Below are 144,179 nucleotides of genomic sequence, written 5' to 3' on the forward strand. Positions count from 1 at the left end.
CGACCACACTGACTTTACCCACATGACGTCACAGGAACCATGACAAGTAAGTCTCAAAGTAAGAGTGGCTGGTAGAGCCGCCAGATAGGAACCACAAGCCACAAGGTTCCCAGTTCGAACCCGGGCTCCCCCGGAGAGTGGAGTTAATGTCGAAGTGTCCTTGTGCAAGACTCTTGTGGTATCCATATCCGTAATATTCAATCATAATTAGGCTATGCAATTCTGTCAGTGTTTATTCGATTACTAGGATATTTTGTGAGAACACTGTCTGTCTGAAAGCAAGGTTCTCATGAAGTGCCTTGTAGAGCAGGCATTGTTTCAAAGTCTTTTGAGGCTCTGTGAGGTGTTGTGACTCTCAGCCCCTAATTGCTCCCGATGTGCAGGTTGGTGCCTTGCATGGTTCATCGTGTAAATGTGTAAGTGTGTGTGTGTGTGTGTGTGTGTGTGTGTGTGTGTGTGTGTGTGTGAATGGGTGAATGTAATGCAAAGCGCTTTGAATAAAAAGTGCTATATAAATGCACCATTTACATATACAGGCATCTAGTTAGGAAGATACTATTGTTGCCAACTTGGATTTTGTAGTAAGGTTAGGCCATATACTGTATGTGTTCTATAAGTACTCCAATTCCTTGACCACTAACCCTGTTGTCATCCATGTACTCTTGTCAAAATTAATTAATATTAATTAATAATAAGCCAAAAATGGGGATTCATTGCCAGGTTGAAAGTGGTTGAACTGATCAATCACATTCCAGGGAGGTTCTAAGTGCATGTGTATGCATGTATTGTACACTATGCATACGTGCAATGCTTCATCAGTGTGTCGTCCCCAGTAACAGTCTTTGTATTGAGTTGTGCTTTCATGTGAAATAAGTACCCATTCTGCAAACTGTTAATAAATACTTCAATCAATCAATGCAATCTACCTGTAAGGATTACAATACAAGACTTTGACAACAGCTCCCTCTAGTGGTTTCATTCAAAACTTTACAACAAAACAATATAGCTCTAGATCACTAGCCTTTTCACTGATAAAATAATACAGATCATGTTTCTTTTGTCCCTTTGTTTGTTTGTATTTAATTCAGCTGCTGACAATGGTAGATCATTTACAAACCTACTGTAATGCTGTATAATGTGCATGATACATTTTGGCAGGTCATCAGTGCATGTTGAATGGATTTCAAGACTTTTACAACCAAGAGTTCACTAAATTCTACATGGTTTGCCGTTGATAAACACATGCAATGAATTAGTCTTTCAGTAAACAGAGAACACCTCATTAAAGGAGGTGTGGGGGGGGGGGGGGGGGGGGGGAACGGCGAACGGTCCTCGAGTTACGTGGATTACAGACGTACACAACTACACATGTTACGTACAGACAGACATACAGACAGACATACACATACAGAGGCCTGGTGCATTTATACATAGATAACTGAAAGGTAATTTATTTTACCAGTATAATTACTGTGTTTTGCTGTGAGTGAAATGACTTAAACAAACGTGGAAAGGCAGTGGTTGCTTTGACTCGGCGTGGGGTCAAATCCCTATGGTAATCCAGTACAACGCAGCGTCCAGGCTCCAGGGACACCCCAGGGGTCGTGAGGAGGGTGGTTGAGAGTCCTCGAAATGAAAAAGGCCTGAGAAACACTGCTTTAGGAAGCCAAACATCAAGAAGAACACATTGGGGATCGGTGGTGTGAGAGGCAGAACTTCTACAGTTCGTCGTGTTGGTCGGTGAACTCCCTGACGGATATGAAGCCATCGTTGTCCTCGTCTTCCTTCGTGAAGATGTCGTCCACCATCACGTCGTGATGAGTGTCGTCGCCAGCATGCCCGTGCCGTTCAAGCTCTTTCCTCAGGAAGTCTTTGACCTGTAACACACAACCAATATTTAGGACATGTGTGTGTAGTATGTATACTGTCTACAGTATATACACTGTATGTGTTTTCTGAAAAACCTCATGTTTCTATATCGGTGGTATTCAATATTTAATTTCAAGGACCCCAAAAATTATAGGTAATTGGCCGCCGACCCCCATCTGAAAATATGTTGTTCCAGGGACCTCCCAGAGGCAAAGATTTGAGTTGACATTTGAGGCACATTTTCATGATTTTTCAAAAATAGCAGACCTACAAGTTCATAGCGCGGCACTCGGTGCCGCGCTATGAGCTTGTAGATCTGCTATTTCTGCGGGAACACCAAAAGGGGTTCCTGCCCAAAATGAGTTAAAGTGTATGCAAACTGGAATGCAAACTGCTGAGTTCTGAAAACACACGGCCGGTTCCACACCTCGAGTCGGGAGAGCTTCCAGTCGTCGTTGAGATCCATCTCGTGAAAGGTATCGTGTGACCTCGGGCCGTTTCGTATCTCCACCAGTTCGATGTCAAAAAGCAGGGTACTGCTCGGGGGGATTTTCCCTGTGAATCCATGAAGGACAGAGTCCGAGATGTAAAACAAGGGGAGGCACGAAGGATGTTATTCACAGATTCACACACGTCATGCTTTTCACAAACCTGTAATGGCATTGGAACTAATAAGCGCGGGAAGCGAACGCAGCTCGTGAATTGTAATAACAATTAGAATAAATTACGTTTGTTCCTTTTTTTAAAGTTTTTTTTTTTTACGTTCCTTTTTTTAAGCTTTCTTTTTTTAAGATTTTCTTTTTAAAGATTTTGTTTGTTTGTATTGTTTTGTGTGTGATACAGCTGTGCCATCGGGTGGCAGGCGGGTGGTGTTACAGCGTGACACACAGACAGTTCTGCCTGGGTTACATAGTAATCGCTCATTGCGTTCACAATGAGGGAGGGAGAGAGGGAAGCCTGTGTTGTCTCTGCAGCGTACATTCAGTTAGTGTGGGGAACTCGGGTCGGGACCCCCAGGGGGGAACCCATAAGCATCCGTGTCATTTTAGATTTTTGTGTTGGCTATTCGAAAATAGCAAACAAGCACACGTCGTGCCGCGCTGCGATTGAGCTTGTACATCTGCTATTTTTTTTTAATTATTTGAAACATCTTGAAAGTGTCACGGCCCCTGCCAGTGTCCTGTGTGTGTGTTGTGTTAGTCTGTCTGTCTGTGTGAGCATGTGTGGGCGTAGGCTTGGTTCCTGGCTTTCCAGATTGGCACACCTGGCTCTGATCATCTAATCTCACTCACCTGCCTGCCATCTTCTCATCACCACCACTCCATAAAAGCCCTGGTTTTCTCACCGCATTCTGCCAGATCGTCTCACAGTTCTCCGTGCGGTAATGCTTCTAAGTGATTCCTAGTGACAATTAGTCTTAGTGTTTTTGCTCTACTATTGCTTTGTTCCCAGTGTTTTTTTTAGTGGTGCAACCACTCCCTTACGGAGCTATGTGTGTGGTGGGTATGTCTGTCTGAGCACAAAAATCACACCCGTGTGAACGGAGTGGTGCAACTCCCCTCTCTCTCTCCCCCCTCCTCCTCTCTCTCTCTCTCTCTCTCTCTCTCTCTCTCTCTCTCTCTCTCTCTCATATTCAATAGCAGGCAACAGTACAGCACTATCTCTCTCTCTGGCACAACAGCGCCCCCAGTGGTACTAATAGTCATACTCATGCTCATTAACACATACATAGGCGGACACATAGGTGAACACACAAGCAGTCACGGACATTGCTGTTCCTTGGAGTGGTTGCACCACTCAAAAACAGCATGGTTGTTTTTCACCACCTGTGCGCAACCTAACACACAAACACACATATTAACTGTATGGTGATTTATCGGGTGTGCCAGTACAGTACAGTAGAGTGTACAGTAGAGGGACCCCCACACGGTAACTGTCATTTCTCAACCTTTTCAGACGCGGGCGGCTGGCCGGAATCGGGCCGACACCCCCCCCCCCCCTCACATGGGTGTGATTTCCCCCCCCCCCCCCCCCCCCCTTCTGCTTCAGTTGCCTGCCTGTTTGCCTGCCAGCCTACCCACCACCCCAGCTCCAGCTAACATTCTGAAAAGTAGCCAATCTACAAGCTCATCTTTGTTTCAATAAACACCTTTGGGACTTTGCCTTCCTTGTCGTGTCTGCATTTGGGTCTGCCAGTTTGGTTAAAACGTGACAAAGTGTCAGAACTGCTGATTTAAGGCTCATTCATAGTCTGGATTTTCCGTGGTGAGGTGACCACCGCTCAGGTGGTGGGCGGTGGTTTGCTTTTCACCGCGGCTCGTGACGTCATGTTGTAGTTCGGTGGTCACCTCACCACCGAAACTCCAGACTATGTATGACCCTTTAGAAGGTATTTGTGGAATCTTAACGGGTTAATGATGAGGCTGACGTACCTTTTCCTTCCTTCCCATACGCCAGAGCAGGGGGGATGGTGACCTTCCTGCGTTCTCCTGTGCACATGTCCTGCAGACCTATATCCCAGCCCTTCAGCACCTCGCGGATCCCCAGAGTAAACCACACCGGGTTCTTGTCCCCCTGCTGACGGCTGTCAAGAGTCACAAGACAAGGAGCCCAGTGCACACACAGGTATAAATCACAGGCTTTAACATCAGAGAAACGCATCATCTCATTCTCAACCAATCACACTGGCCAATCATAATTTGCGTCCTCACTCTCGTCTTCAATGTTTGTGTTTGCACTTTGCACACTTTTGTCTTCAATGTTTGTTTACACAGACCCTCAAAGCTGGACATGGGAGGAGCTATAGGCTATAGCGCCCCTCAAACATTTAGGATTCAAGTTGCTTCTAGATGAATACCAGAAAGCTCGTCTTTTTGTTTATAGCCTAGTCATACATACATGCACCCATGATAAACTTTTGTTTATTATGCACTCACAATTGTCATGTTATGCACTTTATGCTCTTCTCTCTCTACCTTTTAACTGCAATATGAGCCTGCACAACCAAGTTGTTCACCCACCTTACTTGTGATGTGACAATAAAGTAAATAAATTCTGATTCTTAACTATAAACTGCGTTTTAGGATGCAAAATGCATCCTATTTTAATCTCTGGGGTCATCTCTGCCTGGTATTCCTAAACGTAACCTCGGTAAACCATGACTAAATGGTTAAACCTAACCTTATTCCTAACCTGTAACCTTGTTGCTGTTATTAAAGGCCTTTTATTCAAATTCTCATCATGGAAGAAAGCATACATTTAATTTGGACTAATTGAGTCCCCCGAGTTGGTCCCCCCCATTTGCTATGATAACATTGTACACCATACATGGGCAACTGGCGGCCCACCATCACTTAATGCGGCCCTCAGGTTAATATCAGAATTCTAGTTAGCTGAATTATTGATTTCAGAAGTTATTGATTTCAGCTAATTACTAGTATTAGAATGTTATTGACTTTTTTTTATGTCCAATGTATTTGTATTTGATTCATAAAGTTAACATAACTATAACTAAATGCATTTGCAATTAAATAAAAAAGGTTACTTTTCAGGATTCCAATTCGAAAATAGCAAAAAAAAAGTATTCAGGATTTCAATTCTAATATAGCAAAAATAGCCGATCTACAAGCTCAAAACGCGTCGCATTTTGAGCTTATTGATCAGCTATTTTTGCTACAACAGTAATATGCAACGTGACCCTCTGGAGTGCGAGTGGAAATATAGTGGCCCTCTCCATCGTCAAAGTTGCCCACCCCTGTTGTACACTATTCTGGGATGGCTTTTCACTATAGTTGGAACATTTCTGCTGCAATTTGCCTCCATTCAACCACAAGAGCTTTTAGTGAGCTCAGACACTTCATACTGGGTGATTGGGCCTGGCCTGCGACGCGTTTGGTGCTCCAATTCATTCCAAAAGTATTTGATAGGATTAAGATCATAAGCTCTGTGCTCATTCTTCTTGACAAGTCATTTCTGTGAGGGGGAGTAGTGTGGAGGCACACGGGCGGCATTGTCAATTTGTCAGTGCAAAATGGTGCCTTCCACAATCGGTTGCCACAAAATTGGAAGAACCCAATTGTCTATAGTTAGTAGATTTGTCATTGACTTTTGGTCATGTATATTTGACTGACTAACCAGAACAGCAGGCTCAGCTTCTGCCCTTGTTCTTCCCAGTGGCTCCATGGCCCAAACCAGGGAAACCACAACAATGATTCGCCATGCAACTCCTTGCAACCAAACGGTTGCGAGTATAGTTATCTTTAGTTGCATTAATTTGCATGCATTGGTGCCTTTGGGCCTTATATGGTTGTAGAATTTGCTAAAACATGCATTTTTTTGGAGAGAGAGAGAGAGAGAGAGAGAGAGAGAGAGAGAGAGAGAGAGAGAGAGAGAGAGAGAGAGAGAGAGAGAGAGAGAGAGAGAGAGAGAGAGAGAATTTTTACTGACACCAAGTTTAAAATAAGAATGTAATAGCCTACACAGAATATCAAGAGAAAAAATCACACCCGTGTGAACTGAGTGGTGCAACTCCCCCCCCCCCCCCCCCCCCCCCCCCCACACTCTCTCCCTCTCTGGCACAACAGCGCCCCTACTGGTACTAATGGTCATACTCGTGCTCATTAACACATAGGCGGACACATAGACACACAGGTAGTGGTACATAGGTGAACACGGACATTGCTGTTCCTCGGAGTGGTTTTGCACCACTCAACAAACAAAAAAAAGTGGAGAAAAATAATTTTTGTCCAACCAAAGAACAGCAACCAATGGGTGCGAAGAGGGGCACAACCACGGGCGGGACTTGACAAAGGGTTGCTATGGGAACAGCTTGCCTTAGGTCCAACTTGACTTCCTGTCTGACAGTATGACCTGTCAAGTATGAAAAGGTAGTCTATAGTCAGTATAGTGTCATGAAAAAAAAAACAGATTTGGTGAAGCAATCCAAGCAGCATGCAATAGGTAAATAATAAGTGCTTCATCAAATCACCTGGAATGAAACATGGTGCCATTGCTCTCCAGAAATCCCTCGAAATGAACAAGAAGAGAATCTCCATATTTCGACTTCCGAAAACAAATGAAGGGCTTGTCTATAACTTCAATTTTCACTTCTGGCTCGGGCAGTTTTCCCCCACTCACGTACACAAACAGTGAGGAGATCATGGGCCACATACACAGCAGTATCATTTTCAAGTTGTTGTGGTGCCAATAATATTTATGACCCAATTTACAATTAATCCTCTCTCGCTACAAAATATCCAAAGGGTAAACCATGCCCAGAGGCTGCGGGAGATTTATGTTACAGCCAAGAATGCCAGCTACGTAGGTACGTGGCAACTTCAACCAACAACTTCCACCGCTGCTGTCTTGGCAACAAAGTATCCACTATCCACTGTCCGGATGTGGGCACTGTCTAGTGAGCTAATCTAGTGAGCTAATTTAAGACTTCCGGTGGACGATCTCTTCAAAATAAGAGTACCCTCTAGAGTATTGAAAAAAAGTTTAATTTGCACATTAAAACTACAAATTAAGCATTTAAATGATGCTATAAGACACACATTATGTTTCTGTGTAAAAATAAGTAATTCAATAATAATAATAATAATAATAAAGTTATCTAAATGGATAAATGCTATTCACTGGAGTGCATGGACTTTATAAAGTGGACACTGGACAAAAGACGGCTCCGCGAGGCAACTATCTGGACATACCCACGTGTTCAGGGAGATGTCCTCTACCACACCCCACTCTCCGCTAAGCGGGAGAGGTGTAAAATTCACAGCAGCAGACCTTCTACTGGGGTCAATGCTCAAAAACGTACCGTTTCCGGACCCAGAATGGACACTGGACAAAAGACGGCTCCGCGAGGCAACTATCTGGACATACCCACGCGTTCGGGGAGATGTCCTGTACCACACCCCACTCTCCGCTAAGCGGGAGAGGTGTAAAATTCACAGCAGCAGACCTTTTACTGGAGTCAACGCTCAAAAAAGTACCGTTTCCACACCCAGAATGGACACTGGACAAAAGAGGCCTCCGCGAGGCAACTATCTGGACATACCCACGCGTTCAGGGAGATGTCCTCTACCACACCCTACTCTGTAGTCTCTACACTTCTGTTTGATGTGAGTCTCAACACTTTCCAAACAAAGACTGAAAAGCGAGATTGTGTATTGTATGAGCTGACAGGAAAAAATGTATTGCTCTGAGTACATAGTTTAAGTACTGCACTGCACTAAAAGGCTCTGTTTTATCTATGTTGTAGGAGAACTTCGCCGCCAATGGAGGATGCGAGGGACGCCAAATGACACGTCCCCACGTGATTTAAACCAATAGTGCTGTGATCATCTAAAAACAAACGTTTGAAATGTTTGGACTGAGCTGGTTTTGCTTTAAAAGTACATCTAACTTTTGATCAATTTACGTGTGTGTGTGCGTGTGCGTGTGTGTGTGTGTGTGTGCGTGTGTGTGTGTGTGTGTGTGTGTGTGTGTGTGTGTGTGTGTGTGTGTGTGTGTGTGTGTGTACAATGTTTGCAGTGATGCTTTGCACTATACCTTTTTATACATTTGAGTGATGTGTGCACTTAGGTACATTGCATGTTGTACCATATTATACATTTGAGTAACGTTTGCACTTGGTACATTGCACGTCTTACCTTTTTGAGTAGTGTATGCACTTATAGGTACGTTGCACTTATAGTACAATTTTTGTACTTTTGAGTGATGTTTGCACTGATTGACTTTGTAGTTTTTGCATGTTTTGCATGTGTTTGAACAATGTTTGCTGTATTAACACAGATGCGCACACATGCAGTAAATTGATCAAATCTGTGACTACTAAACTATTAAAGTAGCTTCTCAGTCCACATTAAGACAAATTGTGATGTTTAAAAACAAATATTGTAGGGATTTGGAAACTTTTAAATGAGCGTTTTATTTCTGATTGTGATGATCATTATTTTGCAGAGTGATTTTTTCTGTGTAACAGTGAATGAGAAACACCGTAAGCAAACTGTATGCCTTTTTCTTTCCATTGAATTGATTGATTGAATGATTCATTAAAAGGTATTTATTTCTAACTTTCAAAGCCTTGTCTGTATTCTTTTATTCTTTTATAAATGTAATGCTATGGAGAGGGCCACTATATATATATAACGATCGATCGTTCTATACCGATGAGGCACCGCCCAGCCAGAAAGATGGGTTGGAGGAGTACAGGACAGGATAACAGGAATGTATAAACACAGCACTGTAAAAATAAACTATTACTGTTAATGGCCCATCTACATAGTGAATGACATTACCATTGTCATTCATGCAGACATTAGTGTTCAAACACCAGTAATTACCAACATAATTAGTATTACTTTGCAAATTGCATGCAGAGCCATTAGTGTTCCAACACCAGTAATTAGCACTGTAATAGTATTACTTTACCCACTTTAAACATACAATGTCTGTTATAGGCCAGTGATTTCATGTCAATGCCCCAAGGCACAGCACTTTTTTGAGCGTTGACCCCAGTAGAAGGTCTGCTGCTGTGAATTTTACACCTCTCCCGCTTAGCGGAGAGTGGGGTGTGGTAGAGAACATCTCCCCGAACACGTGGGTATGTCCAGATAGTTGCCTCGCGAGGCCTCTTTGTCCAGTGTCCATTCTGGGTCTGGAAACGGTACTTTTGTGAGCGTTGACCTCAGTAGAAGGTCTGCTGCTGTGAATTTTACACCTCTCCCGCTTAGCGGAGAGTGGGGTGTGGTACAGGACATCTCCCCGAACGCGTGGGTATGTCCAGATAGTTGCCTCGCGGAGCCGTCTTTTGTCCAGTGTCCATTCTGGGTCTGGAAACGGTACTTTTGTGAGCGTTGACCTCAGTAGAAGGTCTGCTGCTGTGAATATTACACCTCTCCTGCTTAGCGGAGAGTGGGGTGTGGTACAGGACATCTCCCTGAACGCGTGGCTATGTCCAGATAGTTGCCTCGCGGAGCCGTCTTTTGTCCAGTGTCCATTCTGGCTCCGGAAACGGTACTTTTTTGAGCATTGACCCCAGTAGAAGGTCTGCTGCTGTGAATTTTACACCTCTCCCGCTTAGCGGAGAGTGGGGTGTGGTACAGGACATCTCCCCGAACGCGTGGGTATGTCCAGATAGTTGCCTCGCGGAGCCGTCTTTTGTCCAGTGTCCATTCTGGGTCCAGAAACGGTACTTTTTTGAGCATTGACCCCAGTAGAAGGTCTGCTGCTGTGAATTTTACACCTCTCCCGCTTAGCGGAGAGTGGGGTGTGGTAGAGGACATCTCCCTGAACACGTGGGTATGTCCAGATAGTTGCCTCGCGGAGCCGTCTTTTGTCCAGTGTCCACTTTATAAAGTCCATGCACTCCAGCGAATAGCATTTATCCATTTAGATAACTTTTTTATGTTATTTAATTATTTTTACACAGAAACATAATGTGTGTCTTTACAATAACTGTAATGTAATAATAATAATAATAATGTAATGTAATAATTATTTAATTAACGAATTAAATAACCTTATTTTATTCTGAAGGCAACCGGATGTCTTAAATTAGCTAGCTCTGAGACAGGAAGTTCTAAATTAGCTCATGAGACGGAGCCCCGGATGTGTGTGTGACAGTGTAAACCCTCCTCCCTTTCCTGGTTGGTCGGAGCTACTCATGAGCCACGCCCACTTTCTTAAAATAGCTTTAATCATTGGTGGTCAGTAAAAAAGTGCACGCCTCCGCAGTCCTTTAAAAAGACTAAACCAAAAAACCCATCAGTCAATCGCATCGCGAAGGTCTATCCGGGATATGGGATATTCTAATATCTAGATTCTAGACACAACCCAGAAAAATAATTAATACAAAAAACAAAACAAGAAATCCCTTGCCCGGTGTTGCCATGTCCGCTTATTGTAAGCAACTGTGGGCTAGTTAGATATTCCTCAGTTGCGACAGCTCTGTGTACTGAACTGATTACTGAACTGAAGACTTTATTTGTATATTTTAACAGTTTGCATGGACAAGCCTAGCACTACACAGGGAGGTACAATACAAGGTCTGTTAAAAGGATGAAATCAAGAAAGCCTATTACTATTAGGCTTCATTGGGCTCCTTTTTGGACATGATCCATCCATCTTCAACCGCTTATCCGTAGTCGGGTTGCGGGGGCAGCAGCTCCACCAGAGAGCTCCAGACTAGCAGGAGGAAGAGTAACTATCTCCTGGGGGATCCTGAGGCGTTCCAAGGCCAGTGAGTCGATGTAATCCCTCCATCTCATCCTTGGTCTGCCCTGGGGTCTCCTCCCAGTGGGACGTGCATCAAGGACCTCCCTATAGGGAGACGCTCGAGAGGCATGCTAACCAGATGCCCGAACCGCTTAAGCTGGCTCCTTTCCAGGCAGAGAAGCAGCAACTCAAGACTCTACTCCAAGTCTCTCGCGCGTGACTGAACTTCAGTTCTCACCCTATCTAAAAGGGAGATGCCAACCACCCGTCGGAGAAAACTCAATTCGGCCGCTAGTATTCGCAACCTTATTCTTTCGGTCATGACCCACACTTCATAACCATATAGGTGAGTGAGAGTAGGAAAGAAGATTGCTTTGCCTTCTGATTCGGCTCTCTTTTCATCACCACAGTGCGGTACAGCGACTGCAATACTGCCCCTGCCGCTCCGATTCTCCGGCTGATCTCCTTCCCCGTCCCTCCCCTGAGTCCCCTCACTCACTCGTGTACACTTAAACTCCTTCACCTGGGGTAATGTCTCATTCCCTAATTGGACTGCACAACCCATCGGATTCCTGCTGAGAACTATGGCCTCAGATTTGGATATGCTGATCCTCATCCAGAGTCATCCTCATCCCAGCCGCCATACACTCGACTACCGAACTGCGAAATACTTTATGTCAGGGAGTGATCCCCAATCAATACAATATTTGTGTTGTTAAAATGTTATTAAAAAATATTTCAAAATTACTTAATTTCTATTTAAAAAAATATTTTTACATCTACAAGCTCACAGCACATCGTAGTCTCAATACAAGCAAACTGTTTAAAGTATTCAATCAAATCAATATCAGCCTATAGTCGCTTCTTTCGGGCTTGTTTTCGTAAATCTGGCAACACCGCCCATGACATGACAAGTGGGAGGATCGTGTGATCCTCTCGTGATGGAGGTCGATTCACCAACGACTTTTACGCACTTTTACCTTCGTAGAATCGTGGGCGAGATGTAAAGACGGCAACGTTCCACCGTAAATACACAGACCTTTTTACTTGGATATACCAGACTGATGGAGTGAGTGTGTGTGCCGCTGTGCGCCTCCGATCAGCTGTCCATCTGATCTGCTTTATGAGAGAAAACAACACACACAACAAGTAATGAACCACGACAGCGCATAAACTCATATACACCATGGAGGGGATTCTCTATAAGTGGACTAATTACATAAGTGGTACGTTTTTATTTGTTTCTATATGGTGTGTGTGTGTAGATCATCATTGTGTTGAGTTTGTAATCACAGCAGCATATAAGCTAGGCTATCTATAGCTAACGGTGGCTGGTGAGATAAGCGTTACTTCAAATATAAGAGCTTATAAATGATTAAAAGTCTCCGTCTCCGCATTCCGTGCTGTCATGTATAAAGTTGTTAAATGCTAGTTGTTCACAGACAAACGTTATTATAACCTTTGTGAATCATACTTCATATAGATAGCATTAGCTGTTTTGTACCACCACCTGTCAGCCATAGCCAAGGAGATAATCCAAAGTTACTTAATTGGGTTGTTGTTAACCCTAACGCAGTAATGCTTACTGTACATTATATATATATATCAATCAATACATGTTGGTTTGGTGCTCTGAAGCAAACCAAGTGTTCTGGTGTGTGTGTGTGGACTGTGTCGTAGCCTGTGTGGGGGGAGGGGGTTGTCACAAATACTGTGTCATGTGAATGTGTGTATTAATGGAGTTTATAAATGCAGTATACTACTTTGTGTGTGTGGGTGGGGGGTAATAGATTTTAATTTAATGGGCCGTTCTAATGGATGTTTGTTTGTTGTCATGTAATGTGAAGCACGTGGGAGTTTGTGTGCGTATGGAATGTGACACCAACGCTATAGAAACCTATATATATATATATATATATATATATATATATATATATATATATATACAGTATATAAACCCCATCCATGACTGTCTCTCAGGTTGGCAGCCTCGCTGGTTCGTCCTGGACGGAGGCACCCTGTCCTACTACGACTCCCAGGAGGACGCATGGAAAGGATGCAAGGGCAGCATTAAGATTTCAGTCTGTGAAATTCAAGGTTGGTCAGAGTTCCCTTGACTAGGTTGTTTATAACTCTGTCATCACTGTATTTTATATGAAAAACTGGGCTGGCCTTCTCTCGCCACTCGTAGAGAACAACATTTATTTATTTATAAGGCCCTTGTGTGGCAAGCTTCTGTTGTATTTATCTTGGCTTTTTAATTCGAAAAAACACAGGACGTGCTCGCACAGTCAGACATGATACATTACACGTAATACTCCACGAATGAACAGTGAACAAGGAAAGACTGCTTTCATCTTCTACGCCCCAGACAAATGGAAGAAAATCTGAACCTGGACAAACTGGTCTCTTTTAAGGCACTACTGGAGGATGCAACACATAGCAACTGTACCTATGTTTTGTAGCCCCCGTGTATTAGCATTATGATTTTTTTTCAATATTTCTCACTATATTCACCTTATGTAAAATTGTGTTTTGTTGTTTTTGTACGTTGTGATCATATTGTACTCGGCGTCCTTGCAAAAGAGAGCATGCTTTCAATGGTCTTCCCTGATTAAATAAAATATGTTACCCAATTAAGACCTGAGGCCGATTTAACTCTTTCAACAATTTTCAAAAATAGCAGCACTGTATATCTGCCAGTTTTTGAATAGCTAACACAAAATGACAGTTGCTTTCCTGGTCTTAATTGGGTTAAAACTAAGTCTTCGAATCGTAAAAAATAAGTCTAAAACATCATGCATGTTCAATAGTCAAGTATACTGCATGGTAACCATTACGTGCCAGTTGCCAATACAATACTGCTGCTTTACAGCAGTTTGAGCAAAAATATGTTTCAAATGCTACAGTGTATAACAATTAGGGGTTCCTTCTTCTTATGTCTATACCAGGGATTTTCAACTGATTATGAATCAGGGACCATCAACCTGGGGACCACTATTGTGTTGCCCTTAACAGCCATTATGTATTATTATATTGGTTATATGGGCACATTTCCTAATAATGGTGACTCAACCAGTCAATCCCGTACAGTGTGTGGGGCGTACCGTACACTTTCCCGTACACCTGGGGAAGTTCTTGACATCCAACTTTCCAGTAAATGACAACACTGACGTGTCAGTTACAGTCACCTATTTGTGCAAATAAAGGCACTTGGGTTGCATGTGCATGTTTTTGTACTTTTTTCGTGTAACATTGAAGTGTCATCATACATCACCAGGTCATTTAGTGCACTCTGTTTCGCAACTTTGCATGGTCAGGGACCACATACAATACCACAGACCACCTTTTGAAAACCTCTGGTCTATACCTCTCCTGTTGTCTGTCCCTTTGTATAGTTAATTCATCAGACTTCACGCGAGTGGACTTGACCATCCCAGGGGAGCAGTACTTCTACCTGCGAGCCATCAATGCGGCAGAGAGGCAGAAATGGCTGGTGGCTCTGGGAACGGCCAAGGCCTGCCTCACTGACAACCGCACAAAGAGGGAGAAAGGTAACACGATAGCTTTGGATACCATGATCACATAACGACGGTTTCGGCTTTCACACATGTGCGCCCTGCACAACATTTTAGCCCTTATTCATTGTAAAAAACTAAATACAATTTCTCTGGCTTTGTCTTAATTCACGTCGTAACACTGTTGAGCTCATGTTGCATTGTGTGGGGTTTTATTCATCTCTTTGATAACTATGAATCACTTCCTGATGTAAAAAGGCTTAGTTATTTCTTAATGTTTGTAACTTATTCCTCCTGTTCTCCCCCCCCCCCCCCAGAGATCCAGGAGAACACTGATGCACTGAAAACCAAGATGTCTGAACTGAGATTGTACTGTGACCTTCTCCTCCAACAAGTAAACAGGATCAAGGACAGCGACGAGCTGGAGGAGTCCGCAGAGGTGAGGCCACACAGCCGCGCAGGGTTTGACCTTTTGAAATCAGCGTCAAGTCATTTCATTGACGCGGTCAGCCGCAGTACAGGGGGGGGGAGTTCACCGGATCAACTGCAAACAGTGACTCGTGACATTAAAGTGCTGTCGTGTGAAAGATGGCTTTTTATTCTTCCAGTCAGTCAACCAGCAAATAGTTTTAGTGTTGTCGATGCATTTTTAAAAACCAGTTGACTTTCAGGTCAGACCTGCTTGACGTCAGCAGGTTTACTTGCACGCTGCAGTGACTGGCATCCTGTAGCTGTCTACTGTCTATTTATACCCGACACAAGGCAGAGATATCTAGGATGAATGTTTTGTGTTGGTTAGTAGTAGTAGGGCTGTCAACTGACTTATTATATTTGTGTGTATTATCATATGCTGTTTGTGTTTAACTGGTCGATGCGGTCATTGTCAAGATGTCATGTTTAACTGACTTTGGACAGGTTGACACCCATGAAATATTGCAGAGGAAACCCATTATTTGACCTTCTCATGCCTTCTACTTGAATGTTGTCAAACATGAAATAATGATACCGCATAAGTGAATCCTGCCAGTGTTCCAGCACCACGAACCAAAGCAGTGCGCACTGCTTTGGTCGAATTGACTAGCCTGGGTTTCACCCTGAATCGCTGTGTTCCGTGATTCTGAATTGTCACTGCACTGCTCAGTCTGGACAGAGGCTGCTTGACTCGCATTTTCATAACGTCAACTGTTACGTAGTCACGTTGTTGCTGATATACGTCATCAGCCAGCGCCACTCTATCCATGCTTCTCACTGTTGCCAAAAATAGCGCCGTTCAAGACTTGAGAGTAAAAACCTACAGTAAAAAGTAAACGATTCAGTAGTACACTGTCAGATTCAGTAGTACAAAAAAATGGCGGCTGTGTGGTGTGGGGTGAGTTTAGTGAATGATAATGGGACGTTGCAGGACAACAGCAGTAGCTGTGTGGGGTGAGTTTAGTGATTGATAAGGGGACGTTGCAGGACAACAGCAGTGGCTGTGTGGGGTGAGTTTAGTGAATGATAAGGGGACGTTGCAGGACAACAGCAGTGGCTGCGCAGTGCGCATTGTTACGTCAAACTGGTGTTTTTTTCTCAACCCGCACCACAGACCAATCTGAAGCCACGGTTCCATGTCAACCTTCATATGTCCCGCCTACCTGTGGAGAATAGACTGTCCAGACTGAGTTGCGAAGTGACATTTTCAGATCCGCAGAACGCAGCAAATCAGGCTGGAACCCAGGCTACGAATTGACATTATAAAACATTAGCAATGCCCACCAATTTTTATCCCACGATTTGGAAACAAATTTTTGTAAATTATTTAATGTTACCCTGGGCTCTACACTCCCTCTGCCAACCTGGGGAGAGCAACTACTGACCTCATGCTTCCTTCGATGCATGAGGAGTCCACTCCAAGCCACTTCTTTTCACCTGACAGGGGGGAGTGTCCCTGGTTGGACGTAGCACGTGGAAGGAACATGTTATTCCAACCAGTACTTCCTTTCCCCTCCATCAGGTGCCCCGGCTGGTCAGGGGGAGGCAGTTTAGAGACCAGGATTACTGCATGTTTTTTTTGTTTTTTTTTAGGGTACCTACTTGTTATTTGTTTTACAATTGATTCCACATTTTCGACCCAATCGGCGATTATTCGAGATTATTTGGAGTGGAGAGGGTGTGTATTTAATATTCATATGGGTCATGCATTTTTCTTTCAGGCGGATGTGGACAGTGGAAACATGGTGAAATCCACGTGCACCACGTTCCTGAGGACCCTGGAGGAGTGCATGCAGATCGCCAACCGCACTTTCAACACTTCAACCATAAAGCAGAGCCCCCCCGGCTCGCCTCCCGTGGCAGCAATCAAGCCACAGAAAGTATGTTCCTTTTATTTACCTCATCTCTCTCTCTGTGGATGCAGTAGTGCTGACCAAAAAAAATCCACTGCTCTGCTGGGGTTTTTATATTTTAATCGTATATTATCCCTGTGCGTTGTTGTGAGTTTGGCTATTTTTGTTACGTGACACTGGTGTATGATGATTCTGAAGTCTAAAAATCTCACTTAACAGTGTCCTTGAACAGTGTGGAAAAATCCAGTATTGAGATATTACAGATATTCCTCTTTTCAGTGAAAGGGGAAATAACTGGCCAAGATGACCTTGCCCTTAATGCCTTATCCATTTATTTCCTACTAAGCATAATGTTCCCTATACAAGTGCTACTATAGTGTGAAAGGCGAACAGAGCAAGATAAGAGAAGATAGTCCAACATTTGAATATAATTGTTTGGTCCATAGCTATTGTGATGTTATCTTTGGCTCATGTGATCATGTTAATGAAGGACACAGAAGTCATATGATATGCCCCAGCTGTGATCAGTTGACAGCCTGCGGATCGAATCCGCGTTGCTAATCAGCCATGCAGCAATCGCAGCCCATTCTCACAACAAGGCATCCCATTTAAATATAATATAAAATAAAATATAAAATACTGATCTACTCCCAGCCTTACTCGTCTCATCTGCGGAAGAGAAAAGCCTGGTCGCGACCTAAAGGCAGTGAGTGTCTAGCCGGACAGCGGGGCTTCCAGCGTTTGAACTTCCCCTGGAATTCTTTCCGCTTCCGCCAAATTCCAGCACTTCCGTTTAGACACAAACCCAGCGTGGACTCTCAACCCGGAGTGGTGTAAAGAGAAAGAGAGGCGACAATGGACGCCCAAAATACATCAGAGAGTCCCATCACTCACGTAGACATGAATCAGTTCCCTGAAGTCCTCTGGTGGGCCGTTTGAACTCTATGGAAGGGATAATTAATGGTGAGCAGGTCATTGTTGAGAAGTAATCCCAGATAGACGTGACGCCAAGGGGTCTTTCTTTATCACACTGAAAGGCTTTATTTCTCAATGTTAATTATACCGCTCATTACACAACTATTTAATAAGTAAATGAATACATTGACAAAAAAAAAAGTAATTGCTTATGTTAAAGAAAACAGTCTTATTAGATTATGCAAGGTGTGTGTGTGCCCGTTGATTGATTCAGGTGCGCACTCTCCTTCCACAGCAACGCCTTAACTTCATAGCAATACCATGTATTATGTATACAGTAGCACACCGATGTGTGTATATACACTATGCAGTTACATCACTATATCTTAAAAAGAAATGGAAACTTTACTAATATTTTGGTGCGAACGACTAAATGTTACCAACTTACCTGTCTTGTTGACATATTTTAAGCCACGGTTCAATCCCAGGCGGAGTCAAACCAATACAAACAAAATGGTACCAGTCAGTGCCTCCCTGCTTGGGACTCCGGGATAAGACCCTGTGACAAGCTTAGCTATCATCATGTCCAGGGGGTGTACTTGTACATCAAGCTGCCTCACGCTACGGGAACAGGAGACGGACTGCAGCTGCAACTATGGGGCACATGGGCTCAGGGGCTACTTAGCTTGATTAATGAGTACTCTGTAGTTCTTTATTGCTTTAAAGGTCTTGCACCAAGAATGGTCTCTTCTTTTACACTCTATTGCGCTGGTGGTGTTTACGGCTAGTATTTCCATTTGTTGCAGTACATGGTGAACCGTGTTCCTGCTCCTGACCGAACTAAACTGTAAATCAAGGAAGCACGACTCCCAACACGTTTCGGCGTGTAGCCTTCATAAAGCGTTGTAAGTTTTACAACGCTGATGAAGGCTCCACACCGAAACGCGTTGGTAACTTGTTGTGCTGTCTGCTTTGCAGCATACATTACTGAACTAAACTGTAACCACTCAATCTGGTCGTTCCTACGCTAATATCGTTAAACGTCTTGCTTGTTCTCCTCCACAGATCAAGCCTGTCAATCATTTGAAGCAGAACATTGGAGAAAAGTAGGTTGCTTCATGGTCTATATAATGCTACTCTGTTGTTGCACCCTTGCAGCCTCAGGCAGGCTCACACAGTTAGCTCATTTTTGATGGCAACAACAATATGGACCAGTGTTCCTCGCCTCACCCCCAACACACTGACAAAGGGAGTCAGATATCTACCCGAATGTTTCATGATTTAAGGAATTAACCATTTCGTCATTATAAACGAAAATTGCCAAAAGTGATTTGAAAATGGCACATCTACGACTATACGAGCTACCCATCACAATGCGACGCTTTGTGAGCTTGTAGATGATTGGATATTATTTGGTATTTGTCACAAGACAAAAGTATATACGGCGTAAGTGGTTAAAGTGGAACTGTCTTTGCTCATGCACCAGACAATGCTTCAGTGCACGTTAAGAGAAATATTTAAGCAGCTGTGCCAGCTCATGTAACGGGCTTAATGGAACGTGGTCTATTCTGAATAATGACAAATAACGCTAATGCATGTTCTGTGAATGTATATACATAGCCATTTAGAGTTAACCACTTAAATACGGCTGTACTCAAATCGTTTTCTTTTTTTTTGCCGTGACTTCAGTCTATACCAAGTCTCTTCGCCCGCAAATAGCCCATCCACAAGCTCAAAACGAGACATGTTTTGAGCTTGTGCATCGGCTATTGCTGGCGAATTGCTTGGTTTCATTTTACTCTCTCAAGTTCAATTATTTTTTAAACGTCAACAAAATATTCAAAGTTGGTTCTGACATGATAAATCTCTATCACATGGTGGTCCGTGCTGTGGCTCAAATGCCGAATAAATAATGGGCCTTGACTTTTAAAAAATATGTAAAAGATGTAACTTAAACTTTTATTTTCAGACGGAGAGAATCGGGCGAAACCTCGGGGGGATCCTCGTCCTCCACAGCGCACGACAGCCAGAGCCTTGACTCCTCTGGCGCGGAGGCTCCAGACGTACCTGACGGACCAACTAACACTGCAGCAGCACCACCCCCACAGAAAAACCAGCTGTCTCCAACGACAGGTCAGCCTTCAGCTTCCATTTCTGATGCTTGAGGCTGTTTGAACCGGACTGGAGAGACCATTACTGCATTCCACAAAGGGAAAATTACACTTTACTTCAGGGAACAACCCGGACACAAATGAGACCTGACGCGCACGTGTGCGACTGTGTGTGTGTGTGTGTGTGTGTGTGTGTGTACACAGCGTTTGAAATGATGTGGATAGATTAATGTATTTTGGAGGGTGGACAATGATGGATGCCCAGTTGCATTATTGCATTACCCTCAGGATTCATTTAATCAAGCGAACGTGAATGCAGGGCAACAAAATAGGCAGCCGTGGGGAGAAATGCACACATTTCCCTGCCCAATCCGTTGAGTTTCGACTCATTTTTAAAACACCAGAATTACGCTCAAATGCAACGTAATAACGTAAACATTATTAGGGCTTAAGTAAGTAGTCGACACGATAATAATCCAATCCAATTTGCAAAATCTGTACAGTACAGCACAGTAGAAAAACAATGTCTGTGTTTTTTTTAGGGGGATTCCAAAAAGTGCTGAGTCGCTGTGTAATGTACAGTACTGTGCCATAAACAGGAAGCCAGCACAATGCTGCTTTGTGGCCTGAGGAAGATTTGAATCCCTGGCCATGTCATAATGGAGAGCTTCTAGATATAGAAGCTCGGGTGTGTGTGTGTGTGTGTGTGTGTGTGTGTGTGTGTGTGTGTGTGTGTGTGTGTGTGTGTGTGTGTGTGTGTGTGTGTGTGTGTGTGTGTGTGTGTGTGTGTGTGTGTGTGTGTGTGTGTGTGTGTGTGTGTGTGTGTGTGTGTGTGTGTGTGTGTGTGTCAGACAAAATGACGTAACTGTCTGCAGATGTAGTTCTTGTTGTGTGGGACCGAAGGGACTATAGCCACCTAGAAATAGCAGACTGTTCTTTCTACGTATGTATCACCCTGCTAAGCTCACATTAGCATTTTATCGCTCTAAAACGCTCACAGCCCACTAGTAACTCGCTGTACTTAAACATGTACAGATCGCACAGGGAAGTATTTAGACCATAATTACACCCTGTCTGTCTTGTTTTGCGATAACGTTATAATTGCATTTGAATAAAATGGCCATAGATGTCGTGCCAGGCATTTTTTGCATAGTGAACAAACCAGATGAATCTGATTGGTCTGGCACTCCTCAGTTAGAATTACATTTCGCTCACCCCATACTTGTGGGTGACCAATCAGAGCCCACTATTCAAAGCCTTTTTTTGCTGTGATTTTGGACTACTGTTTGTAACCTTGGAAATAAATCTTCCACAGCAAAGTTCCAGACTAATATCTACGCAGTGTGAGGCTGATGATAAACATGTAGCCAAAATGATATAGCCAGATAGTTAATGGTGTTTTAATATGTTTCTGGTTCAAACCAGAAACAACAGAATTGTACAGTAGTGTTGTTTGGAACGCTCCATGGCGGGGTGACAATATTATCTGTGCATTCAATCATTTTCCATCCACTAATACTCGTGGTTCTCACTTGCACAGTGCAGACCGTCTGTGCACCATTTTGACCTGAGATCAGATTCTATAAATGTCTTCTACATCCTGACAGTTTTCTGAAAAAGCTATGTTTCTATGTCAGTCGTTCGATTTTTCAAAAATAGCTAAAGCATGACATAATGCTAACACCAAAAGGGGTTCCTGCCCCGAAATGGGTTAAACACATTCTTCTTATTTTTGTGATGTCTGAGCACACCTAGACAAATTCTCAGGGGCGCTGGAAGGTATTTATACCAGGGGGAGCTGAAGGGTGGGAGGGATACATTTCGGGTCTTATTCGGGTATAATTGGCCTAATAATGACTTATTTAGGACCTAGTTAACAGAGTTAATCATAATTACAGTATGTGACTCTTATTGTGTTGTTGTTTGGGTTAGATTTCTTTAAACCTGGTGCAGCTGAAAGTAAAACTACAATAGGTTTTTGCTGTCTCGTCATGTTGTGTCTATCTGTCAACTCACTCGCGGTGCATTCTGCATTCAGCACGCTCTGATAGACATGTCAAAAAATTCTCCTCTCCACCAGCAGGGGGTGCTGGAGCACCCTCCGCACCCCCCTTCCAGCGCTGATGCAAATTCTAAATCAACTGTAAGTTGGTTTTTGGATATAAATGACTTATTATTACCATGGAAATGTCTTTGTTTACAGTGGGAGTTTTTAACTGTCTCTCAATAACGCTGGTTCTAACCTACTGTAGGACGGCATGCCATGAAAACGAAATAATGTAAGCACTATTTCAGTATTTCCCTCTGTGTGTGTGTGTGTGTCCGTCCGTCTGTGTGTGTGTGTGTGTGTGTGTGTGTCCGTCCGTGTCCGTGTATATGTACCATCCAGACCCCAGTACCCTCGGTGTCACCAGCTCCATCCCAGAGGAGGTGGCTGAACCCGCTCCTCCTCGCGTTGCCCAGAACAGCCCTGGGACCGAACACACAGACCAAGCAGCGGGCGAGGAAGAAGAGAAAGACGCCGGCGATGACAAATGGGAGGAAGATCAGAAGCACACGGCAGACCAAAGCCAGGAGGAGGAGGAGGAACAACGCCACAAAGAGCCAGGGAGCCCACCGCCGCCCGCCTATCAGGAAGACGGCGTCCCTGTCGGTGATTCCAGAGACGAGGAGGCGGAGGAGGAGGTCCAGCGAGGAGGAGAAGAGCTTCCTTCCCAGGATGCAGTGCAGCAGGAGGAGGACGAGGAGGAGCATGTGGAGACCTTCTTCAGCACGATGAGCCACAGGTACGGCAGCACGCCTCAGGAGAGTCACATCCTTTAGGACACGTTTTTTAACTGGGGTGCTTTAGAAACAAAATGGCGCCGGCTGGGACATTTCAACTGTAGACGGTTATAATAATAAGGCCCCTTGGCAGACTTGGACACGTTTTTTTTTTCTAAAAAAAAAAGAAGAAAAACCCCGTCTGAAGTCTGAAAAATTTACAGGGAACCTTTTTAACCACTTGAACCCTAGCATCCCCTATTATAGGGGAGATGGAAAAAATGATCTAAAAGCTCACAATGCATCACTATAAGAGATTTCCTTTTGTGGAGGGGACAAAAAGAGTGGACCCCGGTCACCTAGGTATTAGTATTCTATGAGTATAGAGGCTATGCGCATGCATAAAGTGAGTGGCAACGTGAGTTTAACGTTGTTTAATGCAATCAGATAGAACTCTGTTTGGATGTATGGGCTGTCAAAGCCCAGAAAGTAGTCTTTTGCCACACGGTAGGCATTCCCGCATAACGTCCGGGTATGATGATGATGATGACGTCACTCGCATACCCTCTATTTAGGGTTTAAGTGGTTAATACTGATTCAGAATCGATTGCGTTCGTATACTAGGGGTTGACCAATAGTTATGATTGATTTTTAATTTTTTCAGGGCCACTACCAAACTTTCAATTGCCGATCTGTTGCGCCAATTATTTAATTGCAGTAGATGTTAAATGTTTCAATATGGATTTGAAATTAACATAATTATGTTGTGGTATAACTTCTCTCAAACATAAAACTGTACGCAGCATTTGAATGAAATGGAATTGAATTACAAAATACATGGAGTAGACGCTAAACTAGACACGCAAATCTAGACCCACAAATCCACGATGTATCTCATAAAAAGGGAAAAAATTACAGCTTTTATAGGCCAGTGTTTTGCCATTATATATAATATGGAACAGGATGAATATCAATGCGGTGTCCACCCCTGGTTTGAACAGATCTCATGTGAATTTAGCTCCATAGGGAACCTCTCCATCTCCCCGGGATGAGGTCTCAGTCATCCGGGTACCGGCACAGGGCGACACCGGCAAATATTTGCTGCGGTGCACAATTCTTACTAAACCCAAAGTGGAGTCCGGTGACCCCCAGGGGTCCTTGAGGGAGTTCCAGGGGGTCCCCAGCTAAATGATAGTTATGGACCCTTATGGGTCTGTAACTCAGAGAGTGTACAATTGTTCACTCTCAGAGTTAAATTAACTTTGATTCCCAGAGATAGAAATGCCATTAAATAGGGGACGTTAGCCCTAATTCAGGTCAAACCTGGGGGGGGGTCCTCGAAATGAAAATGGTTGTAAATCACTGCCATAGCCGTAAAAATCTTCTCTTATGGGGCGGTCCCTGGCATTATGTTTTCAAATGGGGGTCCGCGGGCTAATTGGTGTCAATTTGGGGGTCCTTGACATGAAAGAGTTTGGGAACCCCTGCTGTAGTCTGGCTTAACCCATTTAGGCCTGACGTCGAAATTAAAAAAAAGTCTTCTAAATCCTGACAGTTTTCTATCATGTTTCTATGTCAGTGATAGTCAAAAATAGCAGACCTACAAGCTCGTAGCGCGCCACCGACGAGCTTGTAGATCTGCTATTTTTCAATAGCTAAATTATAACATAATGTTTTAAAACACCAACTCGCCCAAAATGGCCTAAAGGTGCAGTGCGAATGAAGAGGTCAGTCGTCACCATTACGTGTTTGTCAAAAAGTAGCCACTTTGCACAAGGCTGAATGACTATATTATAATGAACAACTATAAATTATTATTTATATAATAACAATCTGAGGATTTGAAGATGTTACCATGAGTGTTTTTTATATTAGTTTGTTTTCTCTTGATCACATGACACGTTATAGAGATGCCCTCTTCTGACATTTTGGGTTTGTAAAGTTTCTTTGTTATACCCTTTTTTGCTCTTTCTTTGAACTATTTATTCATTTATCTTAAATGTTCTGTTATGGACAAGAAAAAGCTAATTGACTAATTAGTAGTACTAATTAGGCTTTAGTAGTTTTTATAAACCAGTATTAAAAGTGCAAGGTAAAGAAAAACTTTTATTACGTTTTAGTGAACTTATATCCTACTCTCCTGTCCAGTGTTATTATAACTCATAACAAGCGCAGCTATGAAATAAGATCATATTTGTGAGTCAGTGGGACAGGATTGTGTGTCCTGGTCTGTGTATCCCCGCTGTCCAGCTCTAAGACCGTGTCATTCCAAACCCTACAAGGCTTGTGCAAGGACGCTCTGTGATTGGCCAGTAGCCGCTTTTGAGTGGCAGTCGGGGCAAGCACTCTCGCTCAGCCCCAGAACACGATGAACCATTCTCTGCCTATCGGGTCGCAACTCGTTAAATCGAACTTCGCAACGTTCGGCACGCAACTTGCTCGCTCGGACGGTGGGGACTCACGTGGCTCAAGTTCGCTTGAAATTACCCACCTCCATCGCTGTCAAAAACTATACTTTTATCTGCCCCCAAAACACTGTTGTTGCATTGCGTTGGCCACAGAAGCGGTGGCGTGGTTATAAGCACAAGCCGTGTGGGATTTAGAATGTCGCCACCAGTATAGTAGCCTAATAATCTCAGGTACTGACGGGCAAGTCGACTGCATCACTTTGTGTGTGAATCGTCTGTATGGCTTGGTTTTGTATGTGTAACCTGTTATTTTAATTAATTTGGTTTGATCAAATAAAAGAAAAGTTGAACTGGTTGGACCATTCTCTAATCCATGACATTGTTGCGATCTGTTACATTTCTTTATTCTTTTGTTATTTTCTTCATAGATTTAGTGATATAAGACTCATCGAGGACAATGGTATCCCAACACAAGAGTTTTTGGACTCATGCTATGCAATAGTACCAGTATTAGGTAGGCTACAAGTCACTTTCAGTCTATCTTGTCTTTGTCCGCCCGCCCGCCCTCTCTCTCTCTCTCTCATTCTGCATACAGTCGCTGTCAGTCAGAAACCTTGTATCTCCATTTTTCATCTTTCTTTTTCATGAATTCCCAAATTTATGCTACGTCGCACCGTCAAAAATACCCAATGTACAAACTCAACACCGCCTTGTAGAGTATATTTATTTCCATTTGAGAAAATCGTTGAATTTTGTTTCTGATGTACCCTAACCCACGCCAGGTTGAAAGTGTGTCTGTGGTTAACTACTTCTTAACCAATGAGGTTTTATTATTATTATTAGCGAGAGCTTGCGACTAAAACAACTACTGAAACAAACATGGCTTCTTTCTTTTTCCGTTTCCTGAGGCGTTAAGGCTTGTGGACATACAGTGCAAGGTTTCCAGCTAACAGCAACGATTTATTATGATCTGTGCATCCGGTCATTTTCCATCCACTAATGCTCGTGGTTCTCATCTGCATCTCACGGTGTACATAGCTGGGGGGCGGGGCCCAAAAGCTCAAGGAATAGGGTTTAACCTGTGATGTAATGGCGTACTTTTTTATTTGTGTTTTTACTATAAATTTTGGTCATTATGGTCCACAGAATGAGAGGCCTGCTCTGCCGGAGACATTGCAAAAAAAAGTTATGGCCATTTTTGTATACCACACCATAGACAACCAATATTAGGCAACATTTGTTTCAGCCATAGCCACTTGCCCAAATGTGCTGACCTCATCACATTTGTGATGACGGCTATGGCCGTTTTTGGCCAAGGAGTGTTTTCCGTGCAAAACTAATGCTTGGAATGGATTCAGAAGAATGAAAGTCCCCTAGTTTGACATGTCACAATTGTCACATGCTACTTAAAGCATCATGACATTTGGAAAATGTTTCATATAGGTTGTCTATGGTGTGGTATACAAAAATGGCCATAACTTTTTTTCGCAATATTTCCTGCAGAGCGGGTGTCTCAGTCTGTGGACCTTAATGACCAAATGAATAGAAAAAAACACAAATAAAAAGTACGGCATTTAGGTGACTGGCTCCCCGGCTATAATGCAGTGAACACTTTGGTGGAACGGAGGACTATACTGTAGGTCTGCACAGTGGCTGACCCACAGAGGTCTGACCCCAGAGGACTGCAGACGAGAACCACAGCTTTCTAAGCTGTAACTAACGAGGCTAATGAAAGCTACGCTAACGACGGAGCCGTCGTCCTGCAACCGTGTATGGCTGCTACTAGCATGCTGGCATGTTCAATGTAGGGCCGTCGCCATTACAATTATTAAGTTGACGATTAATTGTCACACAAATCGTTGTGATTTAACGATTTAATTGTGGGGTTTCTTTTTGCATTGAACATTGGAACGTTAATTGTATTTCTGTTTGCCTTTTAGGCTTCATAATCACAAATTGCACAGGGCAGATAACTTAAAATTTACAAAGAAATCAGTGACACAATCATTTTTTATATATTTTTTCATTCCCAAAAAATGTACAAAATAGCGGAAATAATTGATCTACAAGCTTACAACACGATCAACTATTTCTGTTTTTGAAAAATGTGGACACGATTGACGATTACGCAACAGTAATTGTGAATTAAGTCAAATAATTGCAATTAGGCGATTTATGTAATGGTTGTGACGGGCCTAGTTCTATGCTTCATGCCGTGGCCACAGTCTGTCTCGTCCTTATTTAACGTCTTCCATTCTTGCACGGCCATCCATCTGCATGTGTCCTACTGACTCCCCTCTGCATCGAAATTATGCCCTTTTCTCTCACATCTGCATGTGTCCACTGTACTGATCCCCTCTGCATTGAAATGACGCCCTTTTCTCTCACATCTGCATGTGTCCACTGTACTGATCCCCTCTGCATCGAAATGACGCCCTTTTCTCTCACATCTGCATGTGTGCACTGTACTGATCCCCTCTGCATCGAAATGATGCCCTTTTCTCTCACATCTGCATGTGTCCACTGTACTGATCCCCTCTGCATCGAAATGACGCCCTTTTCTCTCACATCTGCATGTGTCCACTGTACTGACTCCCATCTGCATCGAAATGATGCCCTTTTCGCTCACCTCTGCATGTGTCCACTGTACTGACTCCCCTCTGCATCGAAATGATGCCCTTTTCCCTCACCGTGTTCATCCGTCTGTGTGTGTGTGTGTGTGTGTGTGTGGGGGGGGGGGGGGGGGGGGGGGTCGTCGATCACTTGTTGACCTTGTGATATGCGTCATGTAATTAGGCTTCATTGCCTTGGGCCCTGTGATTTCCCCCTGGGAATGTACACATGGACAGTATTGAGGCTACACACAACATAACTGTAAATTGATCAAAACTCGCTAAAGATTTGTATATATATTATTATATTTATTATTACTGAATTGATAATTATTTTGCGTGAAGGGAAGAATATAAGGAAGAAATATATGCCGTGGAAGCTTCCAAAGTGTTGTGGCGTTTTAACCCTACAAGTCGAGCTGCATTATTCACGTCTTGACTCGTTTATCGGAAATATCAGTGTCTTTGCTGCATTTCTTTCCACTGTTTTTCCCCTACCACATTCCCATTTTTAAATCTACACCTAAACCAGTACATTAATCAATACGCTCTCATTACAGATTTATTTTAGACATTTCAGGCATTTTCCTCAAATCACCTAAGCAGGCTACAAATCACCTGATGCTAATCACCTGAGCTAAACGGTTCAAAATTGTTTGTTCTGTGTTATGTGTTCCAACTACTAGGCCTACTACTAATAATAGTACTAACAGCCACATACTTAATGGATAGATTGATGCCGTAAAGATGCTATAAGGAATAATATGTCAACATTTTAATGACACTTTTTTTCTTTTTTTCAGACAGCCAGCAATGTGTAGAACTCTCCCAATTTTCTTTTCTCTGACACATCTAGGAGCCACAATCTGCAATTCAAAGATTTTCCTAGAAGCTTTGTCATTGATCGATTTGCCTGTCTGCTTCTTGATTGGTTAGTCATTTCTTTCGACCAATGACAAAGCTTCTAGGAACATCTTTGAATGCAAATTGTGGCCCCTAGATGTGTCACAGAGACTACTTTCTTTTGGGAGTGTTCTTCCCATTGCTGGCTGTCTGAATACCAGAAAACAAAACAAAAAAGGTAATTAAAATTATTATATTATTATTGCTTATAGCAGCTTTAAGTTTCCTTGTGGGGGAAACTACAAGGGTAGTTGAAAATAGGACAAATGGATATGAGCATTCATAAACCACAGACCAATGACCAAGGATTCTCTCTCTTCAGACAAGCTGGGCTCCACTGTGTTTGCGCCAGTTAAAATGGATTTTGTTGGAAACATCAAGGTAAGTGTGTCTGAAATAAGTTGCATTTCTTAAAAAAAATAAAAAAATAAATCACTGTTAAACCATTAGGAGTCAGATTCTACAAAATGCCTTCTAAATCATCAGTTTTAGATTTTCTTTTTTTGTAGATTTTCCAAAGATTTTCAAGAATAGCAAATGTACACATAAGCTCGAGCGAGCTTTTCATATCTGCTATTTTTTGAACAGCCAACGCAAAAAAAAAATCTAAAATGACACGGGATGCTTTCCCAGTTTTAATGGGTTCTGTGCTGTGAAACCATCCTCACCAGGAAGCATTTTTAGCAGTTCTTTACATCTCCACTGGGGGGCGATGGTTTTGTCTTCTACAAAGGCCCTCATTTTAAACTGATATGAATGTTTACCAAGTGTTGGCTACTGATTGATTGATTCATTTATTTATTTCCGTTGTTTACCAAGTGTTGGCTGATGATCGATTGATTCATTTATTTATTTCCGTTGTTTACCCAAGTGTTGGCTAATGATTGATTGATTAATTCCTGCACACAAAGTGCTCAAAACCCTCGTGGGTTTTATAAGACACGATTTTTACATTTGCGTTTACGGCACGTTTACATTATATTCACAAAACATTGCATTACAGCCCAGAGCTATCCACACAGAGTACTCTGTCTTCTCTCCCAAGCTTGACAAATTAATGTTGGCTAATGTAGCAGCATGTCTACAATTGTAATAATGTAGTAATGCCCAATTAAAAGGCGTGTAAGGAGATTTTGAGTTAAAGAAAAGAGCTACGTATATTCGGATAGTAATCATTGCTATAGTGTTTGTTCAGAAACAGGATTTTGTCTTTTCAGTGCATAGTGAGCAGAGAAGAATGTATTTTCAGGTTAATTTAACATTTTGTCTGTTTCGTCACTTCCAATTTCACTTGTTTTAATATCCTGAATGCGTTCTCTCTCCTGACTGGATGAAAAGATTGGTATCCCAACCTGAAAATGTGATGTTTACTAAAGACCCCCTTTTTGCTGAACAAACACTCCTGTAGAGATGATTGCTGTAGAGCTATTTAACACTTATTTAAACAATTAACCTTGTACGCATTTAAAACCGGGAAAGCTCAATCATTTTAGATTTGAGCTAAAAAGCATTATTTGGTTATTCAATTATCGCAATTTCTTTTGCCATTTACAATTAATTTGCTTCTGGGGGTCCCTGGAACAAAATATTTTTATATGGGGGTCCGTGACCAAATACATTATTACATAATTTGGGGGGGTTTGTTGACATGAGCATGTTTGAGCACCACTGATGATAATGATTTGATTTAGAAGACATTTGTCGAATCAACCTCAGGTCTTCATGTTGTAAATTAAGTGTGTGTGTGTGTTTGTGTGTGTGTGTGTGTGTGTGTGTGTGTGTGCTCCCGCCCGTGCCCCTACATGACGACTGTGTCACGCTCGCGCGGCTGTAGAAAATCCACCAGAAGCTGGTGTCTTCCTCTGAGAACTTCCCCACGCTTCAGTCCATGGTGCTGCACGAGGTGCGGACCAACGTGGCCCGGGTGCGGAACTCTGCCACCGAGGCCCTGCTGTGGCTCCGGCGAGGCCTCAAGTTCCTCAAGGAGTTCCTGTCGGAGGTGCACATGGGACAGAGAGACATCCAGGGTGCTCTCAGTGAGTACATTTGGTTCAGAATGTTATTGAGAGGATGATAGATAGAGGATCACAATGCAGCATCTCATTTTACAAATACAGTGCAGTTACACAATATATAATACAAACATGTACAGATACAGTTAGCTTGCTCATCCTCTCCCACACATCCCCCCCCCCCCCCAACTCTTTTTAGACAAAGAAATTGTGAGTACAGACTTGAATAAAGGTCAGAAATAAACAGTAGTACAGGCAGTGTTGGTAGCATGAACAGGTTGTTTTGAGGTGTGAATACAAGGAAGGAATACATTCTTTTGGGGAGCGAGTATAAACGATGTGTCTAGAGTCATGGACGCATTCATCCACACTCGCATGCAAGCATATTCTCTACATTGTCGTCATTGTCGGGCAGAAACTCCTTCGTTTTTCATCACGTCATAAATGAATGCGTCCCGATTCTACAAGCTCACAATATTTTGTGAGATTGTATAATCTCCCGCTTATTGTGTCTAATTTGAGAAATTAAGAATAATGTTGAAACTTTTCGCCTATAATTACGTGTCCCGAAAACGGGGACTCCCGCCCAGGCCAAGTGGTTTAAGTGTCAAACCTGCACTCCTACAAACCAAAAATGTTTCATCACACATTTCCTTTCCGAACAAGACTCTTACTAGGACTGAGAGTGTGGATTTTATTCTCTTTTAATCACATTTCCTAACACCTTGTTCTTTCTGCCCAGATAACGCTTATGGAAAGACCCTTCGACAGTACCATGGATGGGTGGTGCGAGGCGTGTTTGCCGTAAGTATTCTTCAACCTGCTCCACTTCTTTTATAACGCGCTCCATGTTTGTTACAGTGTGCTCAAAGGCCCAGTGTTGTTTTTTAGTTTTAGTCTCTTGAAATGTTTTCATTTAGTTTTAGTCACATTTTAGTCACCTGGAATGTTTTAGAGTTGAGTCTAGTTTTAGTCGACTAAATATCATAGGATTTCTGTCGACTAAATCTACAGGTTATTTAGTCGACTAAAATGTATTTTGGCAGGCCTTGATGCCGTCGTAATGGCTGATCTGTTGTGAGCTTGTAGATCGGCTATTTTCTGCATGCAACCTAGTGTAAAATGACTTATACTGGATCTCTTGTCCACTAGTCCCTTCCTAACATTTTTGTCTAGTTTTTATTTTTTGACAAAATCGTCAGTATATTTAGTCATAGTCTTAGTCACCATAGCTTAGTATGGTATGTTTTTACGTCTCCTCAAACGGTAAACCTGAAACGGGAGTGTAGTGAAAGTGAAATGTTTATGAAGAGCATGAAAGTGTGGTCGTAGACTGAGGTTAACGGCTCCATCGTGTCCTCTCTCTCTCTGACAGCTGGCCCTGAGAGCCGCCCCGACCTACGAGGGCTTTGCCGCCGCCCTGGTGTCCACGCCGGGCGACCAGCTGAAGGAGGGCTTCGTCAGCGGCATGCACCGAGACCTGGGGCTGTACCTGCCCGCCATGAACCACCAGCTGGCCATCCTGGACGCCCTGTACGAGGAGTACAACCTGGAGAACGACGAGGTGGTGTGAGGAACCCCCCGCTGCCGCACGCAACAGCAAAACTCTGGAGGAGAGTGGAGCGGAGCCCCACTTCCAGGTGCAGGACCCTGAACCCTTGACAAGGCGAGGCGTAGCGGTGACTCGACGTCACTGAGGGACAGGGACAGTAGTAGAGCTGGGTGTGAGCGCTCGCTGCAAAAAAAAGCACCCTGGGTTACCGAGTAGTCTTAAGCGACGTTCAATGTGAGATGTTTTCTAGTGCTTCACCAACTGCGCTGGCGGTAGAAAGGGCTGTAGTTAATGAACGACGTGTTTTCAGTAGCCCTCTGGGGGGGGGGGGGGGGGAGGATGAGACGAGCATTAACGATAATAGGCAGAGCCTGGTTATGGTTTGATTAAGACCTGCTTCAGAGGATGTAACTTAAAGGAATTCGTTGGTGAGCTTGTAATCAAGGATGCTGCACTCTAAAGCCCAAATCCCACCAATGATTCGCCATGCAACTCGTTGCAACGTGCAACTACTTGCAACCATTATCCCCAATGGCAGTTGCAAGGAGTTGCATTGGTGGGCTTGACCTTAAAACTGTTTTGTTGCAAGGAGTTGCAACTGGTGTGGTTTAGGCTTAACGCAGACTCCAACCACTATGGGTTGTTGTTCCATTTGTCTTATTTATCTGGCCTTTATGTACTGTGAGTAGGGATCCTTGATTATATTCTCCACAGATTGAGTGTTTTGTACAAGGCAGATGTTTTTGTATAGTACTTTTAAGCGAGGCAATTGAAAGTGCTTTACACAAAACATCGATAGCATTAATGTGCAAAAGAACCTCAAAAACCTCAGTAAAAATAATTGGCAAATGGAAAATTGAACTATGTGAGATTTTGAATGGACGTGCTCCGGCCCCAGCAAAGTCATCAAAACACCAAATGATCGTCGTTAGAATGGTGTTCCATCCTTCCAGTCGAGTATGAGAGACCTGTACAGTCTATGACCAGGTGCGTTGAAGATGTTCTGGCAGTTTGTGCTGGCCCCAAAACACTGTTGTTTTGTTTAGACCATTGGAATTCATCATCAGTCCTGATAGTTCTGCCTTTCCATATCCCTCATCTCTTTTCACAGTACTTATTCGGGCTGCACGATATGGACAAAATTTCATATCTCTGTATTTAGGCCAATTATATTTTAAGTGTCGCAACATTGAAAACTATTAAAAAAAAACATATTCAAAGTTAGTGAGTTCGCTAACGCACTGGACCTGAGGCCACACACACAAACAGGAGTGGTGGTTTATTGGGCTAAAACAGAGGGATGTTGCTGGCTTTAGAAGGACGATATTATCGTCGATATATCGATATTATCGTCGATATATCGACAATCTATATCGCGATACCGTAGCCTTTTTTGCGATACTGATATTGTGCATGTTCATACCTCGATAACGATATTATATTGTGCAGCCTTAGTAGTTATGTCATGTCACAAGCCAGGGGTCTTCAACCGTTTTCAGGCCTAGGACCCCTGGCCTGTAGTGTCTCTTGTCGACCTTATTGAAGACCCTCGTCATAAGGATAGATTTGCCATGGGACCAAAAGGGAGCTTCCATGAGAATTTGTTGTTGACTGAGCTGCCTATACCATACATTACACAGGAAGATCATGTACACCTGTCGACTGTCGTAGCAGCATATTTATTTAGACTGTGTGTGTGTGTGTGTGTGTGTGTGTGTGTGTGTGTGTGTGTGTGTGTGAGATGCCTATTTAATAACTCTTGTGAAATGGTCAATGTCATCAATGTTTGCATCCATAGAGCATGGTTATATAAAATGCATGACTAAAGGCCTATTCATAGTCTGGATTTTCGGTGGTGAGCTGACCACCACGAAATAGCGTTGAGTAAAAACAGAGAAGGGCTGGGGCGGTGGTTTGCTCTTCACTGCGGCTCGTGACTTCATGTTGTAGTTCGGTGGTCACCCCACCACCGAAAATCCAGACTATGTATGAGCCTTAACCCCTTTTGGTGTTTCAAACATTGTTATAATTTAGCTATTGAAAAATAGCAGATCTACAAGCTCAGCTACGAGCTTGTAGGTCTGCTATTTTTGAAAAATCGAAGAGCGACTGACATAGAAGACATTTTTAGAATCTGATCTCAGGTCAGAATGGAAAACTGTCAGGATGTAGAAGACATTTTTAGAATCTGATCTCAGGTCAGAATGGGATAACACGTCAGGTGCCCCAAATGACAATTAAACACAGCAAGGCCTTTAACTTACAGTACACCACTTAGACCTATACGTGTGGCCAACATAGCTGATCTACAAGCTCTGTTCGACACGTCGTGAGCTTGCAGATCTGACGGCTATTTTTTTTTCTTTTTTTTTTTCTTTTCACTCTGCTATTTTGAAAATGCCCCCCAAATAGGGACGCTAGTGGGGTTACTGTGTTTAACGGCCAGAGGGCTGATTATTCATGTCATAGGGCAGTGGTTCCCAAACTTTTTCATGACAGGGACCCCCAAATTGACACTAATTAGCCCGCGGACCGCCCATTGGAAAAGATATGAAGATTTTGTTACGGCTGTAGCAGTTATTTTCAACTCTTTCAAGGACCCCCCAGTTTGATATGCATTATTAGTCTACGGACCCCCATTGAATGGCATTTCTATCTCTGGGACCCCCAATTGACATTGTAAAATCTTGAGTTACAGACGCTTAAGGGTCCATTTGGTACCAAACTATCATTTAGCAGGGGACCCCCTGGAACTCCCTCAAGGACCCCTGGGGGTCCCCGGACCTCCCACACTTTGGGAACCACTGTCATAAGGCATTGTTCACGTCAGAAGGCGTTGCTTCAGTCTCATCTCTCTTCTCTTGCTCTGCACAGCAAAACCGTTTTTGTAAGTAAACGATGGATGGATGGTCGTTATAACCTTTGACCCATGACCTACGCTCTGCCTGAATGTCTGCTTTAGTTTTTCCACTCGTTTTCCAATCACTTTTTTCTACATGTATACGCATTACCAGCCTACTGCTTTATTATGTTAACGATGTCAATTCAATGATAACAAACGTTTTTGATGGCCTATGCTTTGTCCAAATGTGAAGTGCAGTTTATACTTTGTGCCGCATCGATGACGCTCGCTGAGAATGTACGTAATAGGATTAAAAATGTATTTTCCGTGAGCGACGCCGTCATGCTGCAAAGTCTAATCTAGATGCCAATTAGACTAGATACAGTGTTATATGTATATGTGTGTATAGGCGTACTGTATATGCACTCTTCTTGCCACAGAATCACACTGAGCCATTCGAACAAACCTGGAGCATTCCGTCGTGGTTGTTTGAACACGTGCCAACGTGTACAGTACTAGAAACAGTATTCTCTCTCCACGAGTCCTTGAGTTTTTACGGGAACGACTGAACTCATTATTATTCCATGTGCAACGAACGGCGTAGTGGTTTTCAACCTGTTTCTGGACCAGGGGCTCCACTTCAAAATCCTGAAAGCATTCACGGCGGCACTGCCCGTCAGACCGCTGAGCACGGCAGCCGCCTTTATTTTGATGTTCAATCGTGCAATTGTTTTTTTTCTCCAATTCAATTCAATTCTATTATAGTGTCAACTCACAACAAGTTGTCTCAAGACACTTTACAACCAACAAAGATCCACCCAGAGCAAGCAATATTGCAACAATGGTAACGAGAAACTCCCCTTTAGGAAGAAACGTCAGGCAGAACCCGACTCTAGGGTGGGCGGCCGGCCTTCTGCCTCGACCGTGTCGGGGGAGAGGAGGGGGGGGGGGGGGGGGTTGAGGGGAATAGGAAGAAAGAATAGAATAGAAGAGAGAGAGACAGGGTGGGCTCCGAGGGGCTCCACGTCTGGTCCAGGTCGTGCTCTGTGAGGCCGGGTCCACGGTCACACTTCTGATGGGCTCCATGAAGAGGCCTGGTCCACACGGTCACACTCGGCAGTCAATTGGGGGTTAATAATATTAGAGGTCCACGGAACCGATAGCCGTCTTAGTTGTCTTAGACGTGCCTTCTGCTGTATTAACGTTTTATTCTTCAGTCGCATTGTCTCTTATCTTTGCCCGCTGCCCCCGCATGATGCCATGAGATTCAGTCCTCTGCTTCCTGAGATCCTTGTTGGATTTTTTTTGTAGTTTTTCTATGCGAGCTCTCGGCTTTCTTTCTGTTTCAGTGGTGCTGGGGCCTGGTGTGGTGCTGGGGGCCTGGTGCGGTGCTGGGGCCTGGTGCGGTGCTGGGGGCCTGGTGCGGTGCTGGGGCCTGGTGCGGTGCTGGGGCCTGGTGCGGTGCTGGGGGCCTGGTGCGGTGCTGGGGCCTGGTGCGGTGCTGGGGGCCTGGTGCGGTGCTGGGGCCTGGTGCGGTGCTGGGGCCTGGTGCGGTGCTGGGGCCTGGTGCGGTGCTGGGGCCTGGTGCGGTGCTGGGGGCCTGGTGCGGTGCTGGGGGCCTGGTGCGGTGCTGGGGGCCTGGTGCGGTGCTGGGGGCCTGGTGCGGTGCTGGGGGCCTGGTGCGGTGCTGGGGGCCTGGTGCGGTGCTGGGGGCCTGGTGCGGTGCTGGGGGCCTGGTGCGGTGCTGGGGCCTGGTGCGGTGCTTGGGTCTCCGGAGTTGCTGAGGTGTCCTGTGGTGAACTCTGGTGCTGGTCTGGTGCTTGGTGCAAATAAGTTCTTGGGGCGTGCTCTTCTCGTGGTGAAGTTTTGTCCGGATGTTCTGGGGGGTGGTGCGGTGTAGGTTGCTGCTGGTGCTGGCATTGCACTTTCCTGCAATGCGGCGGTGATTAGGTTTTTCCATGTAGGCTTCTTGATGCCATGATGTCGTCAATGAATGAATGAAACCTGACGAAGTCGAAACGAAAGAAACCTTCAGAAAAGTTCAATTCAATTGTCACAAAATTGTGTTCTGCTTTAATCATATACAAAAAAAATCAGTCTTGCCAGTTACTTTGAGGGCCCACTTGCAATTGGCCATATGCAGACCGTGGCCATCTTGCCATTAAGTAAATGGCAGGGTGGAAACTATAGTGCAATTTGCGCATATACATCACAGACAGAAAAGTCCTATCTGATTGTATTAAAGTTAAACAACGTCAAACTCGACGTCAACATTGCAGCTGTATACGAAAAGCTTGAATTGGTCTCTATCTGCCAAGTGTTTTTCATGATAGAAGTCCACCATAGACATGTTTGGAGCTATACTTTCTGTCAAGACATTCCTCGCAGGTGAAGTGTTGGGAGTTTGGAAGTGCTCGTTGGATATCACTCACAACAGCCCGGCGCACCACCCGTTTTGAATTTGCACATAATGCAGGAGGCAGCAGGAGGTTGCTTTAATGAAAACGAGTGCCTCCAAACTCCATTGGGGAAGATGGCCGCGGTCTGCATATAGTCGATATCCTCACGGTGCCCACCAGTGGGCCCCCGGACCACAGGTTGAGAATCACTGCAATAATGGATCGTTGCCACAAGCCACGTGTGCTCTCCTGCATGTTATGTGTTGTTCCCAATGTTAAAGGTGGTGATAAGTGACATTATTTTGTTTCAAAACTAAGTGTTAATTAGCTACAGAATAACTATATTCTGATATGAATCGAATCATTGATTCCCGATAGACGGAAAATAAATGTTCATGTCAGGGTACCAATTCATCCAATGGTGAGACAGGACGATAAACGGGTGAAATTGGATGTAATGAAACAAAACGAGCAGACAAAATTGGAACTGGAACACCGAATTAACGCTGATAATAAATGATCTTTGTGGATTGGATACAATTGGTTTTTCAACATGTATTTACGTTTACTAAAGAGCTGCAGAGCTGTTGCAAACACTGTATAGCACTGAGTCATTATTATTACAGTTAAATAGAGCTTTCACCTTTTTAAATTTTTTTCTTTCCCTTCAGCCCTGACAATATACTGTATGGTATACCATTGTATCTTAATGTTTGTTTTCTATATCAATGTACATAAGATGCCATTTGATTTTTATGGAATAAACCTAATGAAATTAACTTGGAAGTGTGCCCAATCCTTTCTATTGGAGTGTTTTTCAAACAGTGGTCCTTGAGGGGGTTCCAGGTGGTCCCCAGCTAAATGATGGAGAGTTGGTAAGCAAATGGACCCCTAGAGATATTTAACTCTTGAGAGCGTCAAATGAAACCAAATGTACCCGTACGGGTCCATTTGGTTAAGGTTTAATTTTATGCTCTCAAGAGTTAAATCTAGACAAAATCTTATCCACCAACAAAAAATGTAAAGTTTGCGTCTGAGAGGCTAAATCTCATCAAATCTAATCTAATTTGTTTGTTTTAAAATGTATACAATTTTAAAATGTAATCTTTTGAAATACATATATGTTTAAATGTAGGAAAAGAAAATGGGATTTTTATTCGAGTCGTGACCCATAAAGAAAATGCTTTTTTGACCCACAAATGGGTCCCGGACTCCCAGCCCACTGTTTCGGAAACAAATGGAGACGCCAGCCAGGGTTAATGTGGTTATAAAGACAACCATATACCTATTTCAACAGCTTTTGTATATCACCAAGTATTTTGATGTTCAGGCCTCACCTGTCAATGAGGGCCCGTGATTAACGAGCGAGCTGGTGTATTCTAAGTGTGCGTCTGTCGGTTTGCCTGAATGACATTGGCATTGAGTTTAAATGAGGCCTGTCTCCCGGTGGCCGCGTGTCCCCTAGCCAGTCCCACAGCACCCTGCATGCCGGCCATTCCTCCCTATAGGTCAGGGATTTTCGCCGGGCCCGGAGCCAACAGCTGCCCCCCGTCCACCCCCCCCCTCCGTCCACCCTCCTGCCCCAGAGGGCCTCCCTCGGTCAGTGCAGTCCATGATATGATGCCATGCTGTGTCCCATAACCCGTCTGCATTGCACTGAACTATGACCCCCTGTTTTCACTTAAAAACCCTAATAATGGCCTGGGCCGGCTTAGCGGTCCAGGCACCTTGGCTGGTAATCCAGCATGTCTGTGTGTTGCCGGTTCGAGTCCTGATCCCAACGAACTTTGCTGTGTGTCTGTCTCCCCCCCCCCCCCCCCCCCCGTCTCTCTCTCTTTCTGTGTACCTACTGTATGTCTATCAGGGCAAAAAAGCCCAAAAATATCTTAAAAGAAACCAAAAAAAAACTAATGTTTTGGTCATCAAGGGTAACTGGAGAACTGGGAACTTAACGCATTTATTGCGGCTAGCTTAGCATAAATCCCAGTTCCAGGTGCCACCATATGCGACCTGGGAAATGACGTCTCCTGGGGCCGGATTCGTATATACAGTATACGGACATGGGAAAGAAAGAATTAAGAGAATTCGGCCTGTTTTGTTCGCAGGAGAACTGGGCAATGAGAGAATGTGTATTGTGTAAGAATGACTATTCAGAATCAGATCAAAGGTTTCTCTATCTGCTACATTATATACAAGCTGTAGAATTATGTCCTTATGTCTCTTACCAAATATTTGCAAATGGGGGAGGGTCTTAATGCATATCAATTTGGCACATTGAAAACAAATAGAATCTGCCCCAAGAGCTTCCCACTATTCCTGCGAGTGCATCTGAGAACTATATGGTCTCAGCAGTATTGGGTTGAACCCTGCATATCCGGTGGCATTTTAGTATGTAACGGAGACATATCTTTGCCACAAATCTGATTGGCCTAGTCAGGGGGAATGTGGTGTGATAGGATAAATACGCCTAGGTAAGCTTTTACTTGGGCTCCTCAGCATGGCAAATTGTCCTGATGTGATTTGGGAGAGAAATATGGCGCGCTAATCGAGTTAGTGGCTCGTACGTACCCTTGCCTCAAACATCTCTCTGCCGTGTGTCCTTGGCCGCCTGCCATGTTTGCAGGCTCTCTCCCCCCAATCTCAACGTGGAGCTCAGAGTCAGCTGTGTGGGGCTATATACAGGCAGCAAGGGCTATCTGAAAACCCTGCCGGCCGGGCCGGCCCGTCTCTATAAAGGGGCTCGACAGCCAGTGGGAGTTCAGCGCCTGGTCTCTTCACCACTTAAGACTGACGCAGCACTTTGTGGGGAGCCGCTGACAGCGTTGTTAGTCAGCTTGATGCATTGTCTGCTTTGGTTCTGCACACTGCAGCGCCCTCCCTCTGCTCCCAGACGAGAACATCAATAACATCTCAATCGTTGTCAGCCTGTCTCCTGCACAGATCCCAATCAGTTCGCTTTCCTGCCCGCCCACGGAAAGAGAAGCTCCAAGTGCTGACAACCCTTTGAATAGAGTGCATTTCAAGATGAGACCTTCTCTCAGCTCGTGACCTAATAGGGTCAAGCTTGTGATCAACTTTTGGGGGCCACGATGTGTGCTAATAGCCTAGGCCCGTTAGGGGTGCCCAAAAGGTAGATTGTGATCTACCAGTAGATCACACAGGCTGTGCAGGTAGACCACATATAAATATATAATTTAAATAAATAAACTATTTTTGGTATCTGCCACTTGAATTAAGGTGACTTCATTGGATTGACATAACAAAGGACAGCTCAAACCACAATGCAATAGTTGTCAAAAATGTTTTGCACAAACATTAGTACAAAAAAGGGGGGAAAAAAGTACATTTGTCTAATACGTGACTACTTTCAGCAATGGGATAATATGGTGGGTAGATCTGGTTGAGCTGGTCATTTTGAAAGTAGCTCTCAAGTCTAAAAAGTGTGGGTACCCTATACTCTAGGGTCACATGAATTGAACCACTTGAGCCCTATTCCAAAAACAATATTAGAGATAATCTACAAGCTCACAACATAATGGCCACGTGGTCCGACACTTGTACATCTTTCAAACCTTTGAAAACATGAACAATATTGTCGCCTATAATGACATTTGGACTCCTGGAACAAAGTGGTAAAAAATGGTGACACGTTGGCCCCAATAGATAATGACGGTTTGGCTCTATACTCTTGACCAAGACAAAAAGAGCGAGTGGCGTTGAATGGTTTGGTTCTCATTTTATTCGGCAATTCTCTTTTTTTTTGCCCTTTTCAAATTCCCCACAACTAGTATATAAAGTAATGAAACAGATTTACATGTCACTGTCTGCAACAGTGTGTACACTAATATCCCATAAGCATTATGTCACCACATGCATCTTATGTTTTAACGCCATTGTGCGTACTACTGCGTACACAGTACAGTACAGGATACAGTACAGCCGAACAGACCACATACGGAACATCCAGCGTTATGTGGAGAAGAAATAGACAAGTATTCTGTTTTTTTCTTTTGGCTTGGCGTAGTAGTAGTAGTAGTAGGGCTAGCACATGACACAATTGACCACCCGACTGTCATACAAACGGCAGTACTTCGTGTTTTATATATACAAACAATACCTAGCTACACTAGTATGGTATTTAAGTAAGACACCTGCTTTTTTTTTTTCTTTCAAACTCCTGAATGCAGTATATCACAAACATGCAAGAACAGTTAACACAGTATAACAGTCATAACTTTGGATTGCATTATCTGTACACCCACTACACTATCATAACGCCTCACACCAGCTCGCACAACTCGTCTCAGTGTGGTTGTGAGGATATATAGCTTCTCCCTTGGCACGGCGACTCGCACACTAGCTTATTATAGAAAAGACGTCAGCTTATACCGGGCATACAGTATTCCTTCACACCCTCGCTGGTGTTCAAGACATAGCTACACTACATCTACGTTGTTAAGTTTCGGTGTTTCGAGATGAGTTTCTCAGAGTTCCTGTATATACTGTAAGACAGAAAGTCTAGAAATTACGAAGAGGTATTTACAGTCGGCAGTCGACCGTAAAAACTGAATGTGGGCTTTTACACCGGAATTACCATTCCTCCCATGTGTATAATAGCAGCTATTTAACTGTTTCCACTTTGACTGTGCCATGAGGAGATTAAGAATATAACAGTTTTAAGCCATTGCATACAGCATTATAAATTGTTTCTCAGTGAAGCACAGGGGTGCTGCTTGCGCACGACTGATGCTTGCGATCACAATGCGCTACTTGACTTTTGTTGCCTCGGAGTGCAGTCACTTGCTGCCATTTCCGTTTACACAGTGTACCAAAGAGGATACCCTGGTGATGAAGCATGCCCAATGAGAGCTATACATGCACCTATCGGTTCCTGAGTAGTTCCATTGGACGTGTCAATGCCGAACCGACTTGACCATGTCCAGAATCTGAATGATCCTTCCTCACCCTGTCAGGAGCTGTACCGTCACAGACTACTGGAGTCATACCAGGCCCCTTTGAAGCTCCCTATAGCAGCCAAAAGGAGGGGATGAATGTAGCAGGGGTATAGCCCTGCCTGTAGCCCAGAAGCCTACTAACTACTATTTTTGGTTTCAAATTCAAAATGGCTACTGTACATGACCATATGACGGCCGTTTGGCAAATTCCAGCATTCAACAAAAACCCCAAGATGTAAACGTGATATTAAGAATACACAGTACAAAGCTTTGTCATGGCAAACAATTAAAGTATAGTGCCGATAGGTTACAACATGCTCGGGCAGAGACCGCGGCCTGTTTGCCGTGGTCGTATCGTTTAGTGATCTCGGCCTCATGCAGACGCTGTGCATGGTCATTCACGTCGCGGTCAGAACAGACAGCACCATGGTTGCGGATGTCCTCCTTACTTCTTTCTTTCTTTATTTTTTTTGTTAACAGTGTTAAGTCAAGATGAGAAGACGTTCCCCGTCCCCGTCCTATAGTGTTAACAGTGTTAAGTCAAGATGAGAAGACGTTCCCCCGTCCCGTCCTATAGTGCAGCACATCTCTCGTCTGCAGCGTCTTGGCGAATCGGTCGGTGCTTGTTGTAATGAACCCTGGGTTGGCTGTGATATATACAGTACAACCACCAGCACCTTTTTGTCGTTCAAGACGGCGGTTCTGGTCCTGGTCAAGGTCGGGGGAGGGAGGGAGGGGAGAGGAGAGGACAGGCCAGGCATCGGTCCAGTGTGTTGAGACAGAGTGCAATCGTCCTGCGCGTTTCCTGTGAACAGTAGAGGGGGGGAGGGGGCGAGTCTCACGCACGGACTCTTGCGGAACCCTGGGAGCTGTACGTACGTGGCATCTTCTCGGCAGCAACGCAGAGTAGTTCTATATAGAGATACATGTATGTGTGTGTGTGTGTGTGTGTGTGTGTTTCTTTTCTCATAGGTTCATTTGCTGCCACTTCCATCTGTGCCTCCTGTTTTTGTAGCATCGCTGTTCTTTTTTGTTTGTTTGTCATTTGTTGTTTGCGTCTAAAAAAAAAATCCATATTCTTGGTGTTGGGCGACAACTGTCCGAGGTGTGCCTCCTCATGTGAAGTACTTGCAGTTTGTGGAGTCGATGACGCAGCGCGGCGTGCACCTGAGACGGCCATACGACCTGCAGGGCGACATGGAGATGAAAGCCGCAGGTCAGTTGAAATGTCAACGGAATATGGGCCATATTATGCACACAGAATGACTCTTCTTACTTCCGGGCCGCTTCCCTACTTCCTTCACAGGTGTTACCGATGATACTAATTAAGGCTCTGTTCCATTTATAGTGTGCAGTGGTTCATAAACCTTATAATTTGAAGGACCCCCATAACTCTGAGAGTTACACACCCGTACGGGGCCATTTGGAACCCACTTAAGGACACTTTGAGACCCACTGGTGTAGCAGAGTGTTTCCAGTGAGCCAACATGCATCCTGACTTCTGTTTGACCAGAATGGAACAGAGCATTCATTAGTATCAGCGGTAACACCTGTGAAGGAAGTAGGGAAGTGGTCCAAGTTCTTTCCAAAATGGCGTGTGTGCATACATAGGCCATTCGCGGACAACTATACTGTTGTGGTCGGGTTACGGAACTATAGAGGAACCGGAACCAACATTGAGGAATCGGTTCCGTCACATTTTGGAACCGTTTCCGGAACCGTTTTACAAACATCTAGAACGCCTTATAGGAATCGTTAAAGGGAACCGTTAAGGAATTGGACCGTTGAGAGAGCATTGACCCGGAATCGTTAAAACCCTATAGGTTGTCACAATTATTACATCATCGTCTAATCTCAATTATTTGAGATAGTGGCAACTTATTTCATCACAATCGTCATAATCGTTTCCATGTTTAAAGATGCTCATACATTAAAAAAAGCAGAAATAGCAGATCTAATAGCTTGTACTGTAGATCAGCTATTTCAGCTATTTTTACATGTAAAAGTGAAAATAAAATGTATTACATTTCTTGGTATATTTCAGTTATTTGTCATATCTGCCCTGTGCACTTTTTTATTACGAAGCCTAAAAGGCAAACAGAAATGTAACTTCTATTCATAATGTTCCAATTTGCAATGTCATCAAGCAATGTAATCGTGACAGCCCTAAACCCTAGCTAGTAGTAGCTACTGTGCCATCGACAATTTGGAACATCAAGCAGGAATTCTGGGTCAGTGTGGTGCTTGTATTTACCCTGGAAGATATGAGTTGCAGGTCTGGTAGCCGAAGTCTTTACCATCGCACTCCTCAGCTCCTTCGTAGCGGTAGCCATCTCCACAGTAGGCATGCTTACACTCTGTGGGAATAATGAGGACGGCATCAGTTTAGAGATGTCGGGCTAGAATGACAACTGACACCTATGTTGGACAAAGCTATTATTTTACCTTGTAAAACGCTTACTTTACACCAATAGTTCACAACCAGTGGTCCAGGGACCACCAGTGGTCCTTGAGGGGGTTCCATGTGGTCCCCAGCTAAATGAGAGTTGTTAACCAAATAGACCCTTATAGATCTTTAACTCTTGAGAGTGTAAAATGAAACGATAATAGATAATGTGCTCCTCAGAGCACTGAGACCTACCAGGCCGGCCTGACCAGTCAAATTAAAGAATGCTGAATTAACTAGCTTGTATTGGTAACTTTGACTGCACAATAGCCTCCCATTTAACCTCCTTGTATAGGCCTATATTTATTAACCCACAATCGAATGTTATTTTATTTTATTCGCTTGCACAATGGGACAGTGTTTTCATATAGGCCTAGCCTACATTTACCTTGCTGACATCACTTTGCCTCTGAGATTTAATTTGCTGACAGTAGGCTCTCTTCACTCTTAATTGTCTCCACCAGCCGAAGGCATGGGGGAGAGTATGTTTTGCACTCCGTCCGTCCGTGTGTCCGTCCGTCCGTGTGTCCGTCCGTCCGTGAGCAGCTAATCTCGGCCACCGTTAACCCGGTCGATGCCAAATTTTGCACACACACTCCCTGGATGCCAACCATGAACCTCTGCCCCAAACTTTCCAGAACGGCCTGTTATAGCGCCACCAGGAGGCCGCTTTGTGCAAAACAAGTTTTTGCACGGTACACCTACAGATTGTGTCCAAACATCACGCAAATTGGTACACAGTCTCTCTAGAGCCATTCAACCAAACCGGTCTTTCAGATTTCTCAGACTCCATCCTGATTGGTTAAGATTGGCTTCCAAAATTCACAGGAGTGCTCAGTTTCAAACAAAATGCTGCAAATCATGAACACATCGCGTGATTTCCGTGAAATTGTGCACCCACATTCCCACTAGGCCGAGGACGAAATGCCACATGAACAATTTCAACTCAGCCTCAAGGTGGCGCTATAACTGGCCGAAAAGTGTTTTTACCTCTAACTGCACGGATCTGTGGATAACTTTGTATGCCAACTCCCTAGAGGCCAAGGAAAAACCTTTGCCTGGAATTTTTCACATCTGCTCTTTATAGCGCCACCAGGAGGCCGACATATGTAAAACACATTTTCTATTATTACTCCTTCAGATTTTATCCAAATTTCACGCAAATCGGTACACATGATCTCCATAGTCATGTGATCAACACAGGTTTGTTTGATTTCTCATATTCCATCCTGATTGGCCACGATTGGCTCCTACAGTTTTCAGGAGTAGCAAATGGCCACAACTCCTCAGCGCAGCGTCCGATTTGCGATGAAACTGTGCACGCATATTCCCACTAGGCTGAGGAAGAATCCTGGTGGAGACCTGTGCCGATTGGCACTTTATCTAGTATTTATTTCTTTATATTTAAATTAGATTTTTCACCATTACTGCATTGTTGACATAGTGCCTGATGCGGTCCAAATATGTATATAAAAACATGTTACCAGAATGGTTTAACCATTATCCTGAATTCATCAGGGCATATTTTACGCAGCGCAACCGTGGATAGATGTGGTCGAATGAGGAGACTGAAGCCCTCATCGAAATATGAGGACGAGTACATTAATCAGAGATACAAATCTTATTTTAATTACGACATTTATATATTTAAATGAGATGAAGAAAGTCACCACTCATGTCGCACAAAAAAAGGCTTTCTGAAAAACGGGTTTGCTTCTAAATGTATTTATGCAGGAGGCCTTAAGTGCGCCATGAGGACACATATGGCTGTGCTCTAGTCTAGGTTGTCTATGTCTATAATGTCGTGTTTCCCAAAAAAGGAGTACCCGAAATGGCTGCCATTCAGCCAATTAGGCCGCACAGGCTTCTGTGTGAAAAGGGTTGAAAACCACCAACACTCCAGTGAACTGGTAGACTACTCGCTGAGCACTGAGCAGACCTATGGTAGCCACGCCCCTCCCCCTCCACACACACCTGCTGCAAAGTGCAAACAGACAGACACAGCAAGTAAGCTCATTATGTTTGTTTGGTAGTAAAAAAAAAAAGAGTGAAATGAAAAACGTATAATGTAACTTTACACCTCATGGAAGTTGAGTGGAATAGTCTCTGTTGTTGCTGCTCAGTCACAAGTATGTGTCAGTTTGAAAGAGAAGTTAATTCATCTTCATTACAAACTGCTTTTGTTTTTATTCTGCAGTAGCCCCTTTCGGGACCCTACGTAAAGCTTTTCTGAAATTTTGTTGAGTTTTACGTAGGGTCCCTGCTCACTACTGTATTTTCGTATGGAAATTCCTATACGAAATTCCTATCCTATATTCCTATAGGACCCGCGGCATGTGACGCCATTATTTTCCTTGAGTTATTCTGAATTCGGTAACTTTAAGTAGCTATACATCCAGCTGCGAATATCTCCTGTGGCGCGGAAGCCGTTAAGTATTTTTAATCTTTGTTTGACCGATTTGGTCGCTTTATTTCTTCTTGTTTGTTTACCGTTTATTGTACCGCCTCCCGGTGTGCGGTTGGCTTGTGAGGCTACGTCCCTGCCTCTGATCTGCTGTGTCATAGCTATAGCGCCACTAGCTAGCCAGATAGGCGGTACAATGAGGTGTCAATAAACAAGGAAGGAAAAGAAGAATCCAAGCTTCCAAATCGGGCAAACATATATTAAAAATACTTAACGGCTTCCGCGCCACAGGAGATATTCGCAGAGGCATGTATGGGTACTTATACTTTACATATTCAGAAAGCCTCACACTGAAGAATATCGTCAAAGAGCGCGGGGGGGCCGGTAAACATGTAAACATGAGCCAGTAAATGTTTTAAACAGGTGGCATGGACGACGTGGAACAGGACCCCATGGTCTGGGTCTAAAAAATGTCAGAAACTTCAGTACCATTGGGTTCTGCTTGGAGGGCTAATTCTGCAGGTGAGTTAGCTACCTATGCTAAGCATGTGTGTGTATGCAGGGAGAGTGACATGAACAAACAAAGGTGCTTGAAGTGCTGTGTGCATGGGTGCATGTACTGAATACTACTAAGCTGTATATGTTATAACTGGAAGTATACAGGGCTGTGTATGTTTGTCTGCTGTTGCTAGTGAGTTGTGACAGGGTACACTGTAGTGTACAAGTATGTGGCTTGGTCAGCTCACCTTCTTTCTTTCTACGTTCCTTACTTCTACTCAATGCTTATGTTGTCTCTCTCAACCTGCTCCACAGATAGACCACCATCTCCTTAGTCTCGGAGGTGTTTAGGAGGAGGCTGCCCATCCAGAGTCAAGTAGAAGACAGCTCAAGGTAGGAACTTTGATTATTATTTTTTTGCTTATTTGCTGCTGCTGCTTGTGTTGAATACTAGTGTGATTCAAGCTGGTGTACTATTGCTGTCATTTTGGGACCCCATGACTTGGTGGCAGAACATGAAACATGTTCAGTGGCTGTTTCTGGCTCTGGGATTGACTGCTGCTGATGTGAATCTACAGTTTGTATGTTGTGTTTGTATATCTGCCGTTGAAGGTATGATTCTTGATGACAATGTTTTGTCATGTATTTGAGGTATTACCATGTTTGTTTGTTTTACTTACTGTAAATCGCTCTGGATTAGGAGCCTAAATTGTAATTGTATGTGAGTTGTATCACTTCAATAATCCTATGAGTGAATTTGCTATTTCCTTTTGGTTCGAGCAGGAGGTTTTGTAACCTGACTTGGCCAGATTGCGGCAGTATTGAGTTCACCAGTTCCCTCCTCCTGCCTGCATCTGGGATCTCTCAAGCTGAAACGATGAACCCGGAAGCAGCACATTTGATATCTCCATAATAATTTCCAGTTGTATAGTCTTGTTAGGTTGTGTTTACTTTTGCGCTGTGGCAACGCTTCAATATGTCATAAGTCTCGCGTTAATCCCGCTTCTAGCAGCCTCATACAGCCGCATATCGCTCCGGCCAGAATTGGACCGGAGTATATCATCTCTGCCTGAGAGTTCCCAGACTCTCCCTGCTGGCAGAATGCAAATGTTGTCCAGCAGGGGGAGTGGTTTCACCAGGCTAGAGGTTTTCAGGCTTTGACATAAACAGCCATCAATTCCAAATGTTAATTTTCAGTTGAAGACTGATAAACACAACAGTAGGCTATGTGTGGTGTGTTGTGGTTGCTGATGTTCGTTGTGAGTTGTTGTGACTTGTGACATAGTGGCTGTATTATTACTGGCATGGTGGCAAAGAATGTCTATGTATGTAGGCCTATTCATTCTTTATATATATATATATTTAAAAAAAAAACTATTCTTAACGTATGGAATGGTGCATGAACCCCCACCACTATTGTATCAGGTGATTGCCAGACTATGATTGTCAGTAATATTCAGTCATGGTTTTAGACTTTTAGTCATCATAGTCGGCGAAAAAAGAATTGTCATAGTTTTAGTCAACGTTACGAAATCAACGCTGCAGGCCAGCTATGAAGGCAGGGGAGGGGTGGAGGGGGGCACTCAGATCGGTGAACAAATATAATCCAGCGCTTGCTCCATGCTCCATACCCGCCCCTCTGTACCAGAAAGCACGCTGGCTATGGGCCAGGCTATCGTTATGGTAACAGACCAGGTACATAGTTACTGACACGGCCGTCGTTATGGCAACAGACCAGCTATACTTACTGACACAGCCGTCGGTGACCACTCTGTTGCTGTCGTCGCACTCCTCTCCGTTGGGGATCTGTACGACGCCATCGCCGCAGTACCCTTCATCGTCTGGGGCGTTCTCCATCGACTGGAACGGCGTCAACTGCAATGACCAAAAACACGCTCACACACTTATACTAATGTAAAATAGGGAAATAATGACACACAGCGTGGATCTGGTCTGTCACACAACATTTTCACAAAAGATATATATACCGTAAATGAACTATCGTCCTGACAGAAAGCTTCAAAATCATACTAAGATGTAATTTACATAACATTTGAAAATAAATATGAAATAAATACGAAATAAATACGAAATAAATACGAATCTAAATGATGACAAGGTTTCGGGACAATTTAGAAATAGAGGAATGGAAGCGCTGCAGGGATCTGTTAGTGGCTCTTAGATAGGTGCTCTTTGGTGACGGGACACACCTGGATTGGCATCCAGCCGTCGATGTCTTTGAAATAAAGGGATCGTTGGTCTTTGCGGAATGCAAATGCATTGTCTGTGCGGACACGTTCCAGCTCCTCTTCATTGCTCACCACAAATATCTGAGACAGAATTGCATTTGTTAAGCTACAAATTCAATATTTATAGCACATGTGTAATTGTGTATGACATATTATTTTAACCACTTAAAACCTTAAACTTGGTTGAACAGGGGTCCCCAGGGCTTTATCCTTTTTTCTCTCTACACCGAATCTCTTTGCATGAAAATAGCAGATGTTCTCCTATTTTGACAGTGAAATGCCCTGAATAGGGACACTAGCGGTTTGACCGGTTAATCCATTTAGGACTGAGACCAGATTCTACAAAATGTCTTATAAATTCTGACAGTTTTCTGAAAAACCATTACCTACATTTCTATGTCAGTGGTGCTTGTGCTATTGTTTCAACAGCTAAAAGTATAAAAGAATGGTCAAAAGTGGTTAAAAGCTAAAGCGACACAGATGCTTTCCCGTTCCTTAATGGGTTTAAGTACACGAACCCCTAGCATGCCTATTGTTCAAACATGCAGCAAAAACTACAAGCTTTTGTAGATTTTTCTTTGAGGACTTGGAGGGCCAGATTGAGACGGTCAAAGGGCCACGCCTGGCCCTCGGGCCGCATGTTGCCCAGTACCAATGTGTGGGTTAATATGTTTCACACAGCTGGGCAAAACATATTCTAATGGGGTGCTGAATGGAATGCACACCTGGACAGATAATGAGATTACACAGGGAGGGTAGAGTGTGATGAACTACAGTTTAACCCATTTAGACCTGACGTAAAAAATAAAAAGAATCCTGACAGTTTTCTGAAAAACCTAATGTTTCTATATCAGTGGTGCTCAATATGTCATGTCAAGAATTATATGTAATATGCCTCCGCCCAACATCTGAAAATATGTTATTCCAGGGACCCCCCCCCCCCCCAGAGTTAAAACTTTCACTCTGTAATAATATATATTCAAAGATTTGGGGCATATTTTCACGATTTTTCAAAAATAGCAGAACTACAATAAGCTCGTAGCGCTATGAGTTTGTAGATCTGCTATTTTTCAATAGCTAAATTATAACATGACGCTTAAAACGCCAAAACGGGTTCCCGCCCCCCAAAAATGGGGTCAGAGTGGCTCACCGCGGGCACTTTGGGATAGCCTCCTCTGGAGCCCTGCTCGTCGAAGGGAGAGGTGGCCAGAGAGTTGCAGCTGCACCTCCCAACCGGGCCGGGCAGACCTCGCTCCCCCTTTGGTCCGACCACGTACAGTCCTGCAGCGGGGGATAAGAGAGAGACAATATCACACTCTGGTTTCTCAAACTTCTCAAAAAGGACCCCTAAATTAACCCATTTTGACTTGAGATCAGATTCTAAAAAAGTCTTCTACATCCTGACAGTTTTCTGAAAAAGCTATGTTTCTATGTCAGTCGTTCTTCGATTTTTCAAAAATAGCAGACCTACAAGCTCGTAGCACGCCACTCGGTGGCGCGCTACGAGTTTGTAGATAGCTTGTAGATCTGCTATTTTTCAATAGCTAAAGCATAGCATAATGCTAATACCAAAATGGGTTAATGTGTATGTGGCATGCGGACCCCCATCTGAAAAGATGTTGTGCCAACAAGAACCCTATACAAGATTTATGGTATTAAAATTGTAAAATTTTCAAAGGAATGTCAACATTCTTTGGAAATGGCTGATGTGTATATATATATATAGGTCCCTGGGGGTCCCCGGACCCCACTTTGAGAACCCCTGCTTTAGACCACATACCATGCACCATAACTCTGAAAGTGTACAAATGGAACCAGTTTAGGGTCCATGTACTCTCAGGCCTCTTTTAGACGGCGACCATCTCCATATAACACGTCAAAGTCCCGTTGCGTTCTCATTTTTTCTTACCCTTTACACGAGAACGCACACGTTATGATATGATGTGCTATTATGCTATACTGTCGCTAGGTGGCGATAACGGGCTGCCAAATAGACAGGTCACCCACGTACAAGAAGAAGAAACCTTCACGCAAGCCTGCGCAACACTAGCCTGGTTAATAAACCAGACCGAATCAGCCGTTGGCAAAAAAAATTGCCTACCGGCGGATTTTGGTCTGGAGAGGCTCAATTTTACGCCCATTTCCTACACACGAGAATGTGTGCGCCCAATAGGGACACGGTATACAATATGGGCGGGCTTTGGTACAGTGACGTTCAATGCTTGAGACCTTTGACTGACAGTAGCTCTGACCAATTGCGTCAAAGAGAAAATGTTTCCCTGGAAATGAAATCCAAGCTGAGCCTCCCCAGACTAATATTCCGCGGATCCGTGCGATATTAGTCTGGTTTATTAACCAGGCTAGCGCAACACGGCTCTGGGCGCGCCACGGGATGGTATATATTTTATAATACATTAGGCTATAAACGCTGCTGCCGCGGCTGCCGTCTATCACAAGGCTTTTTTATTTACATCATGGTTTTACATTCAACATCGCTGATGAGCAGCACTTTGTAGGCGAGGAGGGAGGCTTGTTCAGGAACTCCATTATATCATAATGATATGGCTCTGCATCAATGTAATAAACATATGCGCTGTGAGCCAACATGAGCCATGATGTCATAAGTTTTGCGGATTCACCGTTTTGCCTGTTTATATGGAGACCATAGGAAACGGTGTTCTGAATGATTTCCACTCTGGAAGGCGGTTTCACTTCGATGCGTTTTCACCTCCTGAGAACACCGTTCTCGTCTAAATGACAGCGCTAAACGGTACTTTATTTTGCCGTTTTTTATGAACACCATCCTCGTGTAAATAGCACCTCAGTTACAGCCACACCAGTGCCCATTTGGTTCCTATCTGGTAACTATCCATCATTTATCTGGGGACCCCCTGGAACCCACTCAAGGACCCCTGAGAACCGCTGCACAATAGGTTATATGAGTGACAGGGACGGAACGATACGTAAATGACATGTCATGTTCTCCCCGTGTCCCCTAGGGTCCCCTAGGGTAGGTACCCTCACAAAAACATGCAGTAATCCTGGTCTCTAGTCTAAACTGATGGAGGGGAAAGGAACTGGTCGGAAATAACGTGTTCCTTCCACGCGCTACGTCCGGCCGGGGAAACTCCCCCCTGTCAAGTGAAAAGAAGCAGCTTGGACTCCTCATGCATAGAAGGAAGCATGAGATCAGTCCGCTGCCCCCCCAGGTTGGCAGAGGAAGTGTAGCGTCCAGGATTACATTAGATAATTTACACTGGGTAAAAAAAATGGGTTACAAAATCTTGGGATAAAACTTTTGATTAAAACATTTTGTTTAACCACTTGCATCCCTATTCTGAGGAGATCGTTTGCCCAAAAATAGCCGATGTACAAGCTCACAACGCAGCGTGAAATAAGAACGTACCAAAATGCATTCTTTATAAGTCTTTTTTTTTGGGGCGCTAGACCCTCCAATGTCCAGCTTTGAGGGTTTGTGTAAACACAAACATTGTCCCAACACAAACATTGAATGCCAGTGACAATGAATGGTCAGTTTTGAGTGTTTGTGTATACACAAACATTACATAAACACAAACATTGATGTCGAAGGTGTGGACACAAGTTGTGATTGGCCGGAATGTTGTGATGTAAGTATGATGATAAGAGCGCCCTTCACTTCACAGTTCACACGGGTGTGATTTTTTTTATCAAGTATAGAGGGTTTAAGTGATGTTGAATTTGCATTTTGCAGCTCAACAACAAACGGATATCAAAATATCATAGTGTATAACGATAAATCTCCACCATACGCTTATTGTGAGTGGTTTTTTTCATGATAAACGATAATAGGGATTATTGTCCCATCCCTACAGAGTGGTTTTCAAACGGCATCAAACGGATTTGCACCCGAAATGGCAAAAAAAAAATCGGTCACAAAATCTATTGTCTCTCTTGGACGAGAGACTTGACTTAGACACGCACGCACGCACACACCCCCCCCAATAGACCTATAAACAGCTCTGGGTGTGGTTATATAGAAACAGACAAAACGATAAGCCATGGCATTAACAACAACAACAGAATATTGTTTAATAGCAGCTAGGGGTCACGAGAACGGATATAAATAAAAATACCTCTGTGTCTACTACATAAACACACTATCCATCTATCAAGCGGTGGGGCCACTTAGCTTCGTGCATTCAGAAACCCGAACAAGATGCCAGCTGTCACCTCGCTGGTGTTGGTGACATCATGTTAATCTGCGAGCAGCGTCAGGGCCTTCTGTAAGTAGGGTCATGATGTCATGGCTTGAGAATCCTCTCTAGTGTATATCATCTGTGTTTCCTTGTTAACCCATTTTGGGCGGGGAACCCCTTTTGGTGTTTCAAGTTATATTTTAGTTATTTAAAAATAGCAGATCTACAACTTGTAGGTCTGCTATTTTTTTTTTTTTATCGTGAAAATGTGGCGCAAATCTTTGAATATATATTCTTTCAGAGCCAAAGTTTTTAACTCAAATCTTTGCTCCTGGGATGTCACTCACTGGAACAACATATTGTCAGATGGGGCTCGGTGGCCAATATAAGTATAATCTTGGTGGTCCTTGACATGAACATGTTTGAGAACCACTGACATAGTCTAGAAATATGGGTTTTTCAGAAAACTGGCAGGATTTAGAAGACATATATTGTAGAATCGTCCTCAAGTCAAGATGGGTTAAGGTCAGGTTTCTCCTGCGGTGCTAAATCCAAGTACTGGTGTGGCAATACTGTACCTCGTGCACTAATGTGTCTAATGGGCTCTTCCTTTCGCTGATACGGGTGGTGCACTAGTGGTGTAAGGTAACTAAGTACATTTACTTAATGCTGTACTTAAGTACGATTTCGAGGTATTTGTACTTTACTTGAGTATTTCCAATTTCCAAATATTGTACTTTTTACTCCACCACATTTATTTGAAAGCTTTAGTTACTTTGTCGAATTTTGATTATTATTACAAAAACATACACCAACCACTTCAGCCCTATATACATTGCGGCCGATCTACAAAGCGGGACATTCGGCATAGTGAGTACTTTTTACTTTTGGTACTTCAAGTACATTTTGATACTTTTGATGCACTTTTACTCAACTACGTATTGAATTCTGGACTTTTACTTCTAACGGTCCGAGTATTTCTACAATGCTGTATTGATATACTATTACTTAAGTAAAACTTTTGAGTACTTTTTCCACCACTGTGGTAGCTGCACTACTCTTCACGCCAGTAGTACGTACACACACACACACACACACACACACACACACACACACACACACACACACACACACACACACACACACACACACACACACACACACACACACACACACACACACACACACACACACACACACACACACACACACTTAACGCATTAAGACCTATCGACTATTTTCAGCAAGTGTAAAATCAGTCATTACGACGGCATCAAGGCCCGCTAAAATACATTTTAGTCGACTAAATCGGCCGTAGATTTATGATATTTAGTCGACTAAAACTAGACTAACACTAAGACATTCCTGGTGACTAACATGTGACTAAAGCTAAAGGAAAACTATTCCAAAAGACTATTATGACTAAAACTAAAATAAAAAATTGCTGCCAAACACAACACTGCATGGACGCAAGCACTCCAAGACCAGAACTGACAAATAGAGACACTCTCGACTAGCGTAAAACTCATAGCCTGACCTCCTCGCATCCTCACACAACCCTCGAACAACAGGATATTACGTTTCTGGCTAAATAGCCTCAAGTGTAAAGCCCTGGAGGACCGGTGTGGCTCTCGACTGTATATCCGTCAGTCACGAGAACGTGGCATTGACTACAATGTCAGGAGGAGGAGGAGGGGTATATTTAACAGCACAACGGGGTGCTATTTAATGCCACCGGCACCGAGGTGTTTCTCTGTCCGTGCACGTCTCACGACGGAACCTTTAGCGAGACTACTTTTAGCAGGGAGTTTTGGAAGAGTGTGTGCGTGTGCGTGTGTGCGTCTTTTTGGCCAATGTCTTAGTTAGAGTTGTTCTCATGAAGCATTTTCACTTTGTACTGTAGTGTAGATTAAAGTGATTTCACTTAATTCAAATATCACTTCTTTTTTTTGTTTTGTTGTGATAATCCTCCCTATACTATAGTGTGTGCTGCTGACCATATAAGGAGTTCCTCCCTGTCCCCAGTTAACCCCTGGGGGTAAAAAAACAACAACCTTAAGCTTCGTTTAAGCTTTTATAAAGATTGTTAATCACCACACTGTGATTGGTGCAGATTCACCAACACCACGCTGTGATTTGTCCAGCTTAATTCACAAATTGAATACACAGTACTGTAACTTACTATCCATAGCTAAAGATTGTGTCAGTACATTCTTGAGGGGCGCTAGCCCCTCCTATGTCCAGCTTTGAGCAACACAGACATTGAACGTCATTGACAATGAATGGCCAGCTGTGATCGTTTGTGCAAACACTAAACATTGAAGACGAAAGTGAGGACGCAAATTGTGATTGGCCGGAATGAGATGATGATATGATGATAAGAGCGCCCCTCACTTCACACGGGTCGGGTGTGATTTTTTTTTTTGTTGTTTACCTGTGGCTGGTATTCCTGGAGGACCTGGGTGTCCAATGGGTCCTTGGGGGCCTGATGGACCTAGAGGTCCTATGCGTCCTGTATCTCCCTTCCCTCCCTGAATAACACAGACAGTGTCACATATTAATGCCATAAGCCTGAGTGAATCAAAACGCCAATTTGTGCAAATCGTAATATGAATATTTGTAATACCATACAATATCTATTTATCTTCCAATAGGCTCTATCTACGCACACAGAATAATTCTCTGCTACTTCCGGGCCGCTTCCCTATACTTTCTTCACAGGTGTTACCGATGATACTAATTAAGGCTCTGTCACATATTGTGTACAGTGGTTTTTCAAACTATTTTAATTCCAAGGACTCCTATAAGAGTTACACACCCGTATAGCAACTCACACTTTGAGACCCACTGGTGTATCCAGTGAGCCAACATGCACAATATTGACCTTACAGTATGCAGACCGTGGTCATCTTGCCATTACGTTAATGGCAGGGTGGTATAACTATAGCTGCAATTTGCCATTGAAAGCCCATACATTCCTTGCAGGTGCACGTGACGGGGCGCAGGTGTTGGTCCCACGTACTAAGAGTCCGACAGCCAATAGTCCGACAGCCAAAAAGTCAGACATGCCAATAGTCCGACGTTACTGCTCGCCCAGTATTCATTGGGTCCACACACACACTGCACTTGGGCGACTGGACAACTGGGCACCCAGTTGTCCAGTCGCTATAGAGCGAGACCGCTCGAGTTCTAGTTAACTTAATCGCAAGATGGCCACCCTCTGCATGAAGTCAATAGCAGCACCCTGACTCTGTTTGACTAGAACGGAACAGAGCCTTAATTAGTATGAACGGCAACACGTTACTTGTATTGTAGCTCTATATATTTCTTTTTCTGTTTTGTTTTTACTCTTATAAAGATGTCACCCTGACCCTTACCTGTTTTCCTCTCTTCCCCGGTCGCCCGGTGGGTCCTCTGTTTCCTGAGAGTCCATCTTCTCCTTTTGGACCCAATTCACCCTGAAACATCAATACATGATAAATACACACTACGCACATTTCCAAACAGACTTCATGTCAGATTCATGTCATCTTGGGTTTAGGTTTAGAGTCACGGGTTATGTTTAGGCTTAGGGAGAGGAATTTAGAGGTTCGGAGTGGTCTGTGGTGGTGGTTAATATTAGGCTTTGATTGGACCAGCAAGTTAAGTTAAAAAAGTAGCGTTTTAAATTAAAAATAGTAAGTGTGCATGTACAGTATGTGTGTGCGATTGTTTGATCATTCTACTCACTTTCTGTCCAAGCATTCCTGGGAATCCCATTGTGCCCTGCATGGGAGTAAAGGAACAGTAAATAATATTAACGCAGAAAACTATAGAATGTACTGTACATTGTCTGTTTTATATATGAAGATAATGTTATTGTGAAAGCACTCTAGCCATGAAGTACGGTATTTGAGCGGCAATTAATGTAGTAAAGATTGTATTTGTGTATTATTTTTGTACAATGCACGGCTTATCTCATCAGCAGTCAGTATGGTCAATTCATATACCGCCATATGGCGGTGTTGTGTGCCGAAAATAGCCGATCTATATAAGCTCACAAGGCGTCGGATTGCGAGCGTGTAGATTGTCTATTTCCAGGGGAGCGACGCCGCAGTAGGTCAACATAGACATCAGGGGACCAGGGACGGATTAAACCCCCACGAGGGCCCCCGTGTCGCAAATATTCTGGGGGCCCCACGTAGCGTGCGTGCAAAGTTTGACCTACATTTAACACAATTAAGAGCCAATGAAGGGCCCCAGAAAGCCCTTGTGAGGGCCTCAAAACCAGTACCGCGCAGCCCAGTGTCTCCGGAGGACCCTGAGAGCCAAAGGCCCCCTGGGCTATACGGCCCCACCGGCCCAATGACTAATTTGGCCCTGACTCTGCCCACCTTGTCCCCTTTCGTTCCAGTACCTCCTCGGTCACCACGGGAGCCCTGATGATGATGAGGATGATGATGATGATGGGGGACAAAACACAGTATGTTACCAGGCAGCAACACTCACTGATAGATCAGGAAACACAATGTCAATCTGATGGGCCCTCATCATCTATAGAGCGTCGCAGTCCCGCCGCCCCTTTCAGAATGACGAGCGGCCCATAGACGTTTCCAAAAGTATTCATGTAAAGACCTTTAAAGAAAACATTTGGGGCCGAACAAATAATTAGAAAGAAGAAAAACTGTTGGTGTTGTACCCTGCCCTTTTTTCCTTCTTATTTTGTTCGGCCCGATTTTTTTTAAATTTATTGTCATGATTTGTCAGGAGCCGAGTTGGCTTTGTCCGAGGCTTAAAGGTCTATAAATACTTTCTGTAACGTCTATGGGGAAAATTAATGGGAAATTCTCTTCCGGCCGTGGACGGGAATGCGACGCTCTATACAATAATGTGCTGATCCTGATAGCCAGTCACCCACCTTTTCTCCTTTGTATCCGGATAAGCCCTAGAGAGTCAAGACCAAGCAGAAGAGTGAGTAAGGAAACAAGATTATTATAGTAAATGAAAAGTAACAAAATAACAAACAATTTTTTTTTTTACATTTTCATTAAATGAAATAAATAAAAACTAGAATAAAAAATAAAATAAAGGATAACTAACTGAAACTGTACTATGTGGTACAAAACTAAAACAAACTGGTAAAATGATAGACAAAATGCCCTTAGTTTTATTGTCAATTTATAAGCTTTTGGGGATGAACAACAGCTGTCGGCAGCTAACCTTGGTTTGGAACCAAAGTATTTTAGATGATGTAAGGATCTATGGTTTCTAATTCTAATCTATCCGGAGCATAGAAATAATTTAAAACACAAAACGAGTGTTTCTCAACCCCCCTTATGTGTGCACAGAACCTAAAATTGGGTGATGATAAAACCGTATAGTTAAATCTGTTATGTCATATATACTGTACTGGCTCTTTAGCTCTTTGTGGTCAGTGCCAAAGAGACGTCATACCTTGGGCCCGATTAGACCTCTTGGTCCAGGCAGTCCCATCAGGCCAGAGTCCCCCTTCTCCCCCTGGGCCACAGAAACACAAGCTCAAACACTAAACATAATGAACACTTTTATAGGCCCCAAACCGCACCAATGATTCGCCATGCCACTCCTTGCAACCAAACGGTTGCATGTATATTGCATGAAACCATTATCCCCAATGGCAGTTGCAAAGGAGTTGCATTGGTGTGACATGTACTTAAAACTGTTTCTGTTGCAAGGAGTTGCGGTTTGAGCCTTAGACACAGTTTTACATATGTCACATAACATCAGATCTGTTAACATTTAGACCAAACCAACTCAAGCCTGAGCTGTAGCCTGTAGCTCTGACTGTCATTCGTCGTGTTGCACACTGAAAATAGGCAATCTACAAGCTCACGAGTGACAATACACTGGAGCGTGCGGTGCGTTTTGTGAGCTTATAGAGCTGATATTTTCAGTTCACGACACCACCAGCATGCAACCAAGTATAAATCAGGCTATAATAATAATAACCAGGAAAGTGGACTTACTCACTTTGGGCCCATTTGGTCCGTTCCATCCGACTGACCCTGGCTTCCCTGGGAGCCCTGGAGGCCCTGTCCGACCCTGAACAACATCAACATCAGGACAAAGTTAATTTCCTTTGTATAGGCAAAGGCATCAGAGTGGTAAAGACATATAAGGCGGTGAACTCGCAAAATGCAGGTGACCAACGCATTTTGGTCGCATATCGCAACGCATTGTGAGCTTGTAGATCGGCTATTTTCAAAATGACCGAAATGAAGTGGTTAATGTATATGTTTAGTAATAATAAAAATCAAAAAAGTAACTATAGCAACTAAGGTTTTCAAATAAATATAGTGGAGTAAAAGTACACTATTTGCCTCTGAGATCTAGTGGAGTAGAAGTAACAGTACTGGAAATTGGAAATACTCACAGTAAAAAAAAAAGAGAGTAAAAAAGAACCAAAACTCAAAATGTTACTTAAAGCTGCTATACGCAATAATATGTCAACATTTGAATGACCTTTTTTATTTATTTTTTGGTATTCAGACAGCCAGGAATGGGTAGAACACTCTAGTCTCTGTGACACATCTAGGGGCCGCAATCTGCATTCGAAGATGTTCCTAGAAGCTTTGTCATTGGTCGGAAAAAAACCCCGGTCACAATGAATAACCAATCAGGAAGCAGACAGGCAAATCGACCAATGACAAAGCTTCTAGGAAAATCTTTGAATGCAGATTGCGGCCCCTAAAAGTGTCACAGAGACTCAAAAGATTTGGGAGCGTTCTACCCATTGCTGGCTGTCTAAATACCAGTATTTTTTAATAATACCAGTGACCTTTTAATAAATTAAAAAGGTCATTAAAATTGACATATTATTGCTTATAGCAGTACAGTACTTGTGTAAATGTACTTAGTCACTTTCCACCGCTGGCTAAATGAAACAACCTGCCAGGCCTGTTGCCGGGTGGGTTTGACAAATCTACCGGCCCGGGCCACCCGCCCTGCTGCAGCATTTGTCACAGCCACAACAGGCATACTGTAGAGCTGCACATGTGGAGGCGGTATGACTTTAACGAGCCCTGTCACTTGGTTCTCTTTAATTAAATGATGGTCTGTATATAGAACAGGAGCCGGTGCTTGTGGGAAATAAAATGATTTATGGGCTCGGCTTGGAAGCACTAAGCAAAATTGCACGGCTGGTGGTGCGGTCCTGGGCTCCGCTCCTCGGTCAGGGCAAAAGTGCGCGCGCGCCACCCAAAGCTCTCCCAGTGGGACTGTATTACTGGTTAACCACAATGACCAATCGTTTAGGGAGGTCACTTCCCTCTCGTTCCCTTCTTATCCAACGTGTGCCGCTGCATTTCCAATGAAGCTGTGTGGCGGTCAACTGTTCCAATGACAGCGCGAGGTCCATCTTATTGCGGGGGAGGGGTAGGGGTCTTTCAAGGGCCTGATATGGGGGGGGGGGGGGGGGGGGGGGGCAGGGGGTGCTGTAAGGCACTGGTTCTCACCCCTTGGGGGTCTGGGGATCAGATCAGTAAGGCACTGGTTCTCACCCCTTGTTGGGGGTCTGGGGATCAGATTGGGGTCCCAAACTTTAAAATAGGGGTGCATGGTATTGGTTATGCAATTATGGCCGATATCCGATTATTTGCAGGGTCATATCTGCTGATACCGAATCTGAAAGATAAAGTATTCAATCAATCAATAAATATTTTTAAACTCTCTTAAACTCTTTTTCCAAGTGTCTGTTTTCACTACTGGATGAGATGGAGTATACACAAATGAAATGTAGAATTTAGCCATTGACGGTCACATTATTATTGCATGATCAATATCGGTGAAAATAATCTGGATTCTTTTGAGACCCGCATGCAATACCGATATGGCATTTTTTGTTATGGCCGATTCCGATACGCTATACCAATTTATATTGGAGTCCTTGAAATTCAAAGAGGAATGAGAAGCACTTCTGTTGTTATCTCCCCTTCAGCCAGAGGAGAGGTCATCTCAGCGGCTCGTGCCCGTTCCGTTCGCATCCTGTCAAGGTTGTACCTGCTTGCAATTTGATAATGTCCACGCACGGCACGGTTTGAACTTTGAACTAACTACATTTACTCAATTACATGACGAATGTAAAAAATGTCTTCTAAATCATGACAGTTTTCTGAAACAAAAATAGCAGACCTACAAGCTTGTAGGTCTGCTATTTTTCAATAGCTAAAGTATAACATAATGCTTAAAAACACCAAAAGGGGTTCCCGCCCAGAATGGGTTAAGTACAATTCTGAGGTTGTTTTTTACTTTACTGGAATATTTCCAATTTCCGTTACATTTGACTTTTACTCCACTACACCATTATTTACTTTGTAGATTTTGATTATTACTAAACATACATTAACCATTCCAGCCTTTTGAAAATAGCCGATCCACAAGATCACAATGAACGATCAACGCATTTCGATACCAATACGGTTATACCGTTACTCGGGTAAATTTAGAATTCCGTGTGTGTGTGTGTGTGTGTGTGTGTGTGTGTGTGTGTGTGTGTGTGTGTGTGTGTGTGTGTGTGTGTGTGTGTGTGTGTGTGTGTGTGTGTGTGTGTGTGTGTGTGTGTGTGTGTGTGTGTGTGTGTGTGTGTGTGTGTGTGTAAATCCACTTATCGAAGGGGAGTGATTAATTGAGACGCTCACCTTTTGTCCAGGTCTTCCTAGTTCTCCCTGACAGCAGGATGAGAGAGAGAGGGAGGGGCAAAAAACAGAAAATGTTAGTCATGACAACCGCATTTCCCGGGCTATAGCTCGCTCGCGACTCAAACAAAAAAGCCCCCCCCCAACACCCGGAAGGTTGAAAGTGTGGCTTTTTGCAAAGAAATGCTATACCGGTCCCAAACATATTTGTTTACATGCATTTGATTAGATCCACTATACTATAGGATGGATGATGGAAGACATGCAGGGGAAAATAAAACAAGCAGTAATCATTTGACGACGTTACCTTCTCTCCCTCGGGCCCTTCTATGCCGGGTAAACCAGGTGGACCCTGTGGTGAGAGAGAGAGGAAAGAAACAAAAAAATAAAGAGACTTATCTAATCTCGCTTAATAATATAGTCTCGTTTCCCCACCACATCCAACTGAGAAATTCACGGCCGTTCCCTGAAGCCCAATTCCCCCTGCAGTTTCAATTAGCTAAGGGCTGAGTGGCCGATATTGATTTACAAAGTGCCTCGTATGCGTTGCCTTCCCCCGTGATATATACCCAAGGCCTGACTGCTGCAGTGCTGCGATGCAGGTGGCCACGTCTAATAGCCATGATTAAAGGAAAAAAAACACAGAATGGGCAAAAAAAATGACTAAGTGAAAATGCTTTTTGCATTTACAAAACATCAATGACTCAAAAGGCTCACCTTTTGAACCCGCGCAAACAGATGGTCGGTGGACTTTTCCAGCGACCAAAAAGCACTGAAACACATGTTCCCCCACCATGCATGATGCTCTGTTTGTGTGTGTGTGTGTGTGTGTGTGTGTGTGGGCCCGTTGCGTTGCTGGAATTTACGCGACTGAGTATGCCTGCCGCCCGTTCCATTGCACGGTCCAAAAACTCTTTGGGAGTGTTTCTAAGAATGGTGTGCGAGAGTGCGTACTGACTGGGCCTGGCAGGCCGTGGAAAAAGGCTATTTGCGTCAACGGGCTAAATCTGGCGCGTTAATGGGCTGCTGTGATGCAGGGTGCCAAAGTGGACCCCCTATACCCCCCCCCCCCCCCTCCCATGAATACCCCCCCCCCCCTCAACCGCCTTGCACCACCCCATGGCTCCGGTCCTCCAACCATCCCCGACATGTCTGGAGTTGTTATAGGGGAGAGAGAGAGAGCGGGGGTGGGGGGGGGGACGTCCTGGAAGAAGTCCTCTGACAACTGTAAGCAATGCAAATACAAAACGTGCTCCACGTGCTCAAGGAACCAGTCGGTCAACAAACATTGTCCTGATTTTGTCATTCGCACGCTGCTCTGTTGTTGTAGATTCCAGAACTACCGATGATGATGCACCGATAATAACATGTCAGATCGAGTGTGAATCTTTTTCATGATTATTATTATGCGGTCAGATATTTTCTATCAGAATCTTGTCAATCTATAGAGGGTATACATGCGTGTGACTGCGTCATTATCATACCTGGAAGTTATGCAGGAATGCCTACCGAGTGGGGAAAAAAACCCCCTACTTTCTGGCCTTGACAGCCCGTCCAAACAGAAAAGTCCTATCTCTGATTACATTAAACAACGTTAAACTCTTGGCCCGGGCGGCTGGCATAGCCGTCTGTGCACCTTGGCCGGTAAGCCAGTCTGGCAGCGTGCCGCGGGTTCGACTCCCGATCCCCACGGCCCAATAAAACGTTAAACTCACTTTGACCCTCACTTTGCCACTGACTTTATGCATGCCACATAATATCTTGTATATTTTGGTCAGGTCACGTAAGGCTGTTTTGATGAATAAAGCTGTACCATATCTTACCCTGGACCATTATTAGAAACACGTCAAACATAGAATGGTTTCACTTGTACATCTGCTACTTTTGAACATTTTTGAAAAATCTTGAAAATGTTATAATAATTTTGAATTAGTGTTATTAAAGTGTGTGTGTGTGTGTGTTGTGGTTCCTACCTGAGGCCCAGGGAGGCCTGCCGGGCCTGGGGGACCCTGCAGACACACAGAACCTTTCTCAGAACCTTTCTGGTCTGTGTCTGTAATACCTCCATGACCACTTGAACCTTCGTCATCCTGGAAAAGAGTCCATCAATACCCAACGTTATTAACGTTGCATGTAACGTTGCTCATAACTTTGCCAAATGTTCATTTAGGGAAAAGGACAACTAAATCAAAGTTGCACCAAATTGCACTTGCGTTAAGGGATAATTGCACTTGCGTTAAGGGAGTCTTTTTTTTGCCAAAGGTTTAGAGGTTAAATGTTTTTTCGCTTCAGTTTCTTTGTGTTCCAGTTCAAAATCTGACCTTTTTTCCCTCTATCAATTCCAATTTAACTCGCTTATCCTTAATTCTCGGTATTCCGACGTCAAAATTTCTGTATTCTATATACTGCACAACAAAAACGGGGGAGACCCCTGTTACTGAAAATAATATACTAGCAATGATTAGTATCAGGAAATAGAGAAAAGAACACTTTAACACACAAATAATTTACAGCATTTTCATAATGAATCCTACACTGATGGTGTAGGACGGTGGCGATGCCATTTCTGTCTACATGCTGTATCTCGTAGTTGTAACAAGAAAGCAAAGGAAGAGGAAAAGGAAAAAAAAATGATTATATTTTTTACACATGGCGCTGCAGGACGCTAGCCAGTGTGTGTGTCCTGGGCATGACGTTAAACTGCTCCGTTGTGTAATGGGTGCAGTGGATGCATCGACACTACCTAGTACCTGACGGCCCCTCCCATGAGGGACCGTCGGCGGGGCGGCGGCTCAGGGGTAGAGTGACCGGGCGGGAACTGTGTGTGTGTGTGTGTGTGTGTGAATGGGTGAACAATCTATGTAAAGCGCCTTGGATAAAAGGCGCTATATAAATGCACCATTTATTTACCAACAGCTACTGGGAAGAGAGCTCTATGGAAGAGAGGCAATGGACCCGCTAATCTTGCGAACCTGACTCTGTGTGCACACTGCTATTTGGCCACAGAAATACCTCCACACTGTTTCACATATCGTGACATAAACAACTTTAATATGTCCATAATATTTTAACTTTTTTGTGTGTTTTACTTAATGGCCTACTTTGATCATACAACAGCGACACACAAAAGCAAAAGCAGCAGATGCAGGAGGTCGAAGTGCAGCGTGTTGAGCTTGTCGATCTACTGCATTTTTTTTAATTTTGAATCCTGAAAAGTAAAAGTTTGGACGTAATGTTATGTCCAAACAAAAACTTCATATTGACATCATATTAATAGAGACCTCACCGGATTTCTCCTCCCGTCCACTTGCATTAAGTTGCTCAAAAGCGCATGAGGCGATTTCACTCGGGAACCAAATTAATCCTTACAGGTTTATAACAACCCTGAGGCCCCCGCCTTTTCCACCAACAGAACTTGTGGTTCTAGAATTGGGTTTCGTTCTAGATTCTCGGAACATTTGGGGCTTTCACGGAACCGGTGGCCATTCTTTGGTTCAAGTTCCGAAGCAACTTTTAGGGTTCTGAAGTTTTGAACCGATTCATTTTCTGAACTGGTTCAATATTAGCCCCATAATCCAGTGTGCCCTTGGAGTCTTTATTATTAATGTTACCCGAGTGTGAGAGAGAGAGAGAGAGATACCGGTGGCAGTTTGGATACCACCCAAGGACACATGAACAATCAGACCCCCCCCCCCCCCCCCCCCCCATCCAACAACAAGGACAAGTCACATGACTTTGACTCACATGAGCGTGGCGGCGCCAAATCGTAGGGGGCGGAGGAAAGAGGGGGGGCGGAGGAGGGCTCAGCAAACAGCAGGGGCTGAATCTCTTCTGCCGGTCCGGCCGCCGGAGAGCTGCAGCGGTGACAGAGGACACATGGTCAGTGATCACGCTGCCCGCTGTGGGAGGAGCAATGATGTCAGGCCGGCGTGTCGAAAACTGGGTGACAGATCACTTTGCAAGAGGTTATGCATCCATGCGCGTAATTATTATCCACGTTGTCGGGCAGACAAACCTCTATTTTTGAGTGGTGCAACCACTCCAAGGAACAGCAATGTCCGTGTACCTATGTACACCTATGTGACGTTAACCTATGTGACGTTAGTGAGCACCAGTATATGACTATGAGTACCAGTAGGGGTGCTGTTGTGCCAGAAACGGAGAGAGGGATAATGCTGCACTGGTGCCTGCTAATGAGAGAGAGAGAGAGAGAGGTGGGGGGGGGGACTCATAGTCTTTGGACTGAAACTTAATTTAGTTTTAGTCACAAGATAGTCACCTGGAATGTCTTAGTGTTTTAGTTTCAGTCGACTAAACCGCACAAGATTTTAGTCGACTAAAATGGATTTTGTCGGGCCTTGATGCAGTCGCAATGACTGATTTCACACTGAAAATAGCAGATCTACAAGCTCACAACGCAAATACTTGTCTTATACTCTTGTCCACTAGTCCCTAACATTTTAGTCTAGTTTTTATTTGTTGACGAAATTGTCAGTATATTTAGTTTTAGTCATCATAGCTTAGCTTAGCTTTCATTTAGTTAACAATAACATCTAGTTTGTCAGTGAAAAAAGGTAGTCGACGAACATTTTTCGTCTTAGTTTCAGTCGACGAAAACAACACTGGTTGCCTGCTCGTCAAACGTAAATAGAATCATGTGAAAAGGACATGTATTGAGTGTGCTTCTGGCATTTTCCTTATTCCAATTGAATAGTGGGCCTTGACATGAAGAAGGTAATGAACCACTGTCCTACTTGATCATACTATACACTACAGCGGCACACGATTCACCAACGCATCAAAAGCAGCAGGTCCGCAAGCTTGTGGATCGGCTCCTTTTTTTTCAGCTAAAGTAGTTAACATGGCGTCACAATCATTCTAACCACTTTATACACCCAAAACTGGCTCAAAACTGGCCATTCATTATCAATGGCATTTAATGTTTGTGTTAGGACAAAGTTTGTGTTTACACGTACCCTCAAAGCTGGACATCAAAAATCAATTTTTTTAGAAGTAGGAACATGCACACTTCAAGGTGTGCTATGAGTACAATAGAGTACTTGTTCCACCACTGTATTCTTTCCTATATTAATTCACATGTGTGCACCCATCTCCTGCAACCTACAGCAACTTCAGTCCTGCAGGGCTGCTGTTTGCACACAGCGATATCCTCGTGCCTGATGTGTGTGTGTGCGTGCTGCTGAACAGTAAATACTATACGTCTTGCACGGCACATCATGCAACAAAGTGTAAATCCCAAAAGGTCAACGGCATACGACACTGACTGTGCACATGCTTGAGACGTTCCTTCATGCACGACTAGCAACGTGAGTCCTAACCCATTTAGGACTGAGGTCAGATTCTATACTAAATGTCTTCTAAATTAGTTTTTTCTGAAAAAAAGCTGTTTCTATGTCAGTGGTTCTCAAACTATTTCATGTCAAGGACTCCCAAAAGTTATAATGTAATTCATGGCCTCCAACCTACATCTGAAAATATGTTGTTCCCATGCAGGGACACGCCCCCAGAAGCACAGATATGAGTTCAAAACGTTTGCTGTGAAAGCATTATGATATACTGTATCCACCTGTTTCATATAGCCCATAAGTCTTTGCGTTTGTGTGTGCATTACTTCCTCGTTCTCTTGCTGTGTTGCCAGTTTTGCAAGAGAAACAAGTGGCCAGGTCTACAAATGAAAATAGCTGATCTACAAGCTCACAGTGAGGTTGTACATCTGCTATTTAAAAACACATTGAGAATAAATTGAAATATTTTGAATATTGTTTAAACATAAAAAAAAGGCACAAAGTATTTTCAGATGGATGTCTGTGGACAATTACATATTAATCTGGGGTTCCTTGATGTGAAGAAATGTGGAAACCAATGGTTTAAACGATATTAGGAAGCAACTACTGTACACTTTAGAATCAAGCCCAAAAAAACATCAACCAGCAACTACCAATAATTTATTTGCAAGTGACTTTACAGAAAAGTCAAAGTTTGTTTATAATAAGCAGACATGGCAACACTGCCTGAAGGAAGCAAAGCACACACATACGGAGCCCCAGTAACTTGGCGGGGAAAAAGGTGGATATTCAAAGAATTTCACACATTTTCACATATTCAAAGAATTTCACTCATTTTCACTCGCTTGTAGATTTTCACGATCTACAAGCTCATATGAGCTTGTAGATCTGCTATTTTTCAATAGCTAAAGTTTAAAATAATGGTTAAAGTCGTTAAGCGTCAAAGCGAGACAGCTGCGTTCCCGTCCTTAATGGGCTAAACGCAGACGGACGGACGGACACAGGACGTGGGCGAAGGCAACAGGCAGTGGTGGAAAGTAACTAAAGTACTCAAGTAGCCTACTGTACGTAAGTACTTTTACTTCTACTCCACTACATCTTAGACGGAGGAAAACATTGTCCATTTACTCCGCTACAATTATTATGAAAACTTTAGTTATTAAATTAGTCACTTTGTACATTTTGAATATGCTGCTATGTTCTAAAGATTTGTATACATTTTAGACATAATGATAACTTGTGAAACGGGACATTCTGCTTACTTTAACTTTTGGTATAATTAGGTGCCTTTTGTACTTTTGCTCAAGTGAATTTTGATTAACTCATAGCTAAATGGCAGTAGCAATAGTTCAGCACAGGCTAACATAGATTTGTTCTATTTATTTTTTTAGAAAGAGTTGTAAGATTTTTTTCTTTTTAAGTAAAAAAACAACTTTCTATTAAAAAAAACCCCAAAAAACAATGTTAAAAAAATGTTAAAAACGTCTTTGGCCTGGATGGCTATTTGTTAAAATAAGTCAAATAAGTACTTGGCCTAGAATGATGAATAGGTCTACCGGACTTTCACTTGTACTGCTTGCATTGCAGTAATAATATATATATATATTTTTTACGTAACATTCGAGTGCTTATATTTTTCCTCCACTGGTTATAATTTCTAGAACAGGTGCAAACGATCAGATGGTGACAGGCCGACAGACTTCAGGCTGCTGCTGTGTTGGACGTGCAGTCTTGCAGTGTCATGAAGAAGCCCTCTCTGCTCTGTGCTGCACCTCCACGACCAGCTGAGGAGCTGACTTTATTTATAGACCCCCTCCTCCACGGTTACCAACCGCACAATAAATACAAACAAGTCCCGTTTCTTTTTCTCTTCTTGAAAAAACAAATAAAGATGTTAAAAAAAGCCTTGTTGTACCCTGTATATAACGACGCAATGTGACATAGCTCTGTTTACACGATGCTGTACCCTCTCCCAACTGTATATACGTTCCCAATTTTCAAATGTTTTTATATTTTGACACTTGCTTTGGCAATGTAAACGCTCATGCCAATAAAGCTCCTTTAAATTGAAAATTTTAAATGCACACAGTTTGCCTTATTATGATGAATTGCACAATTATCCCGGCTGCAACCTGTAGATGGGATATTTTTTTGCTATCGTTGGGAATTCAGAAAGTTTAAACCTTTTTAAGACATCATTTCTGGAGAATGAATGTGTGAAAGTCATTGGCCTATACGATGATGACACGCCAGGTGGAGAGAGTGCTTAATTAATACGGACCATCATTAAACCAAATGAATGACATTCTTTCATTGCATCCATGCATGTAGTAGTAATAATAATAATAAATATACAGGCACAAACACCCATCTTTGCAGCCATGTAAACAAACACACACAAGCATTTGAGCGCACACACACACACACACACACACACACACACGCTGGGTACACACTCTCTCTTCCCCCGCGCACGCACGCAGACACACACACACACACACACACACACGCGTACCTGCTGGGAATGAGAGGATGGTGTCCAGGTAGGAGGCGTCTGCCAGGACATAACAGGACAACAGTGGAAGGTACAGTCCGAGCGTTAGAACAACCATGCTGCTGCTGTGCTGTTGCTACTACTTGAGGAGATACAGTACACACAACACTCACTGTCCGCTCTACGCTCACTCCACCACTCGTCTACTGTTTCTTTACACCGCTTCTCTTCTCCCCTCTCCTTCCCTCCCTCCCTCCCTCCCTGCTCGGTGTCCCTACGCCTTTAGGAAGAGGAGGAGCAGGAGAAGGAAAGGGTGGGGTGGGGTGGGGTGGGGGGGGGGGTATGCCAACCAATGCCCATTAACGCATTAAGACCGGGAAAGCATCTGTGTCATTTTTTAGATTCTTAGAACTTTAATTATTTTTTTTAACGTTTGCTATTAAAATTATTGCTCATTTGTCTGGGCCACTGGCTGAGCGGTCCAGGCATCTATAGGCCAGTAGTCCAGCCTGACGGCGTGTCGCGGGTTCGAGTCCCGACCCCCGTCGGCCTTTGGCCGCATGTCCAAAAATTATTTTACCCTATCAATAAAGGCAAAAGCCAAAAGAATATTAAAAAAAAAAATCTCTATATTGCTAATTTAGTATATAGTATAAAAGTATATAGTATAAAAAGTGAAGTATATATTTTTAAAGCGAACATTTGTAACTCAAATCTTTGCTTCTCGGGGGGTCCCCTGGAACAAAATATTTTGAGATGTGGCTCGGCAGCCAAATATATATATATAATTGTGGGGCTCCTTTACATCAAATAGTTTGAGAACCCATTGACATAGAAACATAGATTATTTTTATTTTACGGCCATCTGGTCTTAACGGGTTAAATCTTTCCTCTGCATCAGTGTGCGCTAAATTTACAGGAGTGAGCCTGCCAGCTGCTCCTCTCCATGCCAATATTAGACCCTTACTACTGCTAAGAGCCTTTGTTTCCAGTCCCACCCACCACAGGGAGAGAGTGGAAACACACGCTAAGACACCCCGCACACTTCTGGGTAAACGTTATTGGCACCCTTGCTTTTAATAATAATGCGCCGCTGTCCTTTTTATAGCATAGTCATAACTCCGTCAGTGGAAACAACAACAGACCTTTTTGTTGTGGTTTCACGATGATGACCACTGAAGATGCGCTTTGCATGCATGTCATGTAAATATTAACATTTATTCATATGCATTTATTTTTCCTAAATTGTTTTGCGTGCTCTCTTCTGTGCCTTAGGTGTCAATGCTTAATATATGAAGCTCTTTAAACTGCCTTGTTGAAATGTGCTATAGAAAAACTTACCCTGTGACCTGTGTGACTATGCAAAGGCAACAAACATGACACTGACCGTGCGACGTGGTTCCGGACCCCGGATTGAAATAGTTTTCTAGAAACTAATATCTCTTTGGTTGCATATTGTTGCTGTCGGGCAGAAAGAAACCCTGTACCATATTTCAACTTACGTTTGTTTTTTGTTTTGTTTTTCATACATAAGCGCAAGGTGTCACACAAAAGCAGTGAAAATAGATGTGACACGTGACGTTGTGAGCTTGTAGATCGGCTAATTTCATTTGACATTTTATTACGTATTTTAATGATAAAAAAGGAACCGTTCTGGACATACTGTACGAGGTTCCAAATGTTTTCCATGCAGCCCACTGTACATAAAGCCGTGTGCATGGGCGTATTATTGATTGGTCTTCTTGTGTGGTCTGTCCCACAAATTAATTAAATGCCTGCATGCATTTCCTAAGGGGGTCGTTCTGTTTCCTTGAACAGCTGTGTGAAGAAGCATTGCTAAGAGATATTAGAGATTCTAACACCAGTGGCAATCTGTCTGTTTTTTGGGGCATGTCATTATAGGCATAGAAATCTAAAGGAAAATGTAATTCTTTGTTTTTTTTTAAATAGCAGAAATAGCTGATCTACAAGAAGTGTTGCAACTCGTGACTGAGCTTGTAGATGCTAATTGTTTTGTAAGTAACACATCAAACAAACTGAAGTAAGCACAAATCAAACCACCAATCGTGGCTGCTTTGCCTTCATTTTCATTTAATTTAACAAATGAAAACAGCCAAAACGAATATAAATAATATACTAAAACTACGTTGAATCTACTGTCCGTCCCATCAATTTGAATCTCCAGTAAACCCTTGTTCTTTCTCAGGGTAATTGATTACTTGGTACTTAACTACATTCAGCTGTTGTTCCAGGTTTAACTGCTGTGTGTGGTCCCGGACTGTTTAGTTAGAAGGACCAGGTGGCCAAGGGAATGACATAACTTCCTGGAGGGATTGAAAAACAGTAATAGCTGTGAATTAACCTAGTTAAAACCCATTGTGTTTTAACGCATTGTTATACTTTTTGCAATTGAAAAATAGCAGATCTACAAGCTCGTAGTGCGGCACCGAGTGCCGTGCTAAGAGCTTGTAGATCTGCTATGTTTTGAAAAATCGTGAAAATGTGGTGCAAATCTTTGAATGTATATTCTTTCAGAGGGAACGTTTTTAACTCAATTCTTTGCTTCTGGCGGGGGGGGGGGGGGGTCCCTGGAACAACATATTTTCAAATGGGGGTCGGTGGCCAATTAGTGTATTTATGGGGGTCCTTGACGTGAAAATATTTGGGAACGACTGACATAGAAACATAGGTTTTTCAGAAAACTGTCAGGATTTGGAAGAATCGTCCTCAGGTCTAAATGGGTTAATTTTGCTTTGCCCAGTGGAATGTGGAACCTTATCCAAAATACTGCAATATTGCTCAGAGGATTGTAGGTCAATAAATGTATTAGTCATTACTTTTTTACATTCTTTATTAATCATTTAGTAAATTCCATTAAATACTACTAAGTAGTGAGTACAATTTGAAATATTTCATAGAAACAATCAGGTTTTTTTTTTTACAGTACATACAGTAAGCACACCTGTAATTTTCCAGCCTCGTCTTATGGTATAAGACAATATTCTTTTGTAAAAAAAGGAAAAGAAATGGTAATAATTGCTATAGACCGTTTGTCCAGTAAGAGGTATTTTCCCATCTCTCCAGCTCTTTAAGTAAACAGAAAATATATTTTCAGTTTGCGTACAATTTTATCCAACCAGGAGAGCTTATCAGCTTAAAATTTCCACTTAAGATGTTGTAAGCAAGTAGGTCCGAGTGGCATATTGTCGGTATCAGCGGAGAACAAGGTTGACTATATCCCCTTTTCAATGCACTACTAGCAGTGGTGGAAAGTAACTAGTACAGTAACAAGTACTGTACTTAAGTACAATTTTGAGGTATTTGTACTTTACTTGAGTATTTCCAATTTCCAGTACTTTTACTTCTACTCCACTACATCTCGGAGCCAAAATGTGTACTTTTACACTACAATTATATGAAAACCTTAGTTACTTTGGCGATTTAAATTTTGATTAGAAAACATACATTTCGGCCATTTGAAAATCTACAAGCTCACAATGCGTCAAGTTGCGACGCATTGTGAGCTTGTAGATCTGCTCTTTTCAATAGATGTTGTACACATTTTTGAACTTGTGAAATGGCACATTCTGCACAATGAGTACTTTTACTTTTAGTACTTTAAGTACATTTTGATGCCGATACTTTTACTTGTCACAAAGTACTTCTAAATTGCAGTATTGGTACTTTTACTTAAGTAAAACAATTGAGTACTTTTTCCACCACTGGCAACACGCTAGGACGGGAGGTCTTACTTATACCCAATCCGCGCTACTCACACACTGAGTGGGTTAATCACTTCCATAATCCTGCATCAAGAGTTACCTTTGCTGATGGGATAGAATTGGCATCGTGACCTTTACCCTAAAACACATATTTTCTGCTTACTAAAGAGTTGGAGTGACGGGGAGTTGGGGAGCGAGACCCCAGTTACGGAACAAACACTCAAATCAGAGGTGTTCCAACGGTTTTCGGGCCAAGGACCCCTTAGCTGAGAGAGATGATGAAGCAGGGGACCCCACTTGTCCCAAGACGCTGAACCCCTAATTGCTCCTGATGTGCCTTGCTAGCTCTGATCCATAGCCTTCTACTGCTTCTACGATTCTGCCCTGCGCAGTAAGGCTATGGGACTTTCCGTTTTAAATCTCAAATCGAAATCAGACCAGCCTCTCCTCTTTGGCGTAAATAAAAAGAACGTTTTTGCTACTCACCAAAACAAAGGCGGGTTGTGTCATTAGAAAGCCTACTTTCCTTAGTGGACGCACTCTGAGCCCCCTACCACACGTATAAACGGTACTTTTTGGCCAGAAAGGGATTTATTTTCACCGGAGGAAAAATATTCTCTATGAGACAGTTCTCTGTGCAATATCAGTAGAGTGCGCAGCGGAGTAACTAAAAAATGTTTTTTTCCGGTGGAAACAAAATCCCCTTTAGCCCAAAAAGTACAGTTTATACGTGTGGTGGGGGGCTCAGAGTGCGTCCACTAAGGAAAGTAGGCTTTCTAATGACACAACTTGCCTTTGTTTTGGTGAGTAGCAAAAACGTTCTTTTTATTTACGCCAAAGAGTAGAGGCTGGTCTGCATTCATGCGAGCGGCGGAAGTTGAGAGTAACATAGCTCTAAATGAAACGCATTAGAGCTATGGACCAGTGCTAGTGCCTTGCATGCTTTCCTCCGCCATCGGTGTATGAATGTAATGCGCAATCTATATGTAAAGCGCTTTGGATAACGGCGCTATATAGAGTAAATGCACCGTCCTTTTACCATTTAAATCCTCAATATGTCAACGTGACCATTGGCTCTGTACTTGGTCTCTTCTTTTTTCCCTCTACACACCAACTTCTCAAAAATGGCAGATCTACAGTAGATCTGCTAGTATCGGCTAATGTTCCCCATCACACAAAGATTCGGCAGAGCCCTTGTAGTTACTCTGAGGACCCCCTAAGGGTCCCAGAACCCCCTGTAGTTACTCTGAGGCCCCCCTAATGGTCCCCCAGACCCCCTGCTGAAAAGACCCCTGCTCTAAATCAAGAATTTCCATCAGAATAAAGAGCTACTTTTTTGAACAAAAGAATATCACTTACACTCCCTTTAGCCAGGGAGAAGTGTGTTGTACGTGTGCCAGATGCAGGGAAAGGGACAGGCGGTGCTTTATGTTTACAGGTTGGAGCGCGTCAGCCACGGGAACTCCTGTAAACACAACGGAAGAGAGAAAGGTTACATCTCACATAACGCATTAACTCAGTGATTTTCAACCTTTTTCACATCAAGACCCATTATTTTATTTATTTGTCATTTGAGCCACGGACCCCCATTTGATGAGATTTAGTCTTACAGACCCAAAACGAAGCAGACCCAAAACTAAAGAATATTTTGTTCACAATTCCATGCTGTATACTGGCGTGGTACCATAGGAGAGAACAGGCAAACGTTGATCAAAATAAGAATAATTATACATTCTATAATTGTGTAGACTTCTTGTAAATTAAGTAATGCAGATGTTTAACTCTTTTTTCCCCCCCCAGGTACGTAAATACGTACGTCGACGCTAGGTGGCGTCATATACCAAGTCCGTATATATACATACCCCAACGTAGACTCCGTCTATATAATGGTTTATTGCCTACGGAAGCCTACGAACACATTAAAACTGGAACAGCATCCGTGTCATTTTATACTTTGGTTATTTCAAAGAAATAGCAGATATACAAGCTCCTCACGCGTCACTTCTGAGCTGCTATTTTAGAACAAATCGTGAAAATGTGTGCAAATCTTTGAATATATATACCGTAATTTTAACATTTTAACTCAAATCTTTGCTTCTGGGAGTCCCTGGAACAAAGATAATTTGATATGGGGGTCAGCGGCCGCCAAATACATATCATTTTGGGGGTCCTTGTCATGAAAAGGTTTGAGCACCCCTGATATTTAGCAGCATATGTTTTTTCAGAAAACCGAAGACATTTCGGCCTCAGCTCTTAATGAATGGGTCACTGTAGTAGCACTCACACAAGTTCTACTGTACCCATTGAAACACTTGAAGAAACTATTTGATCTTGATGATAATCGACTCAAGCATTGAATATGCTTGTCATGGAAAACGTCACATAGACAATACAGAAGGTTTAGGCATGAAATATATTGTTATACATTATTTTTACGTTCTCTTCTGCATGTATATTGCCCTGCAGCCGAGCGTGTGTGTGTCTGAAAGATGGCCACAGATGCAATGGATGCAACCCTCAATACCAGCCCCCTACGCATCACCCCGTGTGGGGTTGCGTGGTTACGTCCAACATAAACAGAGACGGGCGACCGCAGCTTTCCAATTACGGGGAACCTCAAAATAAATTTAGAAAGGTCAGGTCGGTGCGAGTCTGTGTGTGAGTGTGTATAATACAACCACCTGGAGTCAAATGGATTTAACACTACAGTAATGACTGTCACTCAAAAGCCCCGTAGCCCCAGCTTGTTTGTTTGTGTGTGTGTGTGTGTGTGCTTGTGTGTGGTTAAGAGTGGGTCAGGTACATTATAATAGTGGTTCTCAAAGATGTTCATGTCAAGGACCCCCACATTGACATGTGTTTGACCCCATTGAAAACCATTTGTGCCAGGGGAACCCCCATGAGAGAAAGTTGTTTCAAGATTTTGTCAACATTTCTCGAAAATAGCCGAAAATAGCCAGGCTACCCCCTGGGCTAGCCTGGCTCCAGCCCTGAATCGCTACCATTAAAAATAAATGTCCTGGCGATTCAGGTCTGGTGACGCTGGCTACGGCTGCGTCAGTCTCGATCGAAAATCCGATCACAGCAGATGATTGGCCATCAGCCCCGTCACTCAACAGCGTCTAACAACAAACATGGCTGCCCCCACTGCGGTAACTTGTGACCGTATCAATCTGGCTATTAAATCGACCTATGATGAATAGTTTCTTTACAGAAACGGCAGGTTTTATAAATCAGACATATTTTACCGCTTTTGTTTACATGCTAGTAGCGCTCGTGGGCTGTGTTTGTTTGGTTAGCAACAGAGTTAGCCATAGCCTCATGATTGACAACAAAGTCATCTGCTTTCCTACTATTCTGATTGGTTGGTATGAACTATGAACCGATCGCCGAAGACTGCCGCTTTGACAACGCCCAGCCCATAAACTGCTGCCGTGGGGAGGGCTTTCAGTCTGATTAATGAAGTGAAACTAAATGAAAATTCAGACTAACCCTGGGGCTCTCGGACCCCACTTTGAGAACCACTGGATTATATTAATTATCGTTGTTGTCGGGTGTAAAACTGTTCATTTTGAAAGAATTGCTAAAATTGTCATGTCAACCTACAAGCTCAAAACATCTCGGACACGTTTTGAGCTTGTGGATCGGCTATGTGCTAATTTCGTGCTACACTATAGCACTCATTTACGAAAATAAAACAAGTGTTTTGTCGTTGCTTACTAAAGTCCTTACCCGCTTCCCGTCAGAGGCGACGTCTATAACCCATTTAGGCCTACGGCCGATTCAAAAAACGCCTTCTAAAGCCTGACCTAAGTTTTCTGAAAAACTTCAAATAATGTATATAGCAGCATCAATTTTTTGTAATTTTTGAATACTGTACATACTGTACAGATCCCAAATATGGGTTCCCGGCCTGAGGGGGTAAGACACCAAAAGGGGTTCCCGCCCAGAATGGGATAAGGATGTTACGGAGGCTGGGCGTGTCACGAAATGATATTTTCGTGAACGGAAATAACGTTGAGCGGTGGTGAGTAAAAACAGAGAGAAGGGCTGGGTGGTTCGCTCTTCACCGCGGCTTGTGACGTCATGTTGTAGTTCGGTGGTGGTCACGTCACCACCGAAAATCCAGAGTTTCAGACTATGATTAACGCTTTACTAACGTTCTTACCTGCTGCTTCCTGTCGGAGGCGGGGTCTATGAGGACGTTGATGAGGCTGGGCGTGTCCCAGTCACTCAGGCTGGCCTCCAGGGCGCCACGCAGCTCCTCCGCCGTCCGGACCAGAAACCCTCGGCCCCTGAACGCCCTCATCACCTCGTCGTAGCGCGCCTCGGGGAGCAGGGTCACAGGGGGAGCTCTGAGGGACAAGCAAACTTATTATAGTTCTACATTGTTTTAATTTCTATTTTAGTTTTGACTTTGCATTCTTAAAAAAAAAGAAGTTTAGTTCACCCAAAGCCAGCATAGAGTAAGACAGAGTTACGACATTGAGGGGGCAGAAAACAGCCTGGTCACGTGATTCATGTACTCGCGGGAGCCCATAGACTCCAATGCATTCCGTAAACCTCCGGTTGGCCCCATGAAGTGAACAGAGTTGTCGTAACTCTGTCTTACGCTATGGCTCTGAGTTTACCTTAATGTTAGTATTAGTGTTAGGTATTTGTCAGGGTGAGATTAATAAAAGTACAGAAATGTTGTAACAAAAAACAGATGTAGAAAAAAAGGAATATAATTAATTATAAAGATTCAACTTTTTCCTTGTAAATTAACACGCTGCTCGATTAATTGAAAAAAAAAGAATAATCACTAGAATCAATAGAATGATCACCAACTCGTAAGAAATGTACAACACAAATAAAAGTGACTTGAATTAAGATTCATGCAGCTATCGCATTTTTATTGCGTTGGTCAGTTTGACTCACATTGTGGTCACGATCGGATCAAACAGTTTGACTTACATTCAGTGTTGTTTTTGGCAGTAAATTTAGATTTTAGTTTTAGTCAATGTCTTTTGAATAGTTTTCATTTAGTTTTAGTCACATTTTTGTCACCTGGAATGTTTTCTAGTTTCTATTCTAGTTTTAGTCTACTAAATGTCATAAGATTTTAGTCGACTAATGTACTATTGTAGTCGAACAAAATGTATTTTGGCGGGCCGTTTTTTTCACCTGCTGAAAATAGCAGATCTACAAGCCCACAACGCGTTGCATCGTGACACGTTGTGAGCTTGTAGATCTGCTATTTTCAGCATGCAACCAAGTGTAAAATGACTTATACTGGATCTCTTGTCCACTAGTCCCTTCCTAACATTTTAGTCTAGTTTTTATTTGTTTGACGAAATTGTCAGTATATTTAGTCTTAGTTTTAGTCATCATAGCTGAGTTTTCATTTAGTTTCCGTCAGTGAAAAAAGGTAGTCGGCGAACATTTTTCGTCTTGGTTTTAGTCGACGAAAACAACACTGTTCACATTGTGGTCAGATCGCCATAGCGACACAGTGTTGGATCAAACAGGGTGACTTACATCGTGGTCAGATCGCCCATCTCCGACATCTCTTTCCAGCTGTCAGGATCCATTCCGCTGTATATCCCGTTGTTATTCACCACAATGATCACCACGGGCAGCTTATACCTGTAGGGGGCAGTATCACAATGTGAAGTGAACTATTGAGATGTGAGTTGAGAGGTTTGCTTAACCCTGTAAAACCCGGATTAATTTCTACTTGCAAAAAACAGATTTCAACCTTACTACTACTTTTTACTACTAGGACTTTTTTAATTGTGTGAATTTCACACATTTCGGCTATTTATATGCAAATATCATGACAATGGCATTGCAATGAACATCAATGATGACGTTTAGGTGAAAAAAGAACATAAGAAAAAAAAAAAAATGTTGTAGTATTGCAACGCTGGGTGTTACAGGGTTAATCACGCCCGAGGCCCGATTCTATAAATGTCTTCAAAAATGTCTGAAAAACGTAGGCCTATGTTGGTATTATCAGTGAGTTCTCAAACTTTTTCATGTCAAGGAGTCAAGGACCACCAAAAAAATTGATGTATGTATGTATATATATATATATATATATAATTCAGATTTATTTTATTTTGTTATTTTTTTGTTTGGTGTTTTAAGCATTATGTCATAGCTATTGAAAAATAGCAGATCTACAAGCTCATCAAACAAGTGGTCAAAGACCCAACACCAACCTGCACATGGTCTCCACCTCCATGCCGGAGAAGCCGAATGCGCTGTCCCCCTCCACACACACCACCCTCTGCCGCCCAGCACCGTGGCCGCTCTCCAGCGCTGCTGCAGCTATGGCGAAGCCCAGGCCCACTCCCATGGTGCCGAATGTACCGGCGTCCAGCCTGGGAAGAAGAGTTCACTCGGTCAGTCCAACCCCGCATCGTCATCGCGACGAGGCGCCGCCGCGCTCACGTCTAAGCATTTAGGGGTTGGGATCCGAAAACCGGATCCAACATTGACGAAAGCCGTAATCGGTTCCATGATCACATCGGTTTACCACACTGACCATCAGAGCTGGTAATGTTTTTGGCCCGGGGACCCCCGGAAATGCTTTGGCCATGTCTTGCGACCCCCGCCCCCCTCCCCACCACCAACCAATACAAACAAAAATGCAAAAATAACCTTAATAATAGAGAAAATATATCATAAATGAATACTGAAACCAGATATAATCATGCATGCACCGTGTACTATGTAAACTCTTAATTTCCATTTTCCAGCCATTCAGTTTTGTTTTGTTTTTGAAAATAATTTGGGGACCCCCCCCAAAATAATTTGGCAACCCACGGGTTGAGAACACCTGCCCTAGAGTTTAAATATTTTCAGCTCAGACACACGGCCTAAAAGGTAACATAATAGTAGTTATACTATAATATAATAATTATAATAATATAATAATAATTGGCCCAATAAATTACAAAACATTTGCAAAAGGTGGGTCAAGAGGATCGGGGGCTCCCTCCCACTTATACGGCGCAAAATGTCAGTGACGGCAACGGAGCCTTGCTTGCCTGTGTCGAGGGAGGTAGTTGTGTAACATGGTGCGTCCTATATCCATGGTGTTGGCGCCCTCGCTGACGACGATGCAGTCATGAGGCAGCATCTGGGAGATGTGGTGGAACACTGTGTAGTAGTTCATAAGCACTGTGGACTGCGTGACTAGCGCCTGGAATGAAAACGGTAGTAGTTCATAAGCACTGGACTGCGTGACTAGCGCCTGGAATGAAAACGGTAGTAGTTCATAAGCACTGTGGACTGCGTGACTAGCGCCTGGAATGAAAACGGTAGTAGTTCATAAGCACTGTGGACTGCGTGACTAGCGCCTGGAATAAAAACAGTAAAACAACCTTTACAGACTGTATGAGCGGAAGCATTTGAAAACTGTAGGATGCAACAGTCTGGCCACGTGAGACAGCCTCTTCCCTGACCTGAAGTCAAACCGTTTCTTGTGGTATGCCATATCTGCTATCCTACTAATCTCATACTTGAATTGGTAATGAAAAACCAAAGGTTTTTGGAAAATCTTCTTTGTCTAAAAAAAACAACTACTCACGCTATGTCAAAATGCATCTACAGTATAGTACAAGACTAATCCATTTTCATTAAACACTAAACACTCTGAAATATCTGTCTGTCTAATAGGCTTTTCATGGCTGCACCGAAGCCCACCTTGGACATCTTGGCATTGGCGGCAATCTTCTCCTTCAACGTGCTCCACCATGTGGTATCAGAGGGATACCTCCAGCCATCTCTGCGGACACACTCCAACAGCTGGAGGAGGAAACCATGGAAAGAAACATACAGTAACCAGAAAGCACAAATACATGCATACATACTTTTTCAACTCAAATCTTTGCTCCTGGGGGGTCCCTGGAGCAAAGATGTTGTTCCAGGGCATGGAACAACATATTTTCAGATGGGTGTCCGCAGCCAAATACAGATAATTCTGGGGGTCCTTGGCATGAAAAAAGGTTGAGCACCACATATATAAACATGGGTTTTTCAGAAAACTTTTAGGATTTAGAAGACATTTTTAGAATCTGATCTCAATGGCTAAATGGCTATCATATTTGAATTTACTAATAACTAAAAATACATCGCATGGATGCACCTGGGACGTATCCTCAGTGATGCCTTATAATACCCTATAAACAATTTAATATAGGTATGGTTTTGCCCAATCAATTCGTAATTAACGTTCCAATGTTGGAGCTCCGGCTCATGGACTAAAGCTGCGTTCAGACTTGGAGGATTAGAGCGGCGCGATTACATACAAAGTCAATGCAAAGACGAGAATTGCGCAAAGTCTGAACGCACCTTAAGAACCGGGCCAGTTCAACCCTGGTGTAAAAGGACTGCGTTGCAGTCACTGGTACAGTACCTGTGTGACAACAGCGTTGATGTCTCCCAGAAGAGCGGCGGCCGGCCTCACGTTGTTACCCATCTCCTCAGCGCAAAGGTCCACCTTCAGGAAGACGTCACCATCACTAATCATTTCATTAACCATGATGCAACTTAAGAGGGTCAGCTAAACCAGTGGACCCCCCCCCCCCATTGATATGTAATGTATATGTCCATATCAATTTCACATGGTTTTGTACCAGGGACAAGAGAAGATCTGTGTTTTTAACACATTGTGTGCCCTTTCAACATTTTCAAAATAGTGATCCAGGGTGCCCAATGTTATTTTTGACATTTTATTTATTTTTTATGGTAATTCCCAGGACGTCTGTGGACGTCTTGGGCACACACAAAAATATAAAAAAAGATTATTCCCTTTTTATTTTATTATGGCATCTCACAATGCGCCGCATCACAACGTTCACAACGTGTGTTAAAGTGGTTCATCAGTTCAGTTCAGTTCAGCTTTATTTTCGGAATGTTGGACATTCAGTACATACTGTACAAAAGCATTTTCCATTTTCTCTTTTTTTTCTTTGAGTGTCTTGTCAGGCCCTACCCCTAGAGTCCATTTGCTTCATTTAGGTACACATGTGTACTTGATGTAGACAGATGTACTGTACATCTGTCTACCTGCATAGTGCATACATACATATATTTAAACTGTTACTCATTATGCTGGGGTAGTAGTGGGTCCGGAAAAGCACAGAGCACAGAGTAGTGGGTCCGGAAAACTGTGACATCTGTAGAAGAAACGTTTGGTCCAGGAACATTTCTGAGGGTTTAGCTCTGAATCAATTCAGAGCTTTTGGACAAAGGGGGAACCTGCTGTAGCCTCCTGACTTGAAGGTTGGGTGAGGAATATACTTTTTTGCCTTTTTGAGCAATGCATTACCTTCTTATTCGATTACTTTATGGATTACTTGATTTTTGAAAAATAGAAGATCTACAATTTTTTGTTCGGTTACTTTTGGATTACGTTTTTGATACTCGACTCATTGGACATTGAAAGAACTTTACATTGCAAGAAATCGGAGAGTGACATTTTCATTTGTACTTTAATCTTGTTCAATTGCATTGAAATACAATTTTGGTTTAAAGTTTAAATCTGATAAAAAGAATATTGCAATTTAACCTCCAAAACAATTTAGTGTTTTCCTTTTGGTCTGCAATACAGTTTGGATACAGTATAAAGAATTAGTGGCGCGCAGGTATACAGGACCTTTATTTCTTTTAGTTCTTTAATATAACTCAGACATGCGGTGGTACAGTATATGGTTCTGATTGTTGTATGTTCCCCCGAACCTCACTTTGAGAACCACTGATGCAAAGGAGCTCAAACGTGAGGAGATATTAAGACAATTTTGACAAACGGAGAGAGACGTGGCACCGAGGCAGCCATTTTCATTTTAAAACGATTCAAGTCATCACAACTTTGCCTTTGACCCTTTAACCGACCTGGATGACCTTGACATGAGGGTCAAACCTGGGCGGGAGACCAAAGTGCAGGATCCAGTTCAGCCTGGCTCCCAGCAGAACCACCACGTCGGCCTGGAGCAGAGCTCTGAGAAGGACGGACAGAGAGCGTTAGAGAGGCAGGGGCTGAAATCCCGTAAGAGGGCACTTTTGGACTAAACATAGCGAAAATAGCCGATCTACAAGCTCTCACCGCGTTGAGAGCTTGTAGATCGGCTATTTCCGGGGCGCAAACCCAGCACTCTTTATCTACTGGGGACGCGGTGTAAGACATGGATTTCGAAACAAATTTGTTCAATGCAAAAATGCTGCGTTCAAGACAAGTTAAGGGGACAGGGGGGGGGGGGAAAGCAATTCTCCTGAACGCTGCCCTCCGGTATGGCATGAAAAGGAGTGGCATTTGCATTTCTTTCACCATAGCAAATGCTGCACTCGTGGTCTGGTCAAGGGCACTTTTTTCAGACTGGTAAAGGGGCAGGGGCTGAAGCCCCCGTTGATGTCTATGTGCACGTCCCTGATGGACAGAACGTATGACGAGAGAAGATTGTACACTCTCAGAGTTACAGACCCATAAGGGTCCATTTAGTTCCAAACTATCATTTAGTTGCAGGGGCCCCCCTGGAACTCCCTCAAGGACCCCTAGGGGTCCCCGCACCCCACTTTGGGAACCAATGCAGTACACGTGGAACGTGAACTAAACGCGGAGGCTGACCTGGAGCGAGAGGCGGCCACACAGTTGGGGTGGTCATCGGGGAGCACTCCTTTCCCCATGGGGGTCGGCAGGAAGGGGATGCCAGTGTCCTCCACCAGCTGCCTCACCGCTTTCTCCGCCCGGCCATAGGCTGCTCCTATTTGGTCCAAACAGACAGCCCCATCTTTATATTATGTGCAGATGGTGGAAGCAGGCAGGTAGCTAACCAACCAACTAAGAGCACCATAGTTCCATTTCAAATTAAGGGGTATTTATACCGTACAGCAGATTGACAGGAAATTAAGGACAGAGACAGAGTGCTAAAGTTGGCATCACACCAGCTGCAATTAGCTAATGGATGGTGTGTGCCCCGTCTTTGCAATTCACAAATTACCTTTGCCGATGATGATTAGGGGTCTTTCAGACGCTTTTAAGGCGGAAAGGGCTTCTGTGATCGCCGAGGGATCAGCCAAACCCACGGGCGGAGGAGGACAGCAGGACACAACCCTGGAAACATTAGACGTTTTTACTTGGTTATTCCTTTTATAATGCATTAACTGACTACTGAGGGTATGCACAATTTTGCACATGCATACAGTGAGTGGCACATTGAGTGGCAAAGTGAGTTTAACTTTGTTTAACATTGTTTAATGCAATCACCAAGGACTTTTCTGTTTGGATGTATGGGCTGTCAAGGCCAGAAAGTAGTCTTTTGCCACTCAGTAGGGGTTCCCGCATAACTTCCGGGTATGATGACGATGTCACACACATACTCTCTAGATTGCAAATAGTCTAAATAATAATAATATCAAATGATTAGAAGAATATTGGCCAACCTGACTTTGTTCCTGGCTACTTTGTCGTTTACCATATCCCCCGATATGTCCACATAGCATGCACCCGGACGGCCATAGATGCTGGTACGAACTGCCTGCAAGCAAGGAAACATTGTGACGCTATGTTCAGTCTGGCTGCCTAATCACATATGGGGCTCCATCTTGCCTTACGCACTATGCCTAAATGTGTCTTATCTAGAATGGAATCAGATTGATTATTTTTCATCACAAAAAAAGGACAGGTACATGAGATAGTAGACATTAAACAGTGTTATCAGCTACCTTTTCTATGACTGCAGGGATGGCATCCAGGCTGCTGGGTCTGGCAGAGAACTTACTGTACAGACGGCATGCTTCAACCTAACGAAATGCACACAACAAATTAAACATTGTTGGAAGTTTGGAACTATGTGTGCCAGTGTGTGTTTGAACTTCCACAGTACAGTAGTATCCCTTCATTCTGCACTTCATGAATAGTGTGTCACAAGATCATATGTTTGAATATGGCTCACGAATAACATATCTAAAAACAAGAACAAAAGTTAAAAAAATAAAAACTTTTAAATTAACAATGCAAAAACAAACTATAACTAATTACAAAATAAATAAAGTAAAATCATCTTTGTTTTTGTTTTTCCCACCATCATATCTGATGTCATGCAATATTTCATGGTACCTTATTTTTTAATAATATAATATAATAATACCTGAAAAACAAAACAAAAAAAGGTTTTTTACAAAAAAACTAAAAAAAACACTGTCATGACGTAGTTTAAATTAGACGTATCACGTCTTTGTTGTATCTCTCCAATTTATAAAGACCTTCAAATTGTCATTAAGGTATGGAAAGCAGGCATGCATGCAAACTGGTTGAGCCACCAGGACACGTCAAAGTTACAATTAAACTAGAAGTAGCTCAATGTCAGTATCTAAATCTTTGTTTTGTTGCTTACCTGAGGAAATTCTTGGAAGGCTCCTGTTGTTTCCTGGTTTTGATCAGAGGACCCTCCAATGACCACGACCGGCCTGCACGTTAATAGAGCACAGTGTTTATTACCAACACCGCCAACAACAAACATTTCAAAACTCTTGTATGTATGAAAATAATAACAACAAAAATGCCACGGGCTGTTTGCTGAGCCCTACCAGCAGTTCACGTTAGCGTTAGCCATCCCACCAAGGGCGTGGATGAGTCCAGGACCGGAGACGACCAGGCAGGCACCGGGCCTGGAACAAGACATCATTCAAGATAATTACACAGAAAATGATTGATTTTGGGTGAAGTCAAAGGGGAACCTAATGGTGTAGGGCAGTGGTTACTGTGGTTCCCAAACTTCTTCATGTCAAGGACCCCCAAATTGACACCAATTGGCCTGCGGACCCCCATTTGAAAAGATATGCCAGGGACCCCCACAAGAGAAGATTTTTACGGCTCTAGCAGAGATTCTCAACCCATTTAATTTCAAGGACCCCTAGTTTGACATGCAATGGCATTTCTATCTCTGGGACCCCCAATTTATTTTGTAAAATCAATGTTAATTTAACTCTGAGAGTGTACAAATGGTAGTTTAGTCAACTGTCACCTTTTTTTTGATAGATACTAGTTATACCAATACCAGTTAGTTATTTGTTTCCTACTGGTTATTTGTTCACGGTTTTTCTAGATAGAATTTTCTTTTGATAGCAAGAGATGCTAGTTTTAGCTGGTTTCCTAGTTACACTTTGCATTCTACTAGAATATTTGCCTTGTTGTTTGTTGGCTAGGCACTAGGGTTCATTCTCTGGCGTCTGTCTGTCTGTCTGTCTGTACTCTGATGTACTGTAAGTGGCTCTGGATATTAGCTAAATGCCTAAATTGTAACGTGCATTGTTTGCAATCCACATACCGTCCAGTGAGGTACCCAATGGCCGAAGCAGCATAGCAGGCCTGTTGGGGGTGGCAAATTAAGAGCAAGTCAAGGTCTTTCCATCATATTTACAATCCCAATTGTTTATCGTATGTATGGCAATTACAGCCTATAGCCGCTGCCTGCTGAATCAAAACATTTACCGCTTGTTCGTTACGCATTCCCACGTACTTGATCCCTGCAGCTTGAGCGGCCATGGCCACTTCAATGACTGGAACGCCAACAATTCCAAACATATACTCCACATTCTGTAGGGAGACACACATGGTTATGGATTCATAAACAGAATAATATGCAACGTTAAAGCACAATCTGTATCATACAGCATAATGTTTGAAAATAAATACATTTGCCCAAAATAGAAATGCCAGACAAGGTTAATTTGGTGAAAACAGGCCGGGCTTCTAAAATCAGGATTGCATTTTTCTTTTTTTTGTGGCATTCGCCTTTATTTTTTTTATATTCTTTATGGCGGGACAGACAGTAGGCTGACAGGAAATGGGGGAGAGAGATGCGGGGGGTGACATGCAGTAAAGGCCGTCGGGATCGGGAGTCGAACCCGCGGCACACTGCCAGACTGGATTACCAGCCAAGGTGCCTGGACCGCTGAGCCATGGCCAAAGCCGAAGTTCATGTGTTAACCTGAAAGTTGAAAGCATGACCTTTGACACACTTTTGCAATCTATTGTAATAACTGTATAATATGATGAATGATAAAGTGTAGTCAGTGAAAAGCCATCCTCGTTTATCCATGTACGAGTGACACCAGTTTCAACTGAATTACTAAGCAATTCAATATTTCTGCAATGACAAAAATCTGTATAATTCAGTCTTCTTCAGAATCCAGATTTGATTGTAGATTGGGAATAGCAGTCAATGCAGTAATAATAGCAAGCACGTGCACGGACACACACACACACGCGCACACACACACACACACACACACACACACACACACACACACACACACACACACACACAGTTCATCAAACTTGAAAGTAGAATGCATGACCTTTCACACACTTTTGCAAACGCACAATGAATGCTAAGATGTGCATGTGTCACTGCTAATTTAATAATGTACACAGGACTATAGGTACATTGCATTTATTCATCCTTTCCTTAAGATCAACATATAATCTTAACTGTATTTTTTGTATTTTTTCTTAACTTTTTTACCTGAACTTTAAGAGCTTCTGCAATCAGCTGAGCTCCTGTCACATCGTCCATGGTCGTACGTGCTACTGCCTTCCTGTAAAATAAATAAATAAATAGATACGTTTTTTTTTTTTAAACCTCAAGTGAACCAAATTTCATAAACTATTTGCTCATCGTAATAATATATTTTCTAAAACGATGTTGTTGAGCAAAAACAAGCCCCGACCACTTTAGGGGCGGGTATAGCTATCACGTCCAGCTGTTACTATCACTTCCGGGTTAATGACAGCCAATCACCAGCGTTATACACACGTGTGTATGAATATTAAACTCCATACAAGAACTACAGGAGGGTAGGAAACAAACAATTGTTAATTAATACATATATTGTTGCGGGCAGCACGTACTTTTGTACTATACTATAGTACATTTCCATGTGCTGTAGCCCACTGGTTCCCAAACTAATTATTTTTGCGGGTTCCCCACATAAGAAGAGGCAAACGTTGTGAAAATAAATAAGTACAAGCTCACAACGCCTCGTTGTTTCCACAAACGAGTCAAACTACAATGTAATGCCTACAATGTTGTCGGGAGAGGGGGGGGGGGTAAAATATGTTTTTTTTGGGTTGGTCCCGGTCTGAAAACATTTGGAACCTTTGCCGTAGCAAATTTTATATTATGGTTTATTTAGCAGCCAGTCCCACACAGTATTCTATCATTTGCAGAACTACTAGGCACCACCACAAGGGGTCGCAATAAACCATGGATTCCCCCCTTTATCCTCCTCAGGGCATTACATCACAGATAGTTCTGCTCTCTCCAGACAGCAGCAGGTGTAGTGGTGGTGATGATAATAGGCAGCTCACCTGCCTGTGCCACTATGGCTCTCCTGTCACTGTCAGTCACCACCACCAGGGTCTGTGCCACCTACCCGCCACCCCACAGTCCTTCTCAGAGGAGGTGGAAGCCACTAAACTTTCCATGCGAAAGAACACCATCCATCACACAGCTGAACATCACAAAGAGGACCTCTCTTCTGATAAGGTAAGATGAGGTCTTCAAAACTAAACAAAATCTATTCTATTTGGCCTATAATTATGTTTATAATGATGACGTTTTAGAAATGGATGCCAACGTTTGTTTTGTTCTGTGCTGGGCACACATTGAAGTTGAGTCAAGATGATGTGACATTTGCTTATGAAAGCACAAAGTACAACATATGTACTTTCATAAGTGTAAAAATTGTATTGCAAAAGTGATGCATTCATACTTTTGAATAGTGTATAGGCTACTTATCAGCATTGCTTGTCACATTGACTGCATGGTGTATGTTCTTGTCTCTGCAAAACATTTCTGGAGAGATGCAAGAAGAGTGGGCAGACATAAATTTACCCTTCAACTTCTTGTTTATGTCCAAAATGATTGGATAAACAAGGTTTTGTAGGAAATTGCAGCAATTGTAGAAATATTACACCTTAATTGTGAAATGTGCTGTATACTTTAGTAAGAAATACTTTTCTTTCTGTGTTTTACCTTTTTTTACATTTTGACCAAATATAGGCAATTTTACCCACTCTTTCTGTTAGCTTTCAGGAGACAAGACGTTTCGTTTAGTGAGATGAGAACAATTTTATAGTAAATACTACAACAACAAACATGCTGAACCTTTTCGGGATAATTATTCAAAGTTCAAGACATAAACAAGGTTGTGTGTATACGTGTGTCATCAGATCCTGTGGGGTTGGTAAATCAAGTGGCTTTGAAAGCCTTCTCAGCTAGCTACTGTATCTCCTGGTTTAACATAGTAAAGAGTGCCAAGTACATCTTCCCATGGCTACCGGTCCTTTGTGGTCAGACAGGGTTACTAAGAGCCAGTGTAGCATGGGTACAGGACAGGTGTCGGGTTACTGACCACACGGGAGCACCGACACGCAGACAGGAGGGCCGGAAAGTGGTGGAAAAAGTACTCAACTCAATTGTTTTACATAAGTAAAAGTACCAATACTGCAATTTAGAAATAGCTTGGTTTCCAGCCCATAGACCCCGCCCACTCGACTGAGCGCACTGGTTCTTTCAAGAGCAGCTGGAAGCTCTGAGTCTGACAATCGGGCTAATTTAGAACTACTACAACTAAAAGTACGGAATTGAAAATGTACTTGAGTAGTGCAAAAGTATTGGCATCAAAATGTACTTAAAGTACTAAAAGTAAAAGTACCAAAGTAACTAGTAACTAAAGTTTTCAAATAATTGTAGTGAAGTAAAAGTACAAATCTTGGCTCTGAGATGTAGTGGAGTAGAAGTAAAAGTACTGGAAATTGGTACAATTACCTCAACATTGTACTTAAGTACAGTACTTAAGTAAAAGTACTTAGTTACTTTCCAGCACTGGGAGGGAGGTATACAGGTTCACACTGTGGAAGGTGATAACGCTGTGTGGGGTTGCTGTTCTGTGGACATGCTGGTCATGGGCGGCTCCCTCCCTCCCCTCCCACCACCAAAGCCTTGTCGAATTTCTATTTGTCCCCATGAATGATCCAAGTTGTTGAAAGTCCGTCTGGAAATGAGTTTGACTGAGAAAGAAGGAGCACTTTGTTCAGGAGCGATTTGAAGAAATTGATTTTAGTTTTTGAAAGTTTGATCACTTTCACCTATAGACCGATTCCATAGCAGTTTCATGGTCGCAGCCTACGTATTTCCTGTAGGCGGAGCCGACATAGCTGCGGTGTTTAAACCCTCACCAGGCGCACCTCTTCTACTATAGTGAACGGCAGAGTGACTGATGTTTAGTCTGCCTCAAACGTTACTCTTTTACCTCCTTTTTACTAACACTAAGATTATAAATATGCCCAGAACATCGTGATGAACCTGTGTAGTTTATGGCTGCTCCAACAGTAGTGGCAACATAAAAAAGAAAAAGAAAACGGAACGTCAAAATATCCACTGTGGTGGCTGAGACCAGAGCCATTGAGACGAAGCAGTGAAAGGTCCTGAAAGATACATAACGTCAGTCTTACCCAATACCCAATCTTTCTGTTTTATGAACACAAGGCTGCTGTACTTTATACCTCATACTTTAAATGCTTAGTATGAGGTGTGTTCATAAAACAGAAAAATTGGGTATTGGGTAAGACTGACGTTATGTATCTTTCAGGACCTTTCACTGCTTAGTCTCAACCATTACTCAATGGCTCTGGTCTCAGCCACCGCGGTGGATATTTTGACATTTATTTTTCTTTTTTATGTTGCCACTACTGTTGGAGCAGCCATAAACTACACAGGATCATCACGATGTTCTGGGCATATTTGTAATGTTAGCGTTAGTAAAAAGGAGGTAAAAGAGTAACGTTTGAGGCAGACTAACATCAGTCACTTTGCCGTTCACTGTAGTAGAAGAGGTGCACCTGGTGAGGATTTAAACCCCGCAGCTACGTCGAGTCCGCCTACAGGAAATACGTAAGCTGCGACCATGAGACCCGCTACGGAATCGGTCTATAGCGTCACAACCCCCCTCCCTCCCTCCCTTCCACAATTTTCCACATCTGGCTTTTGAAATTAGGCTACGTCATAATGGCAGCCAAGTCTATGGACTTTTTAAATGTGTGTTTAGAGCACTTTGAACCGAATACAGCCAAGTCTATGGACTTTTTAATGTTTGTTTAGAGCACTTTAAACATAGAGCAGTGGTCCGGTTCCAGGTGGTCCCCAGCTAAATGATGGAGAGTTGGAACCAAACGGACACTTACTAGAACTTTAACTCTTGAGAGTGTAAATCATTTTAAGAATTGTTATTACTTATGATCAACGTTTCAATACAGCAAAGTCTTGGTTCTGAGAGGCTAAATGTCATCAAACGGTGGCCGTGGGGGGTTGAAAACCACTGACATAGAGTACAGCCAAGTCTCTGCACTTTTTGTTTTTGACCACTTTAAACAAACATAATACGATGTTTGTACAAAATAAGTGATGTGCCCCTCACTTAAAGTATTACATTGGGCCAAATTGGTTAAAAGCACAGTTAGCACATACTTTGTCGTTTGAAAATTACAGATTTTGTTTAACAAAGATAAGATAGGCCTATTATAGGCTCAAGAAAATCTGATCAATCCTTCACTGGAGTGGATTAGGTTGATCTACTTGGCAGCACATTATTATTACACCACTCAAGAGTGGAGCTGCAATAATCCATAGCTTTTTTGAATAAATTAAACAATAACTAGAGCGGTGCCGTTTTGCAGAAACGCGCTGCAGAATGATTCCTGGGTGGGACATAAAGGTCACAGATTGCAGTTTTAAATTGATTGACTGAACTTGGCCCAAGGAATGATGGGGCCGCCGCCGCCTCCATGTTTTAAGCATGTGTTTTAAATGTATTCTGAAGCTGTCGGTGCTGCTGTGAACCACATTGAACGGGGAATCGAGTGTATATAACTTATGCCTGGCTTTGCCGTTTAAGCTTAAACCTGTGAAAATATCATTCACACGCCCTATATCAGGTGATATAGGGCCTGGTCTTCTCCTGGCCAGACAGTTGAGGTACAGAGCCAACCTAACCACAGATGACTTCATGACAGCCGCAGTCCCACTCAGTTATAGACGCTCCCTTTTAAACGGCCCGGCTGGATTAAATGTGCAACGTCTGTTATTCCTGCGGTCGCTCACAATTTCAGATTGATAGTGGCTGAACTCTGGCAACCCGGCCCCAACCCCCCTAGACATCCCGCTGGTAGCAGGCAGGCAGGCAGGCATTTGTACCGTGTTTCTTCAAGTCCGAGCTCCCAAAGTGCGTGATCCTCTCGTGTAGGAGAGTCAGTTTGATGCAAGGAATAATTATAAACCTCCCAACATGAGTAACTTAAAGCTGCAATGTGTAAAAAATATAATTCATTATGTTTGTAATATTGTGGAGCTCTTTTAAAAAATGTCATTCAAAGTCAGTGGGCCAACTCCATATGAATAGTGTCACCATGTCAATAGATACTCGTTGTCTGTTATGTTTACATTACATATAGACTTAAACGTTCATGGTAATTGGAAAAGCAGCACGTAGATTCTGTTTTTGGATCGGAGTGGATTTTCTCTCGAAATAATTACATTGACTGTGAGTCATGGAAAGTCTGTTAATTTAACTCTGAGTGAGTGTAAGGGTCCATTTGGTTAAAAAATGGGTTTGGGGCGTAGGCACACCAAACTTTATTTCTGCCTATGCGAGCAAATTCTTCCACTGCTTTTGCGGAAATCCTCAAATGGCAACAAACTGCTCTGTTCCCATCAAAATTCGAAAAGCATTGGCAGAATCTTAAGTTCGGCAAAGTGTTTCTGTCTTCTTGGTAGTTTTGGTATTTCAGAATAGGCCTTGCAAGGCTGACGTCACGGTAGGCTGTCACGCCTACCGGCACCATTGTGATTGTGATGGCCTACAAGCCCTACATAGATCTGCATCAAGTGTATAAAGTTGGTGTTTGAGTGTTTAGTGCACAGTGCTGAGCTCTTTCAGTTCGCCAAAATGGGATTTATTAAGTCTACTTGAGTAGCCAATACTGATACATCAGGCGCCCCGGCTGGCCAGGGGGAGGCAGTTTAGAGACCAGGATTACTGCATGTTTTTGTGAGGGTACACACAAAAACATTATAAAGTAATAATCTGAATAAAGGGGATAAAATAGATAATGGACTAACAACGTTTCACCGGCGCATTCATCTCACTGCCGCCTGAGTGTGACTCTTTCTCTCTCGCGCTATATTATGGATCTACTATTCTCTCTACTCTCTACTTACTGTATAGAGATAGACACACCAAAGCATGTCTTCGCCTGCAGGGGGCACCCCAATGCAAATTGTAGCCCATGCTGTATAATGCATTCTTTAGAGGAAAGACATTAAAACTTTATAGATCCTACTGTAGCATCCTCCCCCCCACCACCCCCCCCCCCCCCCGCCCCGCCCGCCCGACAAAACAAGCTGGTCTATTCTAAGTATTCTGACGTATACTTAGATTCACTCCTTTTTTTAAACAGTATTTTTTACTTCAACGGTGGCCATTCACTTACTACCAGCACTCACTGTTTGGCTCAACATAAGGCAGTGCCCCTGGGGGGAAGCCACGGACTGCAAGTGAAAAGGGCCCTTTCTTGCTAAGTGGACACAGTGCAAATCATTCGTTATTGTTACGCACGCACATTTGAAATGTTTATTCATGTCCACATGAACAGAAGTACAATTAAATTAAGGATGCCTTGTACAAAGGACATGAATACTGGCAGTGCGGTGGCAGACAATTGGAGAACGGCCAGTTACAAACAGTGTTGTTTTTGGCAGCAAATTTGAGTTTTAGTCACTTGAATAGTTTTCATTTAGTTTTAGTCACATTTTAGTCACCTGGAATGTTTTAGTGTTAGTCTAGTGTTAGTCGACTAAATATCATACGATTTTAGTCGACTATATCTACAGGTGATTTAGTCGAACAAAATGTGTTTAGGCGGGCCTTGATGCCGTCGTAATTTTTTTTCACTTGCTGAAAATAGCCGATCTACAAGCTCACAACGCGTCGCAGCACGCGACGCGTTTTGAGCTTGTAGATCGGCTATTTTCAGCATGCAACCACGTGTAAAATGACTTAGACTGGATCTGTTGTCCACTAGTCCCTTCCTTTAAAATAGAAAGGAGAGGTCGCACAACTCGTGGTCCCGATGCCAAAAATATTTTATTTTATTTTTTATTTACCAACGTTTCGACAAACAAGTTGCCTTCTTCGGGGTATGACTGACTAGCACTAGTCCCTTCCTAACATTTTAGTCTAGTTCTTATTTGTTGACGAAATCGTCAGTATATGTAGTCTTAGTTTTAGTCATCAATGTAGCTTAGTTTCCATTTAGTTTCCATTTAGTTTTCGTCAGTGGAAAAAGGTGGGTCGACGAACATTTTTTCGTCTTAGTTTTAGTCAACGAAATCCACACTGGTTACAAAGTGCATAGAACATTGTTGCATGCAGTGTACAGTAGTTGACATAGGGTACTTGTCAGACACACTATAGGAGACATAAACCTATGGATAAAGGAAACAACGCCTCCTCCAAATTGAGCAGCTTCCTATATTGGCTGATACTGAGCAGTAGGCTACACACACACACACACACACAGATCGGATGCAATGTGCCTAAAGCCGCTTAATGCAATCTGACCACTGGCTATGATGATGATGACAGAGGGAGCTGTTATAGTCTTCATCTAGTCAACAGATAGGAAGTAGCCACATAATTGACCACAAACAAATCATATTGAAATTATCCCAAGGCCAGATGAATCTAACAGATTGCACTCACCACCACCACCACTATATCATAGAGTAGAAACCAATCTATTACTATATCAAATGAGCATGCGGCCTAGTAATCAGAATGTCGAAGGATCGAGCTTGGGAACAAGTATAAAACACAGTTCTGAATTCAATAAAATTAAGGAGTGATTTACTAAAAAGTACAGTGTTTGTCACAATCGATAAAATGTGAGGATCATTTGGTCCAGAATGTACTGATACTTTGAATTATAGCCTAAATATGATGTCAATCAAAATACTATTTCAACCCAGTTATCTGAAGGGCCGGGTCTCTCCCGCTACAAAGCCATGATACTCTAGTCTAAAATGTATAATTCAACAGTTACAATTTTAGATCAAGGCCAACGTAGAGCAAATATGTTGAATTGCGCTTTTGGCGTATAACATACAATGTCCTTCCATGGACGAGGGGCCTCTGTCTGCATGCTCACCTCCAGGACATTGGCCCAGTGTTGTTTTTGGCAGCAACTTTCTATTTTAGTTTTAGTCACATTTTAGTCACCCGGAATGTTCTAGTTTTAGTCGACTAAATGTCATGAGATTTTAGTCAACTAAATCTACGGTTGATTTAGTCGGCTAAAATGCATTTGGGCGGGCCTTGATGAAAATAGCCGATCTACAAGCTCACAACGCGTCGCGCTGTGACACGTTGTGAGCTTGTGGCTATTTTCTGAATGCAACCAAGTGTAAAATGACCTTGTCCACTAGTCCCTTCCTAACATTTTAGTCTAGTTTTTATTTATTGACGAAATTGTCGATATATTTAGTCTTAGTTTTAGTCATCATAGCTTACTTTTCATTTAGTTTCTATTTAGTCAGTGAAAAAAAGTAGTCGACGAACATTTTCCGTTTAGTTTCAGTCGACGAAATCAACACTGCATTGGCCCAGCCTCTTGTCCTGTCTGTGGGTCTGCTGCTCATCTCCAAGGCATGATGGCCCACCCTGTGTCTGCAGCATGGCTCACCGACAAGGTTCACATGAGAGAAGTGTCAGAACAAAGGTCTATAAGGTCAGGGGGAGCTTTGACGCCCCAGAGCTGACGGGAATGGTTGTTTGCAGGCGGTACACAGAGAGAGTGAGATGGCGACAGGAGAGGACGGACGGACGGAGAAATCAGAAAGAGTGATAGAGGGAGACAGACAGACGGGAGGGAGAGAGAGAGAGAGAGAGAGAGAGAGAGAGAGAGAGAGAGACTGTGAGGCCAGGCATGCCGTATTTACGCTCTCTCCTAGTCAGAGCCCATGTGCGAACAGCAGCGAGTATGTCGGTTTATGTAACCCCTCTGGCCCTCGAGACGTGCCAACCCAGGCCTCGCCTGATCACGGCGGCTGACACGAGGGTGCGAAGGCAGGGGGAACGTGATGCGGAGCAGAGGGCGCCTCACAGCATGGAGGCTGCTGCTTTGGAACCGAACAAAGAGGCTCTCTGTCAAAGTACAGTCGCAAAGGTTTGAAGGTTTGTTGTCAAACCGGCGATTACAAGTGGAAGGGTGTGTGTTTATTTATTTTTTTATTGTGTTGACTACATATGTGAATGGGCATAAAAAACACTGTGCTTGGGTCCTCTTTGATATTATGCTCTACTGTTGTTGGATTATAAATTACGGCATTAGTTTTTTAAAAGATGTGATTTGAGTGATAAATCTTCCTTTTACAGCCGTCACGCCTTCGTGAAGGCCCTTAATGTTTGGGTTCGTAATGGTCCATAATGGTTCATACTTCATAATGTAAGACCTTCGTCCCTCCATGAATGAACTCTCTTTCGAACCCAACTCATCAAGACAAAAATGTCAAATGAGGTGAAGGGCTTGCAGTACATACATGCTAGAAAAGAAAGCAAAGAGGCAATGGTAGAAAGTGGAGTGGGGAGAGAAAAGGAGTGATTGAGAGAGAGAAAACAGATGTGGAGATTGAATTTTGGAAGAGCGGTAGAAGAGGAGGAGGAGAAGTGCTCAGGGAATCTTTTTTCTGTGTGTGTGTGTGTGTGTGTGTGTGTGTGTGTGTGTGTGTGTGTGTGTGTGTGTGTGTGTGTGTGTGTGTCTGGAGAGAAAGGGAGCCTCTTATACAGCTCACAGCATGACTTTGGCCCGGACTGCGGCCCAGTCTCGTCTACACAGCAGGGTGCTTTCCTGAGCCAGCTGCCCAGGGGAGGGGCACCTGCTTCAGCCTCAAACACTGGCGGAGAGGAGGGCTCCGACTGGGCGGGGGTGAGGGGCGCAAGAGTGTTGGGGGTGGGGGTGTGTGTGTGTGTGTGTGGGGGGGGGGGGATACTGGGGATGGAAAGACACTTGGTTAGTTCCAGGAAACGGACATGTGTTGGACTGAAACGCTCAGGTACGCCAGAGCGACGCTCCCAAAAGAAAATATTTGTCTTCTCGGTCTCTCCTGGTGGATATAGACACAGGAGAAGGGGCGTAGGAGATGGCGAATGGGGTCAATCTAGAGGTGAAATCAGTTTCTGTCGAGCCAAAGGGGCGACAAAAGTTATGGTTGGAGAGAGTTGGCCAGCCTCTGGTAACTACCAACACAAACGGACAGTTTATAGATTGGCCTGCCCCTGCCTCTCCGACTGACACAATATTTTCCATCCATTTGGTTGGGTTGAACAAACACGACGCGCTTGAAGTTTATCAAGCACTCTGTCTTCCCAGCAGAGCCCAGGGAGAACTTAATCATCTGATATATAGAGTATGTGGAGACACTGGCACCCCAGAAAACCTGTGCAATATGCAACGACTGGCAGATTAAAACAACTGATCCCCTCTGTGCTTTAATATCCACACCGCCGCCTAAATGTCGTTCTTGGATAAGCCTCATCTTTACATAAGTTGCACCCCCTCCATCTTCTGTCATTTTGGTATTGCCCAAGGGGTCCAAACCTCCCATGAGAGATTTTTCTAAAAGTGCACAGAGGTGAATTAACTCAAATTTCCATCACCTTTGTCTACTAAAGTTTCTTGTAAAACGGCCAATTGAGCCAAGCCCGGTGATGGCATTGGCAGTGGTTAGGAACTGACAGTGTTGGAACTAACGAGTGTAAGTGACTTTACATAAAGAAACTACCTTTTGCTGTGACTTGTAACTCTTTATTTTCCCATTCAGTAACGCCATTATATAGTTACTGTGTTTTCAATGAGTGAGTTAGTAGTCTAACTCATGTTCTGTCATGTAAACTGACATGGTGCACTGAGTGCGCTCCTCACATTCCACATGAGAAAGAGAAAGTGGCTTCCACAGGGCATAACGTCATCATAATGATGATGATTGGTCAACATAGGCCTGTCTGTGCATGGGCAGGGCATCAGTATTATATCCATATCATTAGACTGGATATTGCCTGTGATTTTGGATATTGTACTATTGGCATAAGTGTTCTATTCCTTTTTTTAGAGTAGAGCTTAAAACAAACCACAACTGGACCAGTGACATTAGGGGATATTTTTTCCTTGAAAACAATGTGTCTCAATTGGAAAATCATATTCTTTTAAAACCTTTATTTTTTTATAAAGTAAAGTAACTAGTAACTAGTTACTTTCATAATTTACTAACTAGTAGAGTAATTAGTTACAGACTATACATTAACTATAACTAATTACTTTTCCTGACTTGGGCCTCAAATCTGAATCTCAACCGTCTTCTTCCCTACGGGTCGTCCTTCTCAGCTTTCAGACTGTGTGTCTCCATTCATCTTTCCCATAAGCAATGGACGACTAAGGTTATATGTTCAAACTTCTGGCAAATATCTTTAGGACTGACTGTCCACACTGTTATTTGCAAACGATCAAATCAGAATTGTGCATTCTGGCATCACCTACCTACCTATATGTTCATTGGTTTCTGTGTCGTAGTGCAATGCGTTTTGAGCTTGTAGATCAACTATTTTTGTGTCCACACTGATACACATCTTTAAGAATCTGATTTGTTGGGAATGTGGTTCATATCGGATTAGCAAAAATCTATTTCCATGGCTTTTAGTAGCGTGCCACCGAGTGGCGCTATGAACTTGTAGGTCTGCTATTTTTGAAAAATCGTAAAAATGCGGCACACATCTTTGAATATATATTCTTTCAGAGCGAACGTTTTTTTTATTTCGACGTCAGGCCTAAATGGGTTAACTTCAGACTTGATAGAACCAAACAGCTCGATTCCAATCTGGATAGGCCAAAACTCTGATTTAGGCCGACCTTCTGGAATCCCTAGTGCATGGGGGATTTCATGTGCCTCACAGGAAAGACCAATATAGAGGGTATACGTGCATTCATAAAGTGAGTGGCAAATCCAGTAGAGAAGAAAATCGAGTGTCAAAGTGAGTGGCGTTCCCGCATAACATCCGGGTATGATGATGATGATGTCACGCGCATACCCCTCTATACATGGAACTGTTTACATGAAAGATATATCTTTACATTCATGGGGCAGCGGTGGCCGAACGGTTTGCGGAGCGGTCTTGATACCGGAAGGTCGCCAGTTCGAATCCCCGGACCGGCGCGTTAAAATTACCACCGCTGAAGTGCCCTTGAGCAAGGCATTGAACCCCTGCCATGAAATGTTCTATGAGCAGGGCGTGGCTGTAAACAAGCATCTCGAGCTTAGTCCACTTCCATGGGTAAACAAAGAACTTTGCTTTCAAGTTTAAGGATATACTGTATAATGCAAATGCACAGAATCTAGTCTATGAAAAGATTGTATTAAAGGGTTGCCAGTGTGAGCATAATTAATTATCATCGCCTGAGTATACTTCAAAGTTGGTTGTCTCTGCTGAAGGTGAATGGCTATTGCATTAAGCTCCACAACAGAGGCACCCCCCGTGGTGTTACCGCACAGAGTGCCTGGTAATAACAGCAGTGGGAAACGTTCCGCTCGGAGGTAACCACCAGGCCAGGTATAAATGGAAACACATGGACGGCAGAACGGACGGACGGACGGTAGACCGCAGGGAAACCCCTACAGTCTCTAAAATGAACGCCTTCGTTCGGTGGGCATCTGCCAGCTGTTGCAGGAAGAAGAAGAACATGACAAAATGTCTGTTGACCTTGACACTGTTAGGTTGCTGAAAAATGTGCGGTTCAAGAGCGGTATTATTAATTCACTTGAGATATTCTGGCGAACTTGCTCGCCGTGGAGTCGTGACATGTAGTGGGGTGTGTACTAGTCAAAACACGTGTGCGATTTCATACATGTTTGTACTGAGAAGACTGCATTTTCCATCGCTTATGTCTGGGTTTTATAACACGATAATGTGCAGCTTAACTGAGTGACCTTTAGGTCATATACTGTATACCCATGTTGTGTTTCTGGGCTCCTTGTTATGTCTTTGACTCTTTTCTCGTTGCTTCAAGTTCATAATAGGTCCACCTTCTGTATTCTATATGCATCTACTTTATGTGCAAATAAACTAATCCAGTCCCTGGTTCTCACTTTACACAGTTTTGTAGGCTCGCTCCAGTATACTGTATAGTGTATACTATTGTTAAGTCTCATAGGTGCACTAAAATAGACAGACATTCTTGAAAGTATAGCCTGAAAACACATGCTGTTCAGTCAGCACCGGTCCCTCTGCGATCATAGACAAACACCATTAAAATCACATTTGTAACATTACACGGCTCTTTTAACTGTGGCGATTAAATTAAAAACTCAACTTGATGGACCAGTGTGTATATAGTAGCTCCTGAATATACTGAAAGAAAACATTTCAAAGGGCTATTATGTAATCAACAACAACCTCTCTCTCTGGTTCCGTTTCAATGGCTATACTACCATACGGCTCGTTTTATCATAATTAGGTTCAGGCCGGTACTTGGCCCCTCACAAACCAATATGTCTGAGTCATAGTGGCTTTGTCAGAGTGCCCGTTGTACTCGTCTGTCTCTTTTGAGCCTAAACAGGTCTGTGGAGATGTCTGTTTCTGTCTGTCTACTCGTGGTCCCTTTTATGCCTGTATATGGAGATGTCTGTATATCTGTCAGTCCACCAACAACCCCTGTTGGTGTTTTAAAGCATTATGTTGCACTTTACTTTTGGCACAGTTGGTAGTGCTGTTGCCTCACATCTAGAAGGTCCTGTGTTCGATTCCCGCTTGCGGATGCTGTGGGCGTGTTCTCTCCTCCACGTCATCAATGCCCATACCCGAGGTGGGATTGGCGAAAGGGCCTTTCTGTGTGGAGTTTGCATGTTCTCCTCGTGTCCCCTGGGGTAGGTACCCTCACAGAAAACATGCAGTAATGACCCCCAGGTTGGCAGAGGAAGTGTAGCGCCCAGGATTACATTAGATAATTGACACTGGGTTACAAAATCGTGGAATAAAATCTAGGGAAAAAGAGGAACAGTAATCTGTGGCACGTTCAAGCCTGAACCTACAGTATGTTAACTAGTTTTATGTAGTTTATTGCAACAATGTACAAACTACAATCAAGATCCATTTTATGGATTCATATAAGTCCCAGACTGGAGTTTTAAATCCTTTTTTTAGGACCAAGGGTGAGATTGCAATGTTATGTTTCAAACCACTTTGGTCTGGTCTGGTTGGGTGTCAGCACTATGTCATGGTAGGGCAACTTTTCAAGCAAACAAAAGCTGGCTTTTAGTACGGTAGTATGGTGTAGCGTTATGAATTGTGATTATGATGCTATTTTGAGTGTGCCGGTGGTGTGAGGTACATTTGCACTTTTCTCCTAAACCGGTGGTTTATGTTAAGATAAATTATAGTACAGATTAGAAATTATAGAGTACAGAACAGTTGTCTGCTGTAAAATGCACAGTATAGTCGTACATAAACAGTCTCATTGTGTTATATAACATACAGTAGAAAGACATTATAATGTGTAATTGTGTATATACCTTTTATTGCTGATTCTATATATCCGGCTACGATTTCATTTTACAGTTATATATTCTGGGGCCCAGAGATAAAAAGGCATCAAATGGGGGTCTCTAGGGGCCTATAATAGTGCATAGAAAACTGGGGGCACTTGAAATTAATAATGTTGAGAATGACTTTGCTTTAACCCATTTTTGGCGGGAACCCCTTTTGGTGTTAGCATTATGTTATGCTTTAGCTATTTAAAAATAGCAGATCTACAAGCTCATAGCGCGCCACCGAGTGGTGCGCTACGAGCTTGTAGGTCTGCTATTTTTGAAAAATGAAAGAACGACTGACATAGAAACATAGCTTTTTCAGAAAACTGTCAGGATGTAGAAGACATTTTTAGAATCTGATCTCAGGTCAAAAATGGGTTAAAAATGTTTTATGAGGGTCCCCTGGCATATCTTTTAAAATGGGGAGGGTGTCGTCGTGGGCTAATATGGGTCCTTGACACTAGAGTCCCTATGTGGCAATATACCACCCCAGTGAGCTGTACTCTACCCTCATGCAACACACCACCACCACCACCACCCTCTCATCTTCCCATCCCTCGGCCAAGCCTCACTCCTCTCTGTCAAACAACAATATTTGCTCATCTGCGTCAAAGAGCAGCAGGGTTTGCGATACAGTACAGAGCGCTCTTTGAGCCAGACACAAGACAGACGGAGGAGAGAGACAGGTTCGGCTTCCATGCTACACAAGGGGAGACGCACAGGAGGGGCCGGTGGTGGTGGGCACACACACACACACACACACACACACACACACACACACGCACACGCACACAGGGACGGGGGAACATCTTCACCCATCACAGAAACGCTGACACAGACACACAATGTTCCCGACACAAACTTGAGGATTTTGTTCTCTTCTGTCTGTACCCATCTCTTCTCTGCCATCTCTCCGTTTGTCATCCACCAACACGGTGCTGTATAGTAGTGGTTCCAAACCTTTTTCATGTCAAGGACCCCCCCAATTGACACTAATTAGCCCGCAGACCTCCCATTTGAAGACTTATGCCAGGGACCCTCCATAAGAGAAGATTTTGACGGCTCTAGCAGTGATTCTCAACCCGTTTAATGTGAAGGACCCCCCAGTTTGACATGCATATTAGTCTACAGACCCCTCATTTAACTCTGAGAGTGTACAAATGGAACCAAATGGACCTGTTAGGGCTCATTTGGTTCCATTTGTACACTTTGGGTCCAATTGGTTCCAAACTATCATTTAGCTGGGGACCCCCTGGAACTCCCTCAAGTACCCCTGGGGGTCCCCGGACCCCACTTTGGGAACCACTGCTATATATCCTATGTATTACTGTTGATATTACATATACACATCTACTTCTACTATATGCCCTTCTGTTTTTACTACTAGTGATGACTAGCACATAATATTCATTCCTATATGTAGATGTCCAACTACAAATGGTTCCTATCCTATGCTAACTCGGTCAGTCCAAGTACAGATGGCCAGTTCCAGTCTTTGGGTATTTAAGTCTACTTACATGATGTGTTGTTTTCATTGGTGACAGGATGCACACGTGCTACCTACTCCTCTATTTCTGTCTACCATAGTACTATTACTATATACTACTGTACTTTATGCATAGCCTACCTGACCAGCAATATGATATATATTTTTTATATTGTCAACATTTTAATTTGTGTTTATCCTACAGTATTCCTTTTTTTTAAGGTATACTTTTGCTGCCTTTTATTTATAGATTTACAGTAGGTTGACAGGAAATGGGGAGAGAGATGGGGGGAGGGGGGGGGAAAGGTCGCCAGCAAAGGTCGCCGGGATCGGGAGTCAAACCCGCGACACACTGTCAGGTTGGGTTACCAGCCTATGGGTGCCCAGACGGCTACGCCAACCGCCCAGGCCCCTATAACACTTATTCTGTACTCATTCTATACTATCCTACCTGTTTCTTCATTTCATCTTTGCTCTGGTACTACCATGTCAACTGGATCAATAGGTCTGTCTGTCTGTCTATACTCTTATCTATACTATAGTATCGCCTCCGGTCTCCCTTCAACTCACTGGCGCTATACCTCTTATAAAGCTCTAACCACACCAAGAAGGGTCACCATGCAACTCCTTGCAACCCTTATTCCCAATGGCATGTTTTGCACGGAGTTGCATTGGTGTAGTTTGTGTCTTTGCAAGGAGTTGCATTGGTGTAGTTTGTGTCGTTGCAAGGAGTTGCATTGGTGTAGTTTGTGTCGTTGCAAGGACCTGCTCTCTCCGTCTCTCTCCATCTATGTCTTTCTACATCTGCTATGACCATAAACCCTCAAAGCACATGGACTTCTTGCTCATTGTGTTCTTGTTCCAAGGGGCCAAGAAGAAGGGACCTCACGGCGCGCCTCCACTCCCTCCCTATGTGCAGTGATATTCAAGCTGTGGGGTGGGGCCCCCCTAGTGGAACAGGAGAGGAGGAATTCCAAGGGGGGGTCACACTCAGGGATACCGGAGAACTCGCCAGTTTACCAAGTCGCCGGGGCGAAAATGTCTTCATCGTTATGCTAACGTGCTGTCTTCATAGGGGTGGCATGTCAAACTCACAGATATTATAGTTGATTTCCAAGGTGATTTCCAAATTATTTTGTGCAATTAAATGGTCAGCTAGATGATGATAAAAAGGTGAGTATGTGAATACCAATGATAAGTCGGTACTATTTCAGGATATTTTTACTAATGAATTACATTGTTTCGGTACTTGTTGTTTAAACTTTTAGCATTCCTACTTTCTCTAGTGTTAACTCTAAACAACTATCCTCTCTCTCTGTCAAGTAAAGTAGTAAAACTAAAATGCACTAAATCGCGGAAACTTGGTAAACTGGCGAGTTCTCCGGATACCACACTCAGCATGCCCAATATTCACATTTTACATGACTGTGCCAAAGGAATAATTGTTATACTTCTAAACATACGGTAGTATTACTTAATATTTCAATTGTGCTTGACTTACAGTAAAGTGGGAGGAGGAGAAGGTGGAGAAGGTTTGAATATCACCGCGCTAGAGGAACAGACAGCCCACACCACAGAGTAATTATATAAAGAGTATTCTTTATTCAAAGGCTATATTACATCAGAGGTATCACGTAGAATGAGCACAACAGGCAGGTGGTACTATAATAATACAAAACGAAGGACCTCTGTAGTTTTTAAATGTGTCAAGCGTCAAGGAAAGCAAAGCCTGCCTCGCCAAAGCCCCTCAAACAATTTGTCATGTGTCAACAAAGCAAAACAACGTGCTCCGACTATATGTCTGACCAGTGGTCACAGCCAGCTGTCACAGTAAACTTCTTTTATAATGCTCCAAAGTCAAGTTGAAGAGTGCATTATTATCATACGACCGGTAATGCTTGTACTGTATATATTTGTGATACTGGTATATGTGCTATTATTATTATATACATGTTATTATTGTTGGTAAACTGCTAAAACTTGTGTCACTTGATCTTAATCTTAACCTGAGTTTTTCTGTGAAAACCTGGTTCACTGTAAAAGACTACTAGTTTCCATAATTGAATTGTTTAAAAAAAACAAAATGGTAAATAATTATGTGTGATGTTGAATGCAGATAAAGCTAAGATAAAGTCTTTGCACGGTCAAAGCCCCCCACCCCCCAAAAACAAAACAACAACAACATATTAATCTTTAATCTCCTGGCAGGAAATATGGTCTGATAATAAAGCGTACATACAAAGTGCTATCAGCTCAATTGCTATTGACGATATTCAGACCGCGGCCATCTTGCCAACAAGGTGCTAACTAGGTGCAACTTAACAGCCCATTCATCCAAACAGAAAAGTCCTAATTGTCTAATTGTATTAAACAACGCCAAACTCACCAACATTGCAGCTGTGCAAAAAGTTTGATTTATCCTATTTCTATCTGCAAAGTGTTTGTTTCATAAAAAATCATTGTAGACTTGTCAAGAAATTCCTTGCAGGTGATTTTTGGAGTTTGGAAGCACTCGTTTTTAGTAAAGCAACCTCCTGCTGCCTCCTGCATTATGTGCCCATTCAAAATAGGTGGTACGCAGGGCTTTTGAGTGATATCTAACGAGCACTCCCAAACTCTGACACTTGGTGGAAAAAATTACCTGCACAGAATTTCTTGACAGGAAAGTAGTCTACGGTGGATTTTTATGAAACAAAAAACGTTACAGATTGAAAGAGGATAATTCAAGCTTTCCGTACAGCTGCAATGTTGGTGAGTTTGACGTTGTTTAATACAATTAGATAGGACTTTTCTGTTTGGATGAATGGGCTTTTAACGTACAGGCTCAGGGGTAGAGTGGCCGGATGGTAACCGCAAGGTTGCTAGCTCGAACCCGGGCTCCCCCAGACTTAGTGTCGAAGTGTCCTTGAGCAAGACACTGAACCCCTAATTGCTCCTGATGTGCTGGTTGGTGCCTTGCACGGTTTCCGCCGCCATCGTTGTGTGAATGGGAATGCACAATCTATGTAAAGCGCCTTGGATAAAGGCGCTATATAAATGCACCATTTACCATTTACCAATGGGACATTGCACCTAGTTAGCAGTAGCACCTTGCTGGCAATATCGTCAATTGTCCTTCTTTTAACTTATAGGCCAATAGGCCATATATATACTATAATACTTCACCACATGACAAATAGCAAAATATAGCCAATCTACAAGCTCACATGTCACATTGAGATTGTATGTATTCCATTTAGGGGGGGGGGGGGGGGGGGGGGGGGTTACATTCGAACAAACAAACAAATAACAAACATTGTACAAACATTTTCAGAAAACGGTGGCTCAAAATAGAGCCACCGTATAGTTAACGTGGCTAAATCACTGGCTAAAGCCATGGCCTTTGGTGCTGGTTTATGGTGGAACACAAACAGTGTTCAAATATTAACTAGCATAACTAGTCAGTGCACACGCACGCACACACACGCACGCACACACACACACACGCACACACACACTTTTCGAAACTAGCTCCTCGCCATGCACTCACCCTATATACACACTTAACACTGCGCATTGAGTTATAAAAGAAACTGCACCCGAATCCCCCTCCCATCCACTTGCATTGAGTTGCTCACCCTGCAGCGCATGAGGCCTTTTCAACCCTTCTTCTGGGTTGGCAGAGTGGCGGCAGATCGCACCAGGCGATGATTATATTTAACTATAGCCTTAGCTTGTTAATGAATCTCTCCATCTCATCCCTGTCTATCTTATCTTATCTACGTATCTATCTATCTCTCTCTCTCCGGGTGGCGTCTCTATTATTTATAACTATGTGCATATCGAGTGGAATTGTGGGGCAAGTGGCGAGGAACCCGTTTAAATAAGGGCCACACACACACACACACACACACACACACGCACCCGCACACACACACACACACACACACACACACACACACACACACACAAACCTTTGACTTTGAGACATGTACAGTTCCAGAGACACCATTAGAGACTCCACTCTCTCACTGCGGCGGGCTGCTCTTGCGACAGAGCAGGTTGGCCGAGGACACGGGCGTCTGCTGTCGGTTGTTGTTGTTCCGCCGGCGCCTGTTGTTGCCCGTCAGCAGCGTGTAGAAGAAGGGGTTGACGCAGGAGTTCCCGTACGTCAGGCACGTGAGGACGCGGTTGACGGTCACCTGCGTGCTCACGGGCAGCGTCCGCAGCATGTCGGGCCGGTACAGCGGCAGCAGCTGCCACACCCAGAAGGGCAGGAAGCAGGCCCAGAAGGCCAGCACGATGCCCAGGATGAGCAGCAGCACCTTGGGCTTGGGCGCGCGCGGCGGGTAGGCCGTGCTGCTGCCGGGGCCCCGCGCCCAGGCGGGCCGCGTCTGGGACACCCAGTAGAGGCGGCCGAGGGTGGCGTAGAGCGCGCCGATGGCCAGGCCCGGGCCCAGGATGCTGGTGCAGAACAGCACGCTCAGGTACACCTTTTTGGGAGTAGAGGGGGTGTAACGACGTTTACATTTAGGCCTGACGTCGAAATTAAAAAAAGAAATCTTCTAGCAGTTTTCTCAAATACCTATGTTTCTATATCAGTGGTGCTCAATATTTCATGTCAAGGACCCCAAAAATGATATGTAATTGTCCTCCGACGCCCATCTGAAAATATGTTGTTCCAGGGACCCCCCCCCCCAGAAGCAAAGATTTGAGTTAAAAAATTTACAAATATATTCCAAATTTGCGCCACATTTTCACGATTTTTCAAAAATAGCAGACCTACAAGCTCGTAGCTATGAGCTTTTTTCAATAGCTAAATTACAACATAATGTTTAAAACACCAAAATGGGTTCAAAGCGATACTATATACCTTATCATGATACATGGTTCACGATAATACGATACATGGACGATATTGGTTCATCATGGCGATATGATACGATACGATTCAATGATTTAAAATTGATACAGTATAACTATTTAGACATTAAGACATTTTATCTGTGTGAAACATGCGGATGTGACACAATATTTGCACTGCAAAACGATACGATACGAGGGATGCACATGGCGCAGATTAGACACACCAACGGACCACAATGCGGAAACAACGGTCGGACATGCGCTGCTCCCACGCTTGTGGTTAGGGTTAGGTTAGGGTTTGAGGTATATAGGTTGTCGGTCTAATGACAGTCGGACCAATAGTATATGTAAACTGAAGCCTGCACAGTGTACAGTACGATACAAAGTCAATGTTGACGTTTACATTTTGATATACTTCTATATATTCTTGAAATTAAAATAGATTTTTCGATGCGGTTACTATCAGTGTTTTCGTTGACTAAAACTAAGACGAAAAATGTTCATCGACTACCTTTTTCCACTGACGAAAACTAAATGGACTAAATCAAAACTAAGCTATGATGACTAAAACCAAGACTAAATATACTAACAATTTCGTCAACAAATAAAAACTAGACTAAAATGTTAGGAAGGGACTATAGTGGACATCCAGTATAAGTCATTTTACACTTGGTTGCATTCTGAAAATAGCAGATCTACAAGCTCACAACTGCGACGTGTTGTATGCTTGTAGTCGTAGAACTGTAAAATTATTCATTACGACGGCATCAAGGCCCGACGAAATACATTTTAGTCGACTAAATCCCCCGTAGATTTAGTCGACTAAAATCTAATGATATCTAGTCGACTAAAACTAGACTAACACTAAGACATTCCAGGTGACTAAAATGTGACTATTCAAACTATTCAAGAGACTATGACTAAAACTAAAATAAAAAAATTCTGCCAAAAACAACATTGATACAAAGTCAATGTTGACGTTTACATTTCGATATACTTCGATTCTTGAAATTAATCGATTTTTCGATGCGGTCACTAATATCGTCACACCCCCTATATAAAAGCGTATGTATACCTTGGAGCTCTGCTCGTCCCAGGCGGGCACGCACAGCGTGCCCTGGCGGTCCACCAGCAGGTGCAGGGTGATCATCATGGGCAGGCTGAGCGCCACGGCCAGCCCCCACGCCAGGCCGATGCGCAGCAGGCCCTGGGCGCGCGACGCCGCGGTGGCGTGCAGTGGGTCGGCCACGGCGCGGTAGCGGTCCAGGCTCATGGCGGTCAGCGTGAAGATGGAGGCGTGCATGGTGAGCAGGTCCAGGCTGAGCAGCAGGCGGCAGCCCAGCTCGCCGAACGCCCAGCCGCTGCCCAGGCTGTCGACGACGATGAACGGCGCCGTGAGCAGGTAGAGGAGGTCGGCCAGCGCCAGGCTGAGCACCTGCATGTGCAGGTAGGAGGAGGAGGAGGAGTGGGGGGGGGACGAGGAGACGGGGGACGAGAAGGAGGACTTGTTGGCGAGGCAGGACGGCACGGGGAGGCTCAGGGAGCAGCAGGAGACGCCGCCGGCCCCCGTCCCGCTGCCGCGCCTCCTCTTGGTCCTCCTGCGCCGGACGAGCAGGACGAGGGTGTACAGGTTCCCCGTCACGCCCAGCAGCGTGAGGAGAGACAGGACGCAGCAGAACAGCGGCGTGGACACGGAGCTGCCGGACGGGGACATGGAGGGCATGGCGGACGAGTTCGTGCTCGTCACGGGGACGAACGGGAACGTGACGTACGGAGAGGTGGAAGGAGGCACGACGGAGCCTATGGCCTCCATGGAGACAGAATATGGGTTGGGAATATGTAGGAGAAATGTGTGTGTATATTGGCCAGTGATTGTTAAAAGACAGACGACTGTCTACAGAATGGCATGTCGTTTTTAGAAGAGAAAGAAGGGGGTTGGGAATTGGGAAAGGTCAGGAATAGAGGGGAGGAATAGAAGAGAGAAAATGGGGAAATTGATTAGCATGGCAAGTGCACTCAATTCAATTCAAAGGGCTTTATTGGCATGAGAAAACATACGTTTACATTGCCAAAGCAGAAAGAACAATACAACAAAACAAATGATGTACATTTGAAAGTCAGAATCTTCAATAGATCAATTTCTATGTACCAAGATCACTCGATGCAGGTATAGTGCAGGAATATACACAATGATTAGTCTTTAGGGTGGTTGTGTTCCATTTGATATCCTTCTCCTATCACAGCAACTCACAAATCTTGCTGCTGTGTTTGCACATTGTTGTACTTCGCCCAGCAGATATGGGAGTTTTTTTGCACTCAATAAAATGATTACTGCTTAGTCTCTTATTAGGCTATAGCCAAAGATAGCCTGTATGTATAGTTAAATATAAGTGGAATGTGTGTGTACTGTGTGGTAATTACGGGTGCAATACTTAGTTTAGACAGTACTTGGTTTAGACTAGTCATTGGTTATTAGACCATCAGTCATTAGTGCTACAACTACAACCTATCTCAAACCCTCACCCTAACCCTAACCTCCCACAGGGCAGCACACCTAAACCTAACCTTAACCCATGTCTAACCAATGACTATAGTCTAAACTAAGTATGCACCCCGTAATTACATCATTTCTATCAATAAATACAATCAAGTCCACAAATGTATAAACATAAACATGTATCATGATGTCAAATCAAATGGTTTTAACAGTATAGGCTCATCATATATACATGCATGGCCCTGAATGTTTTTTTTTTGTTTAATAATTGCATTTTCAGCACACGGTTGTAAATCCAGACCCCCCGCCAGCCACCTGCCCCCTGAAGGCATGATGCATGGGCCGCGCTGTTTGTTGCTCAACAACACTATCATTGCAGAAGAAAAGTGATTCACATAGGCCTATAACCTAACCATCAACAAAAAAAACATTGTTATTTAGGGGCTTTAAATAACAAAGCTTGTTTTGCAAACAGTTGGTATTCTGCCGCCAATAAGTTCTAGCCTATAGCCTTATTTAGGCTCCATGTTTTGACTTGTATGCGTAGACCTGTGTTGTGTGCTTTTGCGCATCGGTGCCATGGCTTTGGACACATAACAACATATTCCTCACTGGGTCATCAAATTCCTTTAACTTGCTGCATGGGGACCTTAAGTCAAGCTAAATCGGCTTGAAAGACCCGTCTTGGCAGGCACTTTACAGCCTGTACACAATAGGCCTAATTTAATAGGGTAATTGAACTAATTCGCACTTTACTTTTCACACCACCACAGTGACCACATGCCCGAACGTAAGAGGAGAAAGCAGAAGACCTAAAGGCTATTTTAACTTTGTTAATTTGGATACCTGCACAACGTTTTTCTTCTTCTTCAAAGAAGCTAAATTTGCAGAAGAAATGTACACATCAAAGCCGACACGGGGGGCGTTTGACCCGGTCAGCCGCGAGGTTAAGAGCTACTGTTGAACTGTGCAAGGAGAGCCGAACCCCCACGGTGGAGCGGCCCCAGACGTTTAAATAACACCACACATCATTTCTGTTGTCAAATCACATTTGTTGTGTTTTCATCACAATCTTTCAGATCCTTTATTGGAGACAGACAGACGATCACCAGACGCAATTCGCAATTAACAAGCTCCATGCTTTAAAGTCAAATAGCCTGGTGTTAAACGTATAGCCTTTATACATGCATGGTTATAAATGGTCTAATAATAAAAAAGTTTTAGCATCATTTAGGTTTATTTTAGAATTCTTAGACAATAGACTACTTTTGGTGAATTATTGTTGTAATCTGGGCTGTAACTTGAAAATCACTGGTGACGCCAAACAATAAATGACACAAATTGATAACCTACCCCTATTTAACAAAACTTTGGCTATAATTTGTAAGTCGCTGCTTGCATGCATGTAAACATCATATTAATTCCTGCATGCAGACCGGCAACAAGTTTGATAATATATAGGACTATAGTAATATAGATAGATTGCATTCGTTAATTGTAAACTTTTATAAAATGGGATTAGTGTAATTAACAACAATACATTATCTCTGTGCCTACCTAATTCCAGGCGCTGTGAGACTGAAAATCATATTCCGTGGATTTTTGGGGATGATATAATCTCCATGGTGAATTATCCTCGTCTTCTCTTCTTTGAAGAATACCCAGTGGTCTCCGTCCGTGCGTGAGAGGATCAAATGTAGAGACGAATGTTCTTCACGAACACAGATCGAGGAACACGTGAGTCAAAAACTTTGTGCGGATCTCTCTCTGTGGTCTTCTCCTGCTGCTGCTGACTGGTGTATGTCCTGTCTGTCTGTCTGTCTCCTCTGTGACTGTGTTTGATGTGTCTGCGAGCTAGCCTAGGGGAGTGCCGTGCCGTGTGTGAGTGCGAGGGGGGTGCAGGGGGTTGGAGTGGGTGGGTGGGTGGATGGATGATGGATGGGGGAGTGAGTGAGGGTCTTTTTGGGCCTAGCCTGAATTGGGCAGATAATTCAATTTTCAATTCAATTATTTTAGCCTACTACCTCAATAGATGAACAAGCTTCTACAATAGATATTTTTACTTTTCTTTTCTTTTTTTTTCTTCTTTTTTTTATACATTTCGAAAAAAATATATATCATGCCTATAATGTCAGGTTGAAAGTATATGGCTAATTTGTTGAACATTTCTTTCAGCCTTGATCTCTCTTTGTAGGCCTATTATCTTTTATTGCATTTTTCTTCAATCTTTTAGGCCCAAGAACACATGTACATTTTCCATTATACCCAATTATGGCAGTGACAGCAGAATCCCAGAACCTCTTCTATGTATTTTATATGGCATATAGCCTAATTGCTCAATAATTCAATTTCAATGCTTTTTTTTTGCCACCGCTGTAAAATGGTAGCCTATTATTCTCATTACTTTTCATATGACAAAGTACAGTGCAGACGAGCTTAAGTGGATATTGGATAACCTTGACCATGCTTGTGAAATTTGGAATCTGAAACTTGATGACTCAGTAATAGGGGGGAGGGGGGGGGGGGGGTTCAATACTTTGCGAGCCAGGAGAACATGTCATATTGTGCAACCATATACTGGAACAATATTTTCCACAAATTCCAAGCAGATGATTGACCATAAATGGTGACTGAGCATCATATTTTGGCACACAGTCGATAGCTGTATAAGTCAGAGATATGGGCAGCTACATCAAGGTCTATACAGTATGCAAAGCATCTACAGTATATATATTAGGGGTGTAACGATATAGTAACTGCATCAAAAAAAAATATTTTAATTTCAAGAATCAAAGTATATCGAAATGAAAACTCAAAATATTGTATCGTTTTGAAATGCAAAGAATGGGTATCGAATCGTTTTGCAATGCAAATCATCAATTGTATTAATACTACCCGGTATACGCACTTCTGCGTTATACTGTATTTAGCAACTGAATCTATACAAAACACTGACTCTAGACAATGTAGACATCATTCATACTGTAGTTAATTTATGGAATATTAGCACTAGCTGGGAAGCCAACCTTATTAATGTCCTATTTTATGGATGGCTCATACTATTTATTTATACTGTGTGGTACATGTAGCCTACTGTATTATATTGATAAAAGTAAGGTGAAGTGGCCACAGGTTCAAATGCCACGCTGGGAAAGGTGTGTAAATGTAATGGGAAAAGGCCCTCTCTTCCCTCAACAACTGAGCAAACCCTGTTGGAAGGGGTGAGCAAAGACTCACCTCACCCTGTACCCCCTTCCTGACATCTGCCATGATGGATGCTAGTGCAGTGGTTTTCAACCAGTGAGTGGTTCCTGAGGGGGTTCCAGGTAATCCCCAGCTAAATGATGGAAGGTCGGTAACCAAACGGACCCTTATAGGGGGTAAATACTTAGTTTAGACTAGTCATTGGTTAGACATGGGTTTAAGGTTATAGGTTTAGGTGTGCTGCCCCGTGGGAGGTTAGGTTTAGGGTGAGGGTTTGAGATAGGTTGTAGTTGTAGGACTAATGACTGGTCTAACCAATGACTAGTCTAAACCCAAAACTGTCTAAACTAAGTACTGCACCCCCCTTAGGCCTATAGATATTTAACTCTTGAGAGTGTTTCATTTTACACTCTTAAATTAGAGTTAAATTATTGTTAAACATCTGCATGACTTAATTTACAAGAAGTCTACACAATTAGATAATGTAGTAGATTTTCTATTTTGACCAAGATTTGCAAGATCTCTCCTATGGTACTGCATGATGCATCAATACAGCATGGAATTGTGGACAAACTCTTATCCAACGATAACAAACGATATTGAGTCAAATTGTGGTCCGTGGCTCAAATGCCTAATAAACAATGGCCCTTGATATGAAAAGGGTTGAAAACCACTGCTAGTGAATTACCAAGATATGGATATCATGCAGACGTGTCTTGGTCACTCGTGCTCATGATGTTTGTATTACTTTGGTTTGTTTTCTTGACCACAATGTTGAGAATGTAATTTAGATCGCAATGCTATTTAAACAGATGCTAGGTTCATTTGTAACTAAGCTAGGTTCTAGGTTTACGGAATCCTACGTTTCTAAAGGCACCACACTCTGTCTCTCTGCATTCTACTGCGTGTCTGCTAAATGCATATATTCATATAATTGTATTGCCTCAGACCCGAGGAGCAGCTGAAGAGTGTGGTTTTACTGGGAAGCTCTCCGGGGTGGTGGAGGAGGAGGTGTGTATGAATGTGAATCAGATTTTGTCACTTTAAAAGAGCATCTGTTGACTTTGTCTGGACCAAACGAGGCAGGTGCTGCTGGATCAAATGGAGATAATCGTAGAAGCAACAAAGAAGATCGGCACACTGTAGGTCCCTTAATTGCAAACGTATTGCCACATCCAAACAGAAAGTGACGTTTCACCATTTAGCCATCATCATCTTCTTTATGTGTGAAGAAATGTCTCTTTTTGTTAGGATGCGCCGAGCTACAGTCAGTGATCTCCTTTGTTCCTTCTTTGATTCCCTTTGGGAATCCACACTGATCTTTTATTCTCTGACCCTTTATTCTCCATCACTTATTCAATTATAGATGCCTGCTATGTGTTGGCAAGGAGATATACCCTATAATCAAAGATCCCCACAACTGCAAGCCTTAAGCCCATTAGCTCTATTGTCATTTATGAAGCAGAATAGCAGCTGGACCTAATTATAACCATTGGTTTGAGTTATCACAGGTTCCATATACCCATGTTGTTTTTGCTATTAGTTGTCTTGTAAATCGGATATTATATGAATTGTATGTATATTTAATTGTATGTATTTTTGATGATAATTTTTCTTTAAGTCTCTGGTCTTTGCCCCCGACTAGTTGAATATAAAACCATAGCATGGACAAGTACTGCAGTGAAATCACGTATTTATTCAAACACATCACAGAGCAGTATTATGGGCTAAACACATTCACAAAGTATGTCAGGAAGACAAAACCCACAATAAGTGGCACCCACCGCTAAATGAATCTGGCAGATTTGATCCTTTGTATACTTTTGACGTGAGTAGCAATGAGCTTTACTTAATGACATTTCTCCCTCCGACATGGATCGTATTCCATGAATGCTTCTCCAAACCTTTTCTAAAAACCAAATGCATGCACCATGGCCTCGCTGGACGGGCCCCTTCCTTCCAGGAAGAACAGAGGATGAGTCATGAGAGCTCAGAGCTTCTAGCCCGGCCTGGCAGACACTCAGGCACGCTGACACACCAGCATAGATGTGGTTACTTTGCTGTCATTTCATAAAGCCGCTGCCATAAACTAACGTACACCTCGTCTTCCGACCCAAAGTCAATACCATGTCCCCACCGAAGCTCTCCCCCAACACGTTTGGCCCGGCGGCATCTCACACCACGACTCACGCGCATGACTTTATATGGCGATTTTGATGTCTTGAATTTATTGCCGTGATTAAGTATTAGCGTTCAGTGTGCTCCCTGCAACAACATTTCTCCATGTCAGAGGAAAGTTCAAATGTTCAAATTACGCTAATAAGTGGGCCTGGCTTCTAGCGCTGCAGTAGCAATGCCCTGAGGTCACGAATCCAGTGGCTCTTTTCAGAGTTATCAAAAGAGACTTTAGGGTTGCTTGTAAGGCGCTATAGTTGGTTTTGGCCGTGCAAACTGGAAACCCACATGCTGCCTGCGGGTATGCTAACTCTGCACTCTTGAGCAGCTGAGAGGTTATACATTATACAATTGCTTTAGTATAGTGACATGCAGCCAGCCAGACATTTTGGCTGTTTGACCACACGCTTTCGTGCTAGCATTTAATTAGTGATCTGATCTCTGGTATTGTAGGAATATCGCATGGAACGCTGTGGCGCTGGTCCATGTATATATCTCATGCACTGCTGGATGTCGGTCAGCTGAACTTAAAAAAAAAAAGAAGTTTCAACTGTCGGGCTGAAACAATAATAAAAATTAAATGAAATAAATCACACCGGTGTGAACTGGTGCAGGCTGTGTGTGTGTGTGTGTGTGTGTGTGTGTGCTGTACTCTGTACTGTACTGTACTGTGCTATAGTTATAGTGGTCAGTTTGCAGCTGTCCATACTCAAATGGGACAGACAGACACACATAACTATTGCACCGCTCAAAAAACAATTATGTATATATGTTTTTAAAACAACACAATACTGCCTCATCAAAGTTTGTATGGTGACTTTATAGCCTGCCTAATAAGCCAGACTTATATCACGCTGTCACGTTGCCGGTAGGCAATTTGTTTTTGCTAACGGCAGATTTGCGTCTTGCTTATTAGCCAGGCTAGTGACTTTATATAAATTGTCAGATTCTTGCATGTGTCCTTCTTGTATTATCACTTTACCCAAGTGGAGTTGGGAGGTTTTTGTCCATCATTGATTAGAATTACGAAGTATGTCAGATAAAATAAAATAGAAGTTACGTGGTTTAAACGAGTTTGAGGATCCAATGGAGTTATAGTCTACTTGCCAGCCCATAGAGCCCCATTGTGAACCCGGACATGTTGAGTACACCAAGGTTTTATGTTAGAAATGTTGAGTATGGGTCCCCAGCATGTAGAAACTGCCAGATGCTAAGTTGCATATTATGTTGAGCACATATTGGAAAATTGCTCAACATAATGCAAGTTAGCATCTGGCAGTTTCTACATGCTGGGGACCCATACTCAACATTTCTAACACAAAACCTTGCCTGGCTTCACATTCTGGCAAGTGGACAATTAGTCAGAAGTACGTTTCTTCTGTAGATGCGACACCATGAAGTATAAAATATTGCTATTTTTTAACATTTTGGAAAATTGTACAATAAAAAAAAAAGTATCCGTTTTGTCTATAATGACACGCCAGGTTGAAAGTGGTTTAATGTGCATATTTGCTTCGTTTTTTTCCCTCCGTTTGTCGCTCTGGATAGGAGTGGCTAATAAATGCCATTAAACACAGTTTCATGTAGCGACACACCGAGGGTGCATGCTCTCTGCTTCATACATGTGTTGGCATAGATATACACACAGACAGAGACAGGCAGTAAAGAGTAGAGGCTGGGCAGGGGGGAGGGGGGGGGGAGGACATACCTATCCCTACGGGATGTGAGGAATTTGAACAAATACCTGGCACAGGCATGCCAAAATAGGAGAGGGGGGGGGGTGTTCTAGTCGAGTAGAGGACCTGGAGGGACATGAGAGATGAGAGCTCGTTTAGGTGAACGTTATACATAGCCGGACAGAGGGATGAGGCGCTCTCAAACGTTTTTTTTTATACCGGGGGGGGGGGGGGGGGGGACGCCATTTTATAGGGGGAAACTTTTCGGATACGCCACACTTGATTTATGGTGCAATTTCAAATTTGAAATGTCAAAAATAAAGCAGACTTTGTTATAGCCTTCATTCATGTACTGTACATGTATAATGGCATTACTCAGTGTGTGTGTGTGTGTGTGTGTGTGTGTGTGTGTGTCAGTCTCAGTCACATTTACTGAGAATTTCTAAAGAAGCTGGATTGATTGATACTTTATTAGTCAGAAATGTAGACAGTACAGAGTACAGTCTAACACTTTGTTTAAAAGGATATCACCGATGCAGGATGCAGATGGGGATGGGATCGGCTCGTACAGCAGAGTGGGTATAGTGGTCGGCGTCTGTCAGAAGGTTGCTAGTTTGACCCTGGGATTTGGCCCATAGGCTATGTGTCATGGTGACCGTGAACCTGACATTTAGACCCTAACTGCCCCGAGTGACGTATTAATGGCTCTTCTTCTTTTTCTTATGTGAACCAACCCGGTCTCTCCCCAACATGGTGAAATATCACGGATTTGCTGAGCCATGATGCTCTGATAGTGATGGAGGTGGCTTATCATTTGAATAATGATTTAATTATTTCATAATACCTCCTGAGCTGTGGCTCAGGAGGTAGAGCAGGTCGTCCAATGATCCCTGGGTCGGCGGTTCGAATCCCGGCTCCTCCTGTCCACATGTCGAAGTGTCCTTGGGCAAGACACTGAACCCTACATTGCCTCCAATGAGTCGGTCGGTGCTAGCTTGCCACCGTTGGTGTGTGAATGTGGGAAGTGAGGACTCTGGCATCGACTGTTCGCCGCTTCACCTCCCAGTGTTTGAATGAATGAACCATTGTAAAGCGCTTTGAGCACTTGGAAAAGCGCTATAAAAATGCAATTCATTACGAGTTGGATTCCGGGCCACCGCCAACTCAGCGTATGAAGAGCTCGGCCTGAAATCGTGCTTTAAATACTAGGAGCTGATGGTAGGTGTGGCGCTCCATTTCAGCGATCCATCTCCCAGGGGTTTAGCGCATTGTGAAACGTGGATAGACAGACTCCCGCAACCTGGCTGACACCGACAATAAGCCTCTCTCACTTACTTACTTATAAATGTCTAATGTTATGCATCTCACATTTATATTTTAATTGTGTCAACTGTCAACTTGACCAGAGGTGACGTAAATGAAATGAAATGTTTCAATTTGCTTCTATGCCAATGTCATGCCGTCACAGCCAAATAGTCTGTGACTGAGTGATATTGTCCTGTTATAGGATATGATTTATTGTGCAGTAAGTAGCCTGACGTGGTGTTTTTCAGTTAATCATAATCCCAAGTACTGTACATGTCTTGAATGAGTTCCAATTACATTTACCTGAGCTATTAGCTTTGTTTAAGAACTTTAACCTGTATGCATGGATTTGCACATCCCTTATCCCAAGTCAGTCCTCTGCATATAAACTTAGGCTACCGTAGAGCAGACAAACCTTTTTGCTCGAGACCCAAAAGAGAAATTAGACGTTTGCCCGTGACCCAAACTAGTGAAAATTGCAGATCTACAAGCTTGCAACGTATCCCTCCGTGCTGTGTTGTGAGCTTGTAGATCAGCTATTTTCACTACTTCTTAACATTTGATTTCTTATTTCTTGGATTTTTCTTTCATTTCTTCATGAAATTACTGAGAAAATTCATGACAAGACTTTTTTGGGAATGTTTTTTGAAAATGTTTTGAAATAATAATATTTAGAAACTAATTGTAGGCAACACAAATTATACAACAGGTCGTTTCGAGGAAGCAATCTGATTGGTTGAAACAGTCTTCTAGCCGTGGTTCAAACGAGCACCACTCCACACCTAATCAAATCAAAGAAATCAGCTGCTCTGTTTTCCCAGAGCGCAGCAAACTCAGTGGCTAGGCTATAGCTGGTTTCTTGGGACATTTGCGGTCGTAGTGACGATTCAGCGATTTTCTTAGTTTTAAGGGTAACTGTTGTATAATTGCAATATTACACGAGAGGGGGTGGTTTAACGTCATTAATGCACGCCACGAGTTTAGAAAGAAACGCTTTTTTAATCCTCCTAATACATACTTCAACACCAAAGATTTGTGCCGTCCCTATTCGCAATGCCAGCCTGTCGTGGGTTCGAACATCGAATCCCGCTCCTCGACGACCTTTGCTGCGTGGCACTCCCCATCTCTCTCCCCATTTCCTGCATGTCCTATCGATAAAAGGCATTACCCCCCCCCACGTATATGTTCCTTTTTAAGGACTGGTTGCATCTCAGCGTCGTGATAAAATGGCACCAAGCAAAGGGTCTCTGAGAGATGTCTTTGAACCGCTGAGAGTTCACAGAGGTTGAGAATATGAAAACACCAAAAGGAAAACGAGAATCGCTCTCACACTCCCTTGAACAAACACACTTTGTTATTCTATATATCATCGTCCGCTACTATGGCAGCACTCTCTCACCAAGGGAGATTGGAGAACAAACACAGTTCGCCGCCTTGCAACAAATTAAGAGGCAACACGTCGTCTCTGAACAGTTCCCGAGCCCTACCGCTGGCCGTCCTTGCTTCTTCTGCCTTCATTTGGCTAATTAGCTCTGTCCATTTCTTAACAGACTGCGTGACATATTGCTCCAGCGGTTTACTGTCCCCCTCGTACCACCGGCTTTGATTAAATGGGGCGGACAGTTTGTGGCGCGTGACTAACGGTTGTTGGACCGGCGCTGATTAGCAACGGGCGATGAGTTATTGATCCTCATTGCGCACTGGTCTTATGTTTTAACAGCTGTCTGTCACTCTCTCTCTCTCTCTCTCTCTCTCTCTCCATTCTTACCAATGCCAAGCCAGCATTTATACGTCACAATGCCGTGATTTAGCATGATTACATACGGTATGAATATAGTCTATACTGCAAATCTAGACCCCAATTTATATTGTAAAATCAATGTTAATTTAACTCTGAGAGTGTATACAAATGGAACCAAATGGACCCGTTGGTGTCCATTTGTACACGTACAGTACGTTTTAACAGCGGGCGACAGCCAGACGAATTTTACGGAAGTGCATTATTTGTCTATGGGACCCGGCGACTACTGGCGATAGCTGGCGAACAGGCGATGGTCGAAAAGTGGGCGGAGGAACGTCGGCCGAAAATATGAAAATTATTCATCTTTTGGGCGACGTCGCCCGGCGATAGTGGGCGACTATGAATGAATGAAATTCAAGCGTCGCTTGCCGGGACATAGGAAAGGGAGCAACCTCACGGACTCCATATTTGGACTTAATCTTCGACACAAAACTCCATATATGGGCAGAGATCTGATTTGTTTTGAGTCCAACGTCATGCTAACCCTGCAGCAACACGGTATAAGAATGTCAAGCAGAGTCACAGAGCTGGATGACTTGGGAGCAGCGAGTTTGAAGCAGCACACAGACATCCTTTAAGAGCTTGAAGCAGCAACAGAGACAGAGATGTGACAGACATGCAACTCCGTCTGTCAGATCAGTTGATATCCAGCGGAGTTGCAGGTATGTCAGATCAGTTGATATTCAGCGGAGTTGCAGGTCTGTCAGATCAGTTGATATTCAGCGGAGTTGCAGGTCTGTCAGATCAGTTGATATTCAGCGGAGTTGCAGGTCTGTCAGATCAGTTGATATCCAGCGGAGTTGCAGGTCTGTCAGATCAGTTGATATCCAGCGGAGTTGCAGGTCTGTCAGATCAGTTGATATCCAGCGGAGTTGCAGCAGGTCTGTCTGACCATGCGCTGCACCATGCACATGCAATCAGCAGGTCCTTGAGGCAGTCGGGCTGCAGTGACCATGGGGAACGAGGTGTACTTGTTTGGAGGTTACGCTAGTGAATCACAGCGCAATGGATCCAAGTACATCAATGTGCAGGTCTTGGAGATGGAGGACGCTGCCCCTTCCAGTGGCAACTAGAAGAGGTGAACCTCCCCTCGATGTTCCTCGCAAGCTTAGGTTCCTTAGGAACCACACTGCTGTTCTGGTAGAAAATACAGTTTACCTCTTTGGGGGAGTCTTTACTAATACTGAGTGGAGCAACGTGACTTATGCATTTGATGTCGACGCCCACACATGGTCCAAACCCAGGGTTTCTGGGACTCCCTGAGGAGACACAGGGACACTCGGCCTGTGTCCTGGAGAAGGTCATGTTTATCATTGGAGGAGTCACCCGGTGGACTCACTTCTCTAATGGCATGTACAAGTTGGACACCAGCACGATGGTCTGGACTTTAATTGACACCAGAGACACTGTGCCATCTGTTTCATGCTGTCACTCTTTCACCATCATCGGGACGAAGATCTTTGTATTTGGTACTACTACAACCCCGTTGTGTTTGACACGGAGACCAACCTCTGGACGAACACACCTCAGATTCTCAGACGCTACAATCATTCAGCCTTTACCTACAATGGAGAGCTGTACGTATTTGGCCATTTTAGCCATAACGAATATTCTCCCAAATTTCCAGAGACTTCCTCCTGGAAGGAGGTTAAGCCCAAGGGCAACGTCCCGTCATCGATGATGACTAAAGTCTGCTGTTGCATTGTGGGCGACCGTATCATCGTCTTTGATATGGGCCATTATTCTGAGCTGTATGTCTTAGACTTGTATCAGTCTGAACCATAGACTGTAAAAAATATGGACAAAGCGTTCCCCGGGTCTAACATGAACGTAAAATGAAGCCTGAAATCCCTTGCATTCTAATGCACTGTAAGTCGCCATCTTTCTAGATCCGTTTTAGCCCAGCTGGCCATTGGCTGGACCAGACAACGAGGCGGGACTTCCCCCCTTCTTCTCCGTTGGTTTTTATTTTGACTCGAGTGGGAGGGGAATCCCGATCATAGACTGTAACGGTAGCCACGCCCCTCAGAACATGCGCGACTTTATGGTCATTTTTTAAATAAATGGGACCATAATTTTCCAAAAAGAATATTATGACATTAGAAATGAGACTTTAAACTAGTGACTGGAAGCAGAAAGTATTCATGACCATGTTTATTAAGGTAATACAGTCTAGGTGAAGTTGGGCCAAAATACATGGGCCTCTATAGAGCTATGGGGCTTTTTGGGTCCAGTCCAGCGCCACAACAGGCCATTATATGAACTACCGATTTCAAATGAGGCTTCACGAAATATCTGGCTGACTGCCCCCCTGGTCTGAACTCCCACACGACATCAGCTGGGAACTGGCAGCCATTGTTCTGTAAAGCATTTTGAGCTGCATTTCATGTCATGAAAGGTGCTATACAAATAAAGTTTTATTATTATTATTATTATTATTATTATTATGAATGAAACAAATGACCTAGATGACTTCTAGTATTGCAGTATGTACAGTTTGTGTACAGTAGGTTACGTTGTATCATGTATACAGTATGTGTCGTGAGCTTGTAGATCTGCTATTTTCACTACCTTTGTGTGACACCGACACACTTATAATAAGTATGATGAAGTAGGGCATTAATTTACGAAATAAATATTTGAAACATGGAGGGAGATACATGGTTTCAGTCCAACGGCGGCTATGAATACAACATATAGTCCTAGATGCATTGTACAGTATGTGTATAGTATGTGGGCCATCTATTTGTCCACTACAAATGGGTCAGATTTGTCTAGAGAAGAGAAAACACAAGGGAGAAAAACATATAGAGATAAGTTTATAACGTTTTAGCACCTGTATGTCCCTGGTTTTAGCTAATTGGAAATGTAGCACACCAAGCTAGCTAATCTGGAACTAAATACAGTACATGACTGATCAATATCATCGCTAATCTTTGGAAATTGTTATTTTAAAACATCAGGTGTGACACAGAAGCCAGGCTATCAGACTAGAGCAGTAATTGATGCTCATAAGGATGTCAGGGTTAACAAAAACAGCAGCTTCAGACAGAGTAACGGTTGCTGAATAAGCATGGAAATTCCCGCTAGTATAGTGAGAACCAGTGATCGTAACTATAAGCAATTGTAAAATTGCTTACAGACAATGTGGCGTCTGTCTGTAAGCTGGTCTTCTGCAATGGTGGAAAAAGTACTCAATCGTTTTACTCAAGTAAAAGTACCAATACTGCAATTTAGAACTACTTCGTTACATGTAAAATTACGGAATTGAAAATGTACTTGAGTAAAAGTACAAAAGTACCAAAATGTACTTGAAGTACTAAAAGTAAAAGTATTCATATTGCAGAATGTCACATTTCACAAATTCAAAATGTGTAGAAAATCTATTAAAAATAGCTGATCTACAAGCTATTACAAAATGTTTTTCAAAAGTGTAATTTTTATAATTCTTTTAATGGCAAAAGGCAAAGAAGTTTAGGGATAAGGGGTTTAGCATGGACGAAAATAGAGCCCAAATCTTCTCACTGTTTGGTGAGCTCATTGGGTCTGAAGGATGCCTGGACCATACCCATGGTCATTGGGTCTGAAGGATGCCTTGGACCATACCCATGGTCATTGGGTCTGAAGGATGCCTTGGACCATACCCATGGTCATTGGGTCTGAAGGATGCCTTGGACCATACCCATGGTCATTGGGTCTGAAGGATGCCTGGACCATGGTCATTGGGTCTGAAGGATGCCTTGGACCATACCCATGGTCATTGGGTCTGAAGGATGCCTTGGACCATACCCATGGTCATTGGGTCTGAAGGATGCCTTGGACCATACCCATGGTCATTGGGTCTGAAGGATGCCTGGACCATACCCATGGTCATTGGGTCTGAAGGATGCCTGGACCGTACCCATGGTCATTGGGTCTGAAGGATGCCTGCCTGGACCATACCCATGGTCATTGGGTCTGAAGGATGCCTTGGACCATACCCATGGTCATTGGGTCTGAAGGATGCCTTGGACCATACCCATGGTCATTGGGTCTGAAGGATGCCTTGGACCATACCCATGGTCATCGGGTCTGAAGGATGCCTTGGACCATACCCATGGTCATTGGGTCTGAAGGATGCCTTGGACCATACCCATGGTCATTGGGTCTGAAGGATGCCTGGACCATACCCATGGTCATTGGGTCTGAAGGATGCCTTGGACCATACCCATGGTCATCGGGTCTGAAGGATGCCTTGGACCATACCCATGGTCATTGGGTCTGAAGGATGCCTTGGACCATACCCATGGTCATTGGGTCTGAAGGATGCCTTGGACCATACCCATGGTCATTGGGTCTGAAGGATGCCTTGGACCATACCCATGGTCATTGGGTCTGAAGGATGCCTGCCTGGACCATACCCATGGCAAAGATGTAAACCTTTGAATCCACCACTATCTGCTCTTTCTTGAGCAGCTCGTCGATCTTCCGCTGGAACTCGCCGAGAGGTATGAGGACGACTTCGACGAACTCTCCGTCGCCGAGCTGCTGCGTGGGGTCGACGTTCTCGGGGGCGTCTCCGTCGACGCTGACCGTGACGATCTGGGTGGTGCCGTTGGAGAGGCCGGGGTCCAGGCAGGTCACCGGGGCGACTCCCGCCACCTCTCCTCTGTAGCCCGTCTCCTCCTTGAGCTCTCTGAGCGCGGCCGCATCCGCACTCTCCCCCTCGTCGATCAGCCCCGCGGGAAACTCCAGGGTGCAGCGGCCCAGAGGAGGCCGGAATTGCTTCACCATGACGACACAGTCTTCATGGAGGCTCCTTTTCAGCAGGGCAATTACCTCCACGCCGTCGGCCTCTGTGTCGGTGGCTCTGGTTGTCCTCTTGACGGTCTCCCAGGTTCTTGTGCTCCCTGCAGGGTCCACGTACGTCGTCTTCTCGAGTTTGACCCACTTCCCCGTCGCGATGACCTCCTCCGCCGTGACGTGAGGGACGGCAGCGGTCACCTTGGGATGCTCGGTGCTGCTCATCCTGTATAATGAAAGTCTGTTGGCTGTAGCTGTTGGTAGTACCTGTGCAGCCTCCAACCGCTCTTGTATTGGTTCTTCTGTCAGAAGTTGCACCTTAAATGTGTTAGAATAGGCTTTGTCATGTGATGACGTCACGCATCGTCATCTCACGCTGGATTCAGAATGTGACGTCATACCAGTGTTTGGATCAGAAACCCCTATCCTTTGTAACAAGTGTGTAGTCGGCTATATAGAGCGCCGAAGTCCTGACGTCACTCGCTCATCCTACTGGTTCTGCCCGGTTCACGGAAGTCATTTCTCTATGGAGAATAACATGGGCTCACCTTAAAATCATCTCATAATTATAAGCATTGTGGTGCTCTATTGTCTCATCACAGCCTTTTTACAAGGTAAAAAAAAAAAGTGGGTAAAAATTGTTTCCGTGCATATCCGTGTATCTATTACGCATGTAGGCTATTGGCTCTCAAAGTGGGGTCCAGGGACACCCAGGGACCCTTGGATTGGTTCCAGGTAGGGATATGCCGATGAGACATTTTGGCCGATGTCGATATCCGATATAATTAATTGCTGTTATGGCCGATAACCGATATTACCGATGGTCCCATTCTGTATTAAAAAATTATAATAATTTTGTCCATTTGGAAAGATTCATGTAACACTGCAGGCTTAGGCAAGCCAGATTTAACTTGAATACCTTTTATATTTAATATTGTGAGCTTGTAGATCTGTTGAAGCTGTTACTTTGGGCTTGTTTATCTGTAAAGACAGACCGATTAATCGGACCGATTAATTAATCGGACCGATTAATTAATCGGTCCGATTGATTCATCGAACCAATGCCGATTCATCTAAAAACAACTAGAATCCACACAATCACTGTAACCACTTCATCCAATTATACGTTGGCTATTCAAAAGAACAGCAGAAGCTCACAACAGCGCGGGTGCAGTGTTGTGTTGTCCCCAGCCTTTTCAATTTCAATGACACTGAATTGAGGTGCTTTAAACGGTCTCTTTTCTACTGTAGACTTTATATGGAGGCTGTAGATGCTGGGGGACAACATCAACATTTACTGCTGGGCGGCGGGGGTGCGGGGGCAGTATGCAAAGGGCTCGGGGGGAGGGTTTTTGTATTGCAGGACGCATAATCTTTATTTAAGCATTACAATGCTGCAGAGAAGAATGTCCCATAGTTTTCCTGACTTTTTGTTTTTCCTTCTTTTTAATTAGGCATGTCCTATTAATTGTCTACAGCAGTGTTTAATGGTAATTGTAACCCTAGGCCTAGGGGTACGTCACGTGGAGGTACTAGTATGTGAGAGAAAGTGGAAAATGGACACATGATTTATTTTACTCTAGTGTTAAATGATATAACCTTGACAAAACTTAGCGTGAAGTGAAGTGAAGTCGCTAATCTGTATTGTTAAACCAAGTCCAACCAAAAAAAACGTAACTGTAACGTAACTGTTACTGAATAGAAAAGTATTTGTACATCTTTTGAACATATTGACTGAGATGTTTGGCCATAGTGCTGCTCCAGACTCCGGAGGCACTCATTTCAACTTTCACAAAATAAATGTTTTTCTAATAGTGTATTATTCGTATTTAAAAAATGCACTAAATGTACACAATGACCCGCACACCGTCTGCACTTGCAATATGAACCTTCAGATGCCTGAAGAAGGCCTGTGACCGAAACATTGCTTAAATTATAATAAAAGTGTTCATAAAAGTGTACAATAAAAGTGTACATTTTGTGCATTATTTCAATATACATTGATCTCTCATGCCAACGCATCCGTATCTGAGGTCTGCATAAGTCTTTGTTTCCAATAGTATATATTCTTTAAAAGCTCTGTGATCATGTCTTCATAGAATCATACGATACCCACTAAAGGTTATTAGCGGTCTAAGCTTAGCTTAGAGTTGATTAGCAGTTTTTTAAACGTCTATAGACCGTCTAAATGTCATAACTACGTTGTTTCTACATCTAATCCGAGTCTAGAGCGCCGAAACACTTTCATTTTTAGACCATTTAAAAATTATAACCCATTTTCAGATGGCTATTTTAGACGTATTTTAGACGTCCAAATGCCTGAAAAGTGCTCAGTGGGTATAGCTATGGTTTTCTCTTGCCGTTTATAATGTAGTCACGTCGTAGAGGAGGTTCTTGGGTTCACAAATCAGGGAACGGGGCTACTGAAGCCAACAAAGTTTCAGAACCACTGATCTACAGTATAGTTTGCTGTCCTTGAAGCATTTCATTTAGTTTAGTCATGGCAGTATAGGTTTAGACATTTATTCCACCTAATATTCCCCCCCCCCCACCCAATTCCTTTAGAATAATAAACATGATTAACAACTGCGCGGTCACACTATATAGTGATTTGCGACATGATGGAACTCATGTCCTGTGACGTACGTCGTCCATTCTGTCTCCTGTGTCTTCGGCAATATACCGCCCGTTGCATCAGAAATGCATTTTTAAATAATCAAAGCTTAACCCATTTTGGGGCGGGAACCCCTTTTGGTGTTATGTTATGCTTTAGCTATTGAAGAATAGCGGATCTACAAGCTCATAGCGCGCCACCGAGTGGCGCGCTATGAGCTTGTAGGTCTGCTATTTTTGAAAAGTCGAAAGAACGGCTGACATAGAAACATGGCTTTTTCAGAAAACTGTCAGGATGTAGAAGACATTTTTAGAATCTGATCTCAGGTCAAAATGGGTTTAAACAATACCTATCAAAATAATCAAGATTCAGCCCCCAAAGCAGACCTCCAAAACGGCTGGAACCACAGAGAGAGAGAGAGAGAGAGAGAGAGAGACCTCTCTGGATCCTGTTTGTTGGCCCCTGGAGTCTTGCAGGGCCCTGACACTGACACACCACCACCACACATTGAATCAATATGGTGGAGCGCTGGGGTTTGGAGATGCTGCGCGACCATGACAGAGTCTGGAAGCTGTTACAGGGTACAGTGCAGCCCGTGTGTCCGCCCGCTCGCCCTCCTCTGTCTCCACGAATCACATCAGCCGTTCACAATCCTCCATGGAACGCTATCGCAGCGGCCAGCCAGCCAGCCAGCCAGCCAGCAGGGAGTTTGGAATCTCACACGCGCTGCGATATTGCTGAGGCAGGCAGGGGGATGGATGACTTAGCAACATCCAGTGGTGGAAGGAGTATTCTGGTTTTCCACTTAAGTAAAAAATAAGCTCTATACCCCAATGTAGAAATACTCTGTGTTATAAGTAAAAGTCCGGTATTTAAAAAAAGAAAATACATTTTGCGTAAAAGTATCAAAGTACTGGCATCAGAATATAATCAAATATATTTAAAGTACCAAGTGTAAAAGTACACATTGTGCAGAATATCCCATTTCACACACAGCAAGAAGTATAAAATAGGGCTTACTTTCTACTTTACTTTCAAATGATTGTCGTGGAGTAAAAGACACAATATTTGCCTTTAGAGATGTAGTGGCGTATAGAAGTAGGCCCATAAAGTATTGTAAAACGGAAATGCTCGTGCAAAAGTAACAGTGCCTCAAAATGTGTACACTACTTTAGTAAATGTACTTAGTTACTGTGACTGTTGTTCACCATTGGCAATACATCCACGACCCATTGGGTAGTTTATCGCCATATCATCAAAGTACTGTCAGGAATTTGTCTCACAGTGTGCTCAGAATAAACAGAGCACTGAGAGTTTGGTACACAGCAAAATCCTCAGTGTTATTTTAACTCTGAGAGTGTAAAATTGCAGTTTTTCTTATTGAATAGATAGATAGATAGATAGATAGATAGATTCTTTATTTCTGTGTCATGCACCAAAGGCGCCCAGCCCACATGGACTTACAGGACACAACATAACATTGCTTCAATATTGCATTGTGTAAAAGAAACATTTTTACACAAACAAAACATTCTGCCTCACTTCCCACGATTTGCATAAAAAGTCTGCCAAAGCAAAAATACCCCTCCCAAAACAAAACTCCAGCTTCTCATAGTCCTCCAACCAGAAAAAGCCAGCACAGATGGTTGTCATCTTACAAAACAATACATGTCTTAACTCTTCATATAAAGGGCAGTAAAACAAAAAATGAATTTCATTTTCAATTTCTTTCAAATGACACACTAGACACACTCTGTCCTCCTCAGGAGTACCAATGAATCTACCCGTTTCTAAAACTAATGGTAAGGTCCCAGAATGCAGCTGTGCACAAAAAGATCTCTGACCTTTGGATATATTTTGTGTAACATAAGGATCAGGGCCATAATTATTTTTAATAAGACGATATGTTCTTAGTTTAGGTTTGTACCATAAATCAACAGCCCAACTCTCCTTATACCCAAGGAACATATAGTTCTGTATTTCATGAATATTACAGCGTAGTCTATTTAAATAAATAAATGATGAATTATTCTTAAAGAATAAAGACTTTACTTCATTAGCCCAGGGGTAACCATTAGAAATGTCCCAGTTAAAAATATTTTTGGTCAGTCTGTCATCAGACATATTAACAAGTCTATTCCAAAGTCTCAACATCTCACCTTTGTGTCTGATATTTACGGGCATCCATCCCATACCGCCGCTAATAGCCAAGATAGGCGTGAGCTTATGAACTCCAAGAAATGACCGTATGGCTCTATTTTGAATTGAATTTTGAAAAACTCTGTCTAATGATGATGTCACTGGAAGACGGTTTCTGAACTGCCCACAGCCCTCCTATGAGATACAGACCGAGTAGAAAAAAATTGCAGCATTTTTTCATGATTATTAGTGAGGACCTATTATATGAAGATAGGTTGAAAAGTGGTGAAGTGGTCCTTTAATTTTTCATACTCATGGTATTTAGAATATCGAGTTTTTTATTTCCATACATTTATTACGAAAAGTCCAGAGTCCAGATCTTGCTCAACGTGATGCATGAAGAATTATATTAATGTTAAATGCCTTAAATATTAAACATCATAAGGTTATTATAGAGTTGCTGAATCTAAAATCTTGAATCTTGATCTGAAGTAGCCTACATTATAATGTTATATCACTTATTTGCTTTGGTATTTTACTTTAGAGGTTGTTCATATCCCCTCAGGGTAAACATGTTTTATTAATCAGTTGAAGCCTTAACACAAACATAAGTGGTTGCACGTGCATTGTTTTTCAATTGTTATACACTTGTACCGATGCAATACAAGTTAATAAATGCTTACACAGCGTCAATCTGTATTTAGAAACCATTTCCAGATGTTACTAGACAATTTAATAATGTCTGAGCATTACAAGAGCACCTTTATGAAGTGTCAGCCAGTGTGTTCGTCTATACTTGAGAGTTGTCTCTCCAAGGTGTGAAGTTGTTACTTTAATGCACACAGACCTATTCATTATCACCTCTGGCTTCTAATTACAGCCCTCTAAGCAGCAGTCTGCAGCAGTCTATTCCCCCCAATCAATCAATAAATCAACTTTATTGTCACAACACAATTGCAGGTAAAAGTGAGTTGAGACTCTTGCTTATGCAGGCTTTCACGTTTGCAGTTCAAGAAAAAATAATTAGAATGGAAAACAAAACAAGCTCAAGAAGCCTGAAAACCGCAGCATGTTTCTTAGTAAACTAGTCTATTTTATTACTGGCTTCAAATCATCTTGTGCCCTGAGTTTCTATAAGAAAATATATAATGTAGAATGTTACAGAAGCATATATTATTGCTACTCATACTCAACATTATCCAAGTCTGTAACAAAATACTTAAAGCTGCACTATGTAGGATTGCAGGTTTTCTTAGTGGATACTGGATACATTTTTAATTTAACCATTCTGTATGTAGAGTAGGTACAATATAACTATCTCCCCGCTCTTCTATTGAGTGGTATGGTTGTGGTTGACAAGTGACACTGTGGTGTGCTCAGTGGTACCTGGGGGACGCAGGTTCAAATCCCCGGTAGGACATGAAAGTTACTATATAGAGCAGCTTTAAGTGCAAGGGATAACATTTCTAGTTGTTGATTTTTTTCTGTTACACTACTTTGCATGTATTCTCTCCACTATCTAGGCATGTAGAGCAGTACATCACATATGCCTTCTAAAGCCTGGAAATGTGAGTGCACGGATGGTTCCAGCTTAATGCATCATTGCATTCTAAACGCTAATCATTCTAATGTGTCACCTCTGACACTCCAGTGATTGCCACCGCTTGGATGTGTGAAAAGATGGATTCAATCTGCCCCCTGGTGGCACAAAGTCAGTATCACATCACCTATTCAAACCTGGGTAGCACACGATTTATAATTTTCTGACTCCCGTCAGAATCCAACTCCCCTTCACGTGAATGTGCGTGCATGTTTTTTTTTCTTCAGTTCCGCCAGCAGTTGGCGCCAGATAACCTATTATTACCTCTGCATATACAGTACTTAGGGAGGGGGTGAAATTTATGACTGGCAGTTGCTGCTGGCAAAATATGACACCCCCCCCCCCCCTTCCTAAAGATGAATACAAAATGAATATCAACATCCTAATACTGTCCAAACATTAGATAGGGAGGGGGGTGGAATTATGACAGGCAGCCAGTTGCTGCTGTCAACAAACCTGTGTTTTGGAAAAAACCCAATATAACATTATAAAAAAACAAACAAAAAAATTTGTTTTAAATAGACACTCGTGCATGATTTGGGTCCCTAGAGATGAATACAAAATCAATATCAACATCTTAATACTGTCCAATACTTAGGGAGGGGGTGAACTTATGACAGGTAGTTGCTGCTCTCAAAATATGACAAAAAAACATCTGTGTTTTAAATAGACACTCTACTTTGTAGGGTATGATTTGGGGCCCTGAAGATGAATACAAAATCAACAACATCTTAATACTGTCCAATACTTAGACAGGAAGGGGTGAAATTCTGACAGGCAGTTTCTGACCCCCCCAGGCAAAAAACACATTGGGCTCCATTTTTGTTTGAGCATTCTAAATACACTATTTGGGGATTTAGCAGTGGGGAAGGGGTGTTCCCCTTAGAGTATAACTCTATGGTGTTCCCCCACTAAAGTTGTTATCTTGGTTACCTGTCTAAATCCCTAAAACACCTCCGTTACCCATTACATTATGCATAGGTGTGGTTTGGGCGTTAATTAAACCGTAATTAAACCGCTCACCGTGCCACATGCCATTGCCTTTAAGAGATCCCTTATCCGTTGCCCGTTATGCCCAGTGCTATATTGCCTTACAGTCTATATAGCCCATGGAAGAGTGATGTGTTGCTGCCTTGAAGTGTCACTTGTGCGTTCCCGCCTAACTTCTTGGTTATGGGTATGATGATGATGTCACGGCGGGGACGAGGGAACTGGGAAGGATAGCGTGTTCCTCCACACACAGAACTCCTCACTGTCTGTCAGGTGTAAAGTGTGGAGGCTGCTGGTGACTCATGTATATGAGAGAGGAGACATGGTTGTCCGTCTCTGCACCCTCTCCCATACCAACAGCAGGGGTCAGCAGTGACAGGGAAATGGCACAGTGACAATATTGGTGAGAAAAATGAAATTCATATTTTGCTGCTCCTGCAAAAATGCTATATACACAAGTAATTGAAGGTGACCCCCCACGTTTTCTGTGTAGCCTTTTGGCAGGTGCAAGGGATCGGGTTTCATTCCGACACTGTTGGAGTTTAATCATCATCGACTGAGGTTTAAACGGATAAATTTGATACCTTGGACAGTTTTGAAATAAATAAATGCAGCTACAGTTGCTGATAGTTGCAAGAGGGCTGCAATTATGCATTATTTTCTTAGCGATTATTCTATTGATAACTTTGTCAATTAATCGAATAATCAACTTATTTAATTACTCTTCATCCCCTATGGGACATAAGGCTTCAATGAGCGCTCTCCATTGCATCCGATCCCTGGCAGCATGTTGCGCCTCTCCCCAGGACAGGTTGAACTGTGTCACAGTTCTGCGCCAGGTGGTCTTGGGCCTCCCAGGTTTTCTTTGGCCTGGTGGTGTCCATCTTAAGGCCACCTTTGTGATGCAGTCCTGCTCCATCCTCAGTACATGTCCTAGCCATCTCAGGCGTCTGTGTGTAATGTCCTTGGTAATTCTCCAGCTCCCTGTTTGTTTGTACAGTTCATTGTTTGATATTTTATTCGGCCAAAAGATCTGACATATATACGTCTGAGGCATCTGTTGTGGAACACTTCTATTCTCCTAGTGTCTGTCTTGACCACTCTCCAGCTCTCAGAACCATACAGCAGAACAGACTTGACATTGCTGTTGTATAGGAGCATCTTCGTTTTAAGGCTATATTGTTTTGACCTCCAGATGGAACGAAGTTGGGAGAAGGTATTTTGATGCCCCGCTGTCCTTACTGATAAGGCTGCCCAGATAAGTGAAATCTTCAATCGAATAATCAAACAGTTGCTTAAATATAGACAAATCAACGCAAAAATGTTAATATATCTTTTATAATTATTGACTACAACTAGTGAAAATAGCCAATCTACAAGTTCACAAAGATTTCGTATGGCCTCTTTCTCACACTCTCTCTCACACACACGCACACACGCACACACACACACACACACACACACACACACACCTTTATGCTACTGCTCACTGCATGGGACATTTTTCCATGGGTCAATTACCCATTTGCGTGTTTTCTCTTTCCTCACATATGCAATTGATATGGGATGGAAGTATCTATTCAGTTCCACTAATGTTCAACATTGCCATGTAATTCTCATATTAAGTTTCAGGATCACTTGTCACTTGATTGCATTTCACTGGCTGTGCCTCCATGCTCAATGTGACAGCGGACTGAACTGACACTCCATGTTTGGCAGTGCTGGAAAAAGTATACTAAAATGATCAAGACTGTAATATAGAAATACAAGTAGAAGTTCGGAAGTAAAAGTACAAAATGTACTTAAAGTAGGCCTATACCAAAAGCAGAAAGTACTTTTGAAAAAATCAGATCTACAAGCTCACAATGCGTCGCATTGTAATAATAATCAAAATCTACAAATGTAACTAACCAAAGTTTTCAAATAAATGTAACAAACAAACAAATCTAAGAAATTCTCATAAAAAAAACCCCTCTCTTTTGGGTCTCCACCTGAAAGGTTTGGGACCCACATATCCTAAAGGGAAGTACCGGTAATTATAATTATAAGGCTCTATCTTGCACGCCACCTTATCCCTTATTAAACGTACTAGCCAGATTTGACTATTTTGAAGAAAAAAAAACATTTTGAAATAGTTCAACTTGCTGATCTACATCGACATGTTTTGAGCTTCATGTAAATCGGCTATTTGAACTATATTCTAAAATGTTTTTCAAATTAGTAAAACATCATGGCAAAAGAGTCTAGGCATATATAGGGGTAAGGCGCAACAAATAGTTCTGCCCCTGTCTGACCACTTCAGTCAAATCTGTAATGTGAACTTTAGTTAGAACGGCATGCAGAGCTTAAGCAGACACTGTGCAGGCTCACTCCTTCCTTAGGTGTCTTGCCAACAGACCAAATTAAATTAAGTGCTCTTTACTTATACTTGATTCAAGTCCACTTTACATGCAGGTTTCCTTTTACAGGGAAAAGAAATAAGACCTAATAAGATGCCATTAAATGTTTTATCATTGTTTAGCTGAAGGGCTAAACCAGTATAATAGTCATTCCACTGTGTCACAGTGGCTCAGGGGTAGAGTGGCCAAACCCGCCGGGTTCAACCCGGGCTCCCCCAGAGTTAGTGTCCAAGTGTCCTTGAGCAAGACACTGAACCCCTAATTGCTCCCGATGTGCTGGTTGGTGCCTTGCATGTTTTCCATCGGTGTGTGAATGGGTGAATGTAATGCACCATCTACGTAAAGCACCTTGGATAAAGGCACTATATAAATGCACCATTTAAGCTTACTGTCCATGATAGATCCAGAATGCATCCATATTAACCATGGTGTTATGGAGTCATGGAGTATACTCAAGTAGCCGAACTGTACTATACGATTTTGAGGTATATATATTTTTTTAACTTCCTTGAGGAAATGTATTGTAGGCCTACTTATACTGCACATATAATTATATGAAAACGTTAGTTACTATAGTTACTTTATAGATTTTGATTATTATTACAAAACCATTAACCATATCTTGGCCATTTGAAAATAGCAGATCTATACAAGCTCACAATGGGATGCATTGTGAGGATGCATATACTTGTAACAGTGTTGTAGGCCTACTGTATCTACATTTCAGTACTTAAAACATGTGACCTACATGCACCTACTTTTTCCATCACTGGCCAGAACCTACTGGACATTATTATAGTGTCAGTCCTTCGCTTAGCTGTTACACCGAAATGTGTTACCTATTGAATTCTTTGACTCCTGACTCCGAGGATCACATTCACATGATCTTCAGTCTGAAAATAACTTTTGAACACCGTTTGAACTCTTACTCTTAGCTACATACACATGCACTGAGTCTGTCATCGAATTGGTCCTATAAAAATCCTCACTATGATGGCAGGCACATACATTTGCTCTGATGTAATAAATAGGCCGAAGTAGTCAACGTCGTCAACCAAAAGAAGTTGGTTTTATCTTCTCTCTTTATCTTAAAAATGAAACCGAAAAATGTATACAACCTCTGGGGTCACATAGTTCGTTAGGGCACCGATGTCATTGTAACAGCGCGTGCAACCCGCGCCTGTGAAGCGCACGACATGAGGGTGAGCGCTGCACGGGACAGTGGACGTATATTTACGAAGCAGGATACAACTAAAAGTCTAAAACTATTAATTAAACGACAGCGAATCTCTTTTTTTCTTTTCAAGAAAGAGGTGAGACATTGCTTTATTACCGGTAAGTGCAGCCTGCTCAAGAAGTTGTTTATGTATTGAATCAATTACATTATTCTGTTTTGTCGGTTCTGTTTGCCTATTTTAAGTTGGAGCCACTATTAACTGCATTAACGTCAGTTTAGCTACATACATAAGCTATATTGTGATCGGATAATTGGCTTATCAATTTGTATTTATTTATATCCACTCATGATGAGACAAACGTGTCGTCATATGGGAAAACAGGTGCGTGTATTGGTCGTGTTTTAAATTGGACATTTGGGCTTATTAGATCTGGGCACTGTTATAAAGTTTGAAAAAAAGACATGACATCTACATCTACCTGGATGGAGCTGTAATTACTGCATAGGCCTATAGGTTGTGTTTGGAAAATGTATGGCATTTTGTAGTTATTGTTCATATAGTCTCAGGCTTCAGCTGTAATGTCGATGGAGTATAACTATAATATATAATATAACAATAGCCTAATGGAGGATTTAGAAAACAGCAAGATAGCCTATTGCTTAAAGTTCATGAATGGGTGTATAAAGCAAGCAATCGCTTATCAATTCCCCCCATCTCTCTCTCTCTCTCTCTCTCTCTCTCTCTCTCTCTCTCTCTCTTCATCTCTCCCTCTGGAATTTAAAGGAGTAGTTCACCTTCAAACTTACTTTCAATTGCACAACCCTTGAAGCCTTGAATTCACTGAGATATTTGAGTTTTTGCATTTCTGAGCCAAACATTTGATGACGAGAGAAAAATACTACTGGAGACCATAAAACATATGGAAAAAGTGACGCCATTGGTTTCGACAGACCTGTTTTGAAGACTTTTTCAGCTATTTCAAATTCGCCATCTTTATACATCCAGTCCGAAATGAAACCGGGCGGAAACTACTGCTATTGGCAGCAAGGGCAGGTCTTCACTGGGTATAGAACCAGAAAGTTAGAAACCCTAGAGATATACACTACTTTATTATTCATTTTAAAATTAATGGAACCGTAATTTACTTATGTACGCATACTGTAGCATGACGATTTAAAAAAGACTAAACTAGCGATTGAAAACCCAAAGTATTTATGAAAAGGTTTACTATTAAAAGTAATAAAATCAAGTGTAACCTCGCGACCAGCAGGAGGTGAAATAATGACAGAAACGGCATGCTGACAGAGAACCTGGAAGTGAGCTTCAATTCCAGCATGCATTGGGGGGGAATACTAGGCAATGTTAGCTCCTGTTCTTTGAATTTTGTAGAACTCTTGATCATTTTAAAGATTTGCCTTTTTTATTTTTCATTATATCCACCAGGCAGGCTGATATCGTCTCGTTGCACAGCTACAGTAATCTCACAAAGTTTTAGTTGTTAACGATAGTTCAACTTAGAGCTGTAATGCTCCATCATCCGTCTGCTCCAATCAGATCTGCGTTACCTTGTCCGCACCCCTTTATAAACGGTCCTCACTTCCCTTCGCTCATCTGTGCTTCCGTTCAGGTAGTCAGGTAAACGCCCATCGATCATGTCAGATCCAGATGACAGCACCTCTCACCGCCGCAGCTCCAGGCTTGCTGCCGCCGAGTACGTCTCCTGGCCAGACGAACTTATTTACGCCGCGCTCTCCGGCCACGGCATCGTTCCCGAACGGGGCCTAACCCACTCTCAGCTAGTGGATCTCCTTCTCGCCACCATCGAGTCCTCGCAGACTCAGCAGCACGAGTCCCCCAGCCAAGGCAAGAGTAAGGGTAAAAAAGAAAAATGCAACCCCGCGTTCAGCCGAGCTCACCCAGGACGAACCCGGCGGCTCCCAGGCCTACGCTGGCCCCGTTCAAGATCCGCATTCGCCGCCATCTCACGACTCCACCGCCCTGCTGCTGTCAGCCATGGCCACCCTGGCCAGCGCAGTCGGGGCACTCGAATCACGGCTCTCTCAGCAAGCGCCCGTGCTCCCTCCTCCAACGGCCGGCAGCGCCACGCTCTCGTCCTCTTTTCCTCCTCCAAACAACCCAGTGCCACCCCACCCGCGGTCCGGGTTCACACTCTCCTCCGCCCAGCCAGTTGCCCCTGCCGGTAATTATTTCATTTCTCCCTTTTCCGCCATTTCCTCTCACCTCAGAGCCCAAATAACCGAAGGGAAGGACGTTAACCTAGCCTCTCTCATCCTCCCCACTCCCGAATGCGACAGAAAGCTGGTAGGCTCCGACCAGCTCTCTGCCGTGTTCCGCGCCTCCGATCCCCGCCTTAACCGTTCCCTCGACTTCTGCGACTTCGTCATAGCCTTCGGCCTGTTTAGGGACACCCTGTGTGATGCCTTCCCAGAGCGTAGATCCGAGTTAGACTCCTACCTCGCTCTCATTAGCGAAATCAAACGTAGATACGGCGGCCCCATGTTTTACGATTATCATAAAGCCTTCTCAGCTAAAGCGGCTAACTTCCTCGCTCGCTTCAATTCTAGACTCAACTGGGCGTGCCTAGACACAGAGCTGCTCATTCTGCACGTAGGCGGCCACAGGGCCCTTACCTGCCATCTGTGCAACCAAGTAGATCACTCCGCCGAATCATGTCCCAAGTCCGTGTTTCTCGCTCCCTCTGTGAAAAAAGAAAACCGCCCAAAAACTTCGAATCCTTCCGCCTTCGATTCTCAAGATCCCTACCCCCAGGACCAGCCCCCCCCGGGCCAGAGGGACTCCCGCGGAAGAGAGGTGACTTTCTTTAACAACATGCCCATATGTAATAACTTTAACGAAAATGTCTGTACTTTCGGTAAATGCCAATTCTCTCACGTCTGTAGCTACTGCAAAGACCCCCACCCAAAGTCCGTGTGCCCGAGGCGAACCCGCCCTCCGAGGGATGCCAGCAGGGAGGGTCCATCTCACAAAACTCCTCGATACTCCAAACCATTCTAAGTAGCCACCCCTCCACCCCCATCCACATTCACGCTTTATCCGCCGCTCTATCATCTCACCCCGACCCAGTATTCACGGACTATCTTCTCACAGGCTTATCGCAAGGTTTCCGCGTCGGCGTTCTCTCACCCCTCACTCACTCTCACGTGTTTCCTAATCTCCAATCTGCCCTGTCAGAACCAGAAATAGTCGCTTCTCCCCTGGAGAAAGAGGTTCTCAAAGGCTTCATGGTAGGGCCCTACCCCACCCCGCCTTTCAATCCGTTTCGCAGCAATCCCATCGGGATCGCTACGCGAAAGTATTCAGGGAAAAAACGTTTAATCATAGATCTGTCAGCCCCCCGTCACGACCTGTGCCCCAGCGTAAACTTCATGATTCCGCTCGAAAACTTTTCTCTGCATTACGCTTCTATCGACGACGCAATAAAACTCATTAAAATAGCAGGCCAAGGCGCTTGGTTGGCAAAAGCAGATATCACAGACGCCTTTAAAGTAATGCCAATCCATCCGTCCCAGTGGTCCCTTTTCGGCGTTAAATGGGAGAACTTGTTTTATTTCGCCACTCGCTTAACGTTTGGCTGTAGAAGCAGCCCCCACATTTTTAACCAGCTTTCGGAGGCGCTCTGCTGGGTTCTGCTGAACGTTAACCGTCTACCCTTCGTCCTCCACCTTCTCGACGACTTTCTGTTAATAGATTTTCCCTCCCAGTCCCCCCCCACCAGCCTCCGTTCACTCAAAGAAACGTTTAACGCCCTAGGGGTTCCCCTCTCGTCCGAAAAAACAGTCGGCCCGGCCAAGTCCGTCGAGTTTCTCGGCATCCTCCTAGACTCCGTAGAAATGAAAGCTTCCCTCCCGTTGGAAAAGCTAACTCGTGTCAAAGAATTAATCCAGAGCGCCGCTTCACCGCGCACCAAGCGCCAGCTGCTTTCACTTCTGGGTCATTTTAATTATGCAATCAAAATAATTCCCCAGGGCCGCTCGTTCATATCCCGGCTGCTGGAGCTGGCTAGCAGCGTCGATTCCCTCAGCGACGTAGTTGTTCTAGACGCAGGCTGTCAGTCCGATCTCTCATTTTGGTCAAAGTTATTGCAAGATTGGAACGGTATTTCCCTCTTCTATCACGACCCCGTAACTCCGGCTCACGAAATGCACTTATTCACCGACGCGGCGCCTTCTGCAGGTTTTGGGGGGATCTTCCAAAGGGAATGGTTCTCCGACAGATGGCCCGTCGAACTAACTCAGCCACCGGTTTCTATAGCCCACTTCGAACTGTACCCCATCGCCGTAGCCTGCAAGCTCTGGGGGTCCCGCTGGGCTCGCAAGCGTATAGTGTTCAACTGCGACAATGAGGCCACAGTCTTCGTCATAAATAAAGGCCGCTCCTCCTCCAATCAGATCATGCCCCTTATGAGATTCATCACCTGGTCCTCCGTCATGCTCAACTTCACGGTCCGCGCAGCTCACGTCCCCGGCCACCTTAACAATATCGCCGACTGCCTCTCTCGTTTCAAACTCCAGGAGTTCCACCGGCGATGCCCTTCCGCCAAGCCACTCCCCCTGATCTGCCCGGCGCACCGAGAACTGGTTCTGTCCTGATGCCCCACATCCATCACCTCCGTGCTCTCACCAACATCTATATTAAATCCGCTTTCTCCCCCGCCACTGTTTCCTGCTATGCCTCGGCCTGGCGCAAGTTCGGTCAGTTCTGCGCCTGTCACTCCATTCCCCTCTTCCCAGTACTAGTCTCGACCGTCGCCCCTTTTCTCACTTTTAATTTCAAGTTTAACCACCTCAGCCACAGCTATATGAACAGCCTATTAGCAGGGGTCCAGTTCCACGCCCGCCTTCATGACCCCTTTTTCCCTAGCCTGTTCACCAACCAATATATCAAACTCCTCCTAAAGGGCTTTCAGCGATCGTCACGCCACGCCCCAGACCAGCGTCTCCCCATTACTCTAAACATTCTCCACTCCCTCGTCTCGGAACTCAGGAAAGGAGTCTTCACTCCGTATTTAGACCTCCTCCTCGAAGCCGCCCTTCTCCTCGCCTTCTATGGATTCCTTAGAGTAGGCGAGTTCACAACCAGGTCCACGGCGTTCGACCCCTCCAGAGACGTCTGCGTCTCCGACCTGCGCTTCACCCCCACCTGCTTCAACCTATCTCTGAAACACTCAAAAGCCGACCGTGACCACAGAGGCTGCCTCGTCTCGGTGGCCAAGGTCCCCGGCAGCTTCTGCCCCTTCTCCTCCATGCTGCGCTTCCTCTCCGCCAGAAAACGCTCCTCCGGCCACCTTCCTCTCTTCAGCCTCCCGAATGGTCTCCCTCTCCACCAGCACGCCTTCACCTCTCACCTCCGCTCCCTGCTCCAAAGATGTGGCCTCCCGCCTGACCGTTACTCCAGCCACTCTCTGAGGATCGGCGCCGCCACCACCGCTGCTGCCAGCGGCGTCTCTGTCCCGACCCTGCGGGCCCTGGGCAGATGGTCGTCCAACGCCTTCTCCTCCTACGTTAGACCTTCCTCCGCCTCCGTGCTCGATGCCCAGAAGTCCATGGCGTCCTCCAGCGCGGTACCTACATTGACTGGTGGATGTGTCGGGTGGCGGGTACCTCCTCTTCTGCCCACTTCTAAACATGTTCTCCCTCTCCAGGACGCCCATGACTCACTTCCTCCTAAACGACGGTCGACCCGTCCTCCGGCCACACGGGCCTCCTCCGCCGGGAGTCTCCCTGTCTCACCACCATCGCCAGGTGAACCAAAGTTCTCGCCACTGCTCCTTCTCGCAACCCTCTGCCGAGAGGTCGTCCACTCCTACGCTACTAACCCCACTCTCTCTTTTCCATCCGCCTCTGCAAGGTCCCATCTCCGCAGGCTCCTCTCTCTCTCCTCCAGGCCCCAGGCGGTCCAATGGCGCCCTAGGGCAACCCAAGCGGTAAACGACCTCCAGGTATGTTCTTTAAATTCCTTTTGGGGGGCAGGCTCAAGAGCCCCCCCTGCCTCCGCCAGGCAGGATCCGAACCGAGGCTCTGGTCCGTCCCCAGGGGGCCCACGCCAAAGCTCCTCCACTGTCTCCTCCTCGTACCGTCATCATTCTGTTATCATTCTGTTATCATACTGTCAGTCACTTCTCTGTCCATTCACTCAATCCCAGCTCCATACTGTAATCAATTCATCTGCAATAAATCTCACCTCCAACCTCCACCCTCCGTCTTAAGTGTAAGCTCGTTAAGAGTTGAAGTTTTAGTTGTTAACGATAGTTCAACTTAGAGCTGTAATGCTCCATCATCCGTCTGCTCCAATCAGATCTGCGTTACCTTGTCCGCACCCCTTTATAAACGGTCCTCACTTCCCTTCGCTCATCTGTGCTTCCGTTCAGGTACCCGCCACCTCCCCGACGACCGCCCAGCAGCAGGCTCCACC

At 43.5% G+C, this 144,179-nt stretch overlaps 6 protein-coding genes across 10 annotated transcripts; 1 reads left to right on the forward strand and 5 right to left on the reverse strand.

Moving 5' to 3' along the window:
• Positions 1 to 914: 914 nt before the first annotated feature.
• fkbp14 (FKBP prolyl isomerase 14) lies at positions 915 to 7,235 on the reverse strand. Its single transcript, XM_083760273.1, has 4 exons — positions 6,857 to 7,235; positions 4,302 to 4,453; positions 2,297 to 2,424; positions 915 to 1,877 (listed from the first exon to the last, which is right to left on the reverse strand). Exons 1-4 carry the CDS (start codon positions 7,051 to 7,053, stop codon positions 1,719 to 1,721), a joined length of 636 nt encoding a protein of 211 aa, XP_083616399.1. The 5' UTR covers positions 7,054 to 7,235; the 3' UTR covers positions 915 to 1,718.
• A 4,918-nt stretch (positions 7,236 to 12,153) lies between these two features.
• On the forward strand, positions 12,154 to 32,539 carry plekha8 (pleckstrin homology domain containing, family A (phosphoinositide binding specific) member 8). The gene is made up of 13 exons (XM_083761824.1): positions 12,154 to 12,314; positions 13,069 to 13,185; positions 14,487 to 14,642; positions 14,924 to 15,045; positions 16,799 to 16,957; positions 18,911 to 18,951; positions 19,815 to 19,978; positions 22,346 to 22,742; positions 25,556 to 25,641; positions 28,965 to 29,023; positions 30,477 to 30,678; positions 31,397 to 31,458; positions 32,030 to 32,539. The coding sequence occupies exons 1-13, from the start codon at positions 12,275 to 12,277 to the stop codon at positions 32,225 to 32,227; spliced, it is 1,803 nt and encodes a 600-aa protein (XP_083617950.1). The 5' UTR covers positions 12,154 to 12,274; the 3' UTR covers positions 32,228 to 32,539.
• Positions 32,540 to 42,926: 10,387 nt separating this feature from the next.
• On the reverse strand, positions 42,927 to 70,835 carry colq (collagen-like tail subunit (single strand of homotrimer) of asymmetric acetylcholinesterase). The gene is made up of 17 exons (XM_083761932.1): positions 70,650 to 70,835; positions 66,573 to 66,682; positions 64,802 to 64,918; positions 63,136 to 63,180; positions 62,832 to 62,858; positions 60,166 to 60,237; positions 59,611 to 59,673; positions 59,075 to 59,101; positions 58,551 to 58,595; positions 57,907 to 57,942; positions 57,555 to 57,635; positions 56,612 to 56,708; positions 51,150 to 51,280; positions 49,961 to 50,080; positions 49,499 to 49,625; positions 44,657 to 44,759; positions 42,927 to 43,587 (listed from the first exon to the last, which is right to left on the reverse strand). The coding sequence occupies exons 1-17, from the start codon at positions 70,744 to 70,746 to the stop codon at positions 43,518 to 43,520; spliced, it is 1,368 nt and encodes a 455-aa protein (XP_083618058.1). The 5' UTR covers positions 70,747 to 70,835; the 3' UTR covers positions 42,927 to 43,517.
• A 4,175-nt stretch (positions 70,836 to 75,010) lies between these two features.
• hacl1 (2-hydroxyacyl-CoA lyase 1) lies at positions 75,011 to 89,008 on the reverse strand. Of its 2 annotated transcripts, XR_014569093.1 has the most exons (18): positions 88,867 to 89,008; positions 87,831 to 87,935; positions 87,667 to 87,707; positions 86,927 to 87,007; positions 86,734 to 86,806; positions 86,063 to 86,140; positions 85,781 to 85,875; positions 85,339 to 85,451; positions 84,966 to 85,101; positions 84,236 to 84,341; positions 82,758 to 82,841; positions 82,046 to 82,147; positions 81,388 to 81,542; positions 80,557 to 80,718; positions 79,871 to 79,978; positions 78,519 to 78,705; positions 75,583 to 75,815; positions 75,011 to 75,424 (listed from the first exon to the last, which is right to left on the reverse strand). XR_014569093.1 is itself a non-coding variant. In XM_083761935.1 (17 exons), exons 1-17 carry the CDS (start codon positions 88,915 to 88,917, stop codon positions 75,783 to 75,785), a joined length of 1,710 nt encoding a protein of 569 aa, XP_083618061.1. In that variant the 5' UTR covers positions 88,918 to 89,008; the 3' UTR covers positions 75,548 to 75,782. The 2 variants fall into 2 exon arrangements, 1 of the variants encoding a protein (XP_083618061.1); XM_083761935.1 differs by lacking the exon at positions 75,011 to 75,424 and having other exon boundaries at positions 75,548 to 75,815.
• A 17,128-nt stretch (positions 89,009 to 106,136) lies between these two features.
• uts2r3 (urotensin-2 receptor 3) lies at positions 106,137 to 113,675 on the reverse strand. Of its 4 annotated transcripts, none has more exons than XM_083761589.1 (3): positions 113,421 to 113,675; positions 110,442 to 111,166; positions 106,137 to 108,993 (listed from the first exon to the last, which is right to left on the reverse strand). In XM_083761589.1, exons 2-3 carry the CDS (start codon positions 111,087 to 111,089, stop codon positions 108,529 to 108,531), a joined length of 1,113 nt encoding a protein of 370 aa, XP_083617715.1. In that variant the 5' UTR covers positions 111,090 to 111,166; positions 113,421 to 113,675; the 3' UTR covers positions 106,137 to 108,528. The 4 variants fall into 4 exon arrangements, with proteins under 4 accessions (XP_083617715.1, XP_083617713.1, XP_083617712.1 ...); XM_083761587.1 differs by having other exon boundaries at positions 110,442 to 111,256; XM_083761586.1 differs by having other exon boundaries at positions 110,442 to 111,260.
• Positions 113,676 to 126,389: 12,714 nt separating this feature from the next.
• On the reverse strand, positions 126,390 to 127,031 carry LOC310856607 (ADP-sugar pyrophosphatase-like; the record flags this gene model as incomplete). Its single annotated transcript, XM_083762078.1, has 1 exon — positions 126,390 to 127,031. One exon carries the CDS (start codon positions 127,029 to 127,031, stop codon positions 126,390 to 126,392), a length of 642 nt encoding a protein of 213 aa, XP_083618204.1.
• Between the last annotated feature and the right edge of the window lie 17,148 nt (positions 127,032 to 144,179).

This window comes from Protomyctophum parallelum (assembly GCF_964188405.1).
Source record: "Protomyctophum parallelum genome assembly, chromosome: 3".
NCBI classification, from domain to species: Eukaryota; Metazoa; Chordata; class Actinopteri; order Myctophiformes; family Myctophidae; genus Protomyctophum; species Protomyctophum parallelum.

What these genes read in the sequence shown, in the direction of transcription:
- fkbp14 (XM_083760273.1), bottom strand. Translation starts at nt 7,053, where the DNA reads ATGATACTGCTGTGTATGTGGCCCATGATCTCCTCACTGTTTGTGTAC. An exon ending in GGCACCATGTTTCATTCCAG is followed by an intron (nt 4,454 to 6,856) that starts GTGATTTGATGA and finishes GACTCTTGACAG; the next exon opens with CCGTCAGCAGGGGGACAAGA. An exon ending in GTATGGGAAGGAAGGAAAAG is followed by an intron (nt 2,425 to 4,301) that starts GTACGTCAGCCT and finishes ATGGATTCACAG; the next exon opens with GGAAAATCCCCCCGAGCAGT.
- plekha8 (XM_083761824.1), top strand. Translation starts at nt 12,275, where the DNA reads ATGGAGGGGATTCTCTATAAGTGGACTAATTACATAAGTG. An exon ending in AGCTGGAGGAGTCCGCAGAG is followed by an intron (nt 15,046 to 16,798) that starts GTGAGGCCACAC and finishes TTTTTCTTTCAG; the next exon opens with GCGGATGTGGACAGTGGAAA. An exon ending in ATTTTGTTGGAAACATCAAG is followed by an intron (nt 29,024 to 30,476) that starts GTAAGTGTGTCT and finishes GCGCGGCTGTAG; the next exon opens with AAAATCCACCAGAAGCTGGT.
- colq (XM_083761932.1), bottom strand. Translation starts at nt 70,746, where the DNA reads ATGGTTGTTCTAACGCTCGGACTGTACCTTCCACTGTTGTCCTGTTAT. An exon ending in CAGGAATGCTTGGACAGAAA is followed by an intron (nt 57,636 to 57,906) that starts GTGAGTAGAATG and finishes TTGATGTTTCAG; the next exon opens with GGTGAATTGGGTCCAAAAGG. An exon ending in GGTCACCGACGGCTGTGTCA is followed by an intron (nt 44,760 to 49,498) that starts GTAAGTATAGCT and finishes TTATTCCCACAG; the next exon opens with AGTGTAAGCATGCCTACTGT.
- hacl1 (XM_083761935.1), bottom strand. Translation starts at nt 88,917, where the DNA reads ATGGACGATGTGACAGGAGCTCAGCTGATTGCAGAAGCTCTTAAAGTT. An exon ending in ATTGGGTACCTCACTGGACG is followed by an intron (nt 87,008 to 87,666) that starts GTATGTGGATTG and finishes GTCTTGTTCCAG; the next exon opens with GCCCGGTGCCTGCCTGGTCG. An exon ending in GTGGCCGCCTCTCGCTCCAG is followed by an intron (nt 84,342 to 84,965) that starts GTCAGCCTCCGC and finishes CGTCCTTCTCAG; the next exon opens with AGCTCTGCTCCAGGCCGACG.
- uts2r3 (XM_083761587.1), bottom strand. Translation starts at nt 111,179, where the DNA reads ATGGAGGCCATAGGCTCCGTCGTGCCTCCTTCCACCTCTCCGTACGTC. An exon ending in GGGACGAGCAGAGCTCCAAG is followed by an intron (nt 108,994 to 110,441) that starts GTATACATACGC and finishes ACTCCCAAAAAG; the next exon opens with GTGTACCTGAGCGTGCTGTT.